This window comes from Thunnus maccoyii, chromosome 5 (assembly GCF_910596095.1).
Source record: "Thunnus maccoyii chromosome 5, fThuMac1.1, whole genome shotgun sequence".
Taxonomy (NCBI): Eukaryota; Metazoa; Chordata; class Actinopteri; order Scombriformes; family Scombridae; genus Thunnus; species Thunnus maccoyii.
In genome coordinates, this window is record NC_056537.1 from 7636334 (window position 1) to 7745340 (window position 109007).

The following is a 109007-nucleotide window of genomic DNA, read 5'->3' on the forward strand; positions in this document are numbered from 1 at the left end:
CTTTATGGCACTTACTCATGTTGTTCTCTCCTGACTAGATCATTGCTTGTGTTGTATCAACTCTCAGATGTACTTTGCTTTGGATAAAAGCAACATAACCATATATACCCAATCCATCTTTGTAGATGTCCCGTTGGCTGATATGTGTCTGGATTGTTGTCTTTTAGATTTTTTTTAAACTTTTTGATTCATACCTAACCTACTTTAAATGTTGTTTGTAATGTGTTTTATGATGACCCTGATGAAGGCCACAACTCGAAATGCATTGGTCTAAAAATAAAGCTGTTTTATATACTAAAACTGTTGCAGGAGTTTTGACCCCTTTTGACTTCTTCCCCTGTGTTGTATCAACTCTCAGATGCAATTTACTTTGGATAAAAGCATCTGCTCAATGAAATTGTAGGAGACATCTTGTGTTCAGCAGTTAAATTTCTAAGATGAAATATATTTACATATTCATAGATTCTGAAATTTTTAATGAGGGAAGAAGGAGTAGATGCCATTTTAAGGATTTTGATGACATAATTTGAACTTTCTTTCAAAAAATCATATTAGACACACATTATTTTTCCAAGCAGAGTATTTTTGTATGTCATAATACATGTCTGGTGGGGATCTTGACTCAATTTATCAGCCTGCTGTACCCCAGCATTAAAATCTCTAAGACGTTATTTTGGCGCCACCTCGTGGTAAAAGTCATCAGTTGCAGCTTCGGCTCACTTCCGTTCGGCAAATTTGTATTCCTAGGATGGCGAAGTCAAGACCCGCCCTACTCTACCTCTGATTGGCTAGTACTTCTTGCCTTCGCTGGTTGGATTGGTTAGGTTTAGGCATGAGGAGTGCGATTGGTTAGGGTTAGGGTAAGAATAGCAAGGTAAGCCAATCAGAGGCAGAGTAGGGCGGGTCATGACTTCGCCATCCTAGGAAAAAAAATATCGCCTTCCGTTCCTCCAATCAACAAGGAAGTTCAACCGATGGATGAGAAGCAACCAGCTCCCGTCTCCGCCGCTTTCTCATCGTGAACCTGTCACATATTTTGTAGTTTTTTCCCCCTGTTTACCTGTCGGCATGGCGATGTCAACATTTCAGAAGGTGACCCTCGCGACGTGTCTCGTGCTGTGCGTCGCGCTGCTGCTCCCCAAAATGCTGCTCTCCCGCGGGAGGAAGGATGCTGAGCGGCCGGAGGGTGCGTCACCTTTCACGGGTTTTCTTTATCGTTCACATGGCTTCAGCTCGGTGTTTGCTGGCCTTTCAGATAGACGGTTGAAGTTTTTGATTTATAAACTAAAGAAGGTTGTGATATAATGTTTATTTTTATGTGTTTGAAGCCAAAATGCGCACTGTGCATCAGCGTCCTTGCAGTTACATTCTCCTCCCTGAAGAGGGCGCTAAAACACTCCATTAGTCTAAATTGGTCACTTTTATCAATATAAATGGGATGAATGAAATAGTTATTATGTATAAATTTATTATGATCATATGCATTTTATAAGATACATAATTTTATCAAAGTTTTAAGGTGCCTTTTTTAAATATCTGGTCAGGCACAACCGATGAAAACTAGTGTTTTAGGCAAACTGGCTCACTTACAGTTTCTTTTTTTTCTGTTTGATCAATGAGCACTGTCTTTGAAAAATAAAGAAATAAGATAAAATACAAACAATTCAGTTTGTATTTTATCTTATCTTTTATCATTATTATTTTTTTTTTAGCTGTGTTTCATTATTTTTTTCTCTTTTTGTTGCTATCTTTAAGATTCAAAATTTATTTATTATCATTTTCTAACACAAGGTTGTATAACGAAATGTACTTTGTGGTCCCTTTATGCTACTCACAAAAACAGAAATTATATAAATGGATTAATAAATAATAAGTCATAGAAATAAAAGTTTTTTATATTTGAGTGCGGAGGATGAATTGAGGGGTCCGATCTGTAGTCTGGTGGCACAACAACAGCAGCAGATTGAACAGGCTGTAGTTGGGGTGGATGTTGTCTTTTAGTATCCTTTGGGCTCTTTACAGGCACCTCACCTCACTGATATCACTAATGCTCTGTAGATGGGTACCAATGACGTTCTGGGTGGTTTTAATCACCCGCTGCAGAACCTTCCAGTCTTGGGCCGTGCACATCTCATATCAGTCTGTGATTTTTCCAGTCAGGATGTTTTCTATTGCTCTTCTGTAAAAGTTAACAAGAACTCAGGATGGGAACTTTGCCTTCTTAAGTTTCCTTAAGTGTGGTATTTTTTCCTAATGCTGTTATCTCAAGATCATGAGTTAATAATTTCATTATCTTGAGAAAATGAGCTTTGCTATCTCAAGATAACGAGATAATCACCCCATTATCATAAGAGAACAAAAAGTTGTTTCCTCTTATTACTTCTATTGTTTATCAGAGATCAGGAGTGCAATGAGAGCATGTAAAGATGGCGTCTTAGTTTAATCTGAAAGTGTCAGATCTAGGAGTACCTATAATGACGCCTGTGTCACAGCTAAGTGGCAGGTTGATTAACACTTGGTCATAATATGATGGGATGATTCATGTAGAAGTACCAAACAATACCTTTCAAGCATTTTCATTTTATTAGACTTCATGAGAGGAAGGAAAGTGTGGTGGAGAGAGAATAAGAACCAACAGATGACAGATTTGAACCCGTGACCTGAAGAGCCACCTGAAGGCTTCTTGTACTTGATCTAAATAGTTGAGCTGTCCATTTGAGGGAGACGTGGAGAGGAGAAGACAGGAATGAACCAATGAGCTCCACCCGTGATAAATTATCTAAAGAAATCGGCCCGAGATACCAGCATTAAAAAAATAATTGCAAGCATAAAATACCAAAAAAGCGGGTCAAAGAATTTCCAAAATTTTGACCAGACAACAAAATTATTAGAATTTTTAATGCTTTTTTATTCAGTGTAGGGCTGTGACTAACAATTATTTTCATTATTGTTTAATCTGTTGTTTTTTTTAATCAATTAATAGTTTAGTTTATAAATCACCATAATATAATGAAAAATGTTATGCTGTGTTTCATCTGATCAACAGTCCAAAACCCAAATATAGATATGAGACATATCGATGTACAGTATTGTAGTTTTATAGATTAGAAATAAATGATCAAATTGAGAGGATCTAGCAAGCCAAGTATGAAGTATTTGTTTTTCACACGTTTTCATATGTTCACCCAAAGGTTAGATTTTCTTAATTGTGACCTCTTATCTATTGTTTTCTTAACCGTATCATATTCAGAAGCTTTGTTTTTTATTACCTTACTTGTTAATTATCATGTTTTGGAGTCTGATACATTTTTTTATCCTGTGAAGATGTTGTAAAATTATATTTTTGAGTCAAAACTGTCTGTAATTTATTATTCCTATAAGTTCTCAATAATTTTTCATATGTTTAAAATCCTGGACTTACATTAAGAGAACATTCTTCATATATATTCATATAGTGCTTCTAATTCAGATTGTGTCTTCCTCTTCCTGCACGTCGTCCAGGTCGCTTCCCTCCGATGATGCACCGTCAGGCGGCTCCGGAGGGACGAAGCCAGAGGGCCGCGGCGTCCAGCTTCTCCAGGGCTCACAACCCTGAGGCCATAGCCAGGGCCAAGGGAGCGGGGACGGGGGCAGGAACCGCCGGCAAATCCAACCTGGCGGGACAGATCATCCCTGTGTACGGCTTCGGGATCTTACTCTACATTCTCTACATACTGTTCAAGGTGAAACAGTGATGGATCCATAACAGATACTTACTTAAAATAATAATGATGTTTGGCAGACATGAACTTTTGAGCACAGACACTCCACTGTGGGATCTGTTGTACATTTGTGTGGAGTTTGTGTTTTGAGAGTTTTAACCCTGATATTGTCTTTCTCTTAGATCACGTCTAAGGGGAACAACAAGCCGTCAGAGGGAAGGTTTCCTTCAGTTCGGTCAGAGAACATGAAGAGAAAGATCAGTGAGTATCACTCAGTCACAGTTGACTAGTTACAATAATCCCTTTAGCAACTTTTAGCACTAATTTACATCTAATTTCTTTAACAATACACGCACCGGCGCCTCTTGGAAACACTTTTAGCTCGTTTGAGACGGTTTCTCTTTGGACAAAAGCGTCTGCCAGATGGATGTAATGTGATGTAATTTTCTGAACAGTGCAGCACTGTAGCGATGTACAACCTTTATGAATATCTTAGGTCATTATTATCCAACAAATTCTGTGAAACAACAGTTAGAAAAATAAAAAGAGCCCAAACAAAACTCTGAAAGGCGACGAGATGTGACTGAAAGATCTGAGTGCCAAAGAAATTAACATAAGAAGAGACGAAATAAAACAAAGAATTTTAGATTTTGATGTAATAAAATTGCTAAGTTGTCATTGTAAAAGATAAAGATTATGTGGGTAAAACCTTTTTGAAAAAAAAAATCCACTTTCCTTTTTTCAAAAGGAAGTCATGTGACCCAGATGATCAAAGGAACATTTTCTTTATAATAGATTAAAGCTTCTCTGTAGCTCTTAACTTGCATCTAGTCTCAATAGCTGACAAGCACATTTGTCTTTATGGTGCATTAACCTAATGAGAAATAAATTAATGTTGGTTATTTTCTGGCATATTGATTCCTATAAATCATCAGAAAATGAACGGTGACAAGATGTATACATTTTCCAACGATCGTAGCCTCTTACACTTGTCTTTGTCTGTACTTCGGAGCTAAATCTCTGAACCAAGTGAAACCTTCTTGCACATGTTGGTTTCACTTCTGTTCAAAACAAACTCTTCTCTGCAGTCACAAACAAACTTTAACTTCCTTAAATGTCTTCTTGATTTCCTTGAACTCTTTGCCCTCCAGCTGATTTCGAGCTGGCCCAGCTGCAGGAGAAGCTGAGAGAAACAGAGCTGGTGATGGAGAACATTGTTTCCAGCGCCCACCACAGTCCTGACAGGTGGGTGTGTGCCTTTTTTTATGAAGGAGTCATTTCATCAGTCAGCTTCCTCCCTCTGTTTCCCTGACAGGAATGATTCTATTGAACCCATTTGTTGATTTAATTACAATAATCTCTTCCACACAACACACTCCCACAAATTAAAGTATGAATGCAGAGTTAATTTCCTTTTCTCGTGTTCTTCTGCTATTTGTTCTCCCACTTTCAGACAATGACCTCTTATTAATGCTGCTTGTTTTTAACACTTTCATGTGTCCTTTTATGATTCTAAATCTTCTATTATTAGTTAGTCCTGTGGTGCAATCTATCTAAGTATTTGTTCTTTTGAGAGCTCTATAATCATCTTTGACATCACCCTCACAAATATTTAGCAATTTTGAAAATATGGGTTAAATCTGTAAATCTATGGTAGAATAAAGGAAACACTTTTGAAGACATTTATACGCTCCTTATATTTAAGAATATAATTAGGTGTGTGTAGTTTGCAGTGAGTGTTCAGTTTTGTGTTGGTGCTGCAGGGTGAAGGGCGTGACGGCGGACCAGGAGGAGAGTCTCCTGCAGCAGCTGACGGAAATAACTCGGGTGATGCAGGAGGGCCAGCTGATGGAGGGGATGACTCCGGAGAAGAAGGCCCAGGACAACTGGGAAGGTCAGGCCGGTCTCTTTGGGATATACATTCAGTTTATATGGACAATTGTGCAGCACACGATCTATGACTATGGCAATTTAGAAAGTAGCGCGCTGTTTATCTTGTGTGGTGAGAAAAATGTGTAGATCAGGGGATTCATTATGTAATGTCTCCAACTTTTAAAGCCTCAGACTGGAGTTCACGTCATGATAAGCCTGGCGATTTTTCTCTTTTTTCCTTATTGTCAACAAATCTCATCACAAACCAACAATGAACTCATCCCAATTACAAGTATTGTAAAGCCAAAGCTGATATATCGTATTCCTCCGTGCCGTAGACCTACGTTATAAACCCGTCAGTGACATATTCCTTCATCATGAAGAGTTTGGGCACGTTAGTTTGTTTAGAAATGGCTCCAATGGCTGATAACAGCGATCACGTTTTCAGTCTCCGGAGAGTAGTTCCATGTACAATCAAACAATTGATATTTTTCCACATCTTTTTTAATTTGTTTGAAGTTAGCGTTAGAAAATGAAGTGCTCCGTACCTGGTTGTGGAAATGTCCGGAAAACACGATTATATACGCAACAGAAATTCCACTTTTTCTCTTGAGATCCTGTGTTTTACTGTCAGTGACTGGAGATAATAAAGAATCCAAGTTCTGACCTCAAAGTTACATCAGTACTTATGACCAAGACCGAGCTAACGTTAGCATCTGCCATCGTCCCAAGTCTCTCCCTCTCAGCACGTCTCTGCTGTATTTCCTCTCCTGAACACTGCGGCTCATACGACCACGCTTCTATAAATCAATCACATCCAAACATTTTTTATTGTGCGTCAGACGTATATATTCATACTTGTCGTTATCGATCAGACTCTGACCCAGACATTGTAAATTTGTCAAAGAACTTCTTAAAATGATTTACTGCCTGCTTACCAGCCAGTGTTTCACTGTTAAAACAGCACATAAACACCTTCAAGAGACTTATTTTTTTGTTTGGTTCTGCAGTTGTGAGCAGAATTGTGGTGTTTTCAGTCACTTGTGGTTGATTCTGTCATCTAATAGTAACTTTTTTGATGCATAAAACATCCAAATTCAGCTTAATCATTTTCTCATCGTCAGTGTTTGTTTATTCTTTGTCTTCTAGCTTTTAATTTCCTAATGTAGTGCTTTTCCACAGCTGACTCACTCAAGTATTTCAGTGCACCAGCAAGGAAATTTAGAGATTTGGCTGATTTGGAGAAATGACTTGCAACTACACTAATAAAATAACGTAATTTCCTACAAAAAATAAAGGCGACATGATGTTCTGTGTATAGTTTTAGCTTTCTTAAGCATTTACAAGTTAATTTTGACGATGTACTGACTGAACTGAAACCATCTAAACACCTGGAGCGCACATGATTTGTAGTTAGTGGATCAAATACAAATTTCAATTATAAAATAATACCTGCAATAACTAGAAGTACCCTTGTGTATATCTACAGGTTATTGATTTTAGTGGTATCACAAGTTGAAGTGTGGGAGCTCCAGACTGTAACTGTGTGACTTGCAGATTGCTATAAGACACAGTAGTTCAAGGAAATGCTGCTGAATGAATGATAAGTTTCTCTAATTTTACTCACAGATTATCCAGAGGAGCCTCAGCAGTACTGGGAACATTCCCGCTGCTGCTGTCAGCACGACCAGCAGCACCACAGTCCACAGTCAGAGACGGAGGCTGAGAGGACGGAGGCTGAAGGGGCCGACCTGGTGGAAAACATTCCTGTGGATGTTACAGGTGGAGGAGAAGCTGACGTAGATGAGAGTCTGAGTACAGATGCTGTGACAGAATCTGCTCTTACAGCAGGAAGTGAGGAGGATGCGGGGTCACGGGGCGATTTAAGCGTGAATGAGAGCGAGAACTCGCATGAACGTAAGGAAGGAGGCAGGAAAATCGATCTGGGCGTCCCAGAGGAGGACCTGGCCGGAGTCCTGAAGGAGCTGGAGCTCACGTTGAAGATGACGACCATGATGGAGCAGGAGAAGATCGAGGACCTCACCTCCTCCACCTCGCCGGTGGAGACAGAACCCGCCTGCAGCACCGTCAGACGGAGGAACAAGAGGAGGAGAGCAAAGAAAGACTTAAACTGACTGCTTTGAACCTTGAACCTGGGCCTGGTTTCTGAGGGCAGCTTTTTATAATCCGGTCTGATCAGAATAATTGGACGGTAGCATGAAAGTTGGCGATAGCATGAATTTCTAGCCTTGTTTATCTTTACTTGAAGTATATAAGTGAGAACGTTTGTATGCTGGTTACTGTATATCACTAGATCAGTTTTATCAGTTAGCTTTTAAGGAATAACTTCACTGTACTTTAGAGCTGCAGCCATTAGTTGATTACATGATTAGTTCAGGGGCAAAACAGGGGAATAATTTATTTTCACCATAATTCCATCCAATGACAGAATTTATGAGTTTCATACACTTTCTGTAATAAAACATATAAAAGCAAAAATCTTATCAGAGGGGGGACCCTGAGACACAATCTCAACTTCTCTTATCTAATCTTATCTTATCTTAAGGGTCCTTGATGTGAAAAAGTTTGAGAACCGTTGGATCAGTCGATCGACAGACAATTAATTACCAACTATTTTGGTAATCAAATAATCGTTTCAGTCATTTTTTTTCAAGAAAAAGATGTCAAAGTTCTTTTTTTTTAGTCTTTTATGTTAGTAAACTGAATATCTTTGGACTGTTGGTTGGAACAAAAGAAGATGTTTGAGTATGTCATGTTAGGCTTTGGGAAACAGTGATTGATTCATTTTTCACCATTTTCTGACATTTTGTAGACCAAACAATTCCTTGACAGTGTAATCGATAATGAAAATAATCATTAGTCATGGTCATAAAAGAAGTGACACTCAAGATATTACTTGGAGGAATTTTTAAAATTATCGCTCAATCTTAAATATTAAATCACGTCAGTCTCCAAAAGGCAGAAATTCATATTGTTTTTAATCTAATTTCTATTAATAAGGTTCTGCCTCCACATGTGATGTAAAATAATTAGATGACAATAGTTGACAACCAGTACTTTGTTAATCATCAAGAGTTAATTATCATACTTGTGAAAGCTTTTTTCTCAGGAAGCATCAGTTCAGAGATGAGAGTAACATTTTTAAACGAGCAGAAAAGACCGAATCAGAAAACTTTGAAACATGTGCCGTTTGTTCTACAAATGATTTAAAATACACCAGAAAAAAAAGTGCTCAAACTTGAACAAGTTTTGCTGTGGAAAATTTGATGTGGATGGAGATTTTGCCTTTATATTTTGGCTTTATATTTATATGTCATGAACGCAGACGCACCATATTTAAAACACGGGGACGGTTGTGCCTTGTGTGTAATAAGAACGTGACTAATAGATCGCCGTCAGTTTTTAAACTTTCTGTGGTCTTCATCTCAAAGTTGCATATGAAATAATGTTTTAGTACATTTAAATTAGGCCCCTTGTATGTTCATTTAACACCCTTAATGTAAAGAGAAGCACTAAATTGATGAAAAAAAGGGACAAGACCTGTTGGACACACGTTGTCTCCTCTGTTCTAGATAAAGTGTAAAGTGGAGAAATGTCATCTTCTGCACTAACAAACCTTTCGATTTTCAACAGACCTGCTGTTTGAACTTCTATTTAAATGTTGTTACTTTTATATAATTTCTTCACTGTTCAGAAAAGCACATCAATATGTCTATTGATCATTAAAATAAATACTATAACTGTCCTTAACTTTCCATTTCCCTCAATGCTTCTAGTTTTCTTATCCTCTAACATCTCACAGTATATAGTAGCACAATTATATTGTAAAGATGCTGTGACTTGAATTAAAAGTAATTAAATTGAAATTAAGAACAAAGAGCTTAATTCAAAAAAAGAGTTTATTACTTGTATAATGGTACACTTTACTCATACAAAAGCAACATCACAATGATTGATGTTAGCAGAGAATATTTTGGATTAACAGTTTAGCAAGTGGCACATCACAACAACATCTTTCCCCTCTAAAAATTGCTCTGTTTGAGTTGCAATAAGTGTCAAGTTGGTCTGGGTTTGTGCCCGCCCCCCCCATGATAACAGGAGGTATATCATCGGTTGGCCGGCTGAGTGATGGGGCTTCCTCAGTGCTCCATTGGCTCGTCAGGTGCCTCTCCAGTGGCGGGTTCATCTGCAGGCTGAGCGACCTGAGATACAGAAATGTTCTTCAGCACACAAAGTTCAGGGTCGACGACTAAAATTAATATTCAATACAACAGAAATGCGTAGTGTTGTATAGGTGCATCCTTTCATGCACATGCAAACATGAACTTAAACAAAAATCACATCTTGTTTTTTGTTTTAAATGTTTCTTTATCTTTGTCCAATTAAAAAAATGTTTCTTTAAATATTTGCCTCGACTCCGAAATGGGGAAATAATAATATAATAACCAGCAGCGTTCAGAAGATACAGAGTTCTGTTGCAGGCTGATTCAACAACATGACTGAAAAGTTAAATCATTTGTTATCTCAAATGAAAAAAGTATGAGTCTGGACTGAATTATATAAATACCTTTCTCTGTGGCCTCTCCTCCAGTCCCTCCAGGAATGGAGCAACATCATCATCGTCATAAATGGTGAACTCCATGTCCTTCCCCACGATGCCGATGGAAACATTCTGAAAGATTTAAACATTTCTCTCTGAAATTAACCGTATATTATTACATTTAAAAAAAAAAAAAAAAGACTGCGACTGTGCTCTGGTATTTGTGTCACATCTCTTTGTTGAGTGCACAGATACAGGTTTTTTTTTTAAATCTATGTCTCATGTAAGACACAGATGAAAACTAAGATAATATCTGTGTAATGAGATTTGTGTAGAGTCACATCTGTACCTTGGTAGTGAGGTCCTGCTCCGTGGGGAGGGTTTCTCTGAGAGCACGGAGGCCATGCTGGACCAGCTCATTCAGGTTACCTGAGAACAAAAATCATATTTTCTTAATGCATGTCTTTCCACTTATTGATTAGCAAGCGAGGGAGTGTCCAGTACTCTGACTTTCACAAGAACTGATGGGGTGATGACAAAAATATTTAAGTCCAAAGCTGTCATCATCTCACAAATAAAGACACTGTAATTGAACAAAAATGAACTAAAATCCTGACTCATCAAGATGCAACTTTCATAACATCATTCATGTTCAGTTGCAAACTTTGCTACTACGGAGCTCTTAGTTACAACTGGTTTCCTCTGAATATGAGGCTTTTAATCTTACAGTCGGCAAACTTGTCCATGCATCTCTCCAGGTAGGTGCGTGCAGACTGGGAACGCGCTCCGATGGACATGGCTTTGCAGTCAAAATAGTTGGCTGACGGGCAGGTCTGGAAGATGTGAGGTCCCATATCCTGGTTTAACACAAAACAAATAAATAAATAAGAGGTACCATCACATTTTTATGTTCCAGTCCAAATCAAGATAACATTTATTCTTTCACAAGGGCCTCAAGAGATAATCCTATCAATGTAAAAATAAAGCAAGGTATTTAACAAACAACAGGAGTAAGAAAACTTACATCATAGCCAGCAATGAGGAGTCCAACGCCGTAGGGCCTCCTTCCATACCTCTGTGTTGGGATTTGGGTTTCTGAGGGTTCAGTCAAGGATCACTGCAGCCATGCTTACTTGTTTTACTTTCCAGTGACGGTCTAACATCTGCTCAGTTATTTAGTTTCTAGCTAATATGACAGTGGGCAGTAAATTTAACGTTTCAAATATCCACAACTGGCTTGTTTTCCAACCAAATGCAGGTTAGAGCAGACGAAAGTACAGGTTATCACTAAAGTATACCAGCATTATGAGTTATCCATTAGTAATTTCTCATATTGGTAATATAATAACAAAAATAACATGACATTTTTAGTCCAGAGCATAAAGCTAACAGTTGTGAGGATACTGCTGCCGACAAGAGAGACGAGACGTGACGTTGGGAGGGGCCTGTCGAAAACGAATCTTGAGTCCAAGCACTCCTGACGCATGAAGTTACTGTCGGAGAGAAGATGTTAGTATCATGTTAACTACGTTTCTTTATCCACAGTTTCATCCAGATCACAAAAAGGTATCTGTGACCTACCAGAGCAGTCTGGCATCAGCAGTCAGTCCAGCAATGGAGATACCGATGTGGTTGTCGACATGGAGGATCTTCTTCTGGTGGGCAGCCAGTTCAGACTGGGCTCTCTGCAGACAAAGAGACACAACACTCCTGTGATCTACTGCTCTTCTTCTGAATGTGCTCAGTACTTTGCTATATGCCTTCCCGGAAAATGTGTGTTTTAAAATATTAAAAGGTCATGTTGACACGACATGAATGACATCCAAAAAAGTGTCAAGGCAACACTTAACATTAGGAGGGGCTTTAGTTTATTATTAATGAGAGTTTTAAAAAAACCCCATCTGAATAATGCTTAATAGTGAAGGCAGGTCTGCATGATTTATTCAGCGTGATGGATTTTTTAAAGTAAGATTCTGACGTGCATTTATAGGCATGTAATTGATACAACTACAACATCAGTGAGAATGCATTTTTATGGGACATTTACAAAGATATTTTAGGCAAACTGGTATATTTTCTTAAACTGCTGGTAACATTTTTATACATTTATATAGGTGGAAGTCTGAAAAAAAAACAGGCAAAGTAGCAGCAAAGGAAAAGAACAACTGAGGCAAGATAAAATCATTCTTATCAGACCAGACATTATGTTAATATAATTGTACCTTTAGTGCAACCAGGACTGCTTGGGTTCTGGATTTGAGTCCTACAGTTGCAGACCCCTGCTTCACTGCCTCCATGGCATACTCAATCTGATGGATACGGCCCTGGACAACACATGGACAACTTTGTTAAACACACTGAGCTCTTGCATGTCCTTTATCACATACTTAGAAAGAGAAAAGGCAAAGCAAATGTACCTGTGGGCTCCATACTGTCACATCGTTGTCGTACTGATTGCGAAACTGAAGATAGAAAAAAAAACAAACAAATCATGATTTGAAAGTGAGAAAAGAAACATAATGATACAATACAACAGCTGAGCTTACATAATTGTCTTGCATTGCCGGTAGTTTTCCTCAATGACAGACTATTTCTTACAGACGAGTGCATGAGGCTCTCTACCTGTCGACAGCCTGGACTGTTCTAGTAGGAGGTTTTACATTACTAACATGACTGAATTATTAATAAGACCAGCTTTGTGTACGCCCCCCACTATACGGCATCATGCAATCGACTACGAGCATTATACCAGTGATGGAAGAAGTATTCAAAGCCTTTACTTAAAGCTATACTATGCAGGATTTTCCTAAAAAACAATGTAGAGACTCATACAACAGTAATCCCTCTCAATCATCACTTATGACCCACTAGAAGTGTGTGGCAGTGTATTTATCTGCCTGTATTTTCTTATTATTTTGCTGTGTTTGTGACGCATCTGGGCGTCAACCGCAGTGGGTGTTACAGGCTACATTCGTGTCTCTCGTTCTCTCCCCTCTCTGACTCTGTGTCACGGATGTATAAAGAGCTGCAGGTGTGTGTCTGCTTGATCAAGGGTGGGGCTGAGCTACACACACACACGCAGAGAAGAGGTGATGGTGTACTGGACTGCATTATATTTAAAAGTGTTCCTTATATTTTGCATGTATGTTAATGGAGTGGATAAAATATTTTGAACACCATTCAATACAATGCACCCCAGTACACCACCACCACCTACTACGTCCTCACTAAAAACATAAAGTAGAATTATCACCTTTCTGACAATGTCAACAAAAAGTAAAAATGTATAAGGTGTACCTAATGAAGTGGCTGGTGAGTGTATATACAGTTAGCTAGTTTAGTCCAGCACTTCACAACACAAAGGGTCACCGGATAAATCTGAGGGGTCGTGAGATGATTAATGGGAGAGGAAAGAAGAAAAAACAGTTCTGATGCACAAATCTGTTTATAGTTTTTGGACTTTTTCTCTATTCTTTGATTTTTGGTGAAATATTAAATCATTTGAACATTTATTGAAATGACACCATGTGAGAAGTTTAGACACTATTTGGTGGAGCTGTTAACGACTTATAGACATCTGAAATGTGACCCCGACTACACACTGCTTTATGTAAGACGTCAAAAGCCAAAAAGGTTGGAAACCACTGGTTTCATCTTTAACAATGTGTTGTATTTTAAAATCTTGTTATATTATCCATTGTGTCAAATCTGGAAAGTAACTAAAGCTGTCAAATAAATGTAGTGGAGAAGAAAACTCGATATTTCCCTCTGAAATGTGGACGAATAAAGTAGCATAAAATGGAAACACTCAAGTAAAGTACAATTACCTCAAAATTGTACATAAATACAGTAACGTTACTTGAGTAAATGCACTTAGCTACTTTCCAACACTGCATTATACTAACTGCTAACTAATATTAGCTGGATAAAATGCCGACTGTACTAGTTTGCTGAATCATCAGTGACCGATGACTGATATTAAGCATTTGTTCGCTTTAAAAATTAATAAAATTGTCTGTAGCCAAACGCAAATGAGTTATCTTGGAGGAAAACGAAAGTAAAAGACAGTTGAGCGCAAGCTTATGAGATGCTAACTCAGCCTATGCTAGCTACCTTGCGTTAGCCTGCTAACTATTTAACCACTCAAAAAATTGGTCACAGCGACGCAATCATGCTACGTTATTCAGCTTATATACAGGATACACCGGTTTAATTTTAAACATCATTTAATTTGTTATCTACAAAATATCAGCTGTGAACAGTTTCTTTGGAAAGACATTAAACCGGCATCAATGCTGCTAACGATGTGTTTTGCTTACTCACAGTGTAGCCAAAAGTTAGCTCAGTCACGTTAGCTTCCTCTGAGCAAACTATCCCTGTTTTCTGGGATTCTTAATACATTTTAATATATGAACTTACTGTGTGATATGTTTACTGTGCATACATATTACATAATGTTATATTGATCAAAATACACCAAATTAATTCAGTCTTACCATCTCTGCTTTAGGTGTCGCCGCTCGCTGCCTATGCTGCGCTCCTAACTCGATTTATTTTCCTGGACGCGACGTCAGGGAAAAGAGAAGAGCCCCGATATCAAATCAGTGATCGATTGAATGACATTCGGCAGTTAAATAGAAATGTGCATTATTGTGCAATTCAAAATGTCACTGCGAAAAAATAATTATATGTCAAGTAAATAAAGTATAAGAAATGTGTAAAATAAATAGAAATAATCAACAAAGTCGTATTCATAGGACGGGTTCACAATTTTTCAAGTTTGTTTTAAAACAATAGTCAGGTGCCCAAATGAACATTGAAATTGTTTTTTCTTGCTGTAATCATTCCTCCTGTTCATACTGACCATTAGAAGATCCCTTCATGATGGACTTACAATAAAAGTGATGGGGGACAAAATCCACAGTCCTCCTTCGATGCAAAGATGTATTTCAAAGTTTATCTGAAGCTATTTGAAGCTTCAGTCGTCGAAATAAGTCAAATCAAGTAGATATCTTTCAACATTACAGTATTTTTAGTGCCAATGTCCCTCTTTTTGTTACTGTACTTCCACTGCAGCTCAACAGGGAAACACAAAGAGGGAATTTGATGCTAAAAAGGGAAAGAATCTTGCCTTATGTAATTTGGAATTTACCAATTGCAAGTATAAGATTCATTACGTAACACAAAGGTTTATTCTTACCTACCTTTGTTCTTACTGTCCCTAGCCACAGTTCGTATAGAGATTTATTAAAGATAAACTTCTCTATGTCTTTCTGTGATCTTGAAACATTTCAGGCCAAAACCGACATTATCACATTAAATTATTACATGCCACAAATTACTAAAGCTAAACAAACAAATGAAATAAAAAATATTCTATGTAAAAAAGACAAAAATCAAATCAAGTCAATTTATTTATAGAGCACATTTAAAAACAACAGACGATGACCAAAGTGCTTTACAGAGAGATTCAATTATGGGATTATTTGATTGATGATTACAATCGAACAAAAAGACAGGATCAAAATAACAACACAGACATAAATAAGACAGAAAATCAGATAAAATCACAACACAAACAACAGATAAAATACAAACAAATAAAAGCCAGAATGTGGTCAGCCATCTCTTCATGATGACAATTAAAAGGCTAAAGAGAAGAGATGGGTCTTTTAAAGATATCAACGGAGGGAGAAGATCTAATCGTTAGTGGCAAACTATTCAAAAACTGAATATGTTGCATGTAGGTTAAGTTGATATTCTCTTAAAATAAAAGCTATGATAATCACACAGATTGTGCCCTAAAAATGGATTTTAGTATCTTGATCTTAACATTTACAACAAAATGAAAACAAAGTGTATTTTTTAACAGTATTTATTTCGTTATGACATTTATCGGGCAACAGAAACCAGGGTGCAGGTCTGTGCGGGAGCTTCCTTACTGAATTGCCTCTTTTTTTGAGTCAGCAGCTGCAGTGCTTTTGCATGAACACTAGGCGGCAGCAGTAAATTAGAAGATTATTTGGCTGTGAACATTTTGTCAAGGACCACAAAATCGATTTTTTCCCCCCCACGCACAAAAAGTTCCAGAAGAAAGATGAACAATTTGTCATGCAGACGACAGCGGTGGGTATATTATAGTATACTCTTATGTGGTTTTTGATCCTACTTATGGAGATTAAAGATAATGAAAATCCAGATTGCACTGTCTGCCTTTTATATAAATATGAAGGCACAGACATATTAACACTGAAATGCTGCAAGTCTATGATTACTTTAATGCAGTTTACTTCTCTTCAGTTCAACTTAACTGCATTTTGTGACTAATTTACACAACTACACAGACTTTTTCTCATCATGGAAAACAACAACAGTTGGAGGTGAAGTTGCCGGTGCAGCATATTGTAAATAATTCAAGTCAAATCATTATACATCTAATTTGAATAGCAGCAATCATATTGTCAACATAAGAATTTGTGAAGACTCAAAATCATGGAGAAGAAGGCAGCAGCAGTTTATTTATGTATTGTCTATGTTTCTTTAAAGGTAGATGCATTTTAATTATTCACATGTGTTATTTCTGTGCCACAAAGCAATTCAGTCAATACTTTTGATCATCCGCTGCTCTTTTTGAAAAAAAAAAAAGAAGCTGGAGAAGTAACTCATGACCTTTAAGCTGGAGAGTAAGATCTTTCTCTCCTCTACTGACAATGAACTGGACTGTGTTGAGGTTTGAAAACTGGTTTATGCACAGTGAACTGTGCTATAACATTCATCTACTTTTGGTTTGACATGTCCAGCTTGACATAGTCAGCAACTTATTTATTATTTATGAAGCAGCCACTGATGCCACTTCCCAGTGAATCATGAATGCAAGGATTTTTTTTAAAATTTCTATCTTCAGTAAGGTGCCACCAAGTTCAGAAAAACTGACTGAGCTGTCTTGGGCCTCAGAAATAAAGTTTAAATTCTTAAATGATGGTGTTCTCCTTAAACCCTCTAAAGTATTAGACAGTTTGGATGAATTGTCTTTCTACCGGTCATGTCCATCTGATGACAAAGGCTAGACAGTTTATAGTATATATATTTTGAAAATGAGCTCTCATGATATGTTTCTTTATGTGTAACGGTCCTTTAAGAAAGAGTTTTCTAAATGTCCCTAAAATGACTTCAAATCATGAAAGAATAGTGTCTTTAAATGGCTCTGAGTCTTATTATCAGTTTAAAAATGACAACCAATATACTAAATAACTAGAATAATGTAGTAATAACATGTAATAATGCTGCTATACTGTATACTAACGATTGAGTATCATAGAAACACTTGAAGTCCCTCCAGGAAAATTAAGATAATTGTTGTTTTAAATGAGTGAAAGCCAGAAATAGCTCTATAGATAATATATTTAAAGATTTGGATTCAGTGTTTATATTGGACTTTGTATCAGTTTCCACTGGTATATTATCATAGCTTGTATTAGTGCAATTTAAACTAATAATAATTATAATAATCCAGAATCCACTGATAAATGCAAACCACCAAGTAATGGTCTTGGTACCAAATGGGAAAAAATGAATGAGATGTTATGCTTAAAATGTCTGTCCGTAGTGGGAACCATTTCCTTTAATGGTTCCATTGTTGTCTTCTTTTTTATACTGTAGGGGATATTGCACAGTTGTGGAACAGCTCTACAGCTGATGCTGACAGGTGAGTGTCAGGATGTGACTCTCAGATTCTTCCAAACACATAAATGTTTTTATTTCTCAAGAGACTCTGTCACTTTCAACAGTGTGTGTCTCTGCAGTCAAAGAAATGCCAGTGGTGAGAGTGTTCAGATTTTGGTAAAAGTAGCAATACCACAATGTAAAAATACTCCAATTTTAAGTAACAACTCAAGTACAGAAGTATTAGCAGAAAATGTTATTTAAAGTATTTAAAGTAGTCATTATGCAGAATGGACCAGACAGTATTACATTTTTGGGTCATTCTTATTGATGCATTAACATGTGCATTACTTTAAGTACTGTTATAGTTAGTTGAGGTGCTTAGTTAGTTTAATCTATAATAATGCATCATATTTAATAAACTGGTCACGTTTTGTATGTAAAATCTTAATCTAAATAGTAAATCGAAACTATAAATAAATGTAGTAAGGTAACAGTTAGTCCAGTGAAATGTAGACATATAAAGTAGCATAAAATGGAAATACTCAAGTACAAATACCTCAATATTGTACTTAAGTACAGTAAATGTACTTTACTTTCATCCTTTCATCCTTTACTTTCTACCATCCTCCGTCACGTCTCACCCTGTGTCTGGTTTTAAGCCATTGCTCGCCTTTTTCTCTGTTAATGATATCTGATGTACCCTTGATCCGGTGGGGGTCTGGGAGTGGGGAGGGGAGGGGAGGGGAAGGGGAGGGGGTGAATTAGTAGGGCTATGCTGACGAGCTCGCCTCCTCTGCCAAGGCAGCGGCAGCACGGCGGCGGACATTACATCAGTGCGCCAACCTCCTCCTTTGTGATTGAGATTGTAGGAGCTGTGCTGAGCTCAGCATGTTTTTTTCCTGGGGGCCTCATTTAACTCTGCCAAACGGTCCCCCGTTTAATTTTTCAAATGGAGAGCAGCCTGAGTCACTGTGTGATGGGTCCAAGCCACACTGTGGACTCTGCGCTGGCACATGGTGATGGTGGGGAGGGGGGGTAAAGGGAGGCGGAGGTGTTTTAAGGAGTAGAGGCGAGTGTGAGTGCGCCCGCTTCTCTACCCATTCATGGTTTTCAGTTTGTTTCAGTCACACAGCAAGGAGCGAAGTGTTGCTGTTTTCACCATGATATGGTTTATCTTAGATTGAGACTAAATTCATTTCTTTGAATAATATCCTGATGTGATGGCACCAGTGCAGACAGTTATTTAGATTTTTTTTTACTTTGTGGTGTTTAACTGAGATGCAGCCCTTACTCCTGTGATGTCAAGAAAATTGCAGGTGCAGTCTAGCACTATATTTATAAAATATACAATTAATTTTGCATCCTGAGTGTCTAAAGATTCCCCCCAAAAGTCCCACCCCTTGTTTCTTAAAATAGGTCAGCGATGTGATTCAGCCTGGAAATGACTGGACTAATGGGCGGGAAAGGTGGCTGCTCTGCCAAGGTTGCATTAAGCTGGCAGCTATCCTATAACAAGGCAGGTCAGGGGTCACCGGCCGCACAGCAAGCGAAGGAAAACCATCTCAGCCCCTCCCCTCCCTCGATAAGTTTTATGAGACCGAATACTATACAGTATGTCGTCATTGACTTTAACATTTCCTATAGCAAAGGCCAGGCCGTGCAGTGTTGGGGTGTGAGAGAGGAGGTGATGTGGGAGTCTTGCAGAGATCCTCTTCGTTGCCGTCAGTTTCCTGGTGTTGACGAAAGCGCTTATGCAGCATTTCAGTGGCAAATGGCTGAAGAGGCTTTTTCTTGCTCAAAAAAAAAAAAAAAAGGCACTACATTGTGGGGCACTTAATAATATCAGCAGCAGCTAGATAGATAGTCTCATTGCTCAGTCTATGAACCTAAGAATAGACAGCTAATATGGAGGCTCTTTCATAAAGTGCATACATACCTTGTCTTCTGTCTCTATAATGATTAATATGACACAAACCGGTCTGCTTTAAACCACCTGACGCCAACAAGCCATACATACATAAATACATACATACATACTGTCTTTGAGTCATTCAAATTGTCGGCAAACAGTAATCAAGTGCTGTTTCCTGTAAGACGGAAATGCAGTCCTGGAAGCAGTTGATTTCAGTCATTATGTTAACAGTGATTCAAAATTTCCTATCCATCATATTCATTGTTTTAATGCCAGGAAATGCACCCACACCAGTCCTGGAGTACCAGAATCCATCATTTTAATGTATTGATCGCATCTGAGTAGCTCACAGAACAGTTTCGAAACTTTTTGGAGTTGCATTGGTGGAGTCTTTTCATACAAACAAAAAAATATATTGATACCATGATGGAATTATGTCTAAAAACATAAATATCCATAAGAGGTATAAAGCACAATGCAACAGAACAAGGTCAGATTTTGTAGAGTTCATTTCATCAGTAAAAAACAGGAATACATTTACACACAAGTCCTGATTACTGTTCAATAATAAATTTATTCAGTGTTTGCTCAGTGCTTGCAAAAGTTTAAGATATACAATAAAATGTACAATAAATTCTTTACAGTTTGGCTTTCAATATCTCTTAAAAGAGGTTGTTGACTGACTACAACACTAGCTGCTGGGAAACCCCTTCACCACTCAGAATTGTATCCATAAAACTTTCTATAAGCGCTGATGGGATGTTCTTCTTGAACACTCAACTCACTCACTCACACATTTGTTGGTTAGTTGTTTGTTATTGTTGTTATGCCGTTCATCACCACAGGGTCCCAATGACTTTAATGATCCCCTGACTTTTCATCGAGCTCTTCTGAGAGATCAGACTCTGCATGTCTTGTCCAACAGGTACAGGAGACTTCTAAACTAATGACCGAATTCCCATCAACCACAATCATGGGCCATTTTTTTACATTAAAGTTTTACGGGTGCGTCAAAAACACAGGCCTGTATGTTTTATTTTTTGCTTTGTTTTTTTTCTCTCAATTAATTTAAAGATAAAACGGATTAATGAAACTGTCTTATCACTTTATCTGAGGGCAGATATAATTTTTACTATCAAGTGAGGACAGAGTTACATCACCTTCCAGTATATTAACACTCATTTGGTAAAAAATGACTCATATGATAAGGGTCCAGACATTTAATCACTCATCTACACATGATAAACAGTGGCCTGGTTCAGTTATGGTTGAATAAAAGTCACTTTTGTTGCCTTAGAGAAAAATGTCTCACCATTTCTGTTCGACTGCCAGCTATTTGTGTTTGTGAGACACAAATCTGTTATGGTCAAATTGGCCATAGAATTCACTTGGTATTTATTTTATTTAAAGGAAGTGGATTATATTATTTATCTGTGTATGCATCTAGTTTGCTTATTAGACTTTTTTTGTTGCTGCCGTCTGGTGCAGAATGAGGCACAATGGTTTGCATATGTCTCTTCATGTGGGGGCAGTATTAGATGTAAGGAGGTCTTACTTACTTACTGGGATTCACATGAGCATTGTATGCAAGCTGAGTCTGACATATCCTAAGGACGGGCATTGCAAACTAGCTTAGGCCAGTGGTCCTCAAAGTGGGGTCCAGGGATCCCCAGGGGTTCTTGAGGGGGTTCTAGGGTGTCCCCAGAGGAAAATCAATTTTCACTATAATTCCACCCATAAATAACACAATGACAGAATATATGACTATTTTGGTCATTGGTTTCATACATTTTCTGTTATAAAACATTTAAAAGCAAAAATCTTATCAAATGAGTGACCCGGGGACAAAATCTTATCAAATTGGGGCTGGTGGTCTAATTTGTGTCAGTTTAGGGGTCCCTGATGTGAAACATTTGAGAACCACTGACTTAGGCTATAAATGCTGTGGTCTGTGGCATAAGTTCATGCTATACTTATCCCTATACAAATAAAAATGAAATAAATTTAGTTAACATGGCCTTTCCTCTACAGGCCCCAGGATGAACTTTACATTTTTTGCCCCACTTGTGGTTAAGATCTAATAATAACAAAGTTTCTCCAGTTTGTGTTTAGTTCACTATTTAACATTCCCTTGTAATGAGCATTGTGGCCACAGAGGACTGTTTGCATTATTACAAACTTTTAGTCTTTGCTTAAAATCTGCTTGATGCACATTTATGAGTTTCAGTCTGTTGATTTGATTGAAGCAAACATAACAAACAAAGGCTTAACCAGACAAAGAAATGACTGTGCATATAATTATAATACAATTAGACAAAGAAGAGCTTGCCTCCATTCCCGATTGATGTTTTAAAAATTGTCTATACATCACAGAAAATACAGTGATGTAAAGATTTTTGAGTTTTGATCATAACACAGTCTGAACTCATTTGAAAAATAATGCACCAGAAGCATTATTTCATTTATCATGTCTTGTCAGTGTCAATGCAGAAACATCTAATGATGCCAAGCCTATAGAACGGAGGCATCCAATCATTACTTTGGCTCTCCAGCAAACGCTTAAACATTAATTGCATTTGCTTATCTAGCACTGCACTTTTTGGAATAAAACTAATGCGAGTGGTCACTTCTGTCAAATAGCACTGCACTGATCTGTTTGATATACTGAATTCATATTTGACAGCAGCAAACCAGCAACCCACCAACCCCAAAAAAAGACAACAACAACAAAAACAACAACAAAAACAAAAAAACAATTGATACCACAAATCAACTCAAGCATCGTGATTGAGTTAAGTTGACTGTCAGTCTATTTCTGTGATGACACACGACTCAGTGACAGCAAGTGCTGGAAGATGGCGGAGTTGGGAGGGATTTACAGCTCGCCTTCATCATGAGTCACCCTTTTCATTTTGTTGTTGGTCCTGATCAGATTTTTCTAGACAATGATGTAGATCACAGTGGATGAATGACATCAAAGCCAGTCTGCTGCGTGATACATCAGTATGATTTCTGACTCGTGTGAAGTCCACTTCAATGAGCTTCACATTGACGTCACACATAACAATCACTTGATTGATCGCAGTAAATTATTGACAAGATTGACAAACTATACATACAGATTAGAGTGACTGCTGCTGGACACTGATATTTGAGGGTTAAAAAAAGTATCACAATGATATATTGGCCAATATTACTTTTTTTTGATAAGGGACTACTAAATTTGGTTATTGGAGAATTTTGGCCAGTATGTGACAAATACAACAAAAGTACACTAACATTGAAAGAAAGACAAAAAATGTTAAGTTGATTTGGCAAAGGTGTTCGCAAACAGTTGTCTATTTACACATCCAACAGATACGTGACAACATTAGCATTCATTTGGAGTCATGTTTCTGGACAACTGATGAATGTAAGTCCAATGTTCACTCTCATTTTAGCTCTGTTTTGGTCTCCACCAACTCTTGAGGGAAATATTTGTCTCTTTGAGTGCTAAATGCTCCACTATGTTCAAAAACTAGTTGTTACTTTTGTCTGTCTGCTGTTTGGTGCTGGGTTGGTAGCGGCTTTATCAGAGCTTTTTGAAGAGAGCAAATCAAAACTGAGGTTTTAGGCTGCAAAAACCAAAACAATAAGCTGAAAGACAGTAAAACGCTCCATAGACCTAAAGAAAGCAACAGAGTCCGGTAATAATTCTCTGTATCACTACAAGCTCCTACTTTCAGATTACACATAGTCCTTCATCCATTGTTAATATAAAAATATTGATTAGAGCAACTTTAAATATATACAAATGTGTGATTTAATGTTTATTTTTAGGCACAAGTATATAGCCTAAAGCTACATATAAAAGCATTTATAGCTTTAGCCAATTTACAATATCCAGCCTTTAAAATACATAAATGCAACAAAAAAACCCCAATTTAAAATAGCACAAAATTTCAACAGGAAGCTATCAATTTATGAACATTAAATTAATGTTTTATGGTTAAAACTTAATACCAGCTATTTGAAAGGTTAAAATTTATGCCAAGTTTGTGGTTGGGTGTGGTCAGAAGTGTACTCTGTTGCACCTGTAACCACATGCAGTGATGTCACAGAATATTGACATAAACTGGAGTACACGTCAGGCTTGATCTGAAGGATGGGTTTACATTTCTCTCTCATAATTCATTACTCACATGCCTTATGTGCCTATTGGTTGCTCTAATTGCCTTGATGTGATTCCAATGTAAGAGATTGGGGACAGAATCCTCGGTCTTTGTTCCAAAAATGCAAGTAAAGACAGGACAGAAGACAGAGTAGGCAAAATCAGATGGGTATCTTCCAAAAGTTACAGTCTTTTCAGTGCAAAATAGTTTTGAGAATTGTTTTAAGACAAACTTGAAAAATATGAACTTATCCTTTAAAGCACTGCAGGTAAGCAAAAACAAGCCTCTCAGCTGGTGTCAAGGTAAAAATGTTCATACCTGTTCCAATTGGCCTCCTGTTTTTGGACAGTCGTTCCTGGTGTTGTATAGATGTTGTGTGTGAAGAATGAAAAAAAGAGAGCTGGAGGAAAAAACTCTTTCCTTTTGATTACTTTCTCACCTGGACAACTGCACACCTGGCCAAATGCTGTGTAAACTGGTCATGATTGTTGGGTTGTTGGTTTCGGAAAACAGTTACAAAAATTTTCGTAAGCAGCCCCCCAATTTTCAAAAAATAGCCTGTTATGGATAACTAATTAATCTTTATGTATTAACTAATTCTTCATTTAGCAGTGCTCTTTTGACATTTCTGTACTACTATTTCTTTTTACTGAGCAGTTGACATACTGTACACTGATACTGATCTGTGTTATCACTTATTATTGTCAGTGTCAGTCGGACTCTAAAATAGCAGTGTTTTAACTGTATTATTATTACAGGTTATTATTATTAACATTAACAAGTTTAAAGCTATAATATGTAATTATTCCGCATTAAAATGTCTAAAAACAACTAGACCTATGTTATATATTTTGTTGAGTTGTGTACTTACATTATCTCAAATGTTTCCAACAATTTTCAAACCCAGAGAAATCTGTAATTTTAATCAAAGTAACGGACAGTTTAATTTGGTCGCCTGTCAATGGTGTTATACCCCTCTACCAAAGAGTATAGTGCACAAGATGGATGCCTCGGCGCTGTGTTTGTCCGCTACAATGACATCTACCAAAGAGTAACTTACACACATACAAGATAATACATCGGCGTTGTGGTTGTTCCACAGAAACTGTTATAATGGACTTTTATTCAGTTTTAAGCCACATTTTCGTGATAAATTTTGGTCGTTTTTAACTATATCTTTTAGCTGGATGAAGGATTTTAGTCATTGGACATCTGGATCTTAAGTTATAAGAGAAATAAACCGAACAAGTGTTAGCAGCAGCTCAGCTAGCAGCCCCCCCAGGAAGTCCGGTGCTTGCCAAACATTGTTGGAGAAACACTGGTTTTTTAGGCGAAACTGCTTTATTCAGTGTTTTTACCTGTAATCACCCGGTCCGTTTCTTTTGGAGAGGAGGAGACCTCTGCAGGTAATTCAGCCCCCAGTAAAAACATCCCGAACGATTAACACTGGAGTAATCCTATCCCGGTGAAGCTGGTTGTTTAACAATGAAGACAACAACTCCCATGATCCCTTGCTACTTCACACCGTCATCACACTCCGGCTTTTGTTATTGTTTTGATTGAGAGACCCCTAGCGGCTGAAATTACATATTGTGAGTTTAAATAAAAAGAAGTAGATTTTTAAGATTTTTATATCTGTTTTATATTAAGAACGAATGATGAATTAATAGAAATAAGCAATTCAGTTATACGTAACATTTGTGAAGAATTGCTTAAGCAGTTATTCAAGCCTCTGAAATCCAATGAATTTCTACTTAGAAACATATCATGCAGTGTAACAGACAACTGAGGACAGCCAGACAGCAATTACTTTTATAGAATTAATTAAAATATCCCCCTGCTTTAACTTTCATGTGATGTGACCTTTGTGTGCTTAATGTAGAATTTATATGGAAGCTCATGGCTTACTATGGGCATGTGTGTTGGATTTAAATGAGTACAAGTTGCTATAAAAAGCCATTGACTGATTTGTGAGAGCCATTGCTATGTGATTATGTCATCAGCTTTATTCTGACATTGTATAAGTATGTATCATTGGTTACGACGGGGCAGGCATGACAGCACACGAGGACGGCAAGGCCCGCCAATCAATTTTCAAAGATGAAGAAGTCCAGCAAAGATTATACACAGAGGAATTCTAGGTCATAACTAAAGGTTAGCTCAATATAATATTTATGCTATTTGACATTCGGGCTCGTCTTGCGTGGAAATCCAATGAAATACAAGTCTGGACATATTTGGATGTCGTGAGGGAAAAGATATAATGGGAAAGAATATATGACCACTTCTTAAAAAGTCAGAAAAGTTTTTTTTTTTTTGCCTGGAAGAAGTGAGGAACATGTCAGGTTTTTATTCATAAACCTGCCCACTGGTGAAGGGAACATTTATTTGATTTGTCACCTAATGTGCTCAGGACACTTTGATGGCAACGTTCAGGTGGGCGTGTGATCAAGTGTTGTTCTGGAGACACCTGGCTGCTCTGGCTAATCTATTCATTAAACCCTCTTAATGGCCTCTTGTGCTTCAGGATCCATCATGTCACAACAATGGCTTTTATGAGTGAAGGGCACTTTTAACTGCATTTGACTGATTGGAAAAACTGTCTCATTTCGGGTGGTGGAGAACAAAAAATGCGAAGGCTGAACACACCGTATTAATTTCATTTCATTCGAACCATTAACTGGTAGACTCAATTACGTCAATGAGGGTGACATAACAAGGGAAAGAAGAGGTTCATGGGTCAGGAATTTGATGGTTCACAATTTGAGATATTTTCCTCTGAAAGAGAGAACAAGCTCTCCAAAGGTTGATGAGTACTCTTTGGTGAGACATGTGACAAACTTGTCTTAGACAGAAGGTACAGAAAGTACAAGAACAATGACAAAATAAGAAGGAAGAGGTAATGAAAGAATATGATACAAAAAGGCCTCAGAGAATTTTTTTTTTCACAAAAGATGATACAAGAAAAAACTGTGAGTGCACCCTGACAAACAAGAGAAACATGGTAGAGAGAGATGATTTTTGAGACATAGATTTAGATTTGAGTAAAACAATAAATCACATTACATATTTTTGCCTGTTGATGAAGATTTTCCTACTCAGTTTCATTGTAACTTGAGCATCTTTGAGCCCTACTGAGAGCCAAAAATTTCCATCTCTCAGCTTTGCTGCAGAGGCAGAAATGAAGGCAAATTCTTGGCTCATGGCCAAGCTTTATAACCGCATAACATTTAACTTTCTATAAATACCACGGGACGCGGTCCAAGTTGATCAAGTGTGATTGAATCTGAAATGATTCCAAAGATGAGAGCCAAGTTTCCTTAAGATACTTCAGAGGAACTGCTTGCCTCTGCCCAGCTTTTGACAGGGCACCAGCCTGAGTCACTCCACAGTTTCTTAAAGTCTGAGTAATTCAAGCAAAAATAATTGTTGCAATGCACAAAATCTCAAACAGGATTGTTGGTATCTTAAAAGGGCAGTCGATCTATATTTGTTGTTGCGTAAGTGTAGGTGATCCACAGTTTGTGCACAAGGGAATTCTTGGATGATGTCCTGAAATATTAGTTAAGTCATGTAATCAAAGGGGCTAATATTTCTACTGTTGCTACACCTGTCAGACTTTTTGTTTACAATAATAGCATTACCAGGTTTACCACTCAAAATTCTTTGCAAGTTTTTACAAAGGGGTGGTTGATTTTAGAAAAAGTAGACAAAAACAGGCTTCTTGTGACAGTCAATTTACCAGCAGAAATGCCAACTGTTGCTTTAGCTTGCTTGCTAATTAAGATAACATCAGCTCCAATGGTTGAAACACTGACTTTGGCTGCCTATTTAATGTTTCCAGCTGACTTTTGAAATGAGAACCTTGTTAAATGTAAATATGCACTTGATGCCTACAAACATGATATTCTAAAAAATTGAGACCAAAGCTACATATACCACCATTGTTATTGTATTGGTGAAATCGTGGCAAAGATGTGTCCATGTGAGTTGAAATGTTTCAACTTGAGCTTTATGAATCTGCCTCAAGTAAAAAGGAGAGTGACTGGAGAGAAATAACAGGAATAACCGAGTCTCTGGTGAGTTCTGAGTTCAGTTAGACACAAACACAGGCACATAGCCACAGACACGATCGATGTGTCGATGTTGCAAGCTAGCTTAAAGCTAACTTACGGTCGGTTTAGGCTATTGGGTGTTTAGGGCGAATAAACACAAAGGGTCCAGCGGTCAAACTTGTGTGAACTGTAGTGGAGAATTTCTTGATCACTCAATAAACACACAAAGAGGGCATTGTCAGGTTTTGAAACAATATAATCCTATAATACAATTAGAAGCACAATGCACCATATTTCTGAGAGAGAGCACATACCACCTAGAATTACCTTCTCTCTCTCTGGTGATTTGGCACTCAGCCAGTTCTTAAATACCCCTGTACAAACTCAAAGATACCCATAGCTAACCCTAAAGGTTAATGAACAACCATCAGATAGAAACAAGGGTCAAGAATTCAACTAGTCTAGGAGAAGTATTTCTTCTCAACCATATATGCCAGAATAACAGCACAAAGGTTTGAAGCAGCATCGGATAACAAAGTGACATTGTTATCACATTGAACTGAAGAACAAAACTCTATCCTCTAAAGGCCTGTCAGATCAACACATTAAAGAGACATAGAAATCTACATAAATATGAGTAGCCTTTCCACTGGCTCAGATAAAAATACAACAACATAAACTAACTGTTAAACAAAAGCTAAATAACTTACAGTCAACTGTCTCATCTTAAACAGCAATGAGCTACGTTTAAAATAAGCACAGCATGAATGTATGTAAAACAGATGTTAAACTAACACTGACCTCTTAGTTTGAGAACTACATTTATAAAATATATAATACATACAAAAAATACATCAAATGCTAGTGTTCTGTCTCACATTAGAAAAAGCTCAGTCTGTTATAGTTATAACCCTATTTGGCTGCTTATTGCTTGTATTCTTTTTATTCAAATAGTATGTTTCACTTTAATGTTACAAGAGGAAAGGCTTTTAGGATTGGGACTAATGAATGTGTTTGGCAAATGTAACTCTATATTTTGTAACGTTGGCTGGGGTTGCTGGTGTTTTAAAACCAAATCCAACAAAGAGCAGGAGCTGCTAACACTACACTGAACATGCTAGTTCTATATAAATGTAACCTGAAACCTCACCAAATAAAGTTAAAGATGTACCCTGTACAAGTAACTCTTGTTAGCCTCTCTACTGAAGATACTAGTTAGCTAGACATGATAATGATTGCAGCTTATGTCAGAGCATATAAACATACAATCCAGGCTACAAAAATGGTTGCTATGATTGGACAGTTGCTATGTGGGTAAGAATGTAGTGAACGGTCAGTTATTCAGTGTAGTAGGACTACAGTTGGCACTTCAATCAGTATAATTGACGGCACATGGTTGAACACCGCTTTGCTACTATTACTGTATCTGTATTTCAACACCTTGTTGTCATTTGGTGCTATACTGACTTCAGAGTTGGTCTGTAAAACAAAATTAAAATATTACAGATTTTAGCTTAGCCATGTGTGCATCAGCGTCTAGGATTGCAAGAGGTCCAGTCTGTTATTAGAAAAATGTAAGTGGATGAAATAAATGATTGAAGGATTCCCATAAGGTTTTATGTTGAGCTGGCAAGCATAATCGCTGCACAACTCAGATCCAATTCCACTATATTTCTGCTGGTCAGATCGCTTCATTCATTCTTGTGTAATCATGATAAATAGGTCTTCCAACAGGCACTTTTCGGAAATACAAACTATCCTTTGTGTTGCTCCGTCCGTCCACAGCATTTGTAAATGTCTAGCTATCGATTGCTGAGAGGTCTCTTTTTCTCGTTTGCTCCTTTTTCTTGAATGAATGTGAAGTGGATACAAGCAACTGCAGCTCAGACAGTGATGTCAGAGTTAGGGGCCAACATCCCTCCCACGCTGCAACGCTGAAGGTCCCTGATTGATGCGTTGAGGTTTCAACGATTGAATGTAATCTCCCTAATGTCTAGCGATGAACAACGGCAAACGCCTCGAAGCTTAGACCGCCCTGCATGCTCCTTGACAATTTACATGCTTCCTTAACTAATGACTTGTCCCCAAATGTTAGCATGACTTTCTACCCAGTCACTTGCCCCGCTGGTTTAATGGATATTCAAAAGTGTAGCACCTGTTAGACACTACATATCCTCCACTCCAACCTGTTCTTGCTAATCCCGGTGAACACACCATCCCAGGTGTTTAAACATAGTCCTTCGATTCCTTGATGTAAAACCACAAAGTGACACCAGTTCCACCACTTGAACTTGCATTTAATCAGGTGGCGAGCCTTCTTTGTGGTGGCAAGCCACTGATTAGATTTGGAGATTGAGAGCCATTACAGGAGGCTGCAGTTGGATAATGACTTAAGTGCTGTTTCGCCTTCCTTTCTCTTCAGGAAGTGATTTATCTGGATTGGTCTGGCCTTAACTGACTGGGAGGTGCCCAATGGTGAACAGTGCCATTCATAGATCATATCACCCTGCTCTGACCCTATCAACACTCCCTGTTCTTTCAATGGCGATTTATGGTTTCTGTACATGGAAAAGTATGACATTATGATACTGGTTATATTCACAGCTTGTGAGATGAGAGATCTGGCTTTCACTTGTTCTTGTCCTTCATGTTGCTCATGGACAACAGATGAAAATGAGCCTTTCTGGCTAACTGGCATATTTTCAGAAATGTCATTAATATGCACTGTCCCTGTCAAATAAAGTAATAAAATAAAAAAAAACTGAAAAATTCAAAACATTTATCTTGTTCCAGCTTTTCTCTACTTTATATCTTAGCAAATTGAATGTCCTTTGGTTTTGGGCTGTTGGTAGGTTCAAACAAGATAATTGAAGATATCCCATTGGATTCTGGTAACTGGGATGGGCATTTTTTCATAGACTGACCAATGAATCAATTAAATAGGAAAAATAATCACCACATTATAATAATAATTGTTTGCAGCCCCAAAGATGGTTGTCATAAAAAAGATTGACCTGAGTACTGACACATGATATGTTTGAATTGAATCAGATCTAGGCTACGTAGCCTTATGCTAAAGGTTTCGTTATGAAATTGACATTTTCCATTAATTTCCAGTGCCTCTGCTGCCTCACTTGAGTGACAAGATAACAGGTGAATTTGGATTTATTGTTAAAGTGAGGTAGAAAGTTAATGTTGTTAAGGAGAAAACAGTCCTACCTTTATCAATGGCGATGAATCCAAGATGCTTCTACACATTAGTTCTCGCTTGTTTCCTCTGTTTTTAGTTAACAAAGAGAACAACAATAGCCTGATTTGGTGAAGGCAACAGAGCGTGCAATTAGAGCTGCAACGATTATTCTAAATTCTTCTTGAATGTGAATATTTTCTGGTTTCTTTAGTCCATTATGATAGTAAACTGAACTTCTTTGAGTTGTGGACTGTTTGTCGGGACAAAACAAGACATTTTAGGTTGCATCTTGGGATTTGGGAAAAAGCGATCGACACTTTTCACTGTTTTTGATATTTTATAGACTAAACAACAAATCGATTACTCGAGAAAATAATCAACAAATTAATTGATAATGAAAATAATTGTTAGTAGCAGCCCTACATACACAATAACAATGTGACAGTGCATTTAGATGATTACAGATTACATTTTTTGTCCCAAGTTTATAAACAGTTAGTCCAATTTTAAATAAAAATGACACCCTAACTAAGCTTTTTAAACATGTAATGATGTTTCTGACAAGGTACCATCTTTCACAATTTCATGGCATGAAAGCTGTTTTTATATGCCAAAATGTGAAAAAAATTGGCAAAAATAACAAATAATACTTACTTATCAATAACAAATAATACTTAATATCAAATAAGTGTTACATAACTGTAATAAAAAGAACAATTAATATGGTAAATATATGACATTATTATATGTTTTTAAATTTTATTAAGTATCATTATGGCTACTTGATAATTTCCTGTGTTTCCCAGATATCCTTCATCAAGCTTGAGAGAAAAGGCGTGAACTTTTTCCAATCTATCTGTGGGTGATAATGCCACTCCACGTATTGAAACCAATGGTTTTAAATTGTTCTTCCTTTCCTAAGAATCACACATACTCTCATTAGTCTGGTATTAATCGTTTGCTTTACAAGTTATTGGAAGTGAAACAACAAATATCCACTGAAGATCCAATATCCAATATCGGGTTTACTTCTCTCTAATTGTTTTCCGTAGATGGAGAGAGCGACAACAACAGCTGTCAGCCAAGAAATACTGAGAGTCGTGCCCCTTGTTCAAACATAACTTGTATTGTGGCTGCATTGCATAATGGAGTATTGAGGCTACTGTGAGCCGCCTCAACTTTCAATTATAGGTGTGTAATGTCATTCATTGTCTGAGTGGTCACTTTGAAGCCAGAGGATAATGTTTATATGGCTACCAACATGTTGTAGAGCCAGAGCAGAGCCTCGAGAAGAGAATGGTCTATCTTATGATTAGTTGGCAATGGAATTTAACACCGCTATAGCAGACAGAAAATGTCTGCTAAAATGTGCCTATCAAGCAGAGGTGTAAGTAATAACATCGTTAATTGCTACTATACACTTAAAGCAGATCATTGTTAATATTATAAAGTTATAATCAAAATATCTGCTATGAAAAATGGGCTGTAATACATTTGGGGAAGAGGAAGCAAGACTCAGGTTAGCAATATTTATTCATAAGGCAAAGACCAGGTTTAGTACAAGAAGTACAGACTTTTGAAAGAGAAGAAACGAAAAACAGTTGAATAAGAAGAAGTTTCGCTCTTGAGTTCACCAGCATGAAAATTATTTTGGCTTCAAAATAATAATAATAAAACTAAATAATTATTGTAAAAACTGCTGTTTTTTTATGACACAGTAAATCTAATATGGTGGATGAGCATCTTGGAAGGCAACATTAGCAGGACAAAGCTTGAACTGTACTTATTCCCACCTCAAATATGATATAAGGTCTGTTAGTTTAACCTCTTAAACAGAGCAGTAAATAATTACCTTTTATTGTAGCAGTTAAATGCTGTCTTCAGTTTTTTTTTAAATTTATGAATACAGACAATTCCCTATATTCTCCAAATCTAAAAAATCTATTCACATATTTCAAAATAGATTATACAAATCTTAATACAAAACGCAGAGATACATGGTTTCCAGTGGACAGCTATGATAGGGTACAGAGATAGTACTGAGAGTCCACCTACATGCTTTTTGCACTTATTGAAATTTCATCACATTTCCGCATGAGATTCATCACGATCCTGACCAAACTGAGCCGCCGACACATAGCATAGCGTTAAATGATCCCATTGTGTGTGTGAGTAATGTATGTGCGTGTGTGTGTGTGTTTGACATAAAACATATACATCCCCTCTTTAATGAACTCATTCATTACGTAGACATATGGCACAGCAGTCTTACATGTCCAGTTATGTCAATAACAGCATTCATGTGTGTTAGCTTCACTCCTGCAGGTGTGTGTTTTCTCTTACATTTACACATGAGATACTTGACTGGCCCAGTAGAGCTGAACCATTAAGATGACATATAGTATTACGTTTGTGCACATCCAATAATACCACAGCAGCAGCAGACATAGCGGTCATTGTGTCCCCAGTAATAAGTTACACTAGGGTGGGCGTGTTGATCTTAGCTGGCTTCAAAGGTTACCGTATTGACTGGACACTCCAAAGTTTTTTCAGGAACTGAGGGAAAACTTCGGAGGAGTCAGGATCTCCTGTGCAGCTCCCTGGGGTGAAGATGACCCAAAAGGAACACCCACTCTGAAAACATCAGTGCACATACTGTACGTTAGCATGCAGACACAGTATAGATACACTCACCCACACACAGGCATACAATATATAGACTAATAGAGATGTGTGTGTGTGTGTGTGTGCTCACACTTGACATATAACACACATGCATCTCTTCATTCCAGGATCCAGTTTAAAATCCTCATTCTCACTTACAGAGCATTGCACGGTCAGGCTCCTGCATCTGTGGCTGATCTGCTACACCCTTCCTCATCAGCTTAGTCTCTCAGGTCAAATATGCTAAACTTGCTGTGTTTCCCACGCAGCCACCTAAAGACCCGTGGTGATCGAGCTTTTGAAGCTGTAGCCCTTAAACTATGGAACGCTCTGACTGCACCCTTATGGTCTGCTGATTCTGTGAATTCCTTTAAAAAGCAGTGAAAGACACGCCTGTTTAGACAAGTGTTTGGGTAACCAATACGCACCGGATCAGAATTTTATGTTTTTTATTGTGTTTTTTCATTGTGTATTGTGTATTTTAGTTTTGCGCTTGTTTGTCACGTTTCTTGGGTTTTCACTTTATCTGCTGTTTTCTTTCTTCATATGTCTTGTAAAGCACTTTCTGACTAATGTCTATGATAAGCGCTATACAAATAAAATGTACCTACTTACTTACTTGCATGCTGTCAGGTAAAAACTAAGAAAAGGAATCTTATTTTTTAGCTTAACTGTGACACAACCATACCACACTCAGTCTGTCCAATCGATTTTGAAAGGTCAGAGGGTTGTGCAAACACGCTCAACTAGATGATCATATAGACCTTCAACTGAAGTTAAAATACAACTCTAACAAGACTTTCAGTCAATGTATCTTTCTTTGTTTCTCTCACTTATATATAATCTCCAGTGCACACACACACACACACACACACACACACACACACACACACTTGTAGACAGTAGGAGGTCTAGGTCTAGAAAGTTAGATCTGTATATATTTGTATAGATATAGAGACTTTACTACATCAGTTTGTATGTACACAGACAGGTCAGATGGTACAATAAGTAGATAAAAAACAATTGTTGAAGAAAACTCAGAAGTGGAGAATAGTTGGCACTTCATACAAAATGGTAATATGAAGATACTTAAACTTGCCACTATACACAGATACATATATGTAGTATTGAACAGTATTCAGAAGTGTCTTTTATTTATTTGTGGTTTTGTTACATTGCCAAAATAATCCAATAATAATTGAGGTACAGGAGCTGTCAGAAGATTGGTTAAAACCATTATATGTAGAGTTTTTATATGATTTTAGCATCTTTCAAATTATTCTAATGTGGAAAAATGAGACAATCCCGGTGAAACCTGGTCTAGTACATGTGTTGCTTTCAGCATATTTACTATATCTCAGTGTCTGAGTGTCCCATTACTGTCGTGCACTTATCTCTGCCACTGTGTCTTTATTTTATTACAACCCAAGATAGGTGCCAGAGTGAGAAATTTTCAGATTTACATGGCACCTTCAACACCTTGCTCCCAGAGACATTAATCTGCTATTCAATCAAGCGTTAAGTGTTATCTAACACCTGCACATCAAACCCACAGTTCTAAATGTGAATGATTCCATGTTAATTAACACATAAAATATTAATAGTTTAAAGGTTTGGCACTTATGATCTCTAAATTAAAGGATATGGCTGGCGATTTTCTATATTTGTCTTATTGTCAACAAATCATGTGCAGAGCCAAACAAGCAAGGAACACATCCAACTTACAAGTATTGTGAGTGTATCCAAAGCCTGATACTGTATATCTTATTCCTCTGTGCAGTAGACCTCAGTTGTTGTCCAAAAACTATTAAAAACACATCAATGAGTCACACTGTTGCACTGGGTCATGTACCTTTTCTTCCGAGAACGGACACATTAGTTTGTTTAGAAAATAAAGTTCTTTGAGAAATGTACAATGTAGTATAAAACCAAGAGGTTTATATATGTAGCACAACAAGCTAGCAAAACTCTTGAAGCAGAATTGTATTCCCATGCATGCACAGTGGCATCTGCCTTACATGGAACTACTCTCCAGAGACTGAAAACGTGATCGCTGTTATTAGTTTTTGGAGCTGTTTCTTAACAAACTAATGTGACCATAACCTTGGTCGTGAAGGAACATGTCACCCAGTGCAACGTTGTGGCTCAGGATGAGTTCATTGTTTCTTTGGCTCTGCACATGAGATTTGTTGATAGTAAGAAAAATATAGAAAATCACCAGCCATATCCTTCAACTTTTTCCTGATCACCAATTTCTCTAATGTTAAGCCTCTTTTACACATGCAGTCTATACCTGAAATGTTCAGGAACATTTCCTGCATGGCATCATGTGTGAATGGGAGCAGGGATTGATATTCAGGGAAATCGGTACCGTTCCCACCTCAAGACCTAGTAACATTTCAAGTAAAATGCCGGTATGGCTGTGAATGAAAGCAGTAACATTGCAGGGACAAGCACGTAAAGGGTTACATCCATCTGATGAAAGATGCTTTCACGTGGAGCGAACGAACCAATCACAAGACTCCACTAAGGTGACCAGACGCCCCGAACCATTTTCGGACAGTCCTGAATTACGAGCAGTTGTCACGAATCCTGTACTGTTTGTCCTGAAAATAAACCATTAAGATAATATTAATAGATAATATGAACAAGCTAACACAAGAGCTGTCTGTATGCTGTGAGACTTGACTTAATTGAGACTTGAAGGCAAAAATGCTGAGGAGACCTGATTTGGTGACACAGTGATATTGAAAAATGCTGCACTGAACTATTGTGTCTTTTGGAGTGCTGCCAAATTGTCATGAATAATTAATAACTTAACAAGCTGCTGCTGTCACCAGAATAAAATGTAGAAGACTCTAAATTCAAATGAGAACTCTTTCATTAAATTATCAGTCTACATGAATTAGTAGCTCAATAGTTCTTTTTTTAACTCACTGAATACGTGAAAATATTCTGATCAAACCACTTACGTATGTAGGCTATAATTCATACTTTTAGCTATTAAATTTGTCCTGTTTGTTTTTTTTAAATATGTAAGAGTATTACTGATGTGTTTTCACTTGTCTATTACACTGTTTAGATTGACTGCATTGTTTTAAACCAGTTGACGGAAAATGCAGTTGCCACTGCGGGAGGAATTTGTGATAAAAAATATCAAAAAAATGTGTTTGTAAGCTCCTAAAGCTTAATGACAATCTTAGCCGCTGAAAAGACATTTAAAATGACATTTTAAATTATGTAACATACCTGTCACTTGTGTGTAATGGTTCATGTGTCTTGTAAACACAGCCAGGACACATAGCAAGTTTCATATCATCCTCAGAGCTGATCTATCTGTCTCTAAATTTTATCCATCTGCACAACGATTACCTACAATTACCTATCAAATTTAGAGTTTGATGTTACTCTAAATTATTCTATACATTTTAATCCCTCTGACAGTTAACATTAAGCCACTCATTTGAGACGTTGGTTCAGCTCCAGCATTGCTATGGCATGTGTGAAAAGGCGCAAGACGGAAATGTTCCTGAATATAGATGCATGAGTGAATAGTGAAAATCCCTAGAGGTGCCTGAAAGGTTATCCTTGTAATTTACCAGGAACTATGTGCGAAAGAGGCTTTATACTTGGTACACTAAAGTAAAATTAAAGGAATTAGATTAATCTCATTCAAATATATACTTGTTAGCTTAGTTTCCAAGGGCGGTGGGTATGGGGTTGTAGGCTTATCTTGGACTTTTAGCTACTTAAAATAAAAATGTCCCGACAGCTCTGATGGAGCTCAGGATTCATCCATAAAGGCTCCTTTATTACAAACAATCCCACCGTATAAACCTTGAATCTGTGTGTAACAGCTGACCTGTGTAGATGTGTAGCAGATCACAGAACATTAATTACCGTCAGATCCTGACCGATCCGGTGTTAATGAAGTTACCGCTGCTGTGCCACGTGCGTAAATACGCACAGCCTCTTTCTCTGTTTGGAGATGCATTTATCGTTTCAGCTGCTGTGTGATGCTGCAGGTTTAAACTCAAAGGAAAGAACATTATCAATACTTATGTTTCTGCGAAATCCTGGATACATTCAGTGACACCTGAACAACATTATTGTAAGAGTCAGACATTAATCTAACATATATTAGACCTGCCGGAGTCACATTAATAGTAATATTTTGATGGACATTTCAGTAGATTATGTTATAGATGTGAAACACTATAAAAGAAGCAAAATACATGAAAGTTGGATTGTGATTGTGGAGAGCTCTGAGTGTGCACATTTCTGCTAACTAAAGCCACACAATTTGAGGCTTTTTTGCTCTCTGTAGTTTTCATAATGGACCAGTCAATGCGCTAAAATGTGGAGGAAACACCTGAAACACTGGAAATCGCTTCATTCACTGTAAACAGTAACTTTACTGCTTGGCCTGAATGCGTCTTGTTATGTGCAGTGCCATATTTCTTCCCCTGCCTCTGCTGCTGCACGTTAAGTTCCGCTCTGTTACATTAAGGGCTAGGCTCTAAACATTCGGGGCTGAAGCAGTGGCGGCCCTCAGCACCAACAGGATGGACCCAAAAGCTTTGGCACTGCGCTCACAGCTGCTGTGTTCACTGTTGCTATTGACATGAACACAAATGAGACACAGGAGGTTTTCCTTATATGATACACATCCAGAGTATTTTGGAGTTGGTTTTACATTGTATATTAAGGGAACAAATTAGCTTTCTTTCAGCCTCTGGGGGAATCTGATGTTGTGTCAATTAGGAATATTGAGGGGGACAAGTTTCCATGTTTCATATATCGGGAGGGACGTGACCCTGTGTCCCCATGGCGATTAGGCGCCTGTTTCAGAACATTTCCATTATCTCATACTGAGCTTTTATGTGTTAAGTGCTACTGTGGTCCAGCAACAACTCATACCACAGTGAAAGTTTCTTGAGAATTTGAAAAACTAAAAGAACCTGTCTTTAAAGCAACATTGCATGTAATTTCACTGAAAGACTGCCTTAGTTCACATATTAAAGTTTTTTCATTACTGTCCCCCATAGCAAACCATTCATAGTCTTCAATGACTCACTGGTTGTCAGGTCTTCCCCTGTACTTTAAACAAATATGTTTGAAGTTTTAGAAGAAATGTCAAAAGGCTGAAGTCAATATAAGAGCTTAGGAGGAAGTTTCAATGCTAATAACAAGTTAGACTGTTTTGGCCTATGATGTCATGCTCTCATCTGGCAGGACAGTAGATATGCAGGTAGAAAAGCGATGTAGGTATGTAGATGTGGCTTGAGACCCCAGAGCTGTCTATTCAGCAGTGATTTAACGTCTGACACGGGTGAGCCTTGTGGCTCAATAGCACTAAAAGGCTCATCCTGTCTAATGGGGTTCCTCTATGACGCAGACAAGAAGAGGCAACCCCTCCCCTTCTTTTACTCTGACATATAATCTAGCACATACACACAGATTTACACACATCGAAAAGCACACATCCTGACTGTACAGCCATTCATTTTGTCCACCGTGCACATAGACACACACGGATGTACACACACACATCAAACACACACTTGCCTAAACCTCTGTGCACACACTTATACTGTACACACGCACACACATGCTCTCCTGCACACTAATGAAAAGGAAGGGAATTGAGATGATGGCACACGACAAACAGTTGTGTAATTGCTTTTGAGAAACGGCTCTTGTCGGAGGCTGTCATCGATTGGTCTTTGCCGAGGACAACTCGTTTACTCAGTGTGTGGGAGGAGGCCCAGGCGGCAGTGATCATTACTGGACTGACTGTGGTATCACTTTATTAACTCAATATGGTTTGATGTTTCACTGTAGTGGGGAGGAAGGTTATACAGACATTTGGCTGTACTGTGGCTGCTGTGATGGGACAAATATGAATTATGTCAAAAAAAATACACAATTTAAGTTGTGGAAGATACAAAATGCACAATGCTTTGCAACCTGAAAGTAATTTAATGGATTCTCTGTGCACAGTTGACTCGTATGGCTTGATATATGATATGTAAAGTGCCATGAGTTCATTATTTTTGATGAATCACATCATATAGCTCCAAATCAAATCAATAACAAGCTGATTACGTAAGCTGATTGTGTGTTAGATGGTCTATACTGAGCTTAAGCATAGTGGGTGTTGTGCCTGAGTTGGTGCTATCCAAAACAGCATTATGAATGAAGAGCCTGGGGAGTGCGTCATTGTGTAGTATACATCCCTCCCCAGCAGATGGCCCCGCCTGCAAGTGCTTAGCTGGGAGGGTGGTGGTGTTGGGGTGTGGGGGCCCTTATCGATTTGGCATTTGAGATATAGCATGCAATGTAACATTTTTGGAAGGTTCTTAAAATATTTATTGCTGGTGATGCTTCTCCACAGCCACCAGTTTGGTTTGCCTCCTATTTAATTAATGACATCAATGCAAATTGGGGATAGCAAATGGTCCAAATGACTGGTGGATTTTGTGAATGGAGCACTTAGTGACTGAGGAATGACGTCAGCGCAAAGCCATATCCCTTATTAGTGAGCCAAGACTGAGGGGAGGCGTCCCATTGGTTCCCCGTAGCATCAGAGTGATGTGATTGGCTGCGGGCGGATAATTAAACACCTACACAGTCAATGCACAAATCCAAGTGGTGGGATATATAGGCTGGTGCGTTGGCGCTGCATGCAACAGACTCAAGAGTTGTTCTGCAAGTTGAGAGAAAGTCAACTTATTGTGTTTTGCATAGAGATACATAGAGATATTTATATTTTTTTTTTTGCTGGGTGATTATCACTGAAGGTAAGTGACGACTTTTAATGATGGGCGATGTGTTGGAATGGCAGTTTCACTATAACTGTATGTGATAAGCTGTTTGCATGTGTGTGTGGATCAGAGGGAAATGGATACAGAGTCACTGCGTTACACTGCGGTGACGTGATAGTGTTGGTAATGGGATTGGAGTGTGGCCACTGGGGTCACCAGCATCACCACCACCCTTTTTTGTGAGGGTCCAGTCTGCTATTTGAAGGCCAAAGAGAGAGAAAGATGGAGAAAAGGGGAAAGGAAAGATAGACAGACAGAGAAAGAAAGAAAGGGATGCAAAAATGAGAAGAAGCTGAAATAAAGAACAGCGGATGAAAGAGGAAAAGGAAAGAAGAGATGGACAGGAGGAACCAGGTTTGAAAATGTGTGTGTGAGTGAGAGTGTGTGTGTTTGTGTGTGTGAGGGAGAGAGATAGTGCCGCCAGCTCATTACACTAATGCACTGGTCCCTTAGGGAGTTGGCAAGCTTGGAGTCCAGCCCCCCCCTCCTCCCCTCCCACCTTCACCCCTCCTCTTCCAGCACGAGCAAGTGCAACATGCATTGCACAGTCTAGGACCCCCATCTACCCTCACACACACTCACACACACACACACAAACCACAAACACACACGCTCCTACCCGCAGGCGTGTCACACTCTGGGACCTGCAGCGTATGATACGAGAGAACTACCTGTCCTGTGCTCTCGGCTGGATGTTTTGGAGGAGCAGTGCATTTTGCAGAAGAAAAGTAGGGGGGATTGTTATGTGGCTCAGTTTTGAAGGGGTGTTGTGGTGAAGTAAAAGAAAGGATGTTCAGCAGGAGACCAGAGCTAAAGAGTAGCAAGCTGAGATGTGGGTAGAGCTGAGCTCACCTCTCTGGAAAGTGACAGTTTTCCAGTTGCAACTTCTTCCCAAGAACACGAGAGGACCAGACTCTAGCAAGTATATCTTCTAGATGTATGTTGGTTTATGCTTTGTAGATGAATTCTCGGGTGATCTGAGTACCTACTTTAGTGGATACGTGAGTGCGAATTACAGCTGTCTTGTGCACATCGAGCTGATGGGGGGTGTCTGTCTTGCTGTGTAGGGGACCATGGTTATGTTGAAGATCTCCGCTTTCCTCGTTGCCTACGCCCTGGTCATTTGCCAGATGTACTGCTCACAAGCCGCCCCTGCCAGGTGAGATGTTTTAACATTTATATTTTACACTTCAAGCTCTCAGCACACATGCTTTTCATTTATTTCCAGCAACTTAAAATATTTGGAGAAGTAGCATGACTTTAAATCTCTAAATTAGTGTTAGTATTACAAGCAGTCAGTGGGAAGAGTGGTGGGGTTGAAGGAAAAAGATGCTGCAAATATTTTTCCCTTGTGGAGTAGATAGGTTTTAGATTTGTTTTTTTTCTTTCTGTTACACCATAATCACAAAAATCTTTGTGCTACTAGAAAAATATGAATAAATCGGGGAGGATAGCTGGGAAGCAGACACATTCAAAGATATCTGCTACTGTATTAACTGTAAATATAATTGTTCCTGTTAATCTTAGTAATATATAATGCTTCATGTGGGCTTTTTACATGAGGATGGGGATTAAATAAAGGTTAGATGAGAGTTCTTTAAAATATGTAGTATCATATATATTTATTTTTGTTTTAGAAAAATGGATGCTTAAGTTTATATATCCTAATATTAATCTTTCATTTAATTACATAACATGTCTCTCATTTTAAAAGTTAAAGAGGGAAACAAAAAAGATCCAGTGGAAAAAAGACCAAAAGAAAAAAAAAAAGAAGAAGTGTAATTTACCTCAGGGGGAGATAAATGAGGTCTATATATTTATATGAAGCCCCATTCAAGCCACTCTGCACACTGTTCCCATGAAGCTATCGATTTTGTAATAAATCTAAAGCCAGTTGCACATCAGCCCCTCTTTCAGATGGGGCACTTTCTGCAGATTGTTTCCCCGTGTTGGCCGGGGGCCCTCCAACTCAGACGTCATCCCTCTCAGAGTTGGTGACGTCCCAGCCAACCCCCCTGACCCCTCCTATCCATCCAGTCACTCCACCAGCAACCCTACCCCACCCTGACACCGCCCCGCCCCTCTTTTTTAACTGCAGGTGATAATTCTAGCAAAGGATTTAATGCTTATCTCCATTCCTCCCCCCTCCCCTTCCCCCTCACCCCTTTGACCCCTAAACCTCCTCGCTCACCCCTTCACCACAGACCGGGTATGGAGTCCATGTCAGACCGAGTCACGCTCACGGATTACGAGGCGCGAAGGTTACTCAACGCCATCGTCAAGGAGTTTGTGCAGATGACGGCAGAGGAGCTGGAACAGCAGGCAACTGAAGGAAACAGGTACAGACGACTCCTCTTAATTTGAACCCTTTTTTGAAAAGCAGTCTAACATTTCCTCCCCATGCAGAAACAGCCCATGAAGGATTTGACTATAATGACAGAATGGAGAGGTAACTGGTGAAACTAAATAAAAAGGTAAAATGGAAAGCTCCCTTTGGGGCTCCCGTGCTGGACCTTGTGTATTTTTTTTAGGGAGCGTATCATGTTTTATGGTTTCATGTTATCACCGCTGAAGATTCGTCTTTTTAACAGCCCAGTTGGGTTCAATCAGGCGTAGAGGTATGTACTTCTCAGTAGATAAAGAGCAAACAAACTCTCATTTCCAAGAAAAGATGAAGATTGGCAAAAAAAAAAAAAATCCCTATTCTCTGTCATGACCGTGCTCCTGCATGGATGAGTTTGATTTTGACTTTGTTTGAATGGACTACTATTTTGAGCCTGCCTGCCGGGCATGTGAACAGTGTATGCCTAATGGAACGAATAAGTGCATGATGTCAATTAGGTGGAGTTGCATGACAGTGGGAAGCGACTGGTTTCTGTTTGTTCGGTGGGTGTAAAAGACGTGACAAGACGGGAAGGACTGGGGTGGGGGGTGGGGATGGGGATGGAGGTTTGGCGCATGAAGGGATGGATGACAGGTTCTTTAAATGGTGGGGATGAGGAAAAAAGCATGATGCTAGAGGGGGGATTTTTATTTGTATTGTTTGATACCTGTGATGGCACGAGAGGGAAATGCATGTGAGGAAAATGGTCGCTCAAGTGTGTGAATGGAAGGAAAAATAAAGAAAGAAGAAAGAGATACCTGCATGTTTTCCCATATCTATGAGCCTGTTCTCTGCATGTGTTTTGTGTGTCCCCTCCCCGACAGCATGGACAGGCCCCTAACCAAGCGCTGCTCCAACCTCAGCACCTGTGTGTTGGGCAAACTGTCTCAGGAGCTGCACAAGTTGCAGACGTTCCCTCGCACGAACGTGGGAGCAGGAACGCCCGGCAAGAAGCGCAGTGCGCCTGAGAGTGACAGCTATGCAAGCTACGGCGAGACGTTTGACAGCATCTAACCCCCCCCCCCCCCCTCAGCCCTTCTTTTACCTTTGCCGCATCTCCTCCTCTCCCTCTCCTCCTCATTCCTTTTCCCCTTTTCTCCTCATCCCAGTTTCTTCCTTATCATTTTTGGATTGGCAAGTGCATGTTGATTTTACCTGCTTGATTGACATGTGAAGATTACGACCTTTAATTGCAAACAACTTTTCAGTTCTTTTCTCCCTCCCCCTCCTTTTTGGCAGGGAATGATTTATCCCTATCATTTCAGACAATCAGACTGAGTTTTCATAAATGTAATTCAGGGGCCGGTTCAGACATCCATCTCTGTGTACTGTACGTGGAGTCATTTGATGGCGTCCAAAGACCCTGAAATTTAAGAGTTGAGAGAGATCACTTAATCGAACCATTAATAAATGATCCACTCATGCGTTACCATGTTTCTTGTTCAATAAACATATTTTTCTACCAGGAAGCCTTAGCTCATTTTCATTCTTAGGCACACTAAAAAAACAGACAGTTGGTAAATATGGACATACAGCGTGGTCTGAATATAAAATGGACATAAATGGGCTTTTAAAACCCTTTAAATGATCTCTGAAGCTCTCATCGAGTCCAAAGGTAAGAATGAAAAACAAACTGCAGAAAGTATACAATTAAACCCTGCATGCTTGATGTGTATTTTTAACCTGTGTGTCCTAGCTTCGTGTTTTTTTTCTGTGCTGTCAAGTTAAAGTTGATAAAATGAACTGTGTGCAGAGATACTGTGTGTTTTGAATGTCCGTGCACAGTAAGCCTGTTGTGTGTCAGCGTCGTTTTTGGATGAACATCACATCAGATCTTCGCATTAACCCCGAGTTTGTTCTCTTGAAGCAGCGTTACAGCACAGAAGCGAGCCTGCAACACAGCTACCTGTGTGACTCATCGCCTGGCAGACTTCCTCAGCCGGTCGGGGGGAATGGGCAACAGCAACTTCGTCCCCACCAACGTTGGCGCCAAGGCCTTCGGCAGGCGGAGGAGAAGCGTCCAGATGTGAGCACCCCAAAACCTTCAGGGAAATGGTAAATAAATGCTCTTTGAAATCAGTCTTTGTTATTTTACTCCAATTTCCAACTTATGTGCCTTTCTTTTGCTTGTTTTTTTATATTTTAATGTTATTTTATATTTTTATATCACTAATAATCAAGAAGGGAATCAGGGAATTTATTACAAATCGATTTATATTGTTTTGGATACTCATCATGTAATCATTTGTAAATAGAATAACGATGTTTTACATAATAATTAACTCCAGTCAGTATCGTCTAGAATATCAAGCTTGAATTTACAATGTCTTTGTAAAGCTTGACCAGTTTCTTTCTTTCTTTCCTTCTTTCTGTCTCACACAGGTTGAAACCCGACAAGAAAGCATCATAAAAAAATAACCTGAGAACAAAAATCAACAAAAGCAAAATGAGCAGAAAATAAACACTGAACTGGCCCTTTATCCACTCTCACATTCTTATGGAAAAAAAAGACACCACAGGACTTCTCGTCCCCATTTCCATCCTGTTAGTGAACCTTTTGCTTTTGGCAAATAAGAGAAAAAAAAAAGAGAGAAAAAAAAGCACTTTAGTTTATGTACATGAACAAATCCTGAAGAAACAAAAACATCCTAATGGTTCCTCTTTTTTATACATAAGTATCAATGGAAAATAAAATGAAAGCAGCAATGGTTATCACCTGATTTTTTTTTCCTCCTTTCACCTTGTTAGAGCACATTTCTTCCATGAGACCCCATTTGAGATCCATACATTTTCCATAATTCCCCTTCCTCCCAAGGGTACCCTGTTTTTCTGTGTGCCAGAGGGACGCCATTAAAGATCAGCCTACCCAAGGCCCCCCCACAACGGCTGTTGTCTTGTGCCTTGATGTAGAACAATTTACATGAACATGATTGTACAGTTCTGTTTCGAGACGATAAAGAAGACACGAGCGAGGATGAAGAGAATGACGACAGATTAATATTGTAAACAATATTGTGAAAACAAATTTCAGCAAGATTAAAATGTATTTTAGATACACTCGGGTTTGGGGTACTTGTGTTGTTCTTCAAAGGTTTTTAAGCATTTAGGTGTAGAAAAAGGTTGAACGACAGGTCGATTATATTATGAGAAGCATATATTTGTATATTAATGGCTGGAATATTTATAAACATTGTCTATAACTTATTAATGAGAAATCATATGGTATAAGTAGAATTTCACAAGAATAGAGTGATTTGTAATTCATTGGTATGAAATTTCTCATTGTAGCACACATCTTTAATTTGGTAAAATATTGAAAAACCAAAACAAATCCACAGTCATACAATCTACTGTTGCACAGTTTTGGTCACTTTGTACGCAGCGATGGTCTGCTCAGTTTCATTAGGAGTATTTCTGGCTGACACCACAGCAGCATGGATATGTTGAAATACATGATGATACAAGAAAATAACTGCATGGGTAATTGCTTAATAAAAGGCAGTCAAAACTGCAGTCAGACTTGTCCTTCTTTAGCTTCAGCGGAAGTAAATGCACACCACTCATTTCAATCAGAATCAGTATATACTTTCATTTACATAAATCAAAACAAAACATCAGAAGCTAAATATTCATTTTCCAACATCATACAATGATCATCAATGCAGAGACATCACAAAATGTCTGAGTTTGACAGGACACAACATGTTGCTATCTCTGATTTCAGATGCAGCTTACAGCAGCAAGCAGCTTTCACTTACAGTTCAAGGCAATATTTACAGTAATCAAGCTGTCTTTACATACTGTACTTAAGCCGGCAGACAAACTGATTTGCTTTTAATTGTCAAATATTCAATCACATGCTGGGTGACTGAACATTTTGGGGTTTTCTTGTTTTTACAGCAGCACTCCAATAGGTGGCAACATAATTATCTTGACAAAAGTTTCAGTGGAGCTCTGCAGATTCTCAAAGGTCTGACTCAAGTGATGACAACATTTTTAAAAATTTCCACAAATGATAAATGTAAACGGTCTCAGTCACCAGTTTATTTGACCTCCTCGGCAGGTGTTCCAAGGCTAAGAGAGATTTACATGTTTGTTTGCAAAAATGATAAACCAAACCAAGAAAGGAGATCTCTAAGCAAAACAACACAGGTGAAATGATTACATAAGGTTTGTACACTGCTTGAGATGAGTAATTTCCTAGGGCTGTAATGACATCACTCAGGTGTAAAACAATGACCTGTTGAACAATCCTGTGCTTGTATCATGAATGGAGCAAATCCTCCCATGCTTTATGACAAGGATGCTTAGGTCTGATAGGTTTTGGTTAATAAAAAACCAGTAAATTGCCTTTGAGAAGGTGATGGTTTTATTCAATGCAATGTGCAATGCTGTATGAGACTGAACTCCTACGGATTCGTGACTCACAAAGATCGACATGCTGCTGCTGAAACACATTATATCTCATATAAACATCTTCTGCACAAAAAAAAATTAAGGTTGTGTGCTCAAATCTTGAACCAGCTGGGAAAATGATCCTTTCTTTTCAGTACCACTGAGATGCACTTTAGTAACTAAGCACTTTAACTAGTCACCGGTAGCAGACTGGTTGTACTGGGCAGCTCCTCGGCAGATTTTATACTGAATGAAAGTGTTTATTACTATAAAAGGAAACCACAAAATACCAAAAGAAAAGCATCATCAGTAAAAATTAAACAAGAAAAACAAAAAGAATCTCAATGTATTCAGAAAAAGGAAACAAAACATTAATTTCACATAAATCATAGTAATGGCGTCAGTTGGAGCAAATAAATACAATGCAAATACACAAATGCTCAATTCAATGTTGTATTTCTCCAACAATAACACACTCTGTATGTACTGCCAATGGTTTGTTTTCAGAAAAATCACAGACGGAGAACAAAAACAGAACTTGATGGGAGGATAAAAAAAGGCCCTTCGGTTTAGAATGACAAATATGGTATGTAAGTTTGGAAACTGAGGGGATAATGAGCCCATTCAATAAGGGTGAAATTGGAAAACAGGATACAGTTGATCCTATTTGGTTGCACGGATGAATGCCAAGTGTGTACCAGAGCAAATACAGGATATTTGTCACTGTGTGCATCACTCCCAGAGCACACGAGCTGTCAGAACTGAGAGAAAAGATGATGCTTTTTTGTAAAGCATCTTATTTACTTAAGATGAATACCGAGCAATATGTGAAAAATATCAACATCAGCCATGCCGTGCCCACACACTTAAAGCGATAAAGCTAACTGTTCGACTGGATGACTTATTAATTCCCAGATGAGAAGATATGTATGACTAATATGTGAACTTATGCTACTGGAGTATGAACAGAGAGGGGATTTGAGCTCTATTCCCCCTCAAGCCTTAAAACCCTCATCTGTCCACCGTTTTTACAGTCTTTCCACTCATGCTGTCTTACTATCTGTCTGTTTGTCTGTCTGTCTGGAGAAAATCAGTGCTGAAGTCATGCTGGAATCCACATGGAAACTTTTCCTGGATGACTGAGGAGGAAAAAATACATAAACCCCTCTCCATATTCTGAAAATTGAGGGGGACAGGAGGTGGAGAGCTGATTCATGGGTCGGTTTGGTTTTGAGCTTCTTTCTCAGCAGTAATCTAACAATCCCACTATGCCAATGAGAAAAGCAGTCCTAATAGTACACAGCTGCTTTGAATGGGGCCCCTCCAGTTGGAAATTAGATGTTTCGTATAAGAGAAACCAAGACGCAAGCCCCCATCTCCAGAGAGAAGACATGCCACTAGTCCAGTTCCCAGAAACCTACACCACAAACCCATTTCAAAACCTGAGGCTTTGAAAGATGTCTCCTTATATATGTTTTAAAGGTAGACATCGACATTTTGGGAAATACGCTTATTTGCTCTCTTGCTGAGAGTTAGATGAGAAGATCCCACTGTCATGTCTGTAAGGCAAATATGAAGCTACAGCCAGCAGGAGGTTAGCTTAGCTTAGCCTAGCATAGAGACTGGAAGCTAGGGGACAACAATTAGCTTGGGTCTGGCACATTGTTTCAAAATACAAACAATAACTAAAGCATAAATCTAACCACTGTGATGCTTGCACACATATGTTTTTCTATTGTAAACATCCAGACCATTGAAGGGTTATATCAGAACTATTTTGATAATTGATTAATCATTTTAGTCATTTTTCAAGCAGAAATGCCCAAAGTCTCTGGTCCCAGCTTCTCAAATGTGTCATATGATAGTAAACTGAATATATTTGGGTTTTGGACAGTGGTTCAGACAAAACAGCACATTTTAATACATCTCCTTGAGCTGTGGGAAATTGAGACGCATATTTTTCACTATTTCCTGACAACTCATAGACTAAACAATTAATCGAGAAAATAGTCGTCAGATTCATTGATAATGACAATAATTATTAGCTTATACTGTATTGTAATACTATGGTGAGCTCTGCCCAGCAATACACAAAAGTGCTGCTATTACTATTATTTTAAAATGCTTATTTCTTATTTCTCTTCTATGGATCCACGGTGAGCATGCTGACATTTTACCTGCGACAGAACAGGAAGCTTTAGCCTCAGTAGTTATCATGAAGCCATCATGTGCACACTGAAGACCCTTTTACATGCTTTCAATTTTAAAATGAGTCAGCTGTAAACATAAAAATGTCAGCTGGAAACAAGAATTTTAGCATTAGCATTAGCTTACGCTGGCTATCTACAGCCGACGAAATCTGCTAGTGGCAGTTGTCTTTTCAGTTGACAAACTCCAGTGTTATCAGCTAAAAAATATAGAAGCCTGCTCCGGTTTAATTCTGTATAAATCTGAAGACTCATCGTTAAAAAAATTATAGCAAATTTCGAACGGTAAGTCTTCCACCGTTATCATTTGACATTAGACTTACAAGCTTGACGGGCATAGCAACAGTAACTAGTTAGTGAACTTCAGGGGTTCTGGTCATACATGTATTAAGGAGAACTGGATACTGCATTCAAAGATGGCCATTCATTCCTATGAAAGTTGCTCAGTGGCGCCATAAAAGCCTGTCATGTTTCCGCAGGCTTCCTCGCGCTTCTGTGTTTTTGGGCCTAGAGAGCATGCCCAGTAGAGTCATTCTCCAACGCATCCAAGGCTTCCGCTGGCCGAGCTGGCAGACTTCTGGCTGGCTCCTCGTTCAGTTGAATCGGGATAAAATGATTTAATTGTCTCTTTTTGACTTTCCAAATGTTATTGTTTACAGTTGCTCCTTTTCCAATGATTGTGTATGGCAAAATTGCTTTTTGGGCCAGTGTGCATCATGTGACGGACTCTGAGGTTGTAATTACACGGTTTGGCCACTATGTCAAATTGCCCTGCACAGTCTCAGGGGGCTAGTTGCTGGTAGACAGATTCTGTTATCCTTGGGAGGAGCCAGTTGTTTGTTTCCCACTGTTTCCAATTTTTATGCTAAGCTAAGCTAACTGCCTGCTGACTGTAGCTTCATATTTAATGTATAGACATGAGAGTGGTATCAAATTTCTCCTGACTCTCAGCAAAAAAATTAAATAAGCGTATTTCCCAATGTGTCAAACTATTTAGATAATTCAAATAATGAAGTCTAGCTGAGGATTACCTTCACACATTGCCATGTGCCTTTAAATGTCCTTCAATGAGCGCACTCCTGTTGCATGGGCCAGGAAATTAGGTAAAATGTGTGAGGAAATTAGCTGTTTACGTTAAGATTTAAGCTAAAGCTAATATTTATTGATTCTATACAGAGTAACAGGCCCTTATGTGCGCATGGGACTCTGTGTGGATCCACCCCCTTCACATAATTACATGGTAATTATTCACTCAAGAATACGTAGTGATATTAACTGCAGCAACCCAGACCAGCTGAGTCTTGCTTGTAATGGGAACCAGCCGACTGCCGTTTATATATTTTCATTTTCCTTCCTCATTTTTAAAGCTCCCAATTTTTCCATAAGGTAGTCATTTCCAAGGCTGACGTGAAACCAGACACCCAGGAGCACTCATGGTTAAGGTCCAGAAACAACATAAGGCCGGCCCGACATCCTCTCACCTTCCCCAATCCCCCTTTCCGTCTTCTGCGACTGTTCCTGGGAAGGTAAACAGCCTTTCACCGTGTCAGAAATGGGATTTCATTCTGCTGCCATTGCAGTTCCTTCGTCGGAGCCTCTTTTCTGTCTCTCCCTCTCTTTCTTCCCCTCCCCTCCCTCTCTTTGCTGCCACATCTGGAACCCAGCTCCTCATTTATTTATGTGGTCTGTGTTGTTTCTTTTTTCTTTCAGAGTCTTATTTAAAAGTCCTTTACCTTGTCTTGTTGGCAGTTTCTCTCTATCTGATGAGGTCTGCAATTACATCTCACCATAACTGGTCACTCTGCAATTACATGCTCCACCACAGAATCTTTCTGCCCCCTCCTCTGAAAAGCACCACTGCTCATATGGCAGACCGAAATAGAATAGTTTCATGTCTGTTTGGATGGCGGCCCAGCTGAAACTATGCTCCGCTGCTTGACTGACAGTGGGATGTGGGCTTTTTCTCCCCAAGAAAAAACGTTTAAGGCCGGTCACATTTAGTTTCTGAGCAGTCTTACTCCTGCAGGCTTCGGTGGTGGTTGGCCCAGCTGGCTCCAAGACGGGAAACAGAGTGTGACAAAGTTAGAGTGAGTAAAAGGGAGGACAGAGACAGACAGTCTGAAGGGAAGAAGACAAGAACCACGAGCTGCAACTATGAATCCTGCTGGGAACACTTAACCTTTCAGTCGCTGACCAAGAGAATGGGTAAGTTTAGCAACTGATTCAGTCTAATCTCAACTGCTGGGAATGGTGAAAGGATGCAGTTAGCAATTCACTTTTCTGATAACTTAGAAAACTAACTTTTTTTTTTTTTACATATTGTAGTACATGATTTGAATATAAAACTTGTGAGGTAATGCAGGACATCCCTGTCATGACCTCCAAATATCCTTAACAGCAATGCATTTGTCCACTTGGTTGGTTCAGGGACTTACAACAGTCTTCTTCAATTGGCAATGCTTTTGTCACGTTGTGCAAGGTGCTTGCAGTGCTTGCAATCTCCTGCATTTAAATGGGTGGTGACTGAACTGATGTCAAAGCACTTTTTTCTCATGAAAGTGTTCTTGACCAATGTCCAAGTCTGCTTTTTTATCACACAAACCTGGAAGGGCTTTTTTTTTTTTTTTTTTTAGAAATATCAGTAGCATTCTAACTTTGAAACAGTATTGATCATCTGGACACCCAGATTCTTGTGAAAGTTAAAGGTTATATGAATCCCTCTGGAGACTTATATTCTTTCCATTTAAGAAGTATTGACTTTTATATTTAAGATAATATAAGATAATATTTTAATAAGATAAGATATTAAAATATCATCCTTGCCAAAAACTTTAGAGGACGCATAAAAGGTAAAATACAACAAGAGCCAAGTCATATTAGACTTCAATTTGACCCTATATTAAAATCTAAGTAGTAAAAGATTATATGCAGTGGGTTAGCATTAGCCAAGTAAAAAGAAGATGCTGTACTTGTACTTCTAATTGGGTAATGCAGTTACTGACGAAAGTGATGACATTAGATGCACATTTAGTTTAAATAACATTTCCTGTTAAACTTTTACAAGCTTCAAGGCAAAAAATGAACACTGAAATAGTGTGACCTTTTAAAGTTGATATGGCGAAAGCACTGGCAAGCAATCAGCTTTCTACACAACCAACAGCAACATTAGCATCCATCGTTGTGTCTCTGGCCACCTGGTGAAGTCCAATATTCTCTCCTCTCCGTTTAATTCTGTTTTGGTCTCCACCAGATCCTGACGGTAGGCTCTTTAGCTGCTAAATCCACCATATTCATCCACTAATCGCAAACTGTTTCTTTTTGGTCTTTGGTGCCAGGCAGGTAGCGCACAGTGGATTTATTAGAGCTTTTTTGCTGGAACAGCTACTAGAAATTACGCAGTTGACACTCAGAAAATCACAACAATGAGCTGAGAAACATTAAAAAGCTCAGTAAAGGTGAGGGGAACTGCACAGTTCGGTGATACTTTTCACATCATACATAGTCATACTTTAAATCATTAAAATATTGATTACTGCTACTTTAAGTAAGACCTTTAAATTTAAAGGACTATATCACCTTTTTGCAGAGTCCATTGATCTTCTTATCCCAGGCACAACAGGGTGACAACCTGAAATCATATTTGTGTCAATAATTCTTTCTAATATGCATGCTAACACTGGACTGTACACAGCTGACTGACCTTCATACTAACCTTATGTTCTAAATCACTGGTACAGGAGGCCTACATGCTCATCAGCATCCCTTTTGTGAGAACCTGCACTTACCAGTTGATGTTATCATGATAAATATAAATGCTCCTTTTGGGATACTTCTCAGCGTTCTCAAACGGAAAATATTTTATGTTTTTGTTCTGAGTCATGCTGGAGCTGAACACCATAGTGGCTATAACTGTTTGGAGTAGGCTGATTTGGTTTGTGTGGGAGTGATGGAAGCTGAGACTGTGGAAAACAACAAAGATTACAGTAAGGCTGACAGTAATGATCAGGACGCAGCTACCACATGTCTTTACTGCAGGCTTCTGTGTGTGTGATGTGGTGGTGGAGACAATTACAGATTACAAGAGATGTGTTATTATGTTTAAGCATCTGTCTATGTCGGACAATTAGAGATTAAAAAGAGAGATGTTGGTTCAGATGTACTCTGTGTGCATGTTTGTATCTCTGAATATTGGTGTGTTAAGTGTTTTTGTACCGTGTGTGTACACAAACAGTATGTTTATGTAAGATGTCTCAGATAAGATATATCCAGCTGGAGACTCTTAAACTGGATTTATACTTCTGGGGCTATGTGTTTAGGATCTGAGGTTTATGCTTTAGGCTACGTCATAGCTTGTCAAAAATGTAAATATATACACGCGACTGCAAGAACTCTGATTGGTCAGCATGGGCTTCTTGTGTCTTTTCCTACAAGTGTCTGATGCCAGTGGGGAAGGCCACATGACGCAAGCTGGAGAAAGACTGTCAGTAGTCTTGTCCTTTTCAGTAACACACATTTAGCAAAGCCGTATTACACCGCATACCCTCTGTTCACTGCAATCGCCACTCTGTATGAATGAAAGAATGCAAACACAGAGATGCATGGCGGTAGTCTCCTATTCAGTAATGAGACATGACGAAATAACGTCATAAGTAAATCGAAACCTACGCCATAGTATCTACAGTGGGACACTTGTTGACTCCTCGCATTGATTATAAGTTCAGTGTTGGTCTTAAAGCTATTATGTCTTTTTTGGGAACTTTCAGGCATATCATTATGCTAGTTTTGGATTCTCTGCTTGATCTAAGTTTGTGGGATTGCAGAAAAGTCGGCCACAAGTCTTCCATGCACCTGCTCATTTTTCAGTGGAATATTCCCACAACCTCATAGACTCATCAATTAGGCGTTCTTGAGTCTTTGAGGAGGGATTAATGTTGGGATTGGACCTCTTAGGACATGCAAATCTTGCATTTGGTGACTGATTATTTTACATAAGTTTGAGAAGGTGACTGGTGCCATGTTTTTTTCTAGTTTAGCTCCAGAAGCTATGTGAGGGAAAGTTGTTTATTATTGTGATTTCTCCTTTTATGTATTATTCCTTATAGTTTAGCACTACTTGTATTCACGTAGCATTAGCAGAGTAGTTGCAACAACCCCTTCCCATAAACATCTGTTTTGCACTTCTACCTAATAATACATGACTGCTTGGGGATAAATCTGGAGGCACAGTGACTCTATGTCATGCGTTCTCCTCTCGCCTGCCTGGTGAACAGCTGAGGAGGGGCGTGGCGTGGTTACCATGAACCACACATGCAGGTGTGGCCCTTACTGTGCTGTCACACTGTTTAATTAGGTTTTCTCTCCACGGGTGGGAAATCTCATGGTTTCTGCTGTAAAAATCTCATCTGTCAGCAGTTACAACCTCAAACTCTTTGTCTTGAACCATGAAGAGAGCAACTTGCCAATGCAGTGTGATGAGCAGTGACTATCACTGAGGGTGTGACTGAACTTGTGACCACAGCTAAAGTTGGACATATGGAGCTGCACTTGGCTCCACACAACTATGGTTTTAAGGAGCTGGTGCCAGAGCATTGTGTATTCAGACTATCCTGAACTGACTTTGTGCTCAACATTAAGAGTTCTCTCTCTTTCAATAACACTTTCATCTGCAACTTCTATAGTTGCTGACGAAACCATCGGAGGCTAAGATCCCACGCTTGAAGCCAGACCTGGCCAAGTGTCCGTCATTCTACATTGGAAGCTTCTTTCTTCTGGATGAGGTAGTTTCTTCCTTTGTCTGTTTTTATTTTTCCATCCCTCCTCATTGTGTCTGTGTGGTCTTGCTGGAGTCAGAGCCGGGTCATTTTTGGTTCTCCTCCCAATAGTCTGGTGGTTCTCACACAGCTCCGCCTGTCCTTTGACCGTTTTGATCTAGATGTCTAGATGTCTAGATATCTTCAGGGAAAACAACACAATACTTGCCTGTATTTCAAATTTAACAATACCATTTTTCAATTAATGGATAGATATCATTTGTTATCTATTAATCGGCCAATTATATACTGGCAACTGGACAAATAAATTCCAAGATACAAGAAGTACCTGCCTTTTTAAAAGTTAGGCTGGTGTTGTAACTTTGAGACTTGGAACTGATGGAAAATGTTGCCATATCATAATAATATGGTATTACATAACATAAAAACTTACAACCTCTAGCCTAAAGCCTAAACCACATAAGAGTGTGACATCTTTCCACATGTGATGCTACAGATTTACCTGAAGTTCCATTGGTGGGTATAGAAGTAAATCCGTCTACTAAACAGCGATAAGCAAGCGCTCTCTGCTGATCTTTGTCTCTCTCGTTTCAATGCTACTGCTAATGTCTGATTTAACCTCTGATTTACTGCTTAGCATCAGTTTCAGCAACTGAATCATAAAGATATAAACTACAGAGGCTCGTTTTACCAAGTTTGTAACATGCGAGCTACGATTTGCAGCATAATTCTAATAATGTTTTACTGATTACAGTAACAAGCTCCATACTTGCTATCCATGAACATCCAGAGCTCTGTAGGACTTGCACACTTATCTACAAATTTGCGTTTCATCTGTGTATAAGCTGTGCATGCTTTTTTGAAACTGGCTCCAGGTCGTTCTGTGACAAATTTAGAAAACTCCATGTCTTTATGGCCACAGAAACATCAGTGGCTCTGCCTGCTACCTTTGAGTGGCTGACCTTTGACCTTGGTGGGGGTCAGACAACATCTTCCTCACCATGGAGCCGGCTGCTCGTCTCCGACATTAATCAAAGCGGCAGTTTTTACGGCTTGCGAACAACTGTGATCAAAGAAAGTTGTGTTAAAAAACCTCTTGCTGTTGATTTAAACATTTATTCATCAAAGGGAATTGAGCTAAAAATGATATTAAGCACAAATTAATCTGCTCAGTTTAGTGGTTAATATGGACAATTCAAGCGGGACTGAGCATAACTGATGTACATTTTAAATAATGCTGAACTGTAACATGCGCCCACAAGAAAGCCCCACTTTAATCTTACTTGCATTACAAATTTGACAGCTGCACATGTGACGCGTGAACATCTTTGACGCTGCTTTATTGTGACTAACGGTGACTGTTGACACATCACTCGGTTAGCGTTCATGACTCGATGGAGTCCCTCTCTTGTGGGGACTCAATTAGGAGAGTGCAGGTATAAATTTTTGCGTAGGTGGGCCCAATATGGCAGCCACTCTGGGGCCCATGGCTTGGAGATAAATCAATATCAGACTGGTTGAATTAGAGCGTCAGCTTGGAGCTTCTCTTACGCTGACTTCTTTTTCTATGCTTTCTGTCCCCCCCTCCCTCTTCTTTTCTTCACATCTCCATCTGCTAATTGGAGGGAGGTCATGACTTACTGGGCTTCAGTCTGTTTATCTGTCTTTTCTTTGATTGCATCTACTGTATTTGCTTTGTGGCTCTTGTTACAGTTCATTGGGGAGGACATGAGTGGAAATGGAAGCTTCAGTAATTCTCCGCTTTTGTTTGTAGTGTGATTCACAGAAGATAGAAAGGTCACAACTCTCTCTCCTTCTGAAAAAAGTCTGGATGCAGCTGAGAACACCTTAGGGAGTCTTGAGGAGTTACTACTTCTTCTCTCTATTGGTGTCATTTTCTGTTTGGGTAACCCTTGCGGCCTCAGTACTACTGTCTGCCTGTGGCTCACGCAGCTTCATGGCAGCAACAGCAACTCAGTGGATGTGTTTGAAAATGATACACCAAACTACAGTCCATTTGAAGTGAGTATTTTAGAAAAATTGTAGATAGTCCTACAAAACATGTTTAAAGAAGACATCTGTTTTATAATTTTAGTTTATTTCATGCCATACCCCACATTTGTCTTTGACATTTTGAGTATTGTTATATATAATTTAGGTAAGAAGTAAAGTAAGCTCTATAAGACTGAGGTGTAATCACAGCACCCTTGGTTGGAGAAGGTGTTATACTTTTTCAATGCTGCATATCTCATTTTGAAATTACCTTCTTAAAATATATTTCTTGAGAATATTTTGTGTATGTTAAATGAGACATGACAGACTGTTTTCCAGACCTAATCACCTAGAAAACTCTCACATGTGTTTACTTCTCATGCCCGAAGTGGAAAAAATAGCACTGAAATGGCTTTTTGAAGTGCCACGTGTGTGCTTGTGGGCACATATGGAGTGTTTCTTACATACCTTGCGATTTTTGCAGCTGATATTTACTTATCACATTGACCCCATGTGTGTTCCATTTACCCTGTGCCTTTACTTCAGTTGTGAAATAACAGTCAGAGGAAAACGCCTCAAAAAATTCCACCCTGCCCTGAAGTGGTGCCTGTGTTCCTTGGCGTAGATCTGGGCAGTGGACCTATCCTCCACCCCTGATTTTACTCTTCACTTTTCCCCTAAACCCACACACACAGACCCAGCCCACCTAATTTACTCCCACCTCCTTTAATGTCAAACAGCTGTAGAGTTGACTCGCAAGGAATTGCGGCTATTACGTCCTCCTCCCCTCCCTCTCTGCTCACTTTTCTTAGCCATTTTGTGTGTGGCCCCTAATATCAGGTCACTCATGAGCCCAAAAGCAATATCTAACCTGAGTATCCATTCAGGGTTTATTTATGGTCAGGGTGTACGATATGGGGTCATGAATTTACCTCGTGGGTACCCGTGGGCGGAGATGGATAGACAGACAGCTGGCTATAAATTGTGCGTATGGATTGTGCTTGACTCCTGTGTTTTGCAGTTGCCTGATCTCTCTGACATGTAAAGCTGGGCCGTAACTGGGCCAATGCCATTTCCAAGGCACTTCATCTAGCTGAAGGAGCGGCGTGACATAAATGCCAGTGAGGTCATTCTCCACCTGATTGACAGGAGAAGATCAGGCAATGATGCTGAGGGTTGAGAGCTCCTGCTGCTGTCGGGAATCTGCTTCAAAGGATTGTTTTGGCCACGTGCCTGAAGTCCAACCTAGAAGCTGATGGTACAGATTTCCCAAGAATTTATCACTAACTTTAAACCTTTGGCCAAAATATTTAAGACAATACTGGAAAAGCACTACTGTTGCTTTTTACTTAGATGTCTGAAGATACTTTATTGCAGTATTATCCTGTATGTGTTTAAGATCGTTTGGTTTGAAATAAAAAAAAAATGCACACAGCAAGAAGAGAGTTCAAACAGAGACAAAAACAAAGAAGGATGTGCAGTGCAGTTAGGGCAGTGGATAGGGTGAATAGGGTTCTACATTGTGGTTCAATGAGTACTGTATGTATGATTTAACCTGGAGGGAAGCTCTGTTGTCAGGTAGATTGTTATATAGGTAACTTATACATTCTGCTATAAAGAAATAAAAATGCCCCCAACCCAAAGTGTTCAGTTGTTGTTGTTATGCAGCTTTTCCATTAAGGGAAGCTGAGGTCTCGCGGTTTTTAATTGAGAACTCATGCTGAGCCTGAAAAGCTCCACTAAAGCAACTGGGAGCAACTAGAAGTTCAGATCACCTTGATGGTACCAGGTAGAAATATACTGCAGTTGTTGAGTAGACTCATCCAGGGGGCTTCATCAGTTGTACTTGCTTGTGGGGCAACCCTATCACCAGACAAGCATGTCAGCATTGGACGACTGTGCCAAAACCCCCAGACTCTGATCAATGCAAGCGGAATCTTGTACCCAATGCCAACATTTTTAAAATTCTCGCTTTCTGCCATTTCTGCTGCGGTGCGGTTGAGGTTAGGGAAAGCTCGTCATTATGGTTAATAATAACACAACCGTAAATTGCAGATCTGCGACAGGAGATGAACTCCAGTCTCCTACATGAAAGTCAGACTCACTACGTATCTAACCACCAAACCAACCTTTACACTCTTACTTTCCATCTTGCTGCATATACTGTAAGACACAACGCTTTCTGCGTTGCCTTTGAGCATAAGTCGTGAAGTCAGAATCGTCCAATATGGATGTAATTCCTAAGGATACTGGTCTTGGTGAGAAGTCCTGGGCATTCTAGCACAGGATAGTCATGTGAGGGTCTTCCGAGTCACATGAATGAAGTGGTGCCTTCTGAAAGCGATGTCCTGTCTCCAGGTGATATCCGTCTGGACTGGGCCTATGGATATGTTGCTGAAATGCAGAGGTTACAGCAACATTGTTAGAAGCAGATTGCTGCCCTCCTTCCCTGTTCAGTGAGCTACCAACATAAACATGGACAAATCAACGTGTACCACATTCAAACTGTCAATCCTCTGCGTCTTAGATTTGTACATTTTGATCCTCAATCATTGTTTCTTCTCCTCAGTGACCTGATTTGTTTGCTCTTTTGTCTTACGCAATATATTTGCAATTTCAATGAATGAATGCAATGAACATTGCTCTAATGATGTTTAGGTATGTGGTCCTTCAGGGAGAATTAAGTGTTGCCTTGGTGTGTTGCCAAGTTTGAAAAATCTCAGATTGTGGTGTTTTGCACAAATCCTTTCATACTTTGCAGATACACCAGCCACATATCTGATGACACTGTGGGTCTAGTTAGTGTTGTATTTTGATTACAGTTTTGGTTTTGGGTTCAACATCATCGTTGTGGGTTTTAACAAAGGCCTGGGCAGTCAAACCACAGACTTTCAAATGGATGCACTTCTGTCTCCTGGTTTTAACCTCAGTGTTTGTTGATATTTTCTGGGCTCCGTGGTGACTCAGCTGATGTTTCATGCTTTTGTTCCGTGGAGCTGGCTGGTGCTCGGCTCCGATTGGGTTTTCCCCTCTTCTTTGCCATGAGGATCGCATCTCGGCCAATCATATTCTGTTTGTGAGGTGGGTGTGGTAGAGGTTACATGACAACACCCATCAATCCTGCTATTTTGAACACCACTGGGCTGTAGCTGACTGATCTTTCAGATTTTTCCCTCCCTCTTAAAGTCTTCAGTCATGTCTGTTTTTTTTTATTGACTAGAACTACATGAAATAAAGTATAAAAAGAAGTTTTACAAGACTAGACTATATCTTAACATAAACTAGCACTAAACACACTTGCAACCCGCTGTGTGTAAAGTGTGGAGTGCTGCAGGGTGATGTCAGACTACTTTGTTAGCAACACGTGTCTAGTTGCATGGACTGATTATAGTGATATACCCTGCTTTTACCTGACCACGCTGTAAGCCTGTGTCCAATTATGTCAGTATGACTCCCTATTAGCCATGTGGTGTGTGTGTGTGTGTATGTGTGTGTGTGTGTGTGTGTGTGTGTGTTTGTGTTTGTATGTGTGTGGTGCAGGCCTTGCTCATTCATTATTAAGCAGCTCCTGCTGTTTTGCTTGCCGTCACTGCACCGGTGTCAGGTACCCACACGATCCCCTTCACCGAACCAGACTGTGCCAGGATCCAGTTCCAGTCTCTTTGGCCTGTTGGAGCTGCCCCCGAAGCGACTGAGCTCCACTCCAAAGCCTTTTGTGAGCTTTGGATGTTGTCTCTTCTCCAGCTGATTTCCCTCTGTTATTTATTCAGCTAACTGTCGATGGAACAGGGAAGCTTAAAATGCATTTGGATATTTCTCTTGGCGTGACGTTGGGGCTATTTGAGCTCTCAGGAGGTATGGTGCTGCTATCATCTGTTTTTTTTTCTTGAAAATGAGAATTACGGGTACTTTTATAGCTGACCATAAAGTACCGAGACGACAGTGTATTCACTTTAGCAGACTTGTGGTGAAGCAATATAGTTATTTATGCAGCTGAATTTCATCTTTTTGGGGGGGGAAATGTGTCCTCGGCTCCTTTGGTGTCTGAGGAATGTGAGTTTAGCAGGAGCTGGTGTGATTACTGCTGCCTTCAAGTGTAAGTGCTATCAGTTGTAGTGATCTGTCCACATTTATTAGTGTGACATTTAACAGGGTGGCTGATTTTAGAGCATGCTTGGGGTTACAGGTCTGTGTGAGTGTGTATGCAACTTGACCCTGTCTGATGTCATCTCCATGAGCGACACAGGTTGCCTGGAAACCTCATGAGGGCAGAACATTTAACTTCCATATTATTATGCCAAAGGAAGGAATGCTCCAAGACCCAAATAGATTGCCCATTCTTTGGCCTTACAAGGACATCTTTTCATTTAGTCTAGTCAGGAACAACTTGCAGTCTTCACATCCCAAACTAGTGCATATGAGAAACTCCAGAGCATAATTAAGGCATGCTAGACAAAACCAAAACTGGGCTAATCTCTAGTAAACTTTTTTACAGACTGCTTTCACTGTATGCACAGCTAAGAATAGCTTTGTATGTCAGATGTTAAGTTGGAAAAAGCATTGTATTGTATGCTATTGTTGTTATGTTGGGGCTAAGACAACTGGAAAAAAACTTAAACTGCACAAATGCTGGAAAATTACTTTTCCAGTTGATCTTTTTTTTTTCTGAATTTGCTTGTAGCGCAGTGTATTGCACAGCTAATTGCTTCTTGAAAAAGTAAGAAAACTTTTGCCTCTGCAAAGAAAGTGAGATGTTCCTTCTTGTGTCTGAGGACCCGCTGTAACAGCAGATGGGTACAGTATGAGTGACATATGTACAATGGAGCGAAAATGTGGCTCAGCTGTCAGGTACACTACTGGAGGAGCATATCACGCGTCAAGTGAGTCCATCTTCTCTGTAGAGGCCGGTGACAGACGCTGAATGATAACTGTCTCCATTCTTCTCCCACAAATGGATTTTTAAATTCAGAAAGACTTAAATTATCCATTAAGGAGACATTCAAATACTTTTTCAGTGAATTTTTCATTTCCCACCAGATTTCACTTTCCAAACCATTCATCACAAAACTATCAGCAGAAGTACCATTTCAGCCCTGTGCCATCCCTACATAAACTTTTGGTAACCTCAAACTCCCATTTTTCATCTCTTCCTGTCATCATTCCTATTATGTTCGACTGTTCAAGTCCTAACTCACCCAGCAAAGTGTTAAAAGACAAAAAAGATGACTTATATTGACCACTTGTCCATGCTGTAGAAGGCACACTAGAGTCTCTTTTCTTTTGGCTTAATATTTAGTACTTAGTACTTATAAGTGTCTATCTTTGGCATTATCCACTGTTGTTATATTTGAATATTTTACATTGCTATATTTCTGACATAATGTTTTTATGGTTGTTGGTTGTCATCAGTGCATTCTTGTGATCTGTGTGTTTTAAAGCCCTGATGCAAACCAGATTTCCTTCAGGGTTATAATAAAGTAGTAAAGTAGTTGAAGTGGTAGTACATTTGGTTTTTTCCTCAAAGGGAAAGCACTTGTTGAAAAAGAGAATAATTTAAGCAGTTATTTCAGAAATGATGTAAACATCTCATTAGTTTGGATGAATGTGGTCTGACTAAACACAGTCAAATAATGTTCATCATTTAGTCCAAATGAACATTGGATTAAATAAAGGTCATACAGAAGGGCCAGATAGCCAAGAAATCACTTGTGAATGTTACTTGCATTGTAGGAAATGACATATTTAATGTCCAAATTATAAAGGAGCGGCTGACTGTAGTGCTAAGAAGTACAGTCAGACCACAGTTAAGACCTCTATGAGCACATCATGTTCACAATGCTGCAGTTTCACAAAGCAAAGCTCTATATACACCACATCTCAACCTCTCATGTTGAAGAATTATATTATGGAAATCGTCTATGTGGGGCACGATAAATGTTAACAGGAGTGTTTGTTCAGTTACCTGCTTTACCCACAATGCATCTCTCACATTTCCCCCTTGTCATTCTCTTGTCTCCTCCACTTCATTCTCAACTCTTTCAATCTCTCTTCTGTACAGCCACTTTTTGTAGTAAAACTATATGGAAATGACATCCGTGCTTCCTCTCCATCCTCCTACACATTTTATTCCTGACATCACCCGTGTGTGTCACAGTCTCAAACTTGTGACGCTCCTGAAGCCGCTGTCACCATCACCCTGAGACATGTCAAGACGCAGACATAGTTTTTCTCTCATTAGCCACATAGCTAAAGTGTTTGCTGCTGTGTTTTGTGGCTTTAAAGGCTAATATAAGCTCTTGTGTCTCTAAAAGAACTACAACAGTCCTCCCATGATGCTGCAGTCAACACACTTTACTGTAGGAGGGATGCTCTACTTTGTGCATTTCTTTGTCTTCCCATCTAAAGAAAACATAGTGATTGGGAGAATCTGGAGTTAACTATGGGACCTGTCAGTGTTTGCAGTGTGGTTCAAACTGTGTTTGACTTCAAGTGTCAGAAATGATTGAGGTGAAGTCTGAGGGATGCATTATTTTGACAGACCACTGGAACACCTGGATGTAGGCAGAAGGGAAGCTAAAAGGTTGTGCAGCTGCTATTTTATTACAGGACTTATTTTTAACGCTCTGGTGTGTGTGTGTATGCTTGTGTGTTTGTGTGTACATTGACAGAAAAAAGTTCAGGTAGTTTACAGTAGATTACAAACATATGTGCTCTAGTCTGACAGCTTCACACTGGAGACAAAACATGTAGACTTCATATATAGAAGAAGTTTTAAAACTAAAATTGCCTTGACATTGTGTTACATCACTTGTGTCCAATGCAAGTCAGTCTGTGTCAAGAATGTTATTAAAATGATATTTCACCCAAACTCTACACCCCCTTTGTAAGCTTAAAGGAAGGTTGTAAAAAGTTGTTTGTTTCATTCATCAGTTGCAATGAATTTTAATGGGGAAAGTTTTACTTTGTTCTGAAAAGTGGAAAAAAAAAATGTATCAAAAACACCCATAAAAATTCTCAAACCAATGCTGCAGCAAAATCCAGTTCTCTGTATGTCAACCGTATGCTCGAGATGTCTAAAACACTCATTTCACCCTATAATCGCTGAATATGCAACTTCCTGAGTTCAGAGGTTCAAGGACAATGGTAGCACAACATGAAAGAAGTGAAGTATTAAGCCAGATTTTGCATGATGGACAGCAGAGAAGTGAATCAAGCAGCAGGAGTGGTTTGAGAAGTTTCTGTAGACATTTTGATACTATTTTTCTGCTGTGAAAACTGACATGAGCTTATAATAGACATTGTTCTTTTGTGAAGTAACTAACTACTCCAAAACAAACAAAGGGTGTGTCAAACACATTTTGAGTTTTGGTGTTAATGTGGCTTCTCAGTCTTTTGTGAAGCAGAGCTCTTTAATTACTTTCCATCAAACTAAACTGTGTATGAATGAACATCTACAACTCATCAGTCTTTGTTTTGAAAGTCTTCCTGGTTCTCAGTGTGAGCTTTATGTTCACCAGTTCTGAATGGGGTGATGGTAGCCTTGAGGTTTGGCTTTAGGCCAAAATGTTTTCTCAGAAGATCAGTCAGATCCCTGGACGAGCTGGGAAAATGTGAGTGGGCGACAACAAGGCACTGACCCCCAGTTTCTCCAGTGTTGCTGTAAAGCAGTGATTGTACTGAACAACCCTCAGGTGTAAGTGGAGCTGTGTGAATGTGTAACTCAATGTTGCTGATGAAGAGTAAAGTTTGTTGTGCTTTGCCTCAACCACAGTGGAAAAGTTAGCTTCATTTGGTTAATTTCACACAACCCAAAGAAATCAAATATGTGCTTGTATACAGAAATAACCTCAAACCTTGAACAGAATCTTGGCAAACTGTCATTTCTCACTTGGAAAAGGGCAAAGATCCAAATTTTCACATGTCTTGATGCAGTTCCATTGGCAACCAACTCCTAAACAAATCAATTTAGGGAACAAATCCCTCCAGAGATGGAAAAAATATTCATAAACATGCTCAGTGTAGACATACCAGTCAGTCCACCTCACGCAACAACTAGAGCTGAAAAAATGAAAACGTTGGAAAGACTTTGTGGACAATACTGATACTGAAATACTGACCATTGTTAACGTTTTATAAAAGGACCACTAAAAGGACCAAAGTGTGCTTGATTATTATGTTCACAGATTTAACCCTGTTTGAATACCAAATACAGTTATTGTAGCAGAGAGGCAGCCTGGCAAAAAATAACCCAAACTTAAAATAAGTTGCCCATACCAATGTTATCTGTGGAATGTACTGCATTTAGACTCACTGAGATAATGAGCAAGAGGACTGTTATGTCTGCAGAGAACAAGTTTGTCCTTTCAACATCTGTATTAGACTGGCTTTGTGTTAAAAGTATAAATTGATAGACAACTTGGTATTTTGTGACACAAAATACAAAATACCATATCCAAATAAGTTGTAAAAGCATGTCAGAGATTGTGATACCATATGGTACATTATGTTAGCTTAAGTTGGACCTCTAATTCTTCCACAATAGCTTCCAATTTTACATCATCTCATAATTCTTCACATCAGGGATCACCATGGTTGGTGCTGTAGATACTGTTTGTGCCAGGCAAATATTGGAACACTTTATGTCTTTTAACAACAAATGTATTACTCTAGCATAAAACCTCCTTCAGTATTTTATGATAGCATTATGTGTGTAGCTCAATGGGTCAAGCATGGCTGTTATACTGCCAGGATTCAGGGGTTGTTTTTCCACTCGGGCTATTAGAAATATTATTACAATGCCCTGGGAATAGAAATATCAAAAAACTGTGTATCTTACAACCTTTGTAAAATTAAATTCAGAGAAGTAGTAAATTAAATACTATAATATGAAATGGCTTAAAGTAGGTGCTGCAACTAATGATTATTTTCATTATAAGTTAATCTGCCGATTATTTTCTCATTTAATTGATTAATAGATTTGTCTATAAAATGTAAAATAGCGAAAATTCACTAGAGTCAAAGGTTACATTTTAAATGTCTTCTTTTGTCTGAACAACAGTCCAAAACCCAAAGATATTCAGTTTACTATTATATATAACAAAAAAAGCATTAAATAATCACACTTGAGAATTTGATTATCAACTTGCAGATTAAGTCTCTGTTGACTGACTAATTGACTCATAGACTTAACATTATAGCACTAGTTTAAATGTTGTAAACCAAATCTCACTGTCTTACTCGATAGATGGATTTTGCTCGGTGACTAAGATTTTTTTTTGTCAAACTATAGTGTCAAGAATGAACGTTCACACTCAAGGTTTAAATGTACTGCCGTGCTTGCAGATTGGAGAAAGTTGAGGGGACTTACTTAGACATTCAATGGAGCAGGAGCAGTTCACATCAGGCGTTATCTACACTGCTATGTGTGGGTCTCTCTGTCCAAGTACAAGGGCCCACTTTGAGCCAGTCCACTGTGTGTGGGATGGGAATGTCGGGTGTACTGAATGGCTCAGCACAGCGTGCTTCCAACTTATTCCCACCCAACCACCCATACAGTACCCATCCTGCCCTGCCTTCCTCACCACATGACAGTTCTGTGGCGAGACTGTGACCGCTGTCTCCTTCCGTGAACCCAGTCTCCAGCTCAATGATAGGACATGAGCAGCACGGCACCGGCAAGTCGCTGATGCAGAGTGTGTCCACTGTATTTAAAGGCCAAAGGCCAGAGACAACTTCTTTAGTAGATGCTTTCTTCAGTCTGTGTGAGTTAGGATAGCATCAGGAGAAGAAGCATGTTATACTTAATCATTGGCAGTTTTGAAGTGAAGCCAAACCATAAGGAACCAGTTACACAATGAGGCACTCCTGAAACAACAAGGATCTTAAACTTAGAGTACACAGCCTGGCTCACTCCTTCCTGAACTCCATCACACTGATTCAAGCTGGTTTTGGCTCCTCAAAATGGTGAGTGGCTTCACTTCTTTCTCCTGATTTCCGCAATGTTCAATTTCTCCTGTTTTTGTCAAACAGAAATTCATTGCTTTTGGCGTAACGAAGCTGAGCCACTGTGGTGTGGTATTTTGTTTTCTGCAGACCAGTTTTTGTTTTCATTTTGGTGGTTTTACCCAGAATATATGAGAGGCATTCTGCTTCACCACAGAACATTATAAAAAGTACTGCAAATGTATTTTTACACTGTGATTCTGCAGTTGTGAACAGACAGTGAGGTCAGTGGACAATGAAATCTTAGTGGTACATTAAAAAGTATATTAGCCTGCATGCATACTCGTTTTCCACGTCAGTCTGTACTTGTGAGACGAAAACTAGTTCAGAGTTAGACTTTGCACAGAGAATAAAAGAATTAGGGAATAAGAGGGAGTATATGTCTCTGGTGCTACATCAATTTCAATTCCATTGCAAGTCCCCCGAATTTAGAAATTGGCCGAGTTCTCATTTAAGAGAAGCAAGAGACAAGACATTTTTCCTGTGTTAAAGTGCGTCATCGTAACTTTTTCTCCCTCATCGTACCATCATATCAATGCCCTTTTCTTTTGGGATAGAGAGATTGACAAATCCATTCTATAATATAGTGGCCTCAGTCTGTCAGTTATTACTGAACCCGTGATGGTCTTGTGTTTGCTAAAGTTACAATCCATAAGACTTCAGTCCTGGTTGATCTGACGACATCTGTGGTTACTTTAGCGGTGGCAACTGTGTATTACTACTATATGTCCCGGAGTTTTGTTCGAAATGACACACATATCGACACCGTGGACAATTATTCTGTCAGAAATGACAACAGAAATCCAACTTGTGTAATTGTTTACAGAGCAGCCGAACAAACTGTGGGCCAAGAGGATTCATCATGTCACCCTTTAATAAAAAATTTGCCTTTTAATCACGCAGTAGTTTTCCACATAACAGCAGGGCACAGATCTTAATCTAACAGCATTTTTAGTTTAGTGATCAATGGCTGTGAAAAAAATTCTAGCTTTGGTGACAAATACCCTATAGTTTGCCAGTTGAACACTTTTTGACAGAGCAGAAGAAGGAAGAGTTTGGTTTTCATAGCAGTAAATCAGCACAGCCATGATATGATTAGAGAGCTATCAGTGAACAGGGGGTCTTCTATAAATGAGATTGCAAACACAAATCCTGAAGCACCTGTATACTGGTTTGCTGTGAATCATTTGTGTGTGTGTGTGTGTGTGAGAATGTTAGATTCTGCCAGTAACAATAAAAAATATAAAAAGAGGTAATAACTGGATGTAAGTACATTTAAAGGCTATTGCAACAACAAAAAAACAATGAATAGCATAGAAAATATGTGTCTTATGTTAAATGCAGGAGTTGGCATGACACTAACTACAGACAGACATTACCTGAAATATCACCAGAAAACTACAAGTGACAGGAACATGCAACCTTTAAATCCCCCTCTACACACATGCAAAGAATAAATACAAGTGCTGCAGTAAATCTGGAATGCACACCCCGGTGATTTCCCTTACACACACAAGTCGCTGAGTGGTTGTTGTTTTACCCGGCATGTGACATGGGGCTGAGACAGAGGTGTCCTTTGTTTGGCTTACCTACAACCGACATGTTCTCCAAGGCAACCGAATGGGGAAACCCAAAGGGCCACTCAGGTTTCAGCCCAGACATGAAAAGAAATGTCCACCCCAGCAAGAAAATTAGCCAGGATCCCGTCAAAGCTGACCATCTGCTTGGGAAACTCATATTTCTGTAGCACTTGCAGCCTTCGTGCACTTGGGGATGTTTAAACTGCAGACACATACACGTACAGTGCTGATTTAAAATGAATGGACTGCTGTACTTCTTGTTACATGAATTATTACAACATAACAAAGCACTGCCTGAACCAAATCAGTGGAGTCTCAGATACACAGAGGACATGCTGTAAACTTTTTGTAACATTTCGCTGAAAACCTTTCCTCACTTCCCTCATGCATCGCTTGCAGTTGGTGGCCACTCACGGCAGAATGACAGAGGCCACTTTCAGCGCAATGGTCCTTAACACGGCACTTAGTGGCACACTCTAAGTGCTCAGGACTGAATTGCTTGATTGGGCACATCGGACAACTCATCTCCATTTGTATGGTAATCCACAGAAGAGCGCCATAACGACCTGGAGGCGCATGTAATGGAATCTGCTGGATCCGTGTCTCGGCGGCTGTGACCCTGCGCTCAATTATAGGGCCAATATAATTCATCTACAACTCTATTGTAATAATCTAACGGTGCAATTATATCAGCACTCATTTTGTGGTATTTTCTATTCTAAGTGTAATGGATGTGGGGTTTTTCCCCAATACAGAGTGCTTACTGTCAGTCTTCCAGACTTCCAGGGTCCTGGCACAGAATTGGTATTATTTCTGATTTGCTGTTTTTACTCTGAAAATGGCCCTTGAGGAGCCATGCCAAGACTGCAGTTAAAAGACCCCCCCCCTCCTTTCTTCTTGCTTCTCTGTATCTTCTCTCTTCTCGCTCCCTCTTCTCTTTCTTTTGTATCTCTCTTTCAAGTCTAGTCTGAGTCTCTGTTTATCGCAGTCGCTGACTCGGTCACTCAACCCAACCCCCCCCTTATTCCCTCATCCATCATCAAATAGTTCCCTTTGTTGTTGATAATTATGTAACCTGGGGAGTTTTGTAGCAATCAAAGCAAAGAGTAAAACCAAATTGGTAACTCCTCTAATGCGCTGCTGCTCCATCTCCATCAAATGCTACAGAATGGATCAGTTGTTCCGCCATTGTGGCATTTCGGCTTCAAAATGCCTGAACACTTTGGCACTCAAAAAGCAGACCAGCAACATGAACGAGTGACATCTCGCATGCATCGCACATCCTTCTAGTCTCAATTGCTTTATTGTGAGTTCTCCTGTTTACGTCTATCGATCCCATAAAACTCTGTAAGCATTTAATAAAAAGCAGGGCACCACAGATGAAACCCGCTCTGTGACACTCGTAGGGTGTGTGTGTGTTTGTGTGCGTGAGAGAGAAACTCACTTTGTAACTACCTGCTAATTATACTCCACAGTAAACATGAAATTTGTTACCACACCACTGCAGGATATCATTAACTAAAAGGATTAGGGTGTGGCCCAGGCAGGAGGGCATCCGTGGCTTCTCCCGAATAAAAATGGACTAATCTAAATGGGATACATCAATAAAACGACGGAATAAAGTTGCGGGCACTTAAGAGCGTCAGCCCCTTTTGCTCAGGCTCAAAGTAGGGAAGAGAGTCACTGGCTGGCAGCCAGCCAATAAATTAGAAGATAAGAAATATTATTCCACTGGCACACCAGCGGCTTGCAGCTATTTAAAACAGGGAGGTTTATTGATAATTGAATTACTTGGAGGAAAAAAAGACAAGACAAGAATAGAATGCTTGGAGGCGGATCAATAAGGAGATATTGTAGTGGATAACGCTGCGGTGGCAAGCAACACAGCCAGGAGGATGCAGTGTGTGTGTGTGTGTGTGTGTGTGTGCATGTTGTATTCATTTTGTGTGTGTATTGAATGTGTCTAATAGCGCATGGATGTATTCAGTCTGAGGTGATCCATTACGTGTTACACAATTTGACTTTTTTTTTCAAACAATCTTTTACATTTAACAGCAAAATAAGCTGATAAAGAAAAACGGTGTCACTTTCATGACTTGTAACCTTGATGTTTACGTTGCATGTGTTGTGTTTCAGGTGCTGAGCTGAAGTAAGATGGCCTCGGACAGAATGGCAACTCCTCAGAGCAGCTCAAGACAGAGCAGCTCACTCTCTTCATCTCCAATGAGGCAAGTAGAAGTGCACAGTGGCAGTGCCCTAAATGCCTCGGGGTTAAGGCTCTGACCATGAACCGCAATGTCCCCGGTTTGCATCCGGCTGCAGACTTTTGTTGCATGTCTCTCCCAATCTTTCTCTCTCTTTCATCATTTCCTGTATCTCTCCACTGTCAGCTATAGTACTGTACACAAAAAGGAAAAAAAAAAAGAACACAAATCTAAGAAGTGCAATGTGATCATATGAAGGAAGGAAGTTGCAAGTCACTTTTTGTAATGTATGTATGTATATACACACAACCCAGGCTCTCTCTTAAGGCATACAAGTCCACAGCTGGTTCATTTGAGCACTCAGAGATGTTATGTATTTAAGGGTTCGTTCACCCAAATCATTTTTTCCCACTTGCCTCTGGTGGTATGTGGCCACGCAGATAGTTTTAGTTTTATTTGCTGAGGTGTCCACTACTGAGGAGTCTGCTGACATCCCAATACAATGGAGTGGAGTGGAATTTCCTTTGTGCTGCTCAAAGCGCCAACGAGTCAGATTTGAACTAAAACAGCAGTAGGTTTGCAGCTGTTATGTGTTTATTTTCATTTTGAATTTGCCTGATTTGAAATTTGAAAAACAAAAACAGACTTTCACAAAAAGGTTTTTAAGATTGGATGAGGTGGAAAAATTGGCATACTGAAAACAAGAAGATGTAATAAAAGCTGAGTAAAAACAGTGTTAGATCTCTAACATGCTGCAACTCAGTGTTACATTACATGGTATATGCCTAAAAATTAAAGGAGCATGGGTGTACGAAACCACACTGTCCCTGGTTTGAGTCCAGTTGGTGGCCATATCTGTTACTATTGTGTCTGATAAGGGTATACTGTAAAGGTTATTCAGAAGAGATACATCCAATCATAATTTCGATTTCATTCAAATGCAATCTTAAGTGGAAAGCAATGAAGTTTCATGATTTACTGATTTATTTATCAGAGTTACTGATGCTTGATTCATTATGTATCTTGTCAGTCCTCTTGAATATATTTGCATAAAGATATAAGAGAACATACACAGATTCACATTTCAAAAATATTTCCAAAACTTGCATATATTTGCATAAATTTTTAAAGGCTATGCTGAGAATTAAGTAAAATCAGCTAATTTAAGGTGTCTCATCCTATCTCTAGATGCAACAGACCAGACAGGAGATTGAATTGTTCAGTCACCGTCTGTGCATGTTCACACAGTCCTGAGAAGAGGTCTAATCTGGCAAAATAAGTGAAAATGCCTTGAGGTGGACAATGGCTGTGCAGGGAATTAGATGGAGGAGTAACTAATGTGTCTGTACAGAAACAATGCTGTGGGGAGCTTGCATGGAAGAATGTGGCGTGAGGCAGAGATCTCAGATTTTAAAAGCAATTCCTGTGGCCCATACACCGCACGACCCGAGGAAATGCTGTTTTATTTAACAACAGAATACACACTGAACATGAACACTGGCCGGAGGTCCTAAATCACTGCAGGAGTCTTGGCCATGATGGCCACATTGCTAGTTAGACCTTAATGCTGTCCTGGCCACACAAACACTGAAAACCACATAACACAACCACAACATGAACACAACATCACCAAAACAACGATTTAAACTTGAACATTTACAGTCCCATGAGCCCTTGCACGCCACTAGTGCAGAACTGTCAATAATTAGAGTGAAAACTTTGGTTACTGTGGGTAATACACAGAAATCGCAGTGAACAGTTGAAACTATTTTCACACACCACATTGACAATAATAGCCATGATAACAAGAAATAACCCTCCTGTCTCATCTGCAGATGGCACCCCCAAACATGCAGCATACTTTGGCCCCACATCTCCTTCTGATAATGCACTGTAATGATGACAGCGGTGTGATAAACGCAGGTATCATGGCAACTCTCAGTGTAGCAGAGATTGAGGTTTACAGTGGTGACATGGTCCAGTCATCCTCAGTGGTTTGTGAGAAGATGAATATTTCAGAGATGTCTGGTAACAGATTACGCTGCTGTGAGGAAGGTAGGTGGTATAAAAAATATTGATTAGTTCAGCTTTAAATTTGACATCTCCCAAAATTTCAATCAGAAGTGTATTGTTTGCAGGATTGCGTTTGCAGAGGGTTCATTTGTATGTTGACAATGAGTGAGGCAGGTTTCATTGCAGGTCTTATTACCCCTGAAGCCACTGAGTAAAATCACACCTTCAACTCCTTCATATCAGCTTAGGGAAATATATACTGGCCCATGTTTGATTAGGATTGTTGGTCTAACATCAGCAAATCAATATACTGGTCTTACCCAGGATCCGAGATCAACAACAGGCAGAACAAAGGTCAAAACCTTAGTGACAATGCAAACACATACACCAATACACACCCTCACACTCCTGACCATGCACACACATGACCTGAAAACATCTGTCCACAGTTGGATTCCACATTTCAGATGCATATAAACACATGCAAGCCAGAGATTGAAACCAAAAACTCTAGAAATATCTGTCAGACACATGTATGTGCACATACCAAAATATCATAAACTGAAGCAAAAACAAAGCAGTGCTGTCAAGCAGTTGCAAACAGCTGAAGACTTGAACTGGACTCTGTACTGCTGAATCTGGCAGTTTTTTTTTCCCACATAAATTGACAGTTCATGTGTAATTTTCTTTACTTAAAGCCAAAGAAAACAAAGCCGTTTTCAAAACTGCATGACTATCAGTTTTTAAGTAAACTGTTGATCCTAAGAAGTCTTTTTTTGGAGGTATTCAAGACATTACTCATATCACACAGCAGTGATTTACTTTATCTTTGTTTTGAACTTTTAAGTGCCAGATGCTGAATCCTCTTTTTTTTAATGGGAAAGGCCTCTTCATCAGCTGCTGTGGATGAGAATATTTCAGTCACTGATAATAAATATGATTATATATCTTCTGACAGTTTTGTGTGTACATTGCTTACACAGCGTCGCAGAAGACACGCAGTGAATGCCCTTGGATATCAAATCAGTAGAGATGTCACGCCATACATAGGCAACCAGACACACACACATAAACAAACAGATCATCTCTTACTTGCTTTCTTTGTCTGTCTCTCATTTACACGTTCAAATATAAATCCTATTTGTGCAGCACATGGCTCACTTACAGTCAGTAAATCAAGTGATGAAAGGAGCCAAATGAATGAATTGTATTAAAATAAATTGCAAACACATACATGGACTCAGTTGACAAACATCTCCAGAACCAGTGCTTTGTCCGGTTTGCTTGTCTGGACAATCTAAGCCTCAGGTTACAGTCTGAAAGAGGTTGGCGAGTCATTACCAAATGATTTTTGTACCTTCATTTGTCTGTGCATGTGTGTTTTTTATGTTGCAGATTTTTGCTTGCAGCCGATGCAGGAACGTTGGAAAAGTTGCAAACATACGTGTGGATTTGCTGATGTGAGGGAAAGAGTGTGAGAGAAAAAGGGAGCAAACGAGTCAGCTGCAGATGGTTTGAGACACAGAGACAGAGATTATTCCAGACAGAGTATAATGTCTTGTGCATATGCCTGCAATAGCTGTATTGTTATGCCTACAGTAACCAAGCATGTGTTAGGGCAGAAAAAAAAGAGAACAAACGATGGAGAGAATTAAAGGACCAGCGCGTAGGATTTAGTGGCATCTAGTGGTGAGGGTGCTGATTGCAACCAACTGAAAACCCCTCCCCCTCCCCTTCCAAGCGTGTAGGAGAACCTACGGTGGCCGCGAAACTTGCCAAAAATATGAAGGGCCCTCTCTAGAGCCAGTGTTTGGTTTGTCCGTTCTAGGCTACTGTAGGAACATGAAGGTACAACATTGCGGGCTTCATGAAAGAGGACCTGCTCCCTATGTAGATATAAAGGCTCATTCTAAGGTAACAAATACAAAACAATTCTTATTTTCAGGTGATTATACATTAATTAAAACATACTTATTAATATTATATTCAATTTCTGCCAATGGATCCCCCTAAATCCTACACACTGGTCCTTTAAGTTAGGGTTGGTTTGACTGAGAGAAAATAACAGAGAAACAGACTCAGTGTGTGCTGTTTTAGGTGAATCTGGTCTTGGCTGCACAATAGAGGCTGCCCAAAACATCTGGGAGTCAGATGTCTACCCCCGCTGCCAGAATCCAACTGTACCAGTCAGAGGCCACAATATCCCCTTACCACGTGCTACTTCGGGAGGAGTGCAGACTCGACCTTCGCCCAGAAAATTAAGGCGTGACTTGCACATTTAAAAGTACCATTAGCCATATGTTTTTACCATTTACTTAGCTCATCACATCCTGTCTTTACACAGTGAGGCAGCATTACGTAAAGAAACCTCCCTGAAGTTTTCAGTGGAGCTATAGCCTTGGTGTAAAAAGGTTTTCGCAGAGAATATTGTTTAGAAATATTCTGTTCTCTTTGTATATATGCCTCCATATTTAATTCTTTTTGGGACAAGAGTGTCCTTGTTTCCTTGTTCAGTTGAAGCCAAACCCACAATGGTCTGGTCTCAAAAGCTTGCAGCTCATTCTGCCCACATTTCCATTCACTCTGCCCCACTGGACTGCGGTTCTGTTGTGGTATTTAAGAAAGATTTCCATTTGTTCATATGTGACATCAGGCGTCAGACAGCAATATTCATGAAAAGCAGACATTGGACAACAGTGAGGGGCTCCTTCCTGCTTATATTTTGCTGAATGACTTCCATATCAGGAATCTATGAGGAGAATACTTAGAACTGCAGTCAGATCCAATGTAGAGATTATTACATGAACTGACACATGTTGCTGTGGTTCTTTTACAAACAAGCTGCTTGTATGTATGCAGTCAGTGAACAATCCAAGATGTTTTAAACTATTCGGTTAGGGTTTTATCCAAAACCCCTCATCGTACTGTACAATGAATACAATTTGTCTTCTGGGTAGTTCCATAAAGAATCATACCCCAGAACTTGTCAGTCTCAAAAAGACTGGACAAAAAGATTTCTTTTACTTGGTGCTGCTACTAATGATTATTTTCATCAGTGATATCTGCAGATTATTTTCTCAATTGATTGTTAGCCCAAGGTGACATCCTAAAATTGCTTCTTTTGTCCAACAGTTTGAAATTAAAACTTAGTCAGTTCACTATCACATTAGACAAAAAAACAAAACAAAAAACAAAACAATGGCAAATCCTCTCAATTTAAACACTGGAAAGGGAACATTTGGCATTCAATTAATTGAATATTAAAATACTTAACAATCACTTTTTTGTTGATCCACTAATGAATTCATCATCTAAATTGTTTCAGCTTAATCCCATTTATATCTAGATCTAGACCAAAACATCCTGTTTGTTGTGTTTTTCTTCGCAAAATCAATTTCTGTACTTGGAGCACATTGTGTGTATTTTCAGAGATGTTAATTTCAAACACTTTCAGGAAGCCAGACTGTCTGAGCCACATAAGGTGCGTCTACTCTTTAATTCAAAACATCAGGGGGATCCTTTTGCAGATGACAGCAGGGTGGCGTCACATGCAGGGAGACCATTAATCATGAGGCCTACCAAAGTGAAGCAGACATTACTCAACCTGTGCTCACGATCTGTGAAGTGTTGTACATAGTGTCTGAATCACTTGGAGCCTCTAATAATATGTAGAACAAGCCTTGTAATGGGCAACCACCCCTGAAGAACAAATTAGTTCCTTCTGTCCAATAACTGCCATACTTGAGTGACAACAGGTGCTCTACCGCTTGGTTACACACCTGCCCGTCTGCTGCTCGCTAACTAACTATACCACACTGTGAACCGTGTTTGCCAATGATGTGACTGTCATTGTGGTTGACACTACAGTTGTATTTCCATTTATTTCCGTTATCCTCCATGATGTGATTAGCACATGCTACAGTGTTTTCATGCGGACATGGTTGCTGTTTTTAGCCTCAAACAATCTGACTCACATCCTGTGATGAAGAATTCTGACAGAGGTCTTTATGTGTGCTGTGCCAAGTGTTGTTTTTATATTTCCTTCATCTTTGGTCTATATTTCCTCTCTCTTAGTACAGCGAGGGTTTCCCTCAGCCTACAGAATGCCTGTCAGCCGATGATTCCCTCTGTGTGATATGATGTCAGCCAGCGAAGGTTTTTGAAAATGTTCTGGGTTACTATAAGGATCATATAAGTGACATTTTACACTTAAAATGGAATAGAAATCTTTCATTTTATGGTCTGGAAGATGTCTGTGATGATCTTAAGCTTTAAACAACCCTGTGTTACGTGTGGGCAAAGCAAGTGAACCCAAGTACAGACACACAGGGACTCTGCATAGCTGACTATGAGTAAAGATCTTTATTGTGGAACGGGTTGCAGCTGGTGTGGCCTTGTTCTGACTCCAGCACACCTGTCTCCACTCACACAATCACACACACAGGGAGAGGGGGAGAGTCACTGGGGAAGTGGCAACAGGTAGAAGACACAGGACTGAGGCAGGAATCGTTACAGTACCCCCCCACAAAGGGACAGCAAACAGACATCTCACCTGGCTGGTCAGGAGGGGGGAAAGGAATGGTTAAACCAAGCAGGGCAGGTGGAGGGGGTCTGTAGGTGGGATCCAGAGAGCAGAACCAAGGTGATGGATGACTTGGACAGAATGGCCCGAGGACAGAACAGGGGCAAAGCAAGGACCCACATGGCCTGGGGCCTGGACACCATGACTGGAAGACAGGAAAGATGGGTGTCACTTGGGACATCAGCGGAGAAGGATTACTGCCTGGGCATTGGCAAGGGCGGCTGACAGCTCGGGATCTGGCTTGGCGCTGGCGAGGGCGGCCAATGGCTAGGTATCCAGCTGAGAGTTGCCAAGGGTGGTCAACGGCTTGGAAACAGGCTGAGCGTTGGCAGGGATGTTGGACAGTAGAGACTCTGTGGCGCTGGGTAGCAGAGAAAGCTGACTACCTGGGGAACCACGCTTTCTTATGGGGGTTTCTAAATGAGGGTACCCCGCAAAAATGGCAAGGCAAGACCTGTAGAAACGGGAATGGTGACGGTCTTCAGGGACAGGATCAGGCAGGGGGCTAATCGACTCAACGGCAGAGGTAGACTAGATGCTAGCAGGGCCAAAACTAGCTGGTTGGGTAGCAGGCTGATGGCTATCAGGCCCAAAACTGGCACAGGAATCGTGACACCTTGTCTCCTAGAAATTACGTACACCACTAAATTGTTTTCCCAATTAAGTTGTGTTGGCAAACATTACTGCTGCCTGGATTATACTCATTGGCAATTTTCTTTTGAATTAAGTAAGGACTACATTTATATATTACTCTGGACTCAGAGGGAGGAGGTGAGGGGTGGACAGTGAGTGTACAAGATGCAGGACTCTGGCACCAGACCATTTCAATCAAATGTTCAGTATCAACATTTTTTGCCAAATACTTTAGTTAACAACATTTTCTCATTATGTTGAGAGAAAATGGAATTCCGGCAGCATTACGTTTCTAGAAAAACATATTTGCTGTTGCGATTTAGTAATATACGAATGGAATTTCTAGGAGACAGGGTTGGTTTTAGAAAAACTGTTGAACGAAAAGTTTTTGACCATGTTTTGATTTTTATCACTGCTCCATTAGTTTAGTGACAGAACTTGGTTTATATATATATATATATATATATATATGTGTGTGTGTGTATATTGGAGCTTTCCAATGTCCAATTATCCCAGTATATATATACGTACCTTTTATATATATTATGCTGCTTAATGATACGAAAGTCTGAAAATCAAACAAACATTAATGGCTACCATTAGCGGAAGTCCATTCTTCAATTTAATTTACCCAATTTAAGGGGTGTAGTGTTATATTGTCAATGCACAGTATCTTAACCCTCATACAACTGACTAATAACCATTACAACCACATGTCTACTACAACATTTACCCAAATCAAACCCTAACCTTAACCCTAAAACCAACTTAGGTCTCACACACAGTGTGAGTCTGAGTCAGAAACCTTTCTCTTTCATAAATCTGGAGTTAAGCCCAGGGATAAAACGTCCTGGGAGCAGCAGCCTCTCAGTGACTCATCCAGAAGAATAACTCCATGTGCTTCGAGTACATGAAAACTTGAAAAGTTCAAGTTATCATTTTCACTTGATGTGTTACAGGAATAGTGAGCTCACTATGTCCTATGTCACCTACTCCACACACCATCCCATGTAAATCCGCACCTTTTTTCTGCGTTCTGCTTTTGTCAGATTTCAGTACGAAAGTTGTGTAATTCTGCTTGTTGATCTTTCTTCCTAAAGTTCAGGGGCTGGTTGCACAAACACCTTAAGTTAAGATTTTTCTTAAAGTCCAAGTTAAGGTTTTCTTGAAATCGAATCGGTTGCACAAAACACTTTAAGAGATACAGATTTTTCTCTTTAAGATTTCCTTACAATAGTTCAATTACGTATTTAAAGTTTTCTCCTTAAGGAAAAGTTCATTAAACTGTTGCACAACAGACCATAGCAACCAAAGTAAGGAAAACAACTTAAGGTACTTCTGACTCTATCTAAACCACAACATGGCCGAATTTATGGTGATGAATGAAGTAAATGAACGCATCCCAAGAAGAGTGTTCCAGGACCGGGAGAACCCAATGGATACGCTTAGCAATGAGCAATAGATTAGACCGGCAGTCAATTCATGATTTGTCCGACCGTCTAGAGTTGGATCACTCTACTTTCCTTGGCTGTGCTCTTCCAGCCGTATTGCAAGTAATGATTACTCTACGGTTTAATGCTACGGGATCTTTCCAGTCAGTAATAGGCAAGGTATTTCATGTCCACAAGTCAACAGTGTGCTGCGTCATTCACCAAGTATCAAATGACCTTATCCATCTACTGAACACTGTGGAGAAGTTCCTGTCAAAACAAGGAGGAGGATGAGATAGCGGCGCACTTCTTTAATGTTGCCAGCTTCCCATGAGTGTGTGGGGTGATACACAGAACCCACATCTGGATTCAAGCGGCTGTACAATATGAAGATCAATTTGTTAATAGAAAAAATGAAATAACCAACACTGTAGCACAATGGCCTGGCAGCACCCATGACGCTCAGATACTGGATGAGAGCATCCTTGCAAAAGAGTTTGAGGGGGGAGGCATAAAGGCATCCTTCTTAGGGACAGTGGTTGTCCATGTCGTTCATGGCTAATGACACCATTCAGAAATCCTGCCAACAGATCTCAGGCAAGTGGTCTGAGTATCCAAATTTTGACATAGGCCTTCCTTGTTCAGCTGCATGCTTGACTAATTGAAAGTACCATGCAGTCACCTCCCTCTCTCTCAGGAGAACTACAATTTCAGTTTATGCAGGACACAGGCAATTATCGAGCAGGTCATCTGGAGACGGTTTTAGTGGTTAACTATACAGTCATGCCATTAAAAGGTAACAGTAATGACTGTTACCTTTCCAAATGACCACCACTCTCCTCTTCACCAGTAATTCCAACTATGGTAGGTCAGTTGCAACCCATGATGTCCGCTACCATCGCTGCCTCATTTGAAAGAGGTTTTGGAGGTGGACCCCCACCTGGAAAATTACATTTTGTACGGATTAAATTCTGTTAATAAATTATTTCTTTTACAGCACTTTAGGTTGTAGTCTAGTTATATAAGCTAGTTATGTCATAGAACATTAAATGGGCCTTAACTCTGCTGCATGTTAGCTAGCTAGCTAGTGGTAGGCTATAATGTTACCTACCATTACGGTCTAGTTTATATCTATAGCTTAAATACTTTAATGTGTAATGAAATCAACAATAAATAAATAACTTGAAGATGTCATCTTTATTATGAACTACTTCTGTACAGAGTACAGAGTACAAAGACCAAAGTTATTCATACCAGTTTTGTTGGATTCCCTCCTGTAATTAGTTATGTCATTTTTGGCCAGAACAGACAAGTTGTCATATTTTTTTGGACCTCTTGGATGGACCTCCTCACCAGACTTCTTGAATCAATTTTTGTTGCAATTTCCTCCCACATTTGTTGTTTTCTGTTTGCTGTTATTTGCAGATCAAATTTACTTTTTAGCATGTGCTTTCTTTTATTGTTCCTCCAGAAGTATCTTTTCTTTCTCTGACTAATTTGGTTGTTTTGTCTTCTCTTCTTCCATTTTTTTATTTTTTTATTTTTTTTACCGTAAACCAACTTTGTGAGGCGGTAACAGGTATCACAAGCATGAGTGCAAGCAAACAAACGGTCTCCGTCGAAACTGTAAAATTTTACTTCTGTAAAGTCTCTTGCAATGCAGTAAATCACTTCACATTTTTCCTTAACTAAGGAAACCTTTTAAGGGATTCTGTGCAACACCCTTAAGTAAGTCCCTCAGCTAAGGAGAAGTTAAGCCTTAAGTGTCATACTTAAGGGGAAAACTTAAGGTGTTTTGTGGAACCAGCTATGAGAGTTTTTTTTTCTTTGTTTACTTTTGTACTTCCCCTGCCTATGACACTTAAATTCTTGTACACCAAGACAAGTGTTAAGGATAAAAAAAGACCCTTGTTTAAGAATGGTCCTTATATTTGACTTGATGTAACAATTCAGCCAAGTTAAGATAAGAAAGGCAGGTACTTTCAATTGATTTTCTTCCTAGTTAAACAAATCTAAATTTGACTAATCATGTTTCCCCCTTATAATAATGCTTTATTAGTATGACAATCAAAAATAAAACCGTATTCTAATCTTAATACAGAGAGAACATTCATATTAAACACAGGCAGAGAAATTAGAGTTCAAAGTCCGATAGAAAAAACATTTCTAAATCTTGCAATAGCATTTTTTTAAAAAACAAAAACGAGGATATCTCCCATTAACTCTTGTTTCTGCTACTACCACCGTCGCTGAGTTTACTGACAGCCAGCGGCAGATGAGAAGGGCTGATGCTTCATCCTCACTGGATCCCCGTCTGGGATAATAGAGCTGCTGTCGCCTGACCCTCTCTTGGCCCTGCATGTAAATATTTGTCATTCCCTGCGAGCTGAAGTGCACCGCTTCCCCTCCTTTGGAAAACAAACCTATTATTATCATCTTTTTTTTCCCCGCGGTGAGGGGAACGTTTTGTGGCTTGTTAGGCGTGTAAATCAAGATGGGTTCATCCTTCTGTGATGCTGTTATATAACTGTGGAAAATGGTTTGAAATGGCCACATTTGGGTCTCATATGAATAGGATTCTGCATATTGTTGCACATTTTTACCTCTAAGATTGATTTAGTTGTTTGTTTATGAAAGAGTATCACTTTAGCTCACATGTATTGTTTCTGTGTCATCCAGTTTTGTCTTCCACAAACTTCTGCAAAGGTTAATTGGGTGACATGTGCAGGAAAAGATGCCAATTAGGAATTACTGTCTCTTTCCATCTCCTTGGCAGCCACAGCAGTGACTGGTCATCAAGGTCTTTGTGACTAATTTGGCTCACTTGGTTTGAGTCACTGTGTTATTCACTACTAATCTCTAACTGAAGTGGTTTTAAGAGGTTTTCTAAATTGGGGGAAAAAAAACCCTGCGTACCCTGAGAAAGGGTTCAGTAGTATTTTATTTGTAAGGAACGTTTAGGAGAAATCAATCTCTTTAATTGCCTAGATTTAAACTAAAACTCATATCTCATATCGATTTTCAGAAGTCAGGATGTTCACTATGAAGCCATTTGCCCCACTTAGCAGAACAAGCTCCATGATTACTGCGCCGTGCAACACTGAGCAGTTATTTATTCTTTTTCTTTTTTTATTATTCTGAAATAACAGAACATGTCAAGGGAGCAATGCACACTTATAATCAAATTAAATGCACAATTTACTTGCACTGATGTCCCAGCATGTGCACATATACACAAATCACATACAGAAAAAAACAAAACACCCACACATTCATAGGGAGAAATTCAGAAATTCACAGTAAAAGAGTGTAATTGGTAAGCACAATAATATCAATTTACTCCAATACAGATAATGGCAGACCACTCACAACCAAAATACATGCTGAGGGGTGACCATTCTTTTACAAAGTTATCTAAAGTTCCTTGCAATGTGTTGGATAACCTCTCATATGGAAAAATTGATAGTAATTTATCATATCACATTGACAAAGCAGACTATGTTTTACCCATCCTGAGGCAAATCTCAGTTGTGCAGATCAGTGATAATATAACAAATTAGGTAGTGATAATCCACCCTTTGTTATAGGACAATGAAGTTTTTGTAATTTCATTCTAGGGCACTTATTTTTCCAAATAAATTAATACATATCATTAAATATCATATTATGATATTAGCATCTGTATTGGATACAATAAGCAAAGAAGGACATTCATTTGAATAATGGCAATGCGGCTTGTAAAGATACTGGTAGATGCAACCATCTCTGAAGGTGTGATTGAATTTTGGTCACAATAGATTAAAAAAAAATTAGTTTAGTTAAATCAAACATCTTAAGTGAAAAGAAACAATGCCAAGATAATCTTTTAAGCCACCTTAAAAGGGAAATAATCAGAGAAAAACACTGCTGCTCTTTCTGAGTGATAAGGCAAGGGCTTTGTCATAACATTTATCTTCCAGAAAAATTCTTCAATGATCTTGATTAGTGCTGGTATAGACTTGTTATAAGTCTACATTCACAGCTAATTACATCTTTATTCTATTCCAAATTGTGGGAGATTTATTTGTCTGGGAGATATTTGAACTGGTGCTTCCTCGCTCTGAAGCCTGCAGATTCAACTGCTTTTGCATTGTTATTCCACCTCCTCACCTGACAGATGCTTGACTGAATGTACAATGTATATACATACAGTATGTGTATGTGTGTGGGTGTTTGTGCTCTATTCTCAGTATTTCTGAATTTTCTCAAGTATAGAGGACTCTGTGTGTGTGTCAGAAGAATGCTGAAAAACAATGTGAACAGCTAAAGTTTTCAGTTTGAAGTGAACCTGAAATTCTGGACTTTGTTGAAGAAAGGTTGCACCTAAAATAGATATAGAAACACAGGAGAGAGGAGACTGTCAAGAGCAAAAAGACATCAGTTAGTGACAAAGCCCTCTAGTGGCTGTAGGAGTTATAAAGTCTGTCCATAGGGAGCAAAGGAGGAAACAGTATGACCTTATTTTAGAGCAACAAAGTCCAGAGGGAGTCAGCCAGGACGGAAACACTGGACTCACCGGACTTATTGACAGTCAACTTTAGTTTCTTGTAACCATGACTGTTGCTGTCCCCTAAACCTAACCAAGTTATTATTGGAACCACAACAATGAAAAGTCCCCTGCCCTTAATAAAGTAGTACTTTTAATAATGATTTCCCTTGTTTTTATGCCTACAACCAAATCTTAACCATGGTGTTATCACACCATAAAACAGGTTTATTTTTGAAACAGCGACATAGTCCTGCTGATACAGATGTCAGATCAGAAAATGCTCATGAGTGTCACTATAGAGAGAATGGATACAATGAAGTACACTGTTGGAGGCCTTGTTGGGGGAGATTGGTATGACATGCAACAAAAGGCATTGAACTGTGGACGTTGTGGTAGAGGAGGAAATAACTGATGACTTTGCTGATTTAAAACGTTTTATAGTTGCTGACTGTGAAGTTTGTTTGTTTGTTTTTTTCTAAGCTAAGTGATTGCATCTCTGTTCAAACTCCTGCAGTTTCACGCTGATTCTTCAGTTCAGTAATACGTTCAGTCTGTTGCTGGTTCAAACTGTTACAGATGCTTCTTATGATTTTCTGTTATTTTTATACTGTTATGATGTCGGATGTCTGTGTTAAACACGGTCAAAGTCCCAAAACTTGGGGTAAACATATGTAAAAATGCTCCCTAAAAGACAAAATCCCAGGCTTCAGCCTGCCCTAGATGCTTCATTCGCAAAGTCACCTCTACTTCCTCCTTGTGATGACATCAGATTGTTTGAGCATGCTCAGCCGTCCATTCCTCAGCCTTTGTTGCTGAGGTTGTTCCACTCGCATATTTTGATTTGGGCTCAAACATGTAAGGATGTATTTACAAAGTTTTCATTTTGAGTAAAGAATGAGAAAAAGAAGTGAAAACCAACTAGTATTGTTTGTTTATGTAGCCTTTTAGGCCACAAGAAGTCTGCCGAGATGCAGCTTCTGACTAACCAATCAGAACAGAGTGGGCTTATCAGGAACTAAAACGGCCTGTTTCAGACAGAGGCTGAACTGAGGGCCAGTATAAGATCAATAGGGATAAAAAATACTTTTTGACCTGGAAATGTGCATGATACATACCCTTTATGATCAGCTCTGCACAAAACTGGGCCTATACAAGCACTGCACATACATTTAATAGCTCAGAAGCTATTTGGAGGAGAGTTGTCACATCATGATTGTTTCTGTTGCTTTCTAAAAGCTTTTCACAAGGAAGTAACGTACCATGTATCACGGCTGAGCTGACAACAGGGTTTCTCAGTCACCAGTAAGAGGAGCTCCACTGCTAAAAGCTACTGATTAGTTCAGTGACAATGGTGATTCAGTATTGGGAGATTCAGTGATTTGTTCATACATGTACTCAGCACCTCTACTATGGGAGCCTTCTGCTGCAGTTTTTAATGAGACCTGTTCATAACGTAAACAAAACACCACATTGATTTTCTTTAGTAAATAGCTTCCCTCGATGGTTTGATTGTGGATTAGATATAATTGGAGCTGAGGCTTTTTAATGGATCAGTCCTGTGTAACCAGCTCTGGCTAAAAGCCGAAACCCAATACCTGATTTGAAGAAAGTTATATGTTATATAATGACGGCGGCTGTTGCCAGTCAATGACAAATGTTTGGAGAGTACACACAACCACAGTGTGAGATCAACCTATATTCAATACCAGTGCAAAATCCCAATGTCTCCAGTGAGCTGCCATTTCCTACAAACCACAGAATACCCAGAGAGCCACACGGAACATATGAAGCGTCATTAGAGACCCTTTTCCATGTGTTTACTCAAGGCAGAGATGGCTGCTGTAGCCATCGACCCGTCCTCTCTCAGGGAGCTTTGACTCACTGGATGCAGGACTCTGGATTGCCCCTTTGAGCCTGCGTTCATTAGATTCAGCACTGAGAGAGATTGAATTGAGGAGAAGTGTTTGCCTGGTTTTTGTAAAGCACTTTAAATTGCCTTGGTGCTGAAATTTGCTATATAAATAGACTTGCCTTGACTAAACTTGCCTAAAACTGTCTCCATGAGGGGAAATGACATGTTAAACTAACAAGCGTGGAAACCGGCAGCGCTCATTGGATAATTGACCTCGAGTCCACATCGTTGATTTTAGGAATATTGTGATGTTTCAGCACTGCAGATTACGGTGGCTGTTTTATTGCTTAGCATTAATGGAATTGTATTTTAGAGAGAGGGGGTGCAGGGTTAATTTGCATGTATAAGGGCTCGTATGAACTGACTGTAAATAAAATTGTTAGCTGTTTCATTTCCCAGGGCATCATTTATAATTGACCCTTCGCTAAACCCTGCTCACTTACTTACTGCCTGTCAGCCTGTAAAGCTCTCCAAGCATGCAGTTTACATTAGTAATGGTGGCAGATTTACCGGTAATAATTCATGCAAATTTAGGACACACTGGGTCCTTGACTTCAGATAAAATTGTCGAAGACAAAAGCAGGCCTAATTTTTTAGCCAGATTTTGCTGACTGTAATCAAAAATCTCACTGGCTGCCTGGTTTTATTAGCTGTAACAAGCTGGCTAACCAACATTAACTCAGCTGACTCATATCATACATCATACAAGAATAATTCAAAAGGGTCTTAAATATAGATTTGATGGCTACATACATAACATGCTACATTAGACTGAAATAAAGAGACTAAGGCTAAAGCTTACAGGTCTGAAAAGTCAGCAATCTCACCAGCTGATAAAACATATAATAGGCATGGAAATAAAGATAAAGTAGAGTATTTTAGTATGTTCGTATTATATTAGGGAAAAATTTAATATTAGACTGTATTTCTATGTTGCCGTTAAGATGGTTACTACAAAAATATATAATAAGTTACTTGGGGAAGTTAGAAAATACTTTATCGAAAGTATTTTCAAACAATATCTCTCACTTTAATATGAAAAAAGGATTCGTGAATCAGGACAAACTGATGAGTTTGGCAAAATCAACTGGGCTATACTTCCCCAAATTCACTACATATCAGGACAGCTGCTAACGTTACCCTAAACTGATATAACAGTCTTATTCTAATGTGATCTGTAACCTCACATAATAATGGGAGGATAACTTGGAAGTAACGCTAGATAACTATTACATGTATCTAGGTAGTTATCTCTTCATGCAAAGAAACATCATACGCTTTAAAGAAAGTAATTAAAAGTAAGCATAAGTAAGTATAAATGAGTAAAGCAGTGGTGAAGCAGCTTCCCACTATGACAAAGACAGCCACCAGTTAGTCTGACCAGTGGTGAGACGTCGCTGTTGGGTAGATTTGGTTGATCAAAGACGCCAGCAAAGCAACACAACACATAAAATAAGCACAGCGGAAACATTAGATAGATCGGACCACCGTGTTTAACTATATATCTTTAAAAGTTACAGTTATGACTGAGAATGACAACAGAAATAATAAAAGTTTGCCGATTTCACGTATCTCTGTAATTTGAATCAACAGCCTGCAACCTCCAGGGGTAACTTAGGGGGTCCCAGGGGGTCTCCAGCAAAAAGGGGAATAATTCATTTGCACTATAATTCCATCCATAAATAACACATTGACAGAATATATGACTGTTTTATCATGGGTGTCATATACTTTCTGAAGTAAAACATTTAAAAGCAAAAATCTTATCAGATGGGGGACCCTGGGACAAAATCTCAAATCTCAAATAGGGGTCTGTGGACTAATTTGTTTAGGGGTCCTTGACATGAAATAGTTTGAGAAGTACTGCTCTGCCTGGAAGTGACTGTTGTTAGTGCAATGTCATGGTGATTCAGTCCATTAGTTTTTTTATTTTGTTATATAAAACTAAACAATACACACATTATACACTATACTTTCTAATAAAAAAAGGAAGAAATGGTAAGAAAGAAGGGAAGAAGGATTGATTTAAAAAGAGAACAATGGTAGTAAAGTCAAGTCAAATGATCTGTCATTGTCCTAACAGCCAGTTTGAATTTATGAGTAACCACTTCCTTAATTTTCTACTGATTAAGCATGGTATTTTTTGTGGAGGAGGCAAAGATGATTAAGGCTTTCTCACATACATCATCTCAGGCTTGAGTCAGCAGGCGGCTCAGCACAAATGACTTCCTGGACTTCAGAATGATACTGTCCTCCATATACTGTAACTGTGGGATACTGAATAGATTGGGTCCATGGATGTGGCAGTTTGTGCAGTAATTTGTACTTCAATAATAAGAGACTACTTGGGAACCAAATAGTCAGGTTATGTCAATTTCTTATCAGCAAATCAATTCAAAAGCAGGAAACTGAATTTGCTCTGTATACACCAATCAATAGAGGCGAATGAACTCTGGTCTGTACCACCTGACTTCATTTTGATGTATGCCATGGATGTACTTAAACTCTGAATATATAGTAGTACATACAGTACAGTATGATTTATTAAAATAAAAAATGGGCCATCCATTTGGGCGATTTAGGTCTCTATCTCACCTGACTGGGTGAGCACATGAACACATGAGAATGTAATTTTTGCCAATAACTCAAACAACTGTAACACCATCTTTTCCGAAGTGAATAAAGTAGCTCTGATTGTAATATTTCTGTGTTTTTCTGTGCTCTTTTCTCCCACAGCACACGGATGCAGTCTCTCCAGGTCGACTCTGTCCAGCGCTGGATGGAGGACCTCCGCCACATGACAGAGGTGGAGTGTATGTGCGTCCTTCAGGCCAAACCCATCGGGGTGGAGGAGGACGCTCAGCAGGGAGAGCTGATTGTGGCCTCTGGGGTGGGTGCAGGGGACCATGTGGCCAGGAACAACCTACAGACGCTCCTTCGCCGAGCGCTGGTCGTTAGCACGGAGCTCGGAAAGATGTTCCAGCGGCTGGAGAAAGGACGCTGGCAGAGGGTCCACAGCACGGCTGTACGGGCAAACTGCCACGTGCGCTCTTTGGTGCATGAGTACAGTGCTGCACGAAGTACACCACCTGAGATGCAGAAGGTGATTTTTTGATGTTTTTGAAATGTGAATCCAGCTTGGTGGTGAAAACAAGCATTGAAATAGAAGTTACAAAAGAGAGGAAGATATGTTCCCAAGTTTTAAATCAGGCACTGAGACTTCCTGATCCACCAATTAAGACCTTTTCATGCTGTCACATAAAAGATTTTAAGTGACATCTATTAATATTTTGCCAGTCTTACACTAAAAAGTCCTAAAGCCATTAAGTAACATATAGTGCTGTGTCACTGTTAAATTGCTAAATGCTAAAACTCAATCAAACTGGACTTTTAAAGTTCATGCCCATTTTCAGTAAAAACCCATATTTACATGCAGTGAAATAACTAGTCATATTTCCTGCCTTAAATATACAGTATAAGTATTTTCCTTTTTATCCACATCCCACAGGCCTTTTAGTGTCAGTCAACCAAATGCCAAACCAGAGAAATTTGCAAATTAGGCTACCAAGTGATGAGGTATTTCCTATTGAAAAATTAAAAATGATATCCTTAAACCCTTTGATCTCCAAGACCACTGAAAGGTCAGACTCAGACAAGTAACAGTACAATAAATTAATAACGGGAGAAAACAGCAAGAAATTGTAAATGTTAACAGTTGATACATCTGGATCCAAATTATACATATTTTGCCATTGGACTCTTTTTCAAAGTAGATTACTGGTGTAATATCAATGATAAAGAATGTCATTCCTCTTAATAAAATCTGCCAGAATAATCTGAGAAAATGCAGTAACACATTAATCCACATCACATGCAACTATCTAAGAACCCCTGGACAGTTTTCTAGCCAAAAATAAGTTCACCACAAGTGTATGTGGATTATTCATCTCATTTAGAGGAGGGTTTTTTTTCTGTACAGGATAAACTTTACTATGAATGCCGTTCACTTTCAGCTGTAGCTCAGTGTGTTTCTTCTTTCCTTCTGTTCCAGTACGAGAAATCTCTGCTAGAAAAGTGCATGGAGCTGACCAATATCACAGAGAGGTAAAACTCTTAATTGTTAAAAAAAAAAAACAATGTAAAAAGTGGATTCATGTGGAACATGTTGCTAAATGTTGTATTAAATTGCCCCTTTCACCTGCAGGTGCCTTCACACTGAGGACGAGTTCTTCTTGAAGTCCATGAGGGAGGCGATCCATGAGATCCTCACTGATGTCAGTGATTCATTCAGCAACATGATCGACATGGCTTTAGCCAATGAGATCCAGGTATGTAACTGCAGCGATGTGATGCAAATCATGCGTTCCTGTGGTCCTGAAACTGGAACCTAATACACTGAATCATAACTTCCACCATCTATGAAACTGAAGCCTCAATATATTTACATTATTAGGCTGAATATTCGTGTGAAACATGTGAAAATGATTTAAGACCATGTGGAGTGTATGTATATAAAAAAATAGAATAATTTAAAAGGATGTTGGCTCAAACAGAAAAGTCTCAGAAATTTTCAAGATGAGTTGATATACAGCAGTTTGAACACTTGGAGCTCATGTTCACATCTACTTGTTACAAGATGTTAAAAGGAAACAGAGAAGTAATGGACTGCTGACAGCTGCTGTACTTGAGAGCTCTAGCTCACATGTTCCCTCAAAGACCAGAAGCATCATATGGAAAAACATACTGATCAATTTGACCGTTTTGGCTGTTTGTCACTTCTCTTTCTTTCTTCACCTCTTCATAGGGCTGTTTGAGGGTTTGTGATTGGTTTTAAGGTTAAAGTTAGAATTAGATGCACAAGGGACTTAACTGAAGTACTGCAGTTCAATCAGCTGAAAACAGTCTAATATAATATAATATAATAATGGATTCAGTATGATGTGTTCTGTGCTAATGGAGGATTACATCATCTCTGTGTGACTTACAGAGTTAAGGTAAACTACCAGACTTATTTATTATTTCACTCTAATTATTCCATGATTACAGTCCCGCAAGTAATGGATGATTGAATTTCATGTTTTAGTAGTGAGACAGAGAGTTAATGTCTGCAGGAAAAAAAAAAAGTTTGTATATTTATATTCTTAAAATTAAACACCTGTTACACCTGCATCATGTTTCTCTTCAATAAAGTTTATTCAGGTTGAGGAACATTTGTACGAAGCCCTCAAAGACCCAAAAGATGTATTTTTTTCTTTTGCTTACTTATGGATCTTGTGCAGAAAAGATAATAACTTATGCTCACAAGATAAAGAAATATTCTCTATTTTGACGTCAAGCAAAAATTAAAGATCTTGAAGTGCAACTGTTGCACATTTCTGCTTTTGGTGCCATGGAAAGAAACAGACTTTAGTTTTTATGAAAAGGCATTTTTGTCATAAGAATAATTTGAAAGATGACGTGATTACAGGAAAATTCTACAAGCTGTGTCTTAATGTGATAATCTAAACACCATTTAAAAACAACAGCTACTGACTTGCATTTCCGGGTCCGTGATAAAAAGCTTTGATCTTTCCTGCAGGTTCTGATCAAACAGATTGAATCATCAGACAGTGTACACACCATCGGCAGTGCCATTAGCAACCTGCTGTCCCTCACTCAGGATGGACCTCAGCTCTGCAGCATCATTGCCAAGGTACTGTGACATACTGCTGCAACGATTAGTCGATTAATCAAGTAGTCGATCAACAGAAAATTAATCGTCAACTATTATGGTAATGATTCTCTGGTTCCAGACCAAACGATTAATCAGTTAATGGAGAAAATAATCAGTGGATTAATTGATGAAATGATGAAAATAGTTGCAGTCGTGTCTTGATCCTGTGTTGTAACATCGCCTTGTTCATGGGTTTGATATAAGTGGAGACTCATTTCAAGACTGAGACCACCAACGACCATTTAAATGAATCTGTCTGAGGCACTGACACATGTTATTGTGCAAAAACCTTTGGGGTCGTAGATCTTGACGTCAGTGACAAGTCAGCAGCGTGATGTATTAGATTCTTAGGTTTGCGATTTTCACACAGACCTCCCACTTAGTCTTTGGCTCAGGCAACTTCATCTGATATCACATCTCCGCCCCTTGCTTCATTCTAGACTCACCCCCTGTTATGATCAGCTCCACCTTTCGACGATGTTCATCATCCAGACCAGCAGACCTGCGTGTGCCGGCTCTCTTTATACGTGCCTCCAAAAAGCTATTTCACTGTGAGATAAGACAAAGCGGACCAGACAGCAAGTCTCAATTGGCCATTAGTTAGCTGGCCGCTTCCAGGATACTCTAGATAAGACTCTTCCTGATGGTCCCCACACACACACACACACACACACACACATAGAGAAACACACACACCTCCTTTGCTGCCAGATTGTCAGATCAATACTGTCAGCTCCAATTAGGAGTGAGCATTGATCACAAAGGGAGGTTACTGAGGCGGCTTTACCTATCAATCCGCTCCACCTTTCTTAACTCACTCTGTAGTGCCGCAGGCCGAACCCTCAGAGAGGTGTCTGAGGGGGAAACCTGCCTGCCAATGGCTGCTAATGAATACCCAATACAAAACATTGTCCACCTGCCATCTGAATTAATTAGCTTCTGTCTGTCACACTCTCACATACACACCCTTTACAGTTGTGCGTGCCTTCTGGCTCATATCCGAGCTCTTCCCTCATTATTAATTTTCCGCAGGCTGCTGACTTTACTCATACACTTCTTTTGAATAACTGCAATTAGCTATTTAAATGCTTGGGCGGAGACCTGATATTTAGTGACTGATGTGCTGTGTATGTAGAGGAGAAAGCACGCTCAGTAAAAGTGTGGTACTGAAACAGGCAGCAGAAAAGTAGAAATGAATTAGTGTGTATATAGGCAAACCGGGGTTAAATGCATTTGCAGATTTATTAGATTTTATCCTCTTGGTTTTATTCTGTTGGAGGCACCAGATGGGTGGAGTTAAACAGCATAATGGATATAAGACAGTTAAAGGCAGTGGCAGCTCCTCAGGGAAATTGAGAGTAATATGTAATAATTAGGTATTAACTTGTATTTTACATCTATCTAGCCTGCATGGTCACAATAGCAAATCTCTTTTGCTCATTTTACTCATTATTTACTATAATAATGAGTAAAATGAGCAAATAATGACAGCTTGCATAACAGGGTTGTTGTTGGGTCATAAAGTCATCCCCTTGGTTTTGTACAAGAATTATGTAATCAACAAATCTATACATTGAGGATTATTAAACACAAAAGGTGTGTATTTAAAGACATATTAATGTACTTTAAACCTGTGTAAATTAAATTAAAGTTAACATATTATAGCAAGTGAGTGACATCTATTTAAAACTTGCTGTGGTAGCTTTACTGTATAAATCGATGTATAAATATAAAAACATATAAGTTTCATTAGCTTCTAGATGACTTGTTAAATTTGTTCCAGATCTTACATCTGCCATCTTCTTCTCTAAATATAATAACTCACAACGTCTCACATGTACCTCCTATGGAGTGTTTAGACTCTCACATGATATGGCACCTCAAACCACTTTTCTGTAACTTGACAGGCTGTCAGACTACAGATTGTCATGATTGAATGAGCCTCACCCATCTGTTATACCGAGCAGATCATAATAAATCATGCTGTCAAACACCACCCATGTCTGCCTTTGCTTGATTTCCTACTTGTAAAGATGCGAGAAATATGATCAGATTCAGACTCAAAAGTCTTTGAATATTAGCGTGTGTGTACTAAAAGTCTCCTAATCAAGTATCAAAGGGATAGATTATAGATAGACAAATAGACACACACTTGTAGGTAAATTTTATTCTGATATTCACCTGATCTTTATGTCTTTTAACTGTGGGAGTAAACTGGAGCATCAGCATACACGGCGAGAAGCAAACAATCAAGAAATCTGTTATACATATGAGCTGACAGTGCTATGTGCCACCTCATAAATCAAACAGCAGCTGGAATATTAAAGAGCGACAGTGTCGTGATGTAGAAGCGGTTTTGCTGTCTCAGTGTTAACCTACTGTCATGATGGATACTGATCTAAATGTGTCTGTGTTGGCAGACTCCTCATGTGTGTGTCCTTGCTCTCATAACACAGAAAGCTGTAGGCTGCAGGGTGTGACAGCACGGCGTGTTGATAACTGAGGCCGGGTGAGAGTCAACGTGTCATCAAAACCTTGAGCAAAGAAGGCATAAACATTTAGAGATGTAACACATGAAAGTATCTGTTAGAAGACTGAGATAAGGAGTGTCACTCTCATTCCCCATTGCAATGAGCTGTGTTCTTCTCAGTGTAGGAAGTATTACAGTTTATCCGCGGTGACCTTTTGTTAGTCTTAGGGGAATTAATAGATATTTAGTTTTTCAATTACAGTCTTTTTGTTTGCTAATCAGGAAGTAACTTGTCTGCATCCCCTTGAAACTCAGGAAACTGCAGGCGTTGTGTGAGCGCATACAATAGACCAGAGCACAGAGTTCAATTCAGAAAACTATGAGATGGAAAGAACACGCTTACACGCTGTGTAGGCCTGTACATGCAAACACACCGGATAGAGAGGCATTTTTAGATGAGTAGTCAAGTTTCACATGATGATGTTAGTGTGCCGAGTACCAAAATGCGTGAGTGTGAGAGTAAATAAGCTTCATGGGCTTTGTTTGAGGAATGAGGATGAAGTCAGTGGAAACGATAGCAAGTTGTTTGACGATCCGTGAAAAGGAAAAGCAGGCGAAAAGCTGTGTAGAAGAAACAAGAAGATAAAGGTTTAAGAGAAGAACCAATTTGATGGCTGTTTGTTTTCCGGCTGCAGTTGTCTGGTAACTGCAGCTGGAGGTTTTATTTTTTCTCTGATCAATTACTGCTTTTAGACTGAATTAAAATAGAGATAAATGATATGAAATTACCACATTTTTTAGGCAGGCACTTGTCAACTGTTGCATTCATTGCTGGTTTATGTCATATTTATTTAATATGGCACTTTGATATAACAACTGTAATCAAGTAAATGAACAAGCATCACAACATACATACAGCCCAGACAGTATTTGGACAGTTAGACATTTTTTGTTCTTCAGGCTCTGTGCTTCAATGCATTCAATTTGAAATAAAGTAACGGATACATTAAAGTGACAGGGTTTTAGCTTTAGATTAGCTTTACGTCGTTATATACAAAGAACTGTGCGGGAGATATGGCCCTTTTAACACATAGTGCCCAAAGTTTAGGGCTTCAAACACAATTGGACACTTGGCAAATAAATGTTTCTTGTTGATGCATAAAACACCTTGAGGAAACAGAAACAACCATGCAGGTAAACAGGTCAAAAAGGCATCTTTTACTAAAAAAGAAAACACTGTCAGAAGGTTAGAAAGAGACAAAACTATGAAGGAGATCAATTCAAGTTCTGTCACCCTCGAATGTACCTGTCACACATTTAGATATTAGATATTTTTCCAGTATTTAGACGGCATAAATCAGGAAGAATTGAAGTCCTAGAACAGACAAATGTGGATATAAATGCATGCTTAATAATCTTCTAAACTTGATAAAAATCAACTTGATATTTATACCCTGAAAAACTATTTATAACCAAAGAACTAAAGCTCAAAAGTGCATTACATCATTCAGAGATTCTCCAGAGACTCAGAACATTATTTTTGAAAGCTAAAGCAACAATTTCTGCATCAGAGAAAACAGCAGGATCAACAGCCTCTCCATCACTACCTTAACACAGCTCGTATCAGCCTCTGAGCCTCTCTGGAGTTTCAAAAGGGTTACTGAAAACTGTCTGTCAGTGTTAGCCGTTCTTCCAGGTATGGCGGACCGATATTGCATAGGCAGCGAGCAGGAAAAAGTGGTCAGGCTGGAGGGCAGGATGATTAGCCACTCCAAGCCCTGGCGGCATGGCCTTAGCAGCATATGAGACATGCCAGCCCAGTATAATGGCCTTATTAGGATAATGGTGGTAGTTACAGGCTTCGTCTTCCTCCAGGTAATTTTACCTATTTGCACGGTGAATAGAATTGAATACCTGCAAGTGTTTTTTGTCAGAGGGGAGCTTTAGTGTAGACATGGAGCCAATACAGAAGCTATTTTTGTTTGTTTACACCAAGCATAATCTAACAGAAAATGCTCAGCTATTATGGTCAGCAAATCATCTTTTTCCTGCTCAGTGCTTTCCATTCATGAAATATGTATATTTTGGCTGCTTTTATCTGACATGATAAATTGTTTGAGCCATTTGATTCTGTGAGTTGGCAGGCTCACTGAGTAAAGCTAGCCAAATTCATCGGTCATTTCGGGTCTACTGGACTCTTAAAAAACGGCATGCTGCTATTGGCGTAGATCTGCTGGACCTATTGGCTCTCACAGCGATGTCTAGCGGAGGAGCAATTTGATCCATCATTTTGCGCAATCATGTGTGCTTCAAGACGAGAGCTGATTATGGCGTATTGTTGTACAATTTGGTGGTATGAATCCTAATGTCACGCTTGTTGAAGTCTCAAAAGATCTCTAACTTAGTTGTTTATCCACCTTTTTTGTCCCAGAGTAACTTATGCTGCTGAAAAAGTACAGCGAACGAATCGCTCAAAAAACCATGGCCGCAATACAAAAACAAAACAGAAAATCTTTCTATAAGAATATAACTTATTTAATTATTTCCTGGCTATGGGCTCTTGAACCCTCTGATAAACTATAATCTTTAAAATGACTATGCCTCAATGACATGTGACTGACATCTGACAGGGTTGTAGCCAGCAAGTTGCGGCTGCAGCCATAGAGTAACAATATCAACGGAGGAAAGAACAGCAACAGATGCAAAGCTATGCAGCATTAATTATAACTTCAGGGAAGGTGCTGTTTAACAGGTGCTGGGACGTGAACATCCTGTGGCTTTAACATTGAAACTTGTGCACAGCCTTTGTAATTAGTAAGTTACTTAAAAACATGGTTTGCAACTCAGCATCATGTTTAAAGACACTTTAAAACGACACAAATTGTACATCATGCTGGATATGGTTTTGCTTTTCTTGAGACTTAATTTGTCATGATTTTGCATATATATGGCTTATAAAGGTATAGCTGACATTAGTATTTTCACTATTAAAGATTAATGAAGCCCTGGTCTGCTTCCACAGGAAGGAGCTGTGGTGGCCCTGTTTAAGATCTGCAGGCAGGACCGCTTCAAAGACCTCTACGCTCATGCTCTGAGAACAGTGGCTTCCATCTGCTGTGTGGAGGAGGGCATCAACCAGCTGGACAAGGTATCTCTCTCTCATATAAACAATCGTGTGAGGAAAACTTATTGACCTTCCCTGGAAGTGTGGAAGTCTGATCTGTACAATCAACCTTATGCAGACCACACTGGGGAAGAAATCATAATGGAAAGTGTGTGCGTGTGTGTGTGTGTGTGTGTGTGCGTGTGTGTGTGTTTGTGTGTGTGTGTGACAGAAAAAGAGAGATGACGTACAGTCTTTCCAGTAAAATACCTTGGCTACCTCCAGTCCAGACGGATTACGTTTACACTGATCAGCTGAAGTTGTAGCTCAGGCGGTGCAGTTGTTCCTCTTCCCAGCAGCACGGTATATTCTGTCTGGTACGCATGCAGCAAAGCTCTCACTCTCAATGTTATGACTGGGAGGCTACTTTATTTTCACAGGGGAATATTTGCCAACAGTGGTGGGAGAAGGAAGCTTGGCTGCACAGAAACAAAGTCTGTGATCAAAGAATTGAAGGATGAAAAGTTAAATGGAGGGTTACCAGAAAACAGAATATATTTCTTCACTTCCTTATGGCAGGTTGTCCTATACGATATTGTTAACAAATTTAAAATATCTTGTATCTTATATACGTTGGTATAATTAACATTTAAACAACCTTGAGCTGGTGCTGCTGGTGCTAGAATCTAACTAAATTAAGATTACATTTCCTAAAAACCCTGTTGATTACTGTCAGCAGGAGGATCTTCTTTGGGTCATTTATACGTTACTGAAGAAAATAAATATGTTGCAGAGGATTTTACCCTCTACTACCAGCAAATTCGATTGTAAAATGCAATGTAGGAACTGGCAGGGAGAGCTAATTTTAACAGCAGCAGTGTTTTTGTTTATGTCTCATATTGAATAATTGATGTAACATGTATCACCTTTACATGTTTAGGAGGCATTGTTGACTGTATTATCACTTTTTGGGAAACTTTTGACTACATAAGTTTTCCAGCTTTCTATTTACTTGATTAAATTTTCATGAATGACTTCACATAGTTCAGTTACCCCAAGGCTGCGGAGCTGCCATTAAATTCTGCTGTATAAATTTAGGATAGGAGACAGTGAGGAAATAAGCATCATTATGTGTATAGGTTGAGTGCGTTTGGAGTTTTTTTTTTTTGTCTGATGATGACAGAAGTATACAGTAAACTCACAAACAGATGACTCATGGTTTACAGTGAGCCTCCCTGGTGCTCAGAGATGAGATCATTATATCAGGCCTCCTGACCGCAGAGCTGACAGGTCAAACATTTAGACGTGCACAACTTATATCTGTGTACTTAGTGTGTGTGGGTGTGCATGTGTGAGAGAGAGAGAAAGCTAATGATACACCTATCTTTGTGTGTCCTTGTGTGTTCTCTATCGAGAATTCAACCAAAATAAACAACAGACGCACCTGTGTCAAGCGCGCATTTACAGCAAGACAAATATAACCTGATTCTGGCAAATAATGATGCCACAACGGTGTCTGTGTTCACATATAGAGCAGCTGGGACAGCATGAATCATCCAAGTGTGAAAACTCTTTAACAGGAACCAAAGTCCGCCCCAGATTAGCAGCCTCGTCCCGGGAGAGGGGCTGTCAGGCAAGTCTACGCTACCAACCGCTCACTGGTGATCGCTCAGGCTTGAGAAACACAACTGTCACTGTTGAGGGGTGATCGAGAAAAAAGGGGCCGGTATGCACCCGCACTGCTCGTTGGTAGATGCACTGTATACTACTGAGTTTTATCCCCAACTGGAACATTATGAAATCATAACATGGTGAATGGGGGAAGTATTGATTGAGAGCAAAGCTGCTTGAGCTGTACAAAGAAAAAAAAACTTAAAGTGCATATGGAGGATGGATGGATGGTTCTTATTTTATTTGACTGAACGTGATAGATTAAACCTGTTTTGAGGTGTCAGGCTTTACGCTGAAAAAATAAACAGTGCCAAAATATAAAATAAAATTTTACGGCATGATTATGTGCAACATATACCGGCCAGGATGTGGCAGTGAACGTGATAAAAATGCTGCTTTTCTTGAGCATCTATGCATGTCAATGTCGTATCCTAACATGCTGACACTTATCAATCTGCAGTCATGCATGTTTGTGTGTGTTGCCTTTTCTATTTTCAGCAGGGCTTCTCCGGTCTCTCCAGGGTGCCATGCTTCAGAAAGAGAGAGACCATTTCTGGGGTCAAAAACTAAAAACACTTTAATTTGATTTTGATAAAACATACCCTTTAATAATGTATTACTGCAGCCTCCCTGTGTTTTCATTTGGTGTCAGAGTTCAGTATTCTGCACTTTTGTCACTGCAACAAAGAAACTACAGTTCAGTCATCAGCTAAAATACTTGGAAACAACAGGATGGCATCAAGCAAAAACTTTCCGTGAGGTGTCGGTAAATAAGGAGTACAACTCCTCATTTTAGGAGTTGGGGAACATCCTATTTTAGGGAGGAGGAGGAGGAGGAGGTACAAGAAGGGACAGGGGGGGGCTAGATGAACGGGGGTGTGGAGAGTAGATTGTTCCACGTCAGTGGGTCGTGCTGGCACAGTGCTGCTGACGTCCACGGAGACAAAAATAGGGAATTGCCCTGTGAAGCTCGGCGCACTGATGCTCGTCAGCAGATAAGACTGACAGGTGTGGCTGGCTGAGAGCTGACGGTTTGCCTCACTCTGGATGCTTGTCTCTAAACTTTTGTTTTCCAGAGTGATGGCTGGCAGTAGCTGAGCCTCAAAAACACTTGATTTGCTCATTTCTCAACTCGTAGCAATAATGACTGTGATTTAAAAGTGACAGTAATAAAGAAAATGTTTCTGATGTATCAGTTTATGACATTTTTTCAAAGAAGTATGGTGTCCATTATCACCTCCCTGGAAACAATCATTCTGCAGCTTTTGTCTATGAAACTAGAAGTTAATCGGTACTTCCAGAGTGTGCTGATTTTCAACACTTAGACATATGAAAGCTTGAAAAGAACTATTGCTGAATGATCCACAGTAACAAACAGCAGCTGTAACAAAGTGTGTATGAACTGTGCACCACTGCCCCCAAGTGGATGAAGATCTGTTCTACATCTCCATTATCTCCTAAAGCCTCTGTACACTGTCTGATTCCGTATCACACCTACACACGCCAACACAAACACAACGATGACTTCAATATGACCTCATGCCCCTAAGAAAACTTCTCTTCAAACAAAAAAGATTTCCTGCTCCCAGTAGTTCTATAACTTGGAGCTCCTCGTCAAACCTGATGATGCACACACCCTGGGTCGCTGCCAGCCAGATATACAAGAGTTTCTCAGTGGCACATTCACCCTGGATGTAGCCATTAAATCAAAGTGGTGTGTTTTAATTGAGATGGCTTTACGGGCAGAGCTGCGAGTTTTAGCCAAACTGACACTTAACTGTCTGTCTGGATGGCCGGTGATGCTGCTGAGGTTTAGTCAACCCTGCACTGAAATTAAATGAGAGTTTACTTCAACAGTTCAATTGGAAGTGATTTGTAACTCTACTATTCTGCATTCAGGGAAACTACATCCTGGTAACCATCCTGATGGTTCTGCATGTATTAACTCATTAACTATAAACTGCACATTAGATTATCCCTGACTGTTTTCCAAAGCATAGAACATTTTTTAGACAGCAAATGGTTTACGTTCAATTTGCTGTGATATGAAAAATCAACTTGCAGATATTTCAGATTTTCTTAAAGCAAGTTTAAATCAAATTAATCATCAGTCACAAAAGTTTTTAGGCATTTTTTACTAAGTGTTACAGCCGACATGCACCTTTCTCAATGTTCAGATACATACATATACAGTAATATAAGCCGGGTATTTCACACATGAAGAACACACTGCTCTTGTTGTTGAAGAGTATTTGTGGTGGCTTGTCTACTTAAAACTAACGGCTGTTCATATACCCTAATTAATCGATTATAATAAATTGTTACTATTATGTATTTATATCATAATATTATAATGTCTACTGTATGTTGTGTGACGTGCAGGTGGATGGGATCCTGTGCCTGGCGGACATCTTGACTGATGAAAGCAGCGTGGAGGCAGCCAGGGCCGAGGCAGCGGCGGTGGTGGCTCAGATCACCTCGCCTCACCACACATCCACACAGCACCTCGCCAGCTTCCTGGAGAGCATGCACGACATCGTCACTGCGCTCATCAGTGAGTGGACTTGGCGTTGATGATGTCACCTTGACCTTTGACTCACAATAGGGCCTGACTGCGGATTGCTTATGATTTGTTAATATACTGAATGTGTGTGTGAAGCAGGATTTGTTTATTTTTGTATTTATTTTTTGATTCTTTATCAAAGTCAGTGAGTTTTTTAAATTGTAGAGGAAGGTAAAGTTACAACATATTTTACTTGGTAACATTTGTAAGGAACTCTGTGGGTTTATTTTAATTTAGTATGCAATGATGGATATTTTTGGCAGGCATTTTTAATTTCCTTTTAATGTTTGAAACACATATCGTATAATACAAAAAGTACATCCCTTCGTCTGCTTCCTGCAGTACCCTGTCCAAATTAAAGATGGGTGTCCTCAAACACCGGAACAGCCTCCCTGATAAAATTCGCCCTTGCATCTGACCTTTAAATTTATATAAAACTGAAAACTCTACATGCAAAAAAATATAAATAACAGTTAAATTCTGTAAATGACTTATCTTGTTGCTGCAAGTCAACCACCTCAAACTGGTGCAAATAATGTGGTAGTCAACTTGTGCACTTCATTGAAAGTTTTATTTTCAGGTGTGTTATTGTGTTATATTGGAACAACTGTGTGTATTTACTGATCTGTCTTTCTCTCAGAGTTGTGCGAGAGCGCCTCCTGTGGTGAAGTGTTCCTCCTGGCGTCTGCAGCCTTAGCCAACATCACCTTCTTTGACAGCATGGCCTGTGAGATTCTCCTGCAGCTTAATGCCATCCAGATCCTCCTGCAGGCCTGTAAAGACCGCCAGAGAGTCGACACACCTTACTCCAAAGACCAGGTAGACATCTGCATTCATCCTAAAGAGTAAAACGAAGAGAAAGAGAAGAGAGAGTGGAGAATTAACATGCTTTGTCCATCAGAGGCTACTGTTAAAATGCCAATATTGCTCTGTAGGTATTTAATTTAACTACAGAAATGTCAGCAGGTAAAGAAAACAGTGTGCATGAACCTCTCTGGATAAGTATAAAAGAGCATATGTGTCAAACATTAAATCGTGTTATTTGTTATTTACATTTCAGGTGGTGACAATCTTAGCAAACCTCTCAGTCTTAGAGCAGTGTGCTCCTGAAGTGCTGCAAGAACAAGGTAATCTATTTTCCAACTATAATTTTAAATTGAATGCCATATATTATTGTTTGGGTTTTAAAGTAAAACTGTTGTTGTTTGCATGAAATGAACCACTTACATTCAAAAGCAAGAAAATTAGTAATTCTTCTTTAATCCTCAAGATGGCAGCATCAGGTAATATCTGTGAAGTAGCTTGGAAGAGCTGAAATAAAACAGCCGCTGAGCATTTTGCAAATATTTTAACCAAACTATAAAACATATTAATATCCTTTTTATTAATGTTTTTCACTCTTCAGTTTCACATTTTATATGTTCTGCTCATATATGTGGCTTTGTTGTGTGTAGGTCATTTCTGTCCTACTGGACCAGCCCTTGTAGAGTCAATCTAGATAACATATTCTGTTGGTGTTATGCTTACATTCATGTGTTATAAAATACATAGAAGGATACATATGTTGTCATTATGGGTCTTGGCCATAGTTTCGACCTCTGATTGAGGCAGTATCAGTATCATTCTGTGTATTTGCATGAAAGAACCTCAGTCATTTAGTATTTCCAAATATATTTCATGGTTTGTTCTTGCCTGCTTTGGTGAAAGCTGGTTGGTGATTTACAAAATTAGATCCTAGAATGAGTAGCCAAAACTAATTCTTCTTGTACAATGTGCACAAAGTATTTTAAAGTCAGTTTTTTAAATCAGTCCGTTTGTTTTCTTTTTCTCTGCTATTTACGCCTACTCAGTACCGACTGTGCAGTTTATCTCATCTCTTTCTTTTGTGTTTTGAGTGTATTTGGACTATTGACTTGGCTTTCTGACTACACTTTTTTATCTGAATCGTTTCTGGCAGTGTTGTATTTACTGTCTGGGTCCTGTCTAATTGTAGTGCTTGGTTTACCTGAACACTTTGTGACTGTTCTTGAGTCTTGTGTAACTTTATGTCTGGGAGGTTTCAGGCTCATGTGTTTGTTGTGTTTGGCTCCTATCTCTCCGACTGTTTATGTGTTCATTTGTTTTATGTTGTGAGTCTTAGAGGTGTTGCTTCGGTTCTGTGTTTCTTTCTGACTGTGCTCTTTGTTGTATCTCTATCATTCCTCCAGACAGCTTTGATTCTTTGGTTTCTTGTCCGGCTGATCTGTATGTTTATTTTTATGTCCATCAGGCATAGAGCGACTGCTGCTGCTGCTGGGAGAAAAGCCGTCCTCCTCCAGTCCATCAGAGGGCGCAGCCTGCGAGCGTGTCCAGCAGAAAGCTGCTGTCACACTGGCCCGACTGAGCAGAGACCCTGATGTGGCCCAAACAGCCATCCAGCTAAAAGGTATTTCTTTTTTTTTTATTAAACAGGTGACAAATGCAGTAAGTTAAAAGAAAAAAAAGTGCTAAAAAAGAAGTGGTGAAAAGAAACAAGGTTAACAGCAACAGCAGAACAGAATAAATACTTCCTAATGAGACGACTCAAGGCATAAATGTGTGGCTGCTTAGTTCACCACAACCACCAGAGGGCTCCAAAACAAGAAAAAAAACCCAACTCAATCACAATTTACCACTATATATTTAAGTTGTCCTATCCTATGCTTTGTTTTGTATAGCTGACTTAGACTGGCTTATGTTATGAGAGAGGAGTATAAAACGTGTAGTTTAAATGTTGGGAGGGCCTATTTGGTCTTGAATTAATTGGCTAAATTAAAGGGAAGTGGATTTTTATGCATAATTACAAATAAAGCTGGGCCTTGAATTGAGCCTTGAGATACTCCATTTTTAATTAAAAAGGCAAAGACATGAAAATAACTAACTGTACATGACCTTGAATATTTATTTAATTAACAGGGGAAAAAGTCACGGCTTCCGATGTGATTTCACAGACCAGAGGTTTTCCTTCTATCACTTGACAGAAAAAAAAAAACATTAATACACAAATGTGCTGCACGTGCTTTCCCTCACAGACCTTGTTGTCTCATGGGTGGCAGTTCTCCATGAATGCTTTATGAAAAACCCATCATTTGATCAATGGAAATTAACATATTTTATACTCCATGGCAGAAGTCTGACATGGAAAGAGTGTTTTTTTTTTTAAATTTTCTTTTCTTTTTCTCTCCTGAAAGGGTGATACTATTTCTGTCTGATTTCATTTAAAGTATGCTCAGATCGAACCATTCTGATGTTCTTATGATTACAAAAAGTACTTTTACCCTGAATGTCTTCTGCACACGAGTAGAGCTGCTCTGCACCTCATTTTGATATCAATGTCTATGAATTGGACAAGCTGGTAACTGAATTTCTCCTCTGCTGTCTTTAGCTGTTCCTCGTCTTATTGAACTGTGCCGCTCCCCTACTGAGAGAAATAACAGCGACTCAGTGCTGGTCGCTTGCCTGGTAAGTATAAAGTGTGTATCTATATGTGTGTGTGTGTGTGTGTACAGACACTTAGCTATGTGCCAGCTATGAATACAAATATGTCATTCAAACACTCAAACTGCCTATTTCAGTCGTACCCTGAAAATACTATACATTTTTAGCTGGACTTACTAGTACTTCAATAGTATGAATTGGGGGCATCATACCACAGGCCTGCGTGTACAACATCAGTGCACCAAATGACTGTCCAATTTAATTACATCCACAGGCCAATATTTGAAAATTGAAAATATATCACAACCTCAGTATCTTTAAGCCATGTTGAGATAGCTGACCGGTTCACATCATCTCAAACATTGTATGTTTAAATATGTACATATCATGAATAATATCCCTGCTTGTACTTTATCATTCTCCCATTCTGATCATATTTTATTAAGACCAGATCTTAGGGCCGATGAGGGGATTTGAAGCGCATAATGGTCAGGAGCTTAATTGGGCTGCTCCGCTGCGCTGAGAAATGCCCTCTTCTTCACTGTAACCCCACTTGTCAGTCTATTCAAATTAATGTGATTCTATTTTATCATTTTAGCCAAGGGTTAAGTAGTGCATTTGTAGGTGTTGAATTTTTACCTTCAAAGAACGCGGAGCTTTCACAGATCATTTGTAATCTTAAATGTAAATGCTGGAGGCTCTCCTGGCTGAATGGGTTTGAGACGTCACACATATCACTCATGCACTCTCGAGATCACATGAGATGTGGTAAAAAAAAAAAAAAAAGAAATTATGGCGTGTTATTGAGCCAGCTCCTGGTCTGGTAGGACTGAACTGAGTTTCCTCTAGTTTCATCAGTTTGTACAGTATTACTACAGTTTGTTGTTGTTTTGCTGTAAACCTGCAGAAATATCTAACCATATAAAACTTGTACAGTTACAATATGTGAGATTGCATGTGCATATACACATGATTGATTTTTATGTGTGCATTTGCATAAAACATTACTGCATGATCTTCATCTGAGATGTATATATGTCTGTGTGTCTTTTGTGCACATGCATACTGATATGTGTGTGTGTGTGTTTGTGTCTCCAGGCTGCCTTGAGGAGGCTGGCAGCAGGGTGTCCAGACAGCATTGAGGCAGCCGACCACCAGCAGCTGATCAAACCGCGGCTAGTCGACTCTTTCCTGCTGTGTTCCAACATGGAGGAGAGCTTCGTATGACGGCCTGCACACCAAGCACTTGGTGGGGGAAAACTGAACTCATGTACAAGATCATGTTCTGTTTCATGACACAGAAAGGAACTAATGAGCAGTTTCACTTCAGAACAAAGTATCTGAGAAGGATTTTTTTTCCCCAGGACTTTCCAGACTTTATACTGGATGCACAGTGAATGGAGTGAAACTGCATCATGTCAGTTTGGACGGATGGAAAAGACATTGATATGTAATTGTAGATAAACGCGTGGTGTTGTGCAACTCAGTGTTCTCATTAAAATGAATATGGTGTGCTGTTCTATGGAAAAAGGTCATTAGCTCATTTTATTCCACATAGAATTTCATATCAGTAATGATTTTATAAGAGTAGGTGCTACTTTTTAAGACTAAAAGTATAACCTGATCTGAAATTAAACACTTTATATGCTACCACTGTGCAATTTTTTGTTATAGGCTGAGTATTTATATTGTATCCAAAGCATTTTGGCTATTTTAGAACAAAGACAGAAGCTTCATATGAGAAGATAAGACAATATAATGGATTATGTATGATTATGTATATCTAGTTAAATCCTTTTTTGTGTCTCTTATTATGTTCATTTGATCAAAAAAATGCGTTTTGTTAATGTTTTCAGTCTGCAGCCACTTTATTTGGATAACCAAGTACAACTAAATTATTACAGTTAGGTTAATTATTATATGTTTTCTGTATTTTTGTGTATTTGAGTACTTCAAATGACATGGCATGTAGAGTTACTCCCTTCAACTTTTTTGCCATCAATCTTAAGTATTATATTTGCTACTGGAAAATGGATCTTTAAAAATGGTCTTGGATTTGGTAAAATGCTTTTTATTAAAAGAGAATTACCATTATTGCTTGCCATGCATGGAATAAAGGCAATCATCAGTCTAATGTTCAGTGTATTTTATGATGGTGAAGTGAATTTCTCTCATATGTTTCGTTATTGGAGCTCTGTGACAAAGCTGGGGCAGTTGTATGCCTCAGTTTTCCATGAAATATGGTGCATGCACAAGAACATTAAAATAATGATGAATGTACATGCTGACAAAACAAATAGATAATCAGAGGAAAAGTACATAATTATATGACTACAGAGAGACAAGAGCAAAAAGAAAACCATGAGATGCTACCCGACAGCCACTGCAGACCGATCCTCGAAGAATTGTCTGACAAAGAGTGAGAGTTATCATTCAAACTGGTGTGTTCTTAAAAAAGCAATGAAGAAGGATCAAATTCTCCTGAAAGTTTTGTCCTTCAGAGCAAACTTGGAGTCATGTTTCTGTTCACCTGGTGAATGTAAGTCCAATATTCACTCTCCTTTAGCTCTGTTCTGGTCTCTTATTATCTCATAAGGGAAATATTTGGCTCTTTAACTTCTAAAGGCTCCACTATATTCACCAGCTAGTCAGTAACTGTGTCTGTTTGCCATTTGGTGCTGAGTAGGTAGTGTACAGTGGTTTTTTTTAGAACTTTTAGTCTGAAAACAGCTGCCTGCTGTGGCAAAAACGACGCTATGAGAGCGATGTGAGTAAACCAAAACAGTAAAATTGCAGCTGAACAGCTAAACAATGAGCTGAAACTCACTATAAAGCCTCATAAAGCTGCAGAGTCACTGATTCTCTGTAGCTTCATCACCATGAGTGGCGCTTCTCACATTACACACTGTCATTTGATACATCGTTATTTTAAAAAATATCAGTTACAGCCACTTTAAGGTGACATGCACACTTACCTACATCCTCTTGACCAGTGTTAAGATGTGCTTGTCAGCATTTGAAGCATCTTTGAATAAAGACAACTTAGCTCCACTGAGAAACAGGCTGCTTTTCAACTTTTGTGCGTCTTTATTGCGGTCACTCTAATCACAGGTACAGCAGGCACATTCAAAATAGTCATCAGACAGTGCCGTCTTAATGCGGTACATTCCACGTCCATGCAGCTAAGGTTCCCTGGAAGCCTTCCCTGACCTCCAGCTATCTCTGAGGAACAACACTCACATATTCTGTCTTGTCAGAAATGCAAAGGCACAAGGATGAACTAAGCCTTTGAATTAGGCTCACAGAGAGAAAGAGGCAAAGAGACTAAAGAGCAGGAGAGCCCAAAGGTCTACCTGTTGGTAGCCTACCTAAAAACCAGGAGGAACATTTGCTGTTTAAGCCTCAAACTTTCCAAAACATCAAGTCTTGCAAGGAGGAATGCAAGAGAAGAATCTAATTGTGCACACTTTCAAAACCTTGTCATTGAAATGTCCCCTTTTCACAACTAGAAAATTCATTAATTAATTTAAAATGGATTTTAAAAGGGTTCATAAGCCCAAGTACTTCACAGCTCAAAAGTGATTGGGACATGATGCAGCAAGTGACAGCAAATAAATATGTGAGGGCTTATCTGCAAAACTTGTCCTTTGTATTGTGATCTCTTTGATAAAAACTTAGGTTTTTTTTTTTTCTTTCCATAAGCCTTCCTCTCCTTGGAGAGACAATTGAGGGTCTTCTTGCTTTATCTGTAGCTTCTTTTTCACCTAAGGGCACTTACTGCTGAGCCTGGACTTGTTACAC

At 39.2% G+C, this 109007-nt stretch overlaps 4 protein-coding genes across 13 annotated transcripts; 3 read left to right on the plus strand and 1 right to left on the minus strand.

The window, feature by feature from the left end:
* The first annotated feature begins 958 nt into the window (after positions 1 to 958).
* On the plus strand, positions 959 to 8496 carry ric3b (RIC3 acetylcholine receptor chaperone b). The gene is made up of 6 exons (XM_042411958.1): positions 959 to 1186; positions 3502 to 3722; positions 3884 to 3962; positions 4853 to 4946; positions 5465 to 5595; positions 7203 to 8496. The coding sequence occupies exons 1-6, from the start codon at positions 979 to 981 to the stop codon at positions 7706 to 7708; spliced, it is 1239 nt and encodes a 412-aa protein (XP_042267892.1). The 5' UTR covers positions 959 to 978; the 3' UTR covers positions 7709 to 8496.
* A 979-nt stretch (positions 8497 to 9475) lies between these two features.
* On the minus strand, positions 9476 to 14732 carry psma1 (proteasome 20S subunit alpha 1). The gene is made up of 10 exons (XM_042411993.1): positions 14631 to 14732; positions 12552 to 12596; positions 12357 to 12458; positions 11716 to 11819; positions 11539 to 11627; positions 11159 to 11229; positions 10862 to 10991; positions 10484 to 10563; positions 10162 to 10266; positions 9476 to 9796 (listed from the first exon to the last, which is right to left on the minus strand). Exons 1-10 carry the CDS (start codon positions 14631 to 14633, stop codon positions 9734 to 9736), a joined length of 792 nt encoding a protein of 263 aa, XP_042267927.1. The 5' UTR covers positions 14634 to 14732; the 3' UTR covers positions 9476 to 9733.
* Positions 14733 to 16129: 1397 nt separating this feature from the next.
* LOC121896694 (calcitonin-1-like) lies at positions 16130 to 46897 on the plus strand. Of its 8 annotated transcripts, none has more exons than XM_042410618.1 (5): positions 16130 to 16260; positions 17794 to 17839; positions 41666 to 41757; positions 42803 to 42937; positions 43806 to 44450. In XM_042410618.1, the coding sequence occupies exons 3-5, from the start codon at positions 41672 to 41674 to the stop codon at positions 43993 to 43995; spliced, it is 411 nt and encodes a 136-aa protein (XP_042266552.1). In that variant the 5' UTR covers positions 16130 to 16260; positions 17794 to 17839; positions 41666 to 41671; the 3' UTR covers positions 43996 to 44450. The 8 variants fall into 8 exon arrangements, with proteins under 8 accessions (XP_042266552.1, XP_042266551.1, XP_042266548.1 ...); XM_042410614.1 differs by lacking the exons at positions 16130 to 16260; positions 17794 to 17839; positions 43806 to 44450 and adding exons at positions 27848 to 27941; positions 44852 to 45036; positions 45364 to 46897; XM_042410617.1 differs by lacking the exon at positions 17794 to 17839 and having other exon boundaries at positions 16193 to 16260.
* Positions 46898 to 50516: 3619 nt separating this feature from the next.
* On the plus strand, positions 50517 to 107328 carry LOC121897514 (protein inscuteable homolog). 3 transcript variants are annotated; one of them, XM_042412062.1, is made up of 17 exons: positions 50517 to 50686; positions 50760 to 50823; positions 50951 to 51109; positions 51610 to 51788; positions 55262 to 55360; positions 71065 to 71156; positions 88967 to 89333; positions 90282 to 90334; positions 90435 to 90558; positions 91809 to 91922; positions 97436 to 97561; positions 101570 to 101741; positions 102391 to 102569; positions 102811 to 102877; positions 104020 to 104175; positions 105154 to 105230; positions 106305 to 107328. In XM_042412062.1, the coding sequence occupies exons 6-17, from the start codon at positions 71083 to 71085 to the stop codon at positions 106431 to 106433; spliced, it is 1638 nt and encodes a 545-aa protein (XP_042267996.1). In that variant the 5' UTR covers positions 50517 to 50686; positions 50760 to 50823; positions 50951 to 51109; positions 51610 to 51788; positions 55262 to 55360; positions 71065 to 71082; the 3' UTR covers positions 106434 to 107328. The 3 variants fall into 3 exon arrangements, with proteins under 3 accessions (XP_042267996.1, XP_042267997.1, XP_042267998.1); XM_042412063.1 differs by lacking the exons at positions 50517 to 50686; positions 50760 to 50823; positions 50951 to 51109 and having other exon boundaries at positions 51463 to 51788; XM_042412064.1 differs by lacking the exons at positions 50517 to 50686; positions 50760 to 50823; positions 50951 to 51109; positions 51610 to 51788; positions 55262 to 55360 and adding an exon at positions 66919 to 67309.
* The last annotated feature ends 1679 nt before the right edge of the window (positions 107329 to 109007 follow it).

Bases quoted from the DNA above. Each gene is read 5' to 3' on its own strand.
- LOC121897514 (XM_042412062.1), top strand. From the start codon at position 71,083: ATGGCCTCGGACAGAATGGCAACTCCTCAGAGCAGCTCAAGACAGAGC. The intron at 91,923-97,435 runs GTACTGTGACAT...CTGCTTCCACAG, and splicing joins TCTGCAGCATCATTGCCAAG to GAAGGAGCTGTGGTGGCCCT. The intron at 104,176-105,153 runs GTATTTCTTTTT...TGCTGTCTTTAG, and splicing joins AACAGCCATCCAGCTAAAAG to CTGTTCCTCGTCTTATTGAA.
- psma1 (XM_042411993.1), bottom strand. The intron at 11,628-11,715 runs GTAGGTCACAGA...TCTCTCCGACAG, and splicing joins GCTGATGCCAGACTGCTCTG to TAACTTCATGCGTCAGGAGT. The intron at 10,564-10,861 runs GTAAGATTAAAA...TTTTGTTCTCAG, and splicing joins CATGGACAAGTTTGCCGACT to GTAACCTGAATGAGCTGGTC.
- LOC121896694 (XM_042410612.1), top strand. From the start codon at position 27,858: ATGTTTCAACTTGAGCTTTATGAATCTGCCTCAAGTAAAAAGGAGAGT. The intron at 41,758-42,802 runs GTGAGATGTTTT...CCTTCACCACAG, and splicing joins TCACAAGCCGCCCCTGCCAG to ACCGGGTATGGAGTCCATGT. The intron at 42,938-43,805 runs GTACAGACGACT...CCTCCCCGACAG, and splicing joins CAGGCAACTGAAGGAAACAG to CATGGACAGGCCCCTAACCA.
- ric3b (XM_042411958.1), top strand. From the start codon at position 979: ATGAGAAGCAACCAGCTCCCGTCTCCGCCGCTTTCTCATCGTGAACCT. The intron at 1,187-3,501 runs GTGCGTCACCTT...CACGTCGTCCAG, and splicing joins GGATGCTGAGCGGCCGGAGG to GTCGCTTCCCTCCGATGATG. The intron at 3,723-3,883 runs GTGAAACAGTGA...TCTTTCTCTTAG, and splicing joins TTCTCTACATACTGTTCAAG to ATCACGTCTAAGGGGAACAA.